Source organism: Trichomycterus rosablanca, chromosome 26, assembly GCF_030014385.1.
Source record: "Trichomycterus rosablanca isolate fTriRos1 chromosome 26, fTriRos1.hap1, whole genome shotgun sequence".
Lineage (NCBI taxonomy): Eukaryota > Metazoa > Chordata > Actinopteri > Siluriformes > Trichomycteridae > Trichomycterus > Trichomycterus rosablanca.
Genome location: NC_086013.1, coordinates 1115163 through 1220738, shown reverse-complemented (window position 1 = coordinate 1220738; position 105576 = coordinate 1115163). Strand labels below are relative to the sequence as shown.

The following is a 105576-nucleotide window of genomic DNA, read 5'->3' as shown; positions in this document are numbered from 1 at the left end:
GTCCTCACAGCTGAGTGATGTTTCTCTAGTGATTTCGGACGCCTCTCCAGGGTCCTCGCAGCTGAATGACGTTTCTCCAGTGTTCTCCCAAGTGACTTCGGACGCCTCTCCAGGGTCCTCACAGCTGAATGACGTTTCTCCAGTGTTTTCCCAAGTGACTTCGGACGCCTCTCCATGGTCCTCACAGCTGAGTGATGTTTCTCTAGTGTTTTCGCAGCTAACCCCGGACGCCTTTCCAGGGTCCTCGCAGCTGAGCGACGTTTCTCCAGTGTTTTCCCAAGTGACTTCGGACGCCTCTCCAGGGTCCTCACAGCTGAATGACATTTCTCCAGTGTTTTCCCAAGTGACTTCGGACGCCTCTCCAGGGTCCTCACAGCTGAGTGATGTTTCTCTAGTGTTTTCGCAAGTGACTTCGGATGCCTCTCTAGGGTCCTCACCGTTGTTTCAAGGAGTTTCTCAAGGATTTTTGCAGCTGACTTCGGACGCCTTTCCAGGGTCCTCGCAGCTGAGCGACGTTTCTCCCGTGTTTTCGCAAGTGACTTCGGACGCCTCTCCAGGGTCCTCACAGCTGAGTGATGTTTCTCTAGTGTTTTCGCAGCTGATTTCGGACGCCTCTCCAGGGTCCTCACAGCTGAATGACATTTCTCCAGTGTTTTCCCAAGTGACTTCGGACGCCTCTCCAGGGTCCTCGCAGCTGAGCGACGTTTCTCCCGTGTTTTCGCAAGTGACTTCGGACGCCTCTCCAGGGTCCTCACAGCTGAGTGATGTTTCTCTAGTGTTTTCGCAGCTGATTTCGGACGCCTCTCCAGGGTCCTCACAGCTGAATGACATTTCTCCAGTGTTTTCCCAAGTGACTTCGGACGCCTCTCCAGGGTCCTCACAGCTGAGTGATGTTTCTCTAGTGTTTTCGCAGCTGATTTCGGACGCCTCTCCAGGGTCCTCGCAGCTGAATGACGTTTCTCCAGTGTTCTCCCAAGTGACTTCGGACGCCTCTCCAGGGTCCTCACAGCTGAATGACGTTTCTCCAGTGTTTTCCCAAGTGACTTCGGACGCCTCTCCATGGTCCTCACAGCTGAGTGATGTTTCTCTAGTGTTTTCGCAGCTAACCCCGGACGTCTCTCCAGGGTCCTCACAGCTGAGTGACGTTTCTCTAGTGTTTTCGCAGCTGACTTCGGACGCCTCTCCAGGGTCCTCGCAGCTGAATGACGTTTCTCCAGTGTTTTCGCAGCTGACTTCGGACGCCTCTCCAGGGTCCTCGCAGCTGTATGACGTTTCTCCAGTGTTTTCGCAGCTGATTTCGGACGCCTCTCCAGGGTCCTCGCAGCTGACTCCGGACGCCTCTTCACCAGGGTCCTCGCAGCTGACTCCGGACGCCTCTTCGCCAGGGTCCTCGCAGCTGACTCCGGATGCCTCTTCTCAAGGGTCCTCGCAGCTGACTCCGGACGCCTCTTCTCAAGGGTCCACGCAGCTGACTCCGGACGCCTCTTCTCAAGAGTCCACGCAGCTGACTCCCGAAGCCTCTTCGCCAGGCTCACCGCAGCTGACTCCCGAAGCCTCTTCGCCAGGCTCATCGCAGCTGACTCCCGAAGCCTCTTCGCCAGGCTCATCGCAGCTGACTCCCGAAGCCTCTTCGCCAGGCTCATCGCAGCTGACTCCCGAAGCCTCTTCGCCAGGCTCATCGCAGCTGACTCCCGAAGCCTCTTCGCCAGGCTCACCGCAGCTGACTCCCGAAGCCTCTTCGCCAGGCTCACCGCAGCTGACTCCCGAAGCCTCTTCGCCAGGCTCACCGCAGCTGACTCCCGAAGCCTCTTCGCCAGGCTCACCGCAGCTGACTCCCGAAGCCTCTTCGCCAGGCTCACCGCAGCTGACTCCCGAAGCCTCTTCGCCAGGCTCACCGCAGCTGACTCCCGAAGCCTCTTCGCCAGGCTCACCGCAGCTGACTCCCGAAGCCTCTTCGCCAGGCTCACCGCAGCTGACTCCCGAAGCCTCTTCGCCAGGCTCACCGCAGCTGACTCCCGAAGCCTCTTCGCCAGGCTCACCGCAGCTGACTCCCGAAGCCTCTTCGCCAGGCTCACCGCAGCTGACTCCCGAAGCCTCTTCGCCAGGCTCACCGCAGCTGACTCCCGAAGCCTCTTCGCCAGGCTCACCGCAGCTGACTCCCGAAGCCTCTTCGCCAGGCTCACCGCAGTTGATTTCTGTTCCCGAGTTGGTGTCCTCCGACGGCACTCCTGTTCCCGAGTTGGTGTCCTCCGACGGCACTCCTGTTCCAGAGTTGGTGTCCTCCGACGGCACTCCTGTTCCAGAGTTGGTTTCCTCCGACGGCACTCCTGTTCCCGAGTTGGTTTCCTCCGACGGCACTCCTGTTCCAGAGTTGGTGTCCTCCGACGGCACTCCTGTTCCAGAGTTGGTGTCCTCCGACGGCACTCCTGTTCCAGAGTTGGTGTCCTCCGACGGCACTCCTGTTCCAGAGTTGGCGTCCTCCGACGGCACTCCTGTTCCTGAGTTGGCGCCCCCTGATGGCGCTCCTGTTCCAGAGTTGGTGTCCTTTGATGGTGCTTCTGTTCCCGAGTCGGTGCCCCCTGATGGCACTCCTGTCTCCAAAGGCGCTCCTGTCAAGTCAGCACCCCCAGAGGGTGCTCCTGGTTCTTTATCAGCACCCACCGACGGCGCTTCTGAACTTTTGTCATGCCTGCCTGAGGACATTTTTAATGACTTCAAATTTACCCCGCAGGGCCCAGGACCTCCTTGTTTTTGTTTTTTAAGGCACTCCAGGTGTAGTGCCTTTGGGAGGGGCATCTGTCACACTGCTAGCCTCGGTGTGCTCATATGTGCCACGCCCCTCTTCTCAGTGAGCACACTCACTCCTTCCATGCCTCACTCCTGATTGGTCCCCCTGAGCAATCAGCCCCAGCTGATCCTAATCAGGGACCATTTATAAGGAGAGCTGAGGAACAGGCTGGCAGGGGTTATTTTGGTTTATGGTGGTTATTTTTGACTTGTTTGTGTTGGACTTCCTCAGGTGATTACTTTGGTTTCTTTGGACTCTGGTTTGCTCTGTTTCTTGCATTTGTTTGTAGTCAGTTCCTAGTTTGTGTTCCTTGCCTGTGTTTAGCCAGTGTTCCTTGCCTGTGTTTAGCCAGTGTTCCTTGCCTGTGTTTAGCCAGTGTTCCTAGCCTGTGTTTAGCCAGTGTTCCTAGCCTGTGTTTAGCCAGTGTTCCTAGCCTGTGTTTAGCCAGTGTTCCTAGCCTGTGTTTAGCCAGTGTTCCTTGCCCGTGTTTAGCCAGTGTTCCTAGCCCGTGTTTAGCCAGTGTTCCTAGCCCGTGTTTAGCCAGTGTTCCTAGCCCGTGTTTAGCCAGTGTTCCTAGCCCGTGTTTAGCCAGTGTTCCTAGCCCGTGTTTAGCCAGTGTTCCTAGCCCGTGTTTAGCCAGTGTTCCTAGCCCGTGTTTAGCCAGTGTTCCTAGCCCGTGTTTAGCCAGTGTTCCTAGCCCGTGTTTAGCCAGTGTTCCTAGCCCGTGTTTAGCCAGTGTTCCTAGCCCGTGTTTAGCCAGTGTTCCTAGCCCGTGTTTAGCCAGTGTTCCTAGCCCGTGTTTAGCCAGTGTTCCTAGCCCGTGTTTAGCCAGTGTTCCTAGCCCGTGTTTAGCCAGTGTTCCTAGCCCGTGTTTAGCCCGTGTTCCTAGCCCGTGTTTAGCCCGTGTTCCTAGCCCGTGTTTAGCCCGTGTTCCTAGCCCGTGTTCCTAGCCCGTGTTCCTAGCTTATGTTTAGCCTATGTTCCTAACCCGTGTTTAGTCTGTATCCCTAGTTTATATTCCCAGTCCGTGTTCCCAGTCTGTGTTCCCAGTCCGTGTACCTAGTTCATGTTCCATACTCTTGTCATTCCCTTGTTTAAGTCTTTAATAAATATCTTGTCATACATCTCTGCGTGTATGTCCGCCCCCTTTGTCTTGTCTTTGTCTAGTCCTTAGCCCCACCGTGACTATTATTTATTATTATTATTATTATTGTTATTATTATTAATATTATTATTATTATCTTTATTATTATTATTATTATTATTGTTATTATCTTTATTATTATTGTTATTACTTTTACTATTATTATTATTATCTTTATTATTATTGTTAGTGTTATTGTTATTATTATTGTTGTTATTATTACTATTAAGATTATTGTTATGATTATTAGTAGTAGTAGTTTTGTTATTATCTTTATTATTATTATTGTTATTATTGCTATTATTATTATTATTTACTATTATTTATTATTATTATTATTTTTATCTTTACTATTATTATTATTTACTATTATTTATTATTGTTATTATCTTTATTAATATTATTACTATTATTATGATTTTGTTGTTGTTGTTGTTGTTGTTGTTGTTGTTGTTATTATTATTATTATTTCTTTTTAATACTAACACCCTCTTCAAATAAACATAATGCAAATATCGTCTTTATTAATTTATTTATTAGGATTTCAACGTCGTTATTATCATCTTTATAACGTCAATAAAGCAAGCCGGCGATTGCGCGTGACCGGCTCGTTGTGCGCGCTCCGGTTACGCCTCTCTCTCGCCCTGTCTCTCTCTCTCTCTCTCTCTCGCTCTCGCTCTCGCTCTCGCTCTCGCTCTCTCTCTCTCGCCCTGTCTCTCTCTCTCGCCCTGTCTCTCTCTCTCTCTCTCTCTCTCTCTCTCTCTCTCTCTCGCCCTGTCTCTCTCTCTCTCTCTCTCTCTCTCTCTCGCCCTGTCTCTCTCCCTCTCTCTCTCTCTCTCTCTCTCTCTCTCTCGCGCGCCCTGTCTCTCTCCCTCTCTCTCTCTCTCTCCCGTTCTCGTTGCATTTTTTCTACCGTGTGACGACCGGTGATGATGTAAAAGAAAAGCTGAGGTGTGTGTGCGCGTGTGTGTGGTGGAAAAGTCAGACAGACCAGTGAACGCGCAGTCAGGAGGACCGGACCGGAGTCTGGATGCTCGGTGCGGTGCAGTGTGATGGTGTCCGGTCGGTGCCGGTTATGTAAGTCCGGTTTGGTGAGTTAAAGGAACGGACTTACGGACGGACAGCGCGCAGGGAGCTCCGGTGTGAGCGGAGCGGATTGGTTCGTTCAGTGCTCCGGTGAGTAGGTGCCGCTCTGTGCGCGCTGCCGTGACCGCGCGTTCGAGCGCGTAATGCACTTGTTTCATTCTGTAAACTTAGTTCATGTAGAACCAAAGTTACTTTAATATATTTATCACATCAGACGCAGTTCTGTCAACTCGTGAATGAGATTTAAGTTGATTCTTGCGAAACAATCTTATTAACAATTTTATTAATACTCATTAGTACCTGTGGCTTTTATGATCTGGGGATTGTGTTGCCCAAATGCTTTCCAGCTTGTTCCAATATTTCAAATGATACGATATGATATGATAAGATAAGATGCCTTTATATAACTAGAACTATATAAGGTGCAAAATTAAGAAAAAAGTATATATACATACACAGTTAGTTCCTATATATATACACATACACACACGTATGCCGAAAAATCTTAAATATAAAGAACAAAGACTAAAACTATAATTTTAGGATAAAAGTTCATATGTATTATTCTGTGTGGTGAAAACACACACACACACACACACACACACACACACACACACACACCTTAAACAGCTTGTTGTTGACGTATCTTTTGTTTAATAGAATAATAAAAAGAACGTCATAGAAGCCTAATTTTAAAAGGTTGCCAGTTATGCAACCCACGACTTAAGCGCTTGAGGAACCGACCGCCGTGACGTCATGCCCCCGATTTCACGCCCTGTGTGTGTGTGTTTGTGTGTGTGTCTGAGCGGTTTCCGACTGTCGCCGTTAAGATTGAACGATCAACTGTAAAAAATAAATAAATAAATAAAACAAATATAAATAAATATAAACAAACAGACTGAAAGCGAAATGTGTTCAGATTTAGTTTGCGCCTTCTTCATTTGCGCCTGGAGCGTCACATGTGAATTCCGTCTCTGACGCAACAACTCTGTTACATCACAGCTCTGAGGGAACCATCCCGCTCATTCATTCATTCATTCATTTATTCAGGGTGGTACAGTGTGATCTGGGTCCTTAGTCATTGTCTGTGATGAGTTTAGCATGTTTTCTCCGGGTACTAAAAGGTAAACTGGACTCTGAACTGCCCCTGTGTGTGAGAATGTGTGTGTGAGTGATTGAGTGAGTGTGTAAATGAGTGAGTGTGTGAGTGAGTGAGTGAGTGAGTCAGTGATGAATGAGTGAGTTAGTGAGTGTGTGAGTGAGTGATTAAGTATGTAAATGAATGAGTGTGTAAATGAGTGAGTGAGTAATTGAGTGTGTAAGCGAGTGTGTAAATGAGTAAGTGTGTATGTGTGTGAGTGAATGTGTGAGTGAGAAAGTGAATAATTATGTGAATGAGTGACTGCCTGAGAGAATGAGTGAGTATGTGAGTGATTGAGTAAATGAGTGAGTGAGTGAGTCAGTGATGAATGAGTGAGTTAGTGTGTGAGTGTGTAAGCAAGTGTGTAAATGAATGAGTGAGTTAGTAAATGAGTGTGTGAATGAGTGAGTTAGTAAATGAGTGTGTGAGTGTGTGAATGAGTGAGTTAGTAAATGAGTGTGTGAGTGTGTGAATGAGTGAGTTAGTAAATGAGTGTGCGAATGAGTGAATGAGTGAGTTAGTAAATGATTGTGTGAATGAGTGAATGAGTGAGTTAGTAAATGAGTGTGTGAATGAGTGAATGAGTGAGTTAGTAAATGAGTGTGTGAGTGTGAATGAGTGAGTTAGTAAATGAGTGTGCGAATGAGTGAGTTAGTAAATGAGTGTGTGAGTGTGTGAATGAGTGAGTTAGTAAATGAGTGTGTGAATGAGTGAGTTAGTAAATGAGTGTGAATGAGTGAATGAGTGAGTTAGTAAATGAGTGTGAATGAGTGAATGAGTGAGTTAGTAAATGAGTGTGTGAGTGTGAATGAGTGAGTTAGTAAATGATTGTGTGAATGAGTGAATGAGTGAATGAGTGAGTTAGTAAATGATTGTGTGAATGAGTGAATGAGTGAATGAGTGAGTTAGTAAATGATTGTGTGAATGAGTGAATGAGTGAATGAGTGAGTTAGTAAATGAGTGTGTGAATGAGTGAGTTAGTGAATGAGTGTGTGAATGAGTGAATGAGTGAGTTAGTAAATGAGTGTGTGAGTGTGTGAGTTAGTAAATGAGTGTGTGAGTGTGTGTTGCCCTGTAATGAACTATCATTCTGTCCAGACTGTTCCTCTTTTCTCCCAGAGTTTTCAGCCTGAGTTTGAGTTTCTGTGACCCAGACCAGCATAAAAAAAGTAAAAAAGATCTTATTCTTATCTTTTTAATGTAAAATACTCAAAAACACTCTGGAATAAACAAGAGAAAAGTGTAAAACAGAAGCTGGTTCACTTGTGGTCTCAGACTTTTGGACTCCTGCATTCCTGACATAACTGGAAGATTTTCTTTTTAAAGATGCTCCAACATCCCACCACAAATCATCAGGACTAAAATCAATACCTGATAATATTGTCTTAATATTTCACTCACTGATCTGTATGAGGGGTGACTGACTAGAACAAAGTCACATCCCGTCTAATGCTGATCAGTGTTACTATTATTGGCCCAGTGCTGAAACTCAAGCATGGGAAAAGGACATCATGTTCTCCACCACCAGTCCACTGGGTCATCATGTTAAAGCCGGGTCCTCTTCCTCGGGTTTCTCTTATCTGGTGGTTCTGTGACTGAACACGTGTTTAAATGTTTTTTATTAGGATTTGAAGGTGATGTTTAACACTTCGGTTCCATTCATGACAGGACAGGTAGTTACAGGGTACCCATGATTCATCAGTTCATCATCACAGACAGTTTTGTATCTCCAGTTCACCTCACTTGCACGTCTTTGTTCTGTGGGAGGAAACTGGAGCATCCGGAGGAAACCCACACAGACACGGGGAGAACATGCAAACTCCACACAGACAGGATTCAGGTGAAATATGTTCATTTAGCACTTTTACATGAGTATACTAGGATACATTTTAAGAATATGTGAATATTTGAAGAGGAGGGCGTGCCCCCCCCCATATTGTTTACCTTATATACGGCCTAGTTTGAACGTCAAGTTCAAAGCGAACTAACAATCATTGACATGTTCAGCCATGACCTGAAAGGAATGCAGGAAGAACAGAGGTGGGTGTGTGTGTGTGTGTGTGTGTGTGTGTGTGGGTGTGTGTGTGTAAGTGTGTGTTAGGTAATGCTGTTATGCAGCTCCTGAGAAACTAGGTTACTGGGCCATGGTGGGCAGGATGAGCTGTGTGACCGGCCAGGCAGAAACGAGCCGGTGCTGCCTCTAGTGGCCGAAAATGCTGAAATAAGTTCCTGTAAAAGTTCCTGGAACTATTAAAGACCCGCCTGGTTCAGTTCAAACTGCAGACAGTAGGAAAAAGGTAGTCCTGGTGCTAAAACCAACACTGACTGTAACAAAACTATTAAAATCTTGTTCTATAAAAAAGAAAAGTTATTGTATAACAGAAGCAGGTGTAGCCTGGTGGTTAAGGTACTGCACTAGTAATCAGAAGGTCGCTGGTTCAAGCCCCAACACTGCCAGGTTGCCACTGTTGGGCTCTTAAGCAAGGCCCTTAACCCTCAATTGCTTAGATAGTACACACATAGGACAAATTCCAGTAGTCCCAGTCAACCTGACTGCATGTATTTGTACTGTGGGAGGAAACCCACACAGAGACATGGAGAACATGCAAACTCCACACAGAAAGAACCCTGTGGAATCGAACCCAGGCCCTTCCTGTGTGTGTGCAAGGCAACAGTGCCACCCACTGCACCTCATGCCACCCCATTTTAGATGACTGTCTTTATAAAAGTGAAGCATTAATTTAAAGATTTGTGGTAAAGGGTGCTGGTTTTTGTACCGTCATTCTACCACTACCGTGGGCGGCACAGCAAGAAGGTCCTGGGTTCGATCCCCAGGTGGACTGGTCCAGGTCCTTTCTGTGAGGAGTTTGCATGTTCTCCTTGTGTCTGGGGGTTCCAATTTCCTCCCACAGTCCAAAGACGTGCAGTGAGGTGAATTGGAGATACTAAATTGTCCATGAATGTGTTTGATATTAAACTTGAACTGATGAATCCTGTGTAAGCAGTACCTACCGTTCCTGTCATGAATGTGACCAAAGTGTAAAGTTAAAATCCTAATAAATAAACCACCCCTGTATTTTTCAGTGCTGGTGCTCCCTGGTTGATCTTCCACATAGAAAAAAATCTCACTTTAATGTATTGAAACCACATGACGTTCGGCTGCTCTTGTATAAGTGCACATGTTTTCCACACAAGGGTGCGTTTGTGCTTTTGGTGTAATTTACGTCATTTTGGTTACTCACGGTTTGTAGGAATGTGCATGACTTGTATGAAAGTGTGACGATTGTAACTGGAGACGCATTAGTGCTCCTCTAATCTCTTATGAATTCAGTAATAAATCATCATCGCTTCTTTTAATTCTTACACTTGTTAGGACATCTGACCTGATCTGATATGTAAGCTGAATCAGTTCTGAATGAATTTAGTTACTGGAGGAAGCAGATGAACGCAGACGATAGCAGACGAGCATGTGCGGCTGAACTGGTGCTCAGAACTGGTGGGAGGATGTAATGAGAGGCAAAAATACACACACACGATCCTGAGCTGCACTTTTCTGGATCCTTGAATACAAATACAGGAATAAATTCTTATTTTTAATTTTTTTTATACGGAGAAGGGCATGTTACCCCTTTATCCCTCTATCTAGTCACACTGGCAGAGGAGAGCTGCAGACTTGCATTCGGTGGCTGCTTCTTTTTCTCTCTGACCATTCTGCGTCATTTTTATAATCTATTCTTTATTTTGAAGTGTATAGTATCACGACCGAGGAATGTTTTTGGAATGTTTTTGTTTTGTCTGTCTTCATATAAATGATCCTGTATCAGGACGTTTAGGCTTGAAGAATTTGATCACAGTGACACATAAAAACAGAAGGAAAAAATCCCACAAACTGTTTAACTTCAATTTACAAGCATTTTACATTTTACAGGCATCCTTTTTTTATTTATTAAAGTATTATAATAATTATCTAGGGCGGATGAAGCCATGGTACGGCAACCCTAGAGCTTTAAGGGTCTTGCTCAAGGACCCAACAGTGGCTGCATGGTGGGGGATTTGAACCCACAACGTTCCAGCTGGTAACCCACAGCTCTACCTACTGTGTGACTCTTGTATCATACTAATGTGTCCAACATATGATAGAAAAATTAAGAGCAGACAATTATTATAACAGCATTCACTCAATTCAAACAAAATTATCCAATTTAAATGGAGTAATTTATATATTTTCTTTATTATTGTATTTTGTTTCAGTATTTATTGTTGCTTGACTGTATTTGGAGAAAAGAATGAGCTTTGCTTGACCTCCATCCATCCCTCTTTTATTCTCCTTTATTTACTTACAAACAAAGATGCCAACTCTTCCACCCTGGGAGGCATTGGGACCACTGACTGTGATCATTTGTGGGCGCCCGTTCCAACCCACAGACATTTATATCTTCATATCGCTCCCTCTTTATTCTGTAACTTCTATAACTAATATTGTCCAGTCTCCTGGGACGTCTTTTTACGAGACTTTGGAGTGTGTCTGTGGGAATTTGTGCCCATTCAGCCGACAGAGTCATTGAGGTCAGGAAGTTTCATCTGACCAGGATGGAACAGTTTGAGAAATGATGGACCATTAATTCACCCTCGCTGTGAGACCCTCCATGACTGTTCGGTAACGTTTACCTGACTTCAGCTCAGCGTCTCACCTGGCACAGACTGATCACGCCCACGTTCGTTATGATCATTTTAATTACTGACATAAATACCACGCCACACCACACCACACCACACCACACCTAACCGTAACTCGGTCTGTTAATACCAGTATAAGAGGATCGTATGATGTTTCCCATTAACCGTTTTAGATGGCAGGTCACATGATTTTGTCCTTAATTAATTAAAAGAGGGGAAGTCCTGTGTGTGTGTCGCTTCTGGAAGTGTGTGTGTGTATGTGTGTGTGTGTGTGTGTGTGTGTGTGTGTTTATAAGGCTCAAGGCCAATTATTGTTCTGACCTTGTTACCAACTGCTGCTAGTCTCACCACTGCTGCGATCGATGGCACACACACACTGGCACACACACACTGGCACACACACACACACACACACACACACACACACACACACACACACACACACACACACACACGACCCTGACCATGGTTAAAGCACTTCGTAAATATGAATTAATTAGGGCTGCAAGTTTACTAACTGTGTGTGTGTGTGTGTGTGTGTGTGTGTTTTGCTGTGTCAGGGAACTGTGCTGATTCAAAACGCTGACCTACCATGTTACCATGGCAACAAGAATACAGTGGGAGAGTGCAACAGCAATAAGTGTGTGTGTGTGTGTGTGTGTGTGGACAAATTAATGGAAACAGCGTCTTAGTCAAAGTTTAATGGACAGTCTGACCAGAGGTGTGGGGTCTAATCTGGGGTAGTGAGGGGTTGAGGGGCTAGCCAGAGAATGTCCAACAAGCTAACGGTCAGGCGTCCGCGTACTCGCGACCCTATGGAACAAGGCTAGTGATCTACAGAGCTGTTAGTTTCAATGTATAAATAAAGTTTAGACATTGAAAATCAGACCGTCTATTCTGACTGGACTTCTCTGTGCTCATATGAACAGGCCTAGTAAGACTGCACCTGCCAGCTATTCACAGTCGAGCCGGCTGGACTTAGACAAACAATCACAGTCACAGACTCTTTTATCCAGAGTGACTTACAATCATGTCTACACACAATTTGAGCTATTATATTAAAGGCTAAGGGCCTTGCTCAGGGGCCCAACAGTAGTGGTGAGGCTTGAACCGGCAACCTTCTGATTACTAGGCCAGTACCTTCACCGCTGAGCGTAGACTTTTCATTTCTACGTCACGCTGGATGTGACGTTTATTACATTTACATTTTTGGCATTTAGCAGACAATTTAGCCAAAGCCACAGTACACAGTCTAAGCAATTGAGGCTTAAGGGCCTTGCTCAAGGGCCCAACAGCAGCAACCTGGCAGTGGTGGGGCTTGAACCAGTTACCTTCTGATTACTAGTCCAGTACCTTAACCACTAGGCTACAACGTCACATTGTGTTTGGACGTGTCCTCCAGTGACCTTGATGCAGCTCATTTCACTGTCAGTCCCGCTGTTTTGAAAGGGCGTCCCAATAATTTCGTTCCTATAACGTAATTAGTGCCAGTCTATAAGAACCCAGCACTATCAGACTGATATAAAAGTGCCTGATGAGTAAAAAACTGGAACTATTTTGTCTTTTTTTGTGCTCTTTGTGTACGGTGGACTTTCTGTTTCACAGTCTCACACACACACACACACACACACACTAATTCAAGATGATTAGATGGTTAATTTAGCCGGGAACATCATTAGGTAATTATGCTTATAAAAGGGACTCTTAGACCAAGTCCTCTCTTTCACACACACACACACACACACACACACACACACACACACACTTATGCTAAGGTGTCTGCTATGAATTGCTCTTGTATAATGTGTAGAATTAGAACATAAAAGCTCAACAATGACAAAAAAAAAAGATCGAATGTTCCTGGTTTAAGCCCCACATATGCCAGGTTGCCACCGTTGGGCCCTTGAGCAAGGCCCTTAACCCTGGACTGCTTCTGCTTGGATTGTATGTGAACACAACTGTGCGTCTCTGCTAAATGCCGTAAATGTAAATGTTCGCCGTCCTACTTTCTTTAACTCCAGCCACAGACGCACAGACTGAACAGAATTTAACAGTGTGCGTCGTTTTCTTTAACTTTAAACACTTACTTTACCTAAAAATCAACATTAAAATCCAATCGCTTCACATATTTAGCTCTGAGAATCCTGTAAAGAACGTTATTCTCACCATCAGCCTGAACTCAGAGCTGAACTTTAGCTCTGCTCGAGGTCGGAGCTGTAATTGGTTATTAATTAACAGCGGCGCTGAAATACGGTGAGAAGTTTAGGTAAACAACGCCATTAACCCAAGATTAGCACCGAGACTCCTGGCTGCTACGCTAAAGCTAACGAGTGCCTTCACTCTGTCCTGAAAACAGCAACAAGTCAGGTGTGGGACGTGCTACTTGTGTGGATTTTCTTCTGAAATACGTGAATAAAGTAACAGACTGAGCCTGTGAGTTCGTCATGTTTACTGTTGTTGTCTGAAATACGTCTGGTGGAAGTTAATTCAGCCACTTAGCATGTTTGCTAGTGTAGCAGTTGCAATGGGTGAATTAGAATCGTTTCTTTTAATTCTGTTTATTTTATTGCTTCTATAGATTCATGTTTAGATTTGTGATTAAAGTCAAAAGGCACAAAATGGTCAAAAGTATGTGGACACCACACCTAATTACTGACCTCAAGTGTTTTAGCCACACACACTGCTAACAGGCAGATATTCCCACTGTGCTTTTTTGAGATGAATGGAACATCAATTGTGTGGCCTTCTTCATGTTGACTGTGCATTGACTGGGATATAACTTCTCTGTGCCCATATAAATAGAGCTAGTGTGACTGCACCCTAGCACACAAACACAAAGTTGCCTAGTTTTGAAATAAAACCCAAACTGCCCCATTATGCGAAAACCAGGAGCCCCAAATACGAAGATCTTCCATAAACTAGAGGCTGCTGAGACGCTGGTGTCGTCGTCCACAGTCAAGCGAGCTTTACAGAACATGTTTGCACTTGTTCTGCACCTTCTCCGGATTTTTTTTTCGAAATTCAAGTCAAGAGATGAACTCAACTGATCCATCATGTGATAAACTGCTACGTTTTTCTGTGGTGCGGTTGCTGTCACAGCAAAAAGGGCCTGGGTTCGATTCCCCATCTGGGAAACCAGTGTCCTTTCTTTCAGGAGTTTGCATGTTCTCCCCATGTCTGTGTGTGTTAATTGAAGCTACTAGAAATTGCCCTGTAATGGACAGGCGACCTGTCCGGGGTGTTTCCTGCCTTGTACCCTGTGAACTGTTCCCACTGTGACCCTGACCAGTATAAATTGGTGGTAAAACAGACATTAAATGAATGTATGAATGTTTTGCTCTCACATCAGTTAAGATGAAAGGAGCGACTGCAGCACAGTAAACTGTTTAATTACCTCTTTCTCTCTCTTTATCATGTCTATTACTCTCTCTCTCTCTGTCTCTCTCTCTCTGCTGTACTACTGACCCACATTCAGTCGTGCAGTGTGTGTTCAGTGTTAAGCAGCACAGTCAGCCAGCAGTGACGTGAACTGAACACCAGCGGAGACGGAGAAGCTTCAGAAACCCAAAACCTGACGAGGGAAAAAGACAGAAAGACGTGAAATGTGAGGAAATGAAACGCAAAACAGAAATAAACAAAAATAATTGTATAATTGGATGGAAAAGTAAAGAAAAAAAAAGAATAATCATCAGATGGATGGAATGAAAAAAGAAAGGAAGGAAGGAAGGAAGTATATATATATAACATATATAACAAATTCAGGAAAAAATCAGGACTAAATCAGAAAGAAAAAAAACTATGATAAAGAAAGAAAATATGAAATAAAGGTACGAAGAAAGAAACGTGATGATAAAAGAATAATAAGAGGAAGAAATAAAAGAAGAATGAAGAAGATCGTGAGGGAGGAGGAGGAACAAATAAATCAGGAATATAAGGAGGAGGTTACTGATACAGGATGCTGTGTTCACCATGGCAACCGGACGATCGGAGCCTCTCACTGCTCTAAATACGAACGGGCTACATTCGTGCGACTTCTGAATGAAGAAGCGAGGACAGAGTGTGATGCTACCACCACCACGTTTCACTTTAGGAATGGTTCTCAGATTATTAACAGAGAAGCCAGTTCTTCTCGTCCAGCATCAGTGTCTGACCTCACTATGTTTTGACTAAATGGGCACAAATGCTTATAGACACACTCCAGAATCTCATTTCTCACAAATGAGAAAAGGCTTTAATATATATACATAGTATGTGCATATATCAAGGGATGTGTGTGTATAAGTGTGTGTGTGTAAGTGTGTGTGCGTGTTCGTGTGTGTGTGTGTAATAATGTGTGTGTGTGTGTGTGTTCTCCACACTGACCTACTTTTCCATAGTGACCAACGATCGCTGCTCAGTGCAGAAAGCCAGTTCAGTTTAGCTCATACTGCTTATTCTCCTCCGAGTGTGTGTGTGTGGGGCTGTGGAGTGTGTGTGTGTGGGGGGCTGTGGAGTGTGTGTGTGTGTGTGGAGTGTGTGTGAGCTCAGCTGTGTGCTAGAGGAAAAGCTTTGGCTGTAGGAAACCGACTCACATCAGTAGCAGCTGAAGGTAAAGCACTGTGGTGTTGGTTTTTTTTGGGTGTGTGTGTGTGTGGGGGGGGGGGGGGTCTGATACACTTTCCATCATATCCGTCTGTGCTGTCAGTTGATGTGTGTGTTGATTCTGTCTGTACATTGACTGACAGGTGTGTTGTCAGTTGGCTGTTCTTCGTTTTCCACTGTATGGTTTGCACTGATGTCTGTCTGCTTCTCTGTACTGGTGTCACTGTTGTCAGTCGGTTTTCAGGTTGTTCTCATGTTTTTTATGTGTTCTGTTGATATTGTCATAGTTGTAGTTGTTGTTGTTGCTGTTGCTTATCATTATCATTACTGTTGTTGTCGTTGTCATTGTCAATGCTGTCATTGTTGCTGGTGTTCTTGGTGTTGTGGTGGCTGGTGTTTTTGTTGCTGGTGTCGCTGTCATTGTAAATGTTGTCGTTGTTGCTGTCATTGTTGCCATTGTTGTTGTTATCGTTGTCAATGTTGTGGTGGCTGGTGTTGTCGGCATTGCTGCTGGTGTTGTTGGTGTTGTGGTTGCTGGTGTTGTCATTGTTGATATTATCGTTGTTGTTGTCATTGTTGTTGTAGTCATGTGCTGACCTTTGTTCCTGCATAAACACAGAAGAAAACCGATTACATTTTAAGTCCAAATTCAGACCAATCAGACCCTCACTGAACGGGTTGCCAGAACTTTTGCGTGGTTGCCAGATTCCTCACGTGAATCCTGAGCGGCTCAATTCATGGATCCGTGATCACGTTCTGATGAAAGTCTTGTTTGGCACCTGCAGCGCTTCACATTTCTATATTATTGGGATTTAGCTCGGATTTATTAAGAGGGGCTCGTTAATACTCGGCCCTAATTTTAACCTGCTGACACGGAACCTTGTCATTGGGGTCCTAAATCATCAGGATAGGACCTGCAGTGGAAGGGGAGCATAAATGATTCCAGTCTGGAACCTGAGGGACTGGTGTTACTGGTACAGCTTTTTGGGGTGGGCCTCTGACGTACGATTGTGCTTTTTATGTTGTATAAGCCTTTCAAATGGGACCTTGGAATGGGACCGTTAGTGTCACAGGATCCTAACCCATTGATGCTGGTTGGTTTAGGGCTGGGAAACATGGCCCCAGCATACTGGGATGGATTTTCTAATGGATTTGACTACTGGACTACAGACTTACACAGCGGTAACTCACTGGGATTAGACTGGGAGCCAAGATCACGGAGAAAGAACTTATAGCAACTTACAGTTACAGTGTATCACAAAAGTGAGTACACCCCTCACATTTCTGCAAATATTTTATTATATCTTTTCATGGGACAACACTATAGAAATAAAACTTGGATATAACTTAGAGTAGTCAGTGTACAACTTGTATAGCAGTGTAGATTTACTGTCTTCTGAAAATAACTCAACACACAGCCATTAATGTCTAAATAGCTGGCAACATAAGTGAGTACACCCCACAGTGAACATGTCCAAATTGTGCCCAAAGTGTCAATATTTTGTGTGATCACCATTATTATCCAGCACTGCCTTAACCCTCCTGGGCATGGAATTCACCAGAGCTGCACAGGTTGCTACTGGAATCCTCTTCCACTCCTCCATGATGACATCACGGAGCTGGTGGATGTTAGACACCTTGAACTCCTCCACCTTCCACTTGAGGATGCGCCACAGGTGCTCAATTGGGTTTAGTCCATCACCTTTACCTTAAGCTTCCTCAGCAAGGCAGTTGTCATCTTGGAGGTTGTGTTTGGGGTCGTTATCCTGTTGGAAAACTGCCATGAGGCCCAGTTTTCGAAGGGAGGGGATCATGCTCTGTTTCAGAATGTCACAGTACATGTTGGAATTCATGTTTCCCTCAATGAACTGCAGCTCCCCAGTGCCAGCAACACTCATGCAGCCCAAGACCATGATGCTACCACCACCATGCTTGACTGTAGGCAAGATACAGTTGTCTTGGTACTTCTCACCAGGGCGCCGCCACACATGCTGGACACCATCTGAGCCAAACAAGTTTATCTTGGTCTCGTCAGACCACAGGGCATTCCAGTAATCCATGTTCTTGGACTGCTTGTCTTCAGCAAACTGTTTGCGGGCTTTCTTGTGCGTCAGCTTCCTTCTGGGATGACGACTATGCAGACTGAGTTGATGCAGTGTGCGGTGTATGGTCTGAGCACTGACAGGCTGACCTCCCACGTCTTCAACCTCTGCAGCAATGCTGGCAGCACTCATGTGTCTATTTTTTAAAGCCAACCTCTGGATATGACGCCGAACACGTGGACTCAACTTCTTTGGTCGACCCTGGCGAAGCCTGTTCTGAGTGGAACCTGTCCTGGAAAACCGCTCTATGACCTTGGCCACCATGCTGTAGCTCAGTTTCAGGGTGTTAGCAATCTTCTTATAGCCCAGGCCATCTTTGTGGAGAGCAACAATTCTATTTCTCACATCCTCAGAGAGTTCTTTGCCATGAGGTGCCATGTTGAATATCCAGTGGCCAGTATGAGAGAATTGTACCCAAAACACCAAATTTAACAGCCCTGCTCCCCATTTACACCTGGGACCTTGACACATGACACCAGGGAGGGACAACGACACATTTGGGCACAATTTGGACATGTTCACTGTGGGGTGTACTCACTTATGTTGCCAGCCATTTAGACATTAATGGCTGTGTGTTGAGTTATTTTCAGAAGACAGTAAATCTACACTGCTATACAAGCTGTACACTGACTACTCTAAGTTATATCCAAGTTTCATGTCTATAGTGTTGTCCCATGAAAAGATATAATGAAATATTTGCAGAAATGTGAGGGGTGTACTCACTTTTGTGATACACTGTATAAGGGTTAAGGTTCTGCTCAGGGGCCCAACAGTGGCCACTTGGCGGTGGTGAAGCTTGAGCCTGCAACCTTCTGATTACTAGTCCAGTACTTTAACCACTGAGCTACCAGTGTCCCACGTAATATTTTGGGAGGGGACGCTCGTTGATGGAGGTACAGCAAAAGTGGATTTCGAGGTTTATTAATTGTACATACGGACGCCAGACAAACCAGTGTGATGTGAGTTGCTGCGTTTATTCTGCTGGATAAAAGGGGGAAACACGAGTGAATAAAAGGTTGAAGTGTCTCCTCGCCACTTCTTTTCACTCGTACTGACCCCGTTCCTGTCAGATTAGCCGCCGTCCTGCTGAGGCTGTGGAGGCGACACCCGTTTGCATGTTTATAAAGTGTTTGGAAATGTTTGAAGGTTTGTCTGATGTCGGACAGTCGGGTCATAATGAGCATCATTAAATTATGTTAGAAATTAATAACAATTATTAAGAGATTCATGAAAACCTGCACTCACTTTATTTTCTTGTTTTTATTTTCAGGTGCAGCTCTTTCTGCGACGAAACCTGACGGAAATATAAACGCACCCGTCAGTAAAACATCCCCGCCCTCCTAGAGCGAACGGTCGAATATTTCAGCTTAGCGTTTTTGGACAATGAACTGACCGCTCACAGAACAGCTTGGACCAGCCGGCGGAGAGAAGCTAACAGCCGAAGCCGGCGGAAGGTTTTGAGTGACCAGACAGACGGACAGGATGCTCCAGCCTCCATTGGAGGGACGGGTGGGAGAGGGAGCGAGCATGGACAAGCTTTCTGAATTCGGTGGGCTCTGTCCAGCCAGCCAGAGGGAGTGGGAGTAAGTGCACACTCATTCATTCTAGGAGAAGTCTGCATGGGGTTCTTTGGGCTCTCCAGTTTCTGTAGGTGCAGAAGGTGGATTGGGTGCTCTTACCTGCCCAGATGCTTTTATTTAGTCATAGCCATCGAGGGTTAGGGGTCTCGCTCAAGGGCCCACCAGTGGCAGCCCTTACTGACAGCTGCCTTAGATTAGAGATCAGTGTGTCTGCTCTCATCTGTCTCCCATCTGCCTTTATTAAACGAATAAACAAATGAATGAATGAATGTAAGCTTTATTTCTCTCTCTCTCTCTCTTCAGCACCGTTAGCTGTGTGGACGATCTATTAGAGGAAGATGAGAAGGACAAAGCTAAAAGGTGAGAGCGCTACCGTACGCTAACAAGCCCTTCATCCACTCCGAGATCTCACACCCGGACCGGCTCTTCTCACCTCTCTGTTTATTCCCAAGAGCACAAAGGGGTAAAGAGGAGAGGGGTGAGGAGAGCGCTCCGGGGGTGCAAAGCAGACCTCCAACGTGATAGAAATTAGGTCGAGATGTTCGGTTCCTCGTGATGATGGTACGAGCCAGCAGTACTGGCCTGTGGATGAATATGTGGGGAGTTCCACCCACGGGCCGAAAGGTTTCCTCCACTGGCCTGGACCGAAATGTCCTTGCAATCTTTCGGCCCGTGGGTGAAAAAGCAGAAGCCTGACCGGCCGCGTTTGTTCGCAGAGCCTCCCGTAACAAGTCGGAGAAGAAGAGGCGAGACCAGTTCAACATCCTCATCAAGGAGCTGTGCACCATGCTGCAGGGACAGGGTCATCCACGCAAGATGGACAAGTCCACCATCCTCCAGCGCACCATCGACTACCTGCAGAAGCAGAAAGGTCAGAGGACGAACGTACTTACGAACGTATTTAGACACGCCCTCTTCTCGGGAGTGTAGATCTTTAATCTTTTCCAGATCTTTAATGGGTACCATCAGTGGGTTCTTGCTCTCACATACTTGGGTGAATTCTGGGTGAATTCCAGAATATTTCAGACTGTTTTTCTTTTACATTTCGCAGAGATGACCGCTCAGACCGAGTCGTGCGAGATCCAGCCGGACTGGAAGCCCTCGTTCCTCAGCAATGAAGAGTTCACCCAGTTAATGCTGGAGGTAAAACCTGCTTTATACAGAGGAACCTCGATTTAACATCGGTCCGTGAAATGCGATTGTCCGAATCAGTGAGGTTTTTTTTTTCTCCAGGGGGTGTGAAAATATATGAAAACACAGCACTAAGGTCCACAAAAGTGCTAAACATGCTCATATGATCAACAGTCTGAAGCTCTAAAACTTGAGGCATAAAACACAGAGCAAAAGGCGAGAACAGAGTGAGCCTCCTGGCAAAATAAAGCCTCTCACTCATGTAAACAGAGAGACGAGCGCCGCTTAGTGGATGATTACTGAACTACTGATCTCGGTACACTTCTCACTAGAATTTTGAACAATCTGACCGGACGTTCGGTTTTCCAGAGTTTGTCTGTTAAAACCAAAATCCGTTAAATCGAGCCTACAAAATATTAGGAACACTTTGAATCATGACCTCTGCACGAATGAGAAGTTTAGGAATATCAGCCAAAAATAAATCCTTTAAGGTCGTGTATATTTACAAAGTTACTTAACAAAATACGTCACTTAGTTTTTTGCTGACGCCATTAAAAAGTTGGTACGACACGATACAATTTATCGTTGTGGATTCATGCTGGATTTTTGACCCGGAGTGTTTAATTATCCGGTGTTTTTGGTAAACAGGCGCTGGATGGATTCCTGATCGCACTGAGGACCGACGGGAACATCGTGTACGTGTCCGACAGCGTCTCCTCTCTCATCGGTCATTTACCGGTAAGTCATGAGAACGTTTATCCTCAAACTGTTGAATTCTGGGGTGGAGGAAAGTGGCTATAGCTTCTCCAGCCTGTTCGAGCATTTACAGCAACTCGTTTTCATTACCTGCTTCATCCTGGTCAGGGCTACAGTGGGTACTGGACCAGCTAGAAACACGGTGTCATGTCCTGCACAGAGCCCTGACCTCAGCCCCACTCAACAGCTCTGGATGAACCGGAACATCGACTGAACAATCAGCGCCCAGCCGTACAAATCGTGTTTTGACTGAACGGGAACAAATTCCCACAGATATACTTCAAAGTGTTGTTCTAGGTCACTCTATGCCTTGTTTTTGAAATGTGCCGCCCCACAAGCACACGATCAGGTGTCCGAATACTTTTGGCTGTCCTGCTTTGTTAAAACTCAGAGCTGTTCAGAATTTTGGACCTCGTTTTATATTCCTACATAATGAATCACTTCTGAAAGTCTCTGGCCCAGTTTGTGTGATGACTAACGCACTGATATCATAGTTAGTAACATTGAGGTGGCACCACCCACACACACCATGTTTTCTGGGGGAGTTGGTTAGGCCGGACCGCTCTGGACGTGCTGTGGATCTGTGGTTAGAGATAAACAGGGTGAACGTGGGTAATCTGATACCTTACCTTACTTTTTTTACCACTTTTAAAGAGGTACAGTCTTAAAATTACTCCGTTCTGTAGATACACTTTAGACTACATTTCCCATAATGCACTGGGTTGTTTAGGTCAGTAATAAAAGCTGTGTGTACAGGAAATTGGGCAGCACAGCTGTCTACTGTGCTGGCAAACCTTAGAGTTTGAAGCTCAGCCAGGCATCCACACAAACACAGTGGCCGTGTTTGAGGGAGGGAGGGTTGAACAGGGTTTCATCTAGCGACCGTTGAGATATTTGATCTCCGGGACTAGTTCGGGAAGGGGGAGGGGGGGGGGGGGGGTCACTAGGAGCTTAGTGTGGCTCTCCGTATGTGATATGTGTGGGAACCCAAAACTGGTAGGTGATAAAAAGCGATTGCTGATTGGACACATGTTGGAGAGGACGTGTAGTGATCCAGATCTCCTTGATCAGAACCCGGGGTGGGCAAGCGGCTTCGGATTCACAATTGGGAATTGGAAATGACTAAATTCCAGAAAAAAATCGTGTTAAAATGTTATTTTCTGTTTCTGAAAAACATGCCATTAGGTGGATTGGGTTCCTGTACATTAGCACACTGATGTCTGAGTGTGTTTCTTTAAGAGTTTGGGGTCTGGACCCACCATGAACCAGACCAGGATAGAGTGGTCAGATCACTTAAGGTAAGTAAGTAGTAATGCAGCAGGCAGTGTAGGTGCCATACATCTTCAGTGTCCCAGGTTCGATCCTTGCCTTGGGTGACCAGTGTTTCTGAATAAGGTCTGCACCCACCGTGACCCTGACCAGGATGACGTGATGAATGAATAACTGATACGATACGATCAAAAAGTTTAGACTCACTATTTTATAAATTAAAACCTAACAGTGGTGTGGGTGGTGCAGAAGGTCGTGTTCGCATCTCCAGGTTCCCGGGTTCAAATCTCACCTCTGCTTGTCTTTGTGAAGTTTGGCATGTTCTCCATTTCCATTTTCCACAACACGCCTGTCGGTTAGCTCTTGCGTATCCGTGGTGTGGTTCACATCCCCATTGAAGTGATTATTTAAGCTTCCAGGAGTGACGTAGTGTCGTCTGCTCTCCCTGTGCATTATGGGAAATGTAGTCACGGTGTGATTGCTGCTGGTGTCTTTCAGTCAGACATGGTGGACCAGAACATCCTGAACTTCCTGCCCGAGCGCGAACACGCCGAGGTCTACAAACTGCTCTCCACACACCTGATGAGCGACGCCATCACTGCGGACTACCTGGAGGGCAGTGAGTACACACACACACACACACACACACACACACACACACAAACACACACACACACACACAAACACACAGCACGTTGAACATTATTGTTTATAAGCTCCAGGAACTCATCAGCACTTTATTTAAACGCAGATCTTCTCTCTCTTTTCGTTTTGTTCCCTCAGACGAGACCCATATCGAGTTCTGCTGCCACTTAGTGAGAGGGAACATGGACCCGAAGGACGCCCCCACCTACGAGTACGTCAAATTCGTGGGAGATTTCAAGTTCCAGAGTTACGGTGTGTGTGATTCTCCTCCTCCACTTTTTTATTACATTCATTTATTGTTTGTTTTTTCCAGCCGACCACCCCGACACCCAAAATCAAAGCTAAATTTGAATCCAGCTAGAAGGACCAGGGTTCGTTTCCCTGACCGGACCGCCAGGATCCTTTCTGTGTGGAGTTTGCATGTTCTCCACGTGTCCGTATGGGTACAAATGACGGCAGGTACTGCAGGTCACTCGAGTCTTCAAGTCTTCATTTCCGAGGGAGGCTTCCCCAAAAAATACGCCCCTGAGAAGAGCAGTGTGTGGTTTGGGACGCACAGCAGTGAAGTTGAAGCTCCACTCGTACCCATTCAGTCATCTGAACTAACCAGTCGTGCACATGTGGACAGAAATGTTCGGTGTATCTGGTACAGTGACCTTTCCAATCATCCTGACCCCCCTAAAAACTACCCACCCTCCACCCCACCCCACACGAAGCACCGATCTGATCCCCTGTTCGAACAGTCGCCCCAGTTGGACGTTGCAGATGCGCAGATGTTTTGTTTGGTGTGACAGTGTGACATGGTGTCGGTGTGAGATCTATTACCTACTGTGTGTGCGTGTGTGTTTATGTGTGTGTGTGTGTGTGTGTGTGTGTTACAGCTCCTACGTCCTCGTGTAACGGCTACGACCTGGTGTTTCCCCGCGCGCTCCAGTCTTCTCTGGAGGAACAGGTGTGTTTAGTGGCTACCGTTCGACTGGTCACACCACAGTTCCTCAAGGTTAGAGAACACACACACATGTACACACAAACACACTCACTTAACAGAATCATTAGTGGGCAGTTGTGTGTGTAATGTAGTGTGTAAGTTGGTGTGTGTGTGTCTCACAGGACTTGTGTTGCGTTGAGGACCCGTGTGATGAATTCACATCGAGACACAGCCTGGAGTGGAAATTTCTCTCTTTGGATCACAGGTGAGTTCATTACAATTTGATTCACTTAACTGACTCCTCATCTGATTCACTTATATATATATATGGGCTATAGGTGAGTCACTGAGTCAAATGAATCACTTAAGCGAGTCATCTGAATCACTTCACTTATTTTACTAGCTTAAACAGATGTAAATAAATACCGAGCACGGTGTGTGTGTGTGTGTGTGTGTGTGTGTGTGTGTGTGTTTGTGGGTTTAGAGCCTCTCCCATCATCGGCTACCTGCCGTTTGAGGTGTTGGGGACGTCGGGCTATGACTACTACCACGTGGACGATCTGGACCTCATCGCTCAGTGCCACAAACAGTGTGAGTGTTTTGTATTTTTATTGAATTTAATACAATGTTTTGTGTTGTAAATGATAAAATCAGCATAATGAACAATGGATTGGTGCCCTGACCTGGGTGGGCCTAAAGCTGCCTCGACCCTGACCAGGATAAAGAGGCTGATGAAGTTTCATCCTCATTCTCCCTGACAAGAGCCCTGACTCAGTAAAATATTCACATTCTGGCAGAAATAGGTCACTGTGTGTGTGTGTGTGTGTGTTGGACAGTGATGCAGTGTGGGAAGGGGAAGTCGTGCTATTATCGGTTCCTGACCAAAGGCCAGCAGTGGATCTGGCTGCAGACGCATTACTACATTACGTACCATCAGTGGAACTCCAAACCTGAGTTCATCGTCTGTACACACACGGTGGTCAGGTAAACACACACACACTCACACGCACACACACACACACACACTGTAAATTTCTACAAAGAATTATGTGATTAATGTATCAAACCTTGGTTCCATCTAGTGGCCAAAGTTCATCATTGCAGTTTTAAATCACTAGAAACTGTTAATCACAAAAATAAAAATCATGTGTGCATGTAATTTTAGAAATATCACCAATTTGATAAGTAAATCATATCAGCACACATAATCTATCTGTCTTTTCTTTCTCTATGTTTTCTCTTCAGCTATGCTGAAGTCCAGGCGGAGAAGAGGAGAGAGCACGGACTGGAAGAGAGCCTGGATTTGTCCACCACCTCATTAAAGGTAAAAATCACTTTATTAACTCATGTCTAGTTCACACGTCTCAATTTATATCCCATTTTCCAGTTATCGACTCATTTCAGTGAGGTGAAAACAACCACTCACCTGAGAGGACTTCTCACAAATATGTCTGGGAATTTGTGGCCATACAGTTAAAAAAGCGTTTGTACTGCTGGGCACTGATGTTACTGGGCTGAAGGTGCTGGACTAGTAATCAGAAGGTTGCCGGTTCAAGCCTCACCATTACCAAGTTGCCACTGTTGGACCCCTGAGCAAGGCCCTTAACCTGAAAATGTAAATGTTGATGTTCCGGTTCGTTCCAGAGCTGTTGAGTGGGGCTGAGGTCAGGACTCATGCTGGAACAGGAAAGGGCCTTCCCTAAACTGTTGCTGCAAAGTTTGAAGCATAGAATTACTTTAATAATTTATTTATTAAACATGTGAATTGGTTGCTGCCTTGTTTCTGCCACTGACTAAATACTGAGCACCATTAATGTGTGTGTGTGTGTGTGTGTGTGTGTGTGTGCGTGTGTGTGTGTGTGTGTAGGGGCAGGAAGTGTGTCCGGATGTATGCGCCCCTATGGACACATCCCGGGACAGAATGGGCTGCGCTCCATCACCCTCCTCCCACAGCTCACGCAAATCGACACACACCGCCGTGTCCGACTCGGCCTGTAAGTGACGCAAACACACGGAACCAAAACTGATCATAAACACGCGCCAAATTCAAGTCTAGTTTTACTTAACTAGCATAACTACCAATACATGAACTCTAAACTGACGCTGGTTCACATTTCGTAGCGAACTCTTCGGCCCACTATAAAGAGAGCTGCACCCCATCCAGACAGTCGGTGTCTGTGGGACCTGAGAGCTCCAGCAATCTGAATCACAGCGCTGCAAAGGTACACACACACACACACACACACACACACACACACTGTTTGTTTATGACATGAGGTGTGTGTGAGATTGACGGACTTGTCCTTGTGTTCCAGACCCTGGCTCAGAGACAGAGTTCACTGGAGCCCCGTCCACCCTCCCCCTCCTGCACTCACCCCTCAGTCATGGTGGGTCTGTTTCTCTCTCTCAACCAATTCATTAGAAGATTGTATTGATAAGTGTTACATGTGCTGACTGTGTGTGTGTGTGTGTGTGTAGCACCAGGTGGCGTGTGCAGGTCTCCCCCAGCCTCAGCTCGGTGTGATGCACCAGCTAAAGGAGCAGCTGGAGGAGAGAACACGAATCCTGCAGCTCGACATCAAGAGCCAACAGCAGGAATTACATCACATCAAAGAGAAACTACAGCTCACCAATATACAGGTACACACACACATACACACACACACCTACTCTAACACACACACACACACACTCACATATACACACACACATACACACACACACCTACTCTAACACACACACACACACACACACTTACACACACCTACTCTAACACACACACACACACACTCACATATACACACACACACACACTCTCTAACACACACACACTCACATATACACACACACATATATACACACACACACACACACACACACACACACATATACACACACATACACACACACACACTCTCTAACACACACACACACACACTCACACATACACACACTCACATATACACACACACACACACACACACTCACATACACACACACACACTCTCTAACACACACACACTCACATTTACACACACACACATACACACACACACTCTCTCTAACACACACATATATACACACACACTCACACATATACACACACAGACACATATACACTCTCTCTCTCTCTCTCACACGCACACACTTTCCAACACACACACTATTCTCTAACACACTACTCTCTAACACACACACACACTTACACATACATACACACGCACTCTCCAACACACACACTATTCTCTAACACACACACTCTACTCTCTAACACACACACACATACACACATGCACACTTTACTCTCCAACACATACACACACACAGTCTCCAACACTCATACATACATTTGCAATGAAATGTGTTTGATGTTTCTCTCTCCTTCTGTGTGTGTGTGCAGATGTTGATGCAGCAGCCGGTGAATGTAGATTTCCCCTCACAGTCTTCAGCCCCAAACAGCCAGTCAGGGGTTCCACACCATAACAATACACACTCACACCAAACACATCAAACACACCAGACGCACCCCAAACCCTCGCAGTGTGCATCACACACCGTCCCATCACACACACTGCACCGAGAACAGCCCAGCATCTCGACAACACAGGTACACACACACCAACATGTACACACATGTACTGTATATATAGAAGCTTTGTGTATTAATATAGTGTGTGTGTGTGTGTGTGTGTTCAGCAAACTCTGGTCCACAGCAGCACGATGCAGAACGTGTGTGTCCCGGTCCAAACACACACCAGCCTGACGATGCCTCTCTACAGCAACCCCATGATGTTCTCACCCAACCACCAGGGATACCGCCATGCAGCGGACACACACACACCGCACACCAACGTGCAGAACACACACACTCACGCGAGCCCGGATGCACAGCTACGGTACACACACTTTCATCACAGAGATACACACACACACATACACACAAACACACATACACACAGACAAACTCTACTCTCTAACATATACACACATACACACACACATACTCTCCAACATACACACACATATGTGGTGGTGTAGCGTGTGTCGTGCTGACCAGTGTGTGATGTCATGTGATTGACAGGATGCTGTTAAACCAGCCGGTGCAGAGTCTGGTTCCAGACGGCGGCGGTGCTCAGACACCACACTGCAGCGCCACCATGCAGCAAACCAAGTGAGTGTGTGTGTGTGTGTGTGTGTGTGTGTACTGATCTGTGTCTTTTACATTTGTGCTTTTTATCATTTCTCATGTGTGTCCGCAGGTATCTGGACGAGCAGGTGATGGCGTCTTCGTTCCCCGTGCAGCAGGTCAGCTGCAATGCCGTGTTCGTCCCCTCCCCTGTGTTCACATCACCAATCATGATCTCCCACAACAGTTTCCTCGCCCCTAGGACTCCGCTCGCCTACGCCGACGGTCCTCCGAGGTCACAGCACGGCCTGCACATCCAACAGCATCAGCAGTTCTTTCAGGTAGAACCACTCACTGTGAAATGATTCACCTGAAAATGATTCACCTCATGAACGATTCACATGAGCAGCTTGTTCATTAACGGGATTATTTAAAAATAATTTACCTTTTAATTAATCTGATAATCGTTTGTAAACCATTATTGTTAGTTATCTGCTGATTTACTTTCATGATTCATCTGAGAACGATTCACCTCAAAGAATCATATTTGTAAACATTAATTATTCATCAAAGCTCGATTCGGATTCATTTCAAATCACAAATCTGGACGTCTGAACATCAACACACGTCTCTCTGTTTGTCTCGAAGGTGCAGCCGCAGGGTCTGATCCAGAGCGCCCCCGCTCAGACTTTTTTCCACGCCGCTAACATCCCGCAGCAGTGCACTATGGGATACGTGCAGCAGCAGCATCCGCACCAGCAGCAGCATCAGCAGCACCTTCGTTCCCAGCCTCATCCGAGCAGCCTGTCGGATTACAGAAACATGCTTCCACGGTAGCCCCGCCCCTACGGAAGAGCCAGAGAGGCTGCTGGGATAGCGTGTGGAGCGGCCCGCTCCGAAAAAGCAAGGGATGACGGAAAAGGCTAAGTGCATTAATCATGCCACCGAAGTCGTCAAGCGAGGCGGCTGGTTAAGGATCTCTGCCTTCCAGACACCGCAGGCAAAGGATGCTGGGATACGCAGGACGACCTAGCTGAGGTGAGGACACGGAGGAAACCTCACGCCTGAATCCAGTGCTGCTTTTATAGGGTCATGTGACCGGCACAGTGAAGACGAACCTTCTCCAAGATCTGGACGATGAACATTAATCTGAACGTTCACATAAACGATGAGTTTTTGTAGTTTCTTTTGTCCTGGAGAATTTTGTTGTTATTGTTTTGTTTCAGGTTTGAGCTCAACGTGATTGCAAACACATAAAAAACTAGCACAGAACAAACAAACCTCGGTTTTGGACCAGCACCGATACGCTGCAGTACAATTTAGTCGTACAGTCACTTATTACGAAGGAAGAAGGCGTCAGAATCGTTTACAAACAAATGCAGGTGCGTTAAAGTCGAGCCAAGTTGTTCCTAGATGAAGGAGAAATCGTCTCATGCACCAGCAGCAGCACCTTGTTTAACGGTCAGTGGGTCGTTACCCTGCTTAGTTATCGGCCCTGGTGTCTCTGAGGTGAAGTCAAGTCAGGTCAATGTCAGTCAGTTTTTACAGTTAACATTGTCTCAAAGCAACTTTAAAGAATCCAGGACCGACAGACCAAAAACCCCTGTGGAGCAAGCCGAGAGTAACAGTGGCAAGAAAAATCTCCCTTAAAATTACAGGAAGAAAGGAACCAGACTCAGCAGGGACCTCAGTCCTACTAACCCAAGAACAGTATCCACGCTGCTAGTGTGTAAAACGATATCAACACCCAAAACTCGTATATATGACAGACGAACACTTAAGCGGTTAAACTGCGTTGGGACCTGCACACAAACCACTTGTCTGCACTGGGTTTTGTGCTTTAGTCCCTGGACTGTAAACACAATAAGGGCGGATAAGATGTGGTTTTGCCTTGACTCCAATATTGAATATTGCATAGCTAAAATGCATTGTCCCTGCAATGTAAGCTACAGTGGGCTTTGTGTTACCATCGTTGGACTGTAGATGACTGGAAAAGCATGATTTAGTCTGATAATACGGCTATGCACAAGTACTGAGGGAATTCCCCATAGGTGCTGCAATTACTCCCTCTGCTGGCTAATCGATGGTGCTGCACAGAGACGGGGGATACTGGAGATCGGTGCGTGACTCTCCGTGTGCGATACGGATCTCCGTATTTATTTATAATAAATAAATAAATAAAAGAACCTTGGACAATCATAACAGTGATCAGTATGTTAACAGCCTGTAATTGACTGTGAGTAGAGAAATCTAGCTGGTGGACGTGCTGTTGTCTATTGTTTACAATGCAATAAGCTTGCAAACAGTAGCTAAGCTAACTACAGATGAATTGTGAACGCAGGGTACGTGACTATGGTACGATAGCACTTAGCGATATCATATTTCACTGTGCATTTTTCTCTTCACTCTTTTAATCTGAATGAAACAGAAACAAATAAATTAGGAAATATTTTATCAATTCATTCAGCCTTGTTTGTGTTTCTCTCATAAACGGTGCTAATGATCTGGAATTGAATTGATACTGGTCTGGTAAAACGTACTTGTTCTGTTTGCTAGTAACAAATAAACCATAAAACTGTGAACTGTGATTACACAGAACAACAATCTCAAAGTATTAAACGATCTGTGTCGAGTTTTCGTAGATTACCATTTGCTAACATTTGTTGCTCAGTGTTTTTGTTTATTAATTCACAGCACGAATGCCGTTACACCAAGTCCCAGACCAGCATAATAGAATCTGAAAAATAAATTATATAAACTACATGCTGTTTATTTCATTAGCTGGAAAGGCTTTGATATTAAATTAGCTACTTTGCTAACTAATCTGTATGAATTCCCTGCTAGATAAAATGTTTACAAGATAAAAAGCCCAGCCTCACATTGTTTGTTTTTTACTTTAAGGTGGTAATGTTGGGCTATTTTATTAAGACAAACTAAACATTTGTGGTTAAAATAAGTACTAAATGGAAGCTAATATAAATAGCTTAATGAGCTAATGAAGACTTGCTCACAGTCATTGGTGTTTAGCATCATGAGCTTCATTAGAAACAACTTAGAAACAAATGCTATTATAAATAACAGTAAACACACAAATGCTATCACTTAGCATGAGCATGCTCAGTAACCTGCTGTGTATTAAACAATCATAGCTTTTTATTACTGATAGCCATGTTAGCATTTTTGATTGGCATTTGGTTTAATGGACATTTGGCTGAGACTCTCACCTTGCATCACCATTTAAACCTATAAAAACAATGTTAGCAAAGTGGATCAGGGTTGTTAAACATGACCTACCAACGCAAAGCAAACAAAGGACAATATTTCATTATACATAAACATTATCGATCTTATTGTAGAGCTGCAGTGTGTGTGTGTGTGTGTGTGTGTGTGTGTGTGTGTGTGAGAGAGAGAGAGAGAGAGAGAGAGAGATGAGGTTCTGCACTTACTGAGGATACTGTAATTAAAAAAATACAAATATATTCACTTTATTTTGTACATTGTACATTTACAATAGATTAAATATGTCTGTATACATAAAAGTATTTTGTAAGAGAATCGAGATTAAAGTGTCTTATTGTAAAGATTAAATTAATTAATTATTATAATTAAAGCTAGTTTTTCTTGTTTCAAGATTCTGTTACTGTTTAAATTATTATTGAAACGTTTTTACATTCGAGAAGAAGCTTGGATAGTGAGATTGAATTAAATTTATAATATCTGAATAATGCGTAATACTGTTAAACATAATAAAATATTTTTAGAATCATGTCTCTCGGCCAGGGTTCTTTCTGTGTTTCTGAGTTTGCATGTTCTCCCTGTGTCTGTGTGGGTTTTCCTCCGGGTGCTTCGATTTCCTCCAACAGTCCAAAGACATGCAGTGTGTGTGCTGTGTGATAGTCTGTCGACCTGTCCGGGGTGTTTTTTGCCTCTCGCACAAGTAATTAGACCCACTGTGACCCTGACAAAGAGAAAGCGGTGTAAAATAAACCTTAAGTGAATGAATTAATTAATTAATTAATTAATTCTCTTGTTGTGCACCTCTTCGTCCTGTTGGCATTAAACCTGTAGGTGGCAGCATAGCGCTTACTAGGCATCGAAATTCATGCACGAAGAGGAAACAAAACCTTCCGCGCCATCCAAGTGAAAGTAGTTCGTCAGATTGTTTACATTTTACGTTCTAGTTTATATTAAATGTATATATACCAATATTAGTACTTAAATCTGTAAATAATACACATACCATTCAAGCTACTGTGTGAATGTGTATGGTGAATCTAACTTACCTCTTAATAGCCGTCGTTAGTAGTTAGCACTATCTAAGCTAGATATAAGTTAATGTAGGTTTTGTTGCCATGGCAGCAGCGGAGTCGATATCAGGTGAATCGGATTCGGTTCTAGACTCGGTTCTGAATCAGCTCTGGTGCAGCAGGTCTCTCCGGTTCGGTCCGGTCAGTCCGCTGTGCGTCGCGGTGATCAGCATAGATCGCTATCTATCGGACGGGCGCGACTCCACCGACTGCTACAGCTACGACGTGACGATAACCGACGGCAGGTGTCGGGTGAAGTGTCACTTATCGGCAGGACTGAACCGACTGGTCCGGACGAACGCGCTCCGGTCCGGATGGTGCGTCCACATCAGCCAGTTCTGTATCATCCACGACGAGAGGAGACTGAACCACAGCTACGTGTGCATCGAACAGGTCCAGATTGTCTCCCACGATCCCGCGATTCTCCCCACGATCAAAGATCTGGACTCAGTCCGGTGGTGGTACCGGGACGGGATCGTACAGACCGACGCGCCACTGAAGTTTAACAGGAAACATTATTTATCATTATGGAATAATGAGGATCCACACGGTACTGTGTGGGTCTCAAACACACCACCTGCAGATGTTGTGATCGATGGTAAGATGAGAAGGATGGATGTGGTGTGTCGTGGAAATCTTAGGATTAAATAAGAGCTGGCAGCAGCAACTAGGATGAAAATATACATACCAAACAGAATAGCCATTGTGAGGTGCGCTTGTCGGTGCGCTCTTAGTACAGGTCCCAAGCCCAGATACAAGGGTTGCATCAAGAAGGGCGTCCGGCATATAAAATGTGCCATTCCTGGTGCAACCCTCCTTACTGTAACTGGGCTTGGGACCAGTACTGAGATCACATTGACAAGCGCACCTCAATAGCAAGGCTGTTTGACCCAGATGTTTTTTGACACATTACAAAAAAAGGTTGGGACGGTGCAAATAAAGACCAGAAACACGAATTTCTATCCCAAATTTTTTTGTAATGTGTCACAGACAACAATTAGAAACGAGCATATGTATTTACAAAAATCAACGTTGCTGATTAGGTCATTTGTACCTGTTTGTGTTTCCCTTCTGATCCTTGGCAGTATCTAGGATTTCTCTTCTGGCTGATTTGGATGCGTTCTTCGCCTCGTCCAGACGGCCTCTCCCTGTGCTCGTCCGCGTGTTGCACAGGTCTCGCCTGCGCTACTATGGAAAACCGGGACAGAACATCGACTTCCCGCTTCAGGTGAGGACCGGTTACAAATGGAAGCAGTTCCAGTAGTTTAAACACACTCGAATGAGACGTTACTCTAAAGAATAAAGAATGTATACGTACAACAACTTGGATTGTTTGTTAAGTGGTGCTGAAAGTTCTGTAAGGTGATTGGACTTGGTGGCATGACCTGTTAATTCCTTGTTATAATGGGAAAATCTGTGCCCATAAAAATAGGGCTGGTTTGATTGCACACAGTAAAAAGTACTTGGCACAGTGGTCTCCTGCCAAGGTCTGAAAGAAAACCCAAACTGCCACCTTATGTTAAGAGAGAATTTGTATAAAATCCAGTGGAGTCCATCTCACTGTGTTCGTCTCTCACAGGCGTATTTCGAGGTGGCTGATCAGAGTGGCGTGATGTCCATGGTTCTGTGGAATGATTTGTGTCCGGAGTGGTATCACAGACTGACCGTGGGTTCAGTTCTGTACCTGCAGCATTACACACTGAAGCGCAGCTACCAGAACCGGTCCAGACCTCAGCTCGGCGCGCTGTCCCTCTTCTCCTTCAGCTCTATAGGTAGCCGTGAGCTTTGCTGTCATTGTAAATGCTTACACACATTTAAAAATGTGTTTATTTAAGACCTTGCACACGTGATGTTTAACAGAGATCTGCCTGAACCCTCGGAATCCCCCCGCCGTCATCACCGTAATTTCTCCTAAAGGTGTTCAGCCCCAGTGGAGCCTACCTGACGTCACCTACAAGTTCTCCACCAGGTTAACACACCCACCAATACGCTTCACCTGTTCACACTTAAAACAGGCAGCATGTAGCAGCAAGTTTCTTTCCCTTTAAGTGTACATGCATTAGTCCTGTGTTTGGTACATGAAGCCCAATTTAAAGTCATAAGTGTCATTAAGAATGTTTTAAAGAGTACATACATTTCTATATGTTTATCCCATTTTCTTCTTTTCTTAACCCCCCCCCCCCCAATCATCTATTCCTAGTACAGGCGTCTCGACTAGACAGCAGAGGTCGCTGTTGTGTCTCTGCCTTTCAGGCACACTCAATAGCACAGCATGGGATTTTAAACTTAAGAGCAGTGGTGGGCTAGTGGGGTTGTGAGCCAAAAAAACATGGGTCGCAGAGAAAAATAATAATAGTTAAATAAACTAATTTTAACAGGCACATAAACACAAAATGCACTTGTACATGGACACCCCCTTGTGGAGGCTTTATGTTACATCTTATAAACCACAGTAGGACCAGATTGCAACTATTTTCATTAGGTATATTTTGTTTTGTGTTTCATTTTGATGCATCAGTTGTGGAGGATTGTGTTTAATAGCATGTCTGCTTTCGCTGGGTGATTTTTTAGGTCTGAAATAGAGAGCCTGGCCAGTAACCAGGCCTGTGACATCATCGGTCTGGTGACCTACGTGGGCCGTGTCGAGCGAATCAGAAACAGAGGGAATTCTGGTACGTTATCGGAATCTGCGAGTTACTGGACGTGTATTCGGACCCTGTGTTTACATGTGATTGAATGTTGTACAGTCCCTGTGAAGTTCTGGACGTATCGGTGGGTTCATGCGGTGGATGGAACGTCAGAATATCCGTTCATCCTGGAGATCTTCGCCTCCTCCCAGCCAGAGATCTTCAACAACATTTCTCCTAGTAATAAACACGAACAGAATGAAATAATTCACGCGCAGGTCCGACAAAACGTGAATTATTTCCCGTGAATCTGTTTTTATAGTGACGTATCTGGTGTGCACACAGATGAGAGTGTGTCGGGAGACGGGCTCCTCTGTCTTTCTAACCAGCAGCACAGAGACTCAGCTCTTCATCACAGGTAAGAGACGGCGGGACCCAGCAACCGCAGCAGACTGCTGTAGTAAGTGTATCAGCCTGAAGAGTGTGTGTACGTGTGTGTGTGTGTGTGTGTGTGTGTGCGCAGGCTGTCACAGGAAGCAGCCGTACGTCTCGGAGCCGAAGGTGAAAGCCTTCATCCAGTGGACGAAGACGCTGAAGGACAGTACCGTCATGAGGAAGACGGCTGTAGGGGGGTATTACTGTTACCCCCCTGCACCAACTACCTTCACACCAAACACAACCAGCACCAACACCACTAACAGCACCAGTAAGAGTCCTCTGGTTTCTTTCTCTTTAAGTCACCGTGCATGAGGCGCAATGCAGCATACGTGCTTCTTTTGTAGGTTCTGTAGGTGAGGCAGCATCCCTGTCGCTGATGGCAGTAGGTGACCTGCGGAGGGAGCTGGAGAGTCTGCAGTACAGAGAGCGCCGGAGAGTCGCCGTGCAGGGTCACATCTGTGTGGTGCAGTACCGGCAATGGCCAACGGAGCGCGAGCAGCAGGTCTGTAGTTTTCCACAGACAGGTAAAGCAACTGTGGGATGTGCTGGACAAACGATCTGGTGTTAACGTGCACCTTTAGAGGTCTTGTGGAGTCCATGCCACAACAGGTCTGATTGGTATGACTGTAATATGACAATTGTGATGATAATTATTTTATTTTCCAACAGCTGGAACAAGAATCAGCGAGCGAGACCAGAGGTTCATCCCCCGTTAGTACAGACGTACCTGAGCGGAGTGAGACGCCCGCTGCCGCGCCCGCAAGTCACAACACACCTTCTCCCAAACGCCGGAGAGTTGAGGAAGCAGTGAAGTAAGCGCAATTGGGACGTCTCAGTCCAGTTTTTTCCTTCATGCGAATGTCAAATCTCAGCCGCGATATGAGATTCACAAGATTAAATTGTTGTATGAGAATTTACTACAGTCCAAAAGTATGTGGACTCCCTTCTGAAATGATTGAGTTCAGATGTTTCAGGCACACTCATCGCTAACAGGCATATTAAATCAAATATATAAAAGTAATCACATGCTTTCAACTTTGTGTCCCTGTGGGATCATGAGGTCGGTGTATAGGAACTCCAGTGGACTTCACGGAGCCCTGATTTCAACCTCAATAAACAGCTTATTTAGAAGAACTGCAAGCCTGAAAAATGGTTTTTTAACTGAATGGGCACAAATGCCCACAGGCATATTTCAGAGTTTTGTAGAAAGTCTTGCAAGAAGAGTGGAGGCTGTTCAAGCGGCACTATGAAGCCACCTTTATATCACTGCCCATGGTTTGAAATGGAACAGACAGTGTATGTCAGATCTGATATGTGTACAACCATGTTGAGCATCACTGGCTCCAATACTGACACACACCATCATACCTACTGGTACAACGTCAACAAATGTGTTATAAATCCCAGTTTTTTTACTTTTGTGGAATGACTATGTGTTTTTGTTTGTGTTTTGAATCAGAGCAGTGCAGAGGCAGTACTGGACCAGAGCGAAGGTGCAGTCAGACAGGTAAATATATGAACATGTTCTCCCCGTGTCTGTGTGGGTTTCCTCTGGGAGCTCCGGTTTCCTCCCACAGTCCAAAGACGTGCAAGTGAGGTGAACTGGAGATACAAAATTTGTTCTTGACTGTTTGATAAATCTTGTGTAATGAATGGAACCAAAGTGTGTAAAACATGACGATAAAATCCTAATAAATAAGTAAGGGACAGCATTGTTTTGAATATGGGTCTTCATTCTGAGCCGTTCCTGCTTGTGTGAGCGCTGGAGACAGGCTGGACACCCAGTCTGGTGTAGGGCAGCTTAAACTTTTATTTCTTTTCTCAGACAGACAAAGCCAGCGAGTGTTGAAGAGGACGAGAGTCAGGAAGGTTCCACACAGTCACCCCAAACCACAGGTGATGTTCCTAAATACCTAAATACTGTAATAAATAACCTGAATAACTTCCTAAATAACTCCCAACATTCTTTCCCCAGACAACACGGAGACGGCAAACGTTCCTGACTCAGAACACCCTGCCAGTCGGCCCGTTGCATTATGGGAGAGCAGCGTGTGGTCGTCACTGAAGCATGACGTCGCAGATCACATTTCCTGCCCCGTTTTGAACACGGAGAGCGTTCCGGAAAGATTCAGCTTCGATAACCGAGACGTCCTGCTTCAGCGGATCAACCTCAGCCCGTCCAAATGGAGCCCGGATCTTCCCTCGGACTCACACTGGGACACACACACCGCTGTGGAATTCCCCGGATACCTCACACTCACCATACTGGGTGAGAAAGAATCTCAGGTTGACAGCATGATTGGGCCGTGATTGGCTGGTTGATTGATCGTTAAGAAAATAATAAAACAGAACATTGAAAATCAAAACAAAAAATACCAGCCCACTATCACTGGGATCCGGGGTTCGAATCCCCAGCAGTGCTATCAGCCGGTTGGGCATTTACATACAGACCTGATTGGCTATGTCTGATGGTCGAGGCTTTGTGATGGATTGGCGTCCTGTCCGGGTGTGTTATTGCCTTGCACCCACTGATTATTATTATTATTATTATTATTATTGGTGTGTGTGGTCTGTTATAGGCACGATGTTACGTATGTATTACACTCTGTGTGTGTGATTTAGGACTGAATCAGGAGGCCGCCGTCGACTCCCTTTTCCTCCCCGTCTTCACCCCTGAAGACCCACGAGCAGTCGGGACATCCTGCAGTCTCCATGACGACACACTGATGTCCTGCCTCACTGCAGGCCGAATTCATGAGCACCTTTCTCCAGGTGTGTGTGTGCATTACCACCAATTTATCGTGGTCAGGGTCACAGTGGGTTTGGTCTATTTGGTGAAACACTCCGGACAGGTCACTTGTCCATCACAGGGCCCACACACACTTAGAGTAATTTCTAGTAGTTCCAGTTAGCCTGACTGCACGTCTTTAGACTTGTGGTGGGAAACCGGAGCTCATAGAAAGGGAATCGAACTCAGGCACTTTATGCATTAATAATTATTATGACCTATTCTGCACGTCTTGGTTGATCGATCCCCTGATTTTTGGCTGAGGTGTTTCTCTTTATTTCCCCTCCACAGCGTCACTGTTGAGCTCGGCTCCAGCGCTGGAGGATCAGAAGGTGGTGTGTGTGCTGGACGTCTGTCTGCTGAGTGAGAACAAGCTGGAGATCATCTGCTCGAAGATCTATAGAGCGGCTGATATCATTCCTGTGTAGATTATACACACACACACACACACACACACCGGTACAAGGATGTCCTAAAGTAAAGTATTTTTTTCTTTAGTTCAGAAGGAATAAACATGTTATTTTAATAATTTCTTTCTTTCTCTTGGTTCCTTATTAAATATGTTTTGTTTTAGGGTGGATAGATGTCATCCAAAGATCTACTTTTATTATTGGACAAAATAGGGCACACCCCTTCTAGTTAATCTAATGAATTCATGTGTTTCAGACACAACAATCGTGTAACAAATGCTATGATATGCTTCAAACTTTGCAGCAGCAGTTTAGGGAAGGTCCTTTCCTGTTTCAGCATGAGCGAGCACAGAGCCCTGACCTCAGCCCCACTCAACTCTGGGATAAACCGGAAAGAATGGTCACAAATTCCCATAGACACACTTCAAAGTCTTGTGAGAAGCTTCTCAGAAGAAAAGAGCTCACATAGATCGCATAAAAGATCACATAGAGGTCACTCTATTTTAATACTATTTGTTTATGAAATGGAACGTCCAACAAGCTCATGGTCAGGTGTCCAAATACTTTTGGATGTGTGGTGTCTATGTCAACGTTTGACTGCTTTATATTATCACATCAGCGCCGAGATTCTGAAACTCCTCGGCCGGTCGGCTGGGCGCCATCTAGCGGCCATAACTGTCTCTGCTAGGGCGGGCTGACCGGACTATGTGGGTGGGGTCTTTAAACGCTGTGCAAGGACCCTGATTGGTGGATAGAGGCACCTGTGCAGGATGCATAGGTGAAAAAGGATTACGCTAAGTGCTGCGTGCGTGTCGTCGGAAGCGTGAGCAGCAATACACCCACCTCGACTGCAATCAGGGATCCTCCAGCAGCAGAAGACAGATTGACTACACTAAACAGGGAGAAAATGGAAGAAAATGCATCAATAAAATAGGGGAAAAAAATAAAAGTGAAAAAGATGATTTGAGTAGAATATAATGAGCAGACGTGCATGTGGAAGGCCAATACGATCAAAAACACGCAGAATACGGAGGTCAAAACGTGACAAATGAGGAATCACAACACAGCTTAATAAGTGCAGAGATCTTCATTTATTCATTTTGCATTGTACAATCTTAATCTTATATATATATATTTATATTTATATATGTTTATAGGAAAACGAGGGTTAGCCTGCAGTGACACTGGACTGTTATGAAGTGGGGCAGAAATAATAGAGCGGTGCTTTAATGAGAAAATCTCAGTGCAACTTTCAATTCACACACACCGGGGCCGAGAGCAGGGCGGGAAATACCACGCCCAGAACCACAGTGAAGCCCATGAACACACACACACACACACACACACACACACACACAAGCATATGCATCGTAGGCACTCGCTCACACTCGCATGTTGTAGATGCAAGAAAATTAAAAGTCCACAGTGAAGTTTTTAAAATAAGGGACATTCGACTACCAAACTGTTCAAAAATAAAGGACATGAAGTGTGTGCGTGTGTTTGTTTGTTTTGATAATCTGTACAATTTACAGGTAAAATAATTACATTCAGCTCATTTCGGATACATCCCACAGCTAGTTCAGTCAGATGGATCGAAGAGAACAGGATGAGGAAGCATAAAACATTAGCATTAGCATCTACACTTCGACGTAAACGTGGAATAAAGTAACAAACAAACAGAACGTTTCCTCAGATTAGCTAAACATATCAAGCTTTCCTTACAGAAACAACACGTTTACTGAAAATCACAGGTAAGACTGCGAAGCTTTGATGTTTATTCTTAAATGTTTAATATTTATATTCATATCTTTACTTAAGTCAACCTGAAAATGGAAGACTGGAGACGTAAACTTAGCTGTCTGTTAGCTGTTTAGCTCAGACTTAGCATTTCAGCTGTTGCTAATTTGAAATAAATAAGCAGATTTCTGTTTTTGCTCGCTTTATTAAAGTAACTTGACGCTCTGGAATTAACTTGTGAGCTCAAAAAGTGCTAAACGTGGACAAATTAGTGCAAATCTTAGCATGTTATCAGTGTAGCAAGCTATGTTAGGAAGTTAGCAATGTAGGCTAACTCAGCACACAAAAACAGCAAACGAGCACAAAGATAAACCATAATAATCTGCTAAATTATTGGACAGATATAAGATAGAAGTCGTAGTCAGTCGGGTAATATTATTATTTTTGCTAGCATTCTGCTGCTAGTTTTCGATCTACAGTTTTGCAGCTCGACGCAACATCACTGACTGACTTTCATAACGGAGTTTCCCTTTGGGATTAATAAAGTCATAAATCTGTCGGTCTGTCTGTATATCTATTATTTTAGAGCCTGATAGCTCGGCTAAAGTTCTAACAGTGGTCAGTGGCACAAATTCTTGGGTCAAATTTCAAACGTCTGATAAACCGATGTTGTTTCTGTAAGGAGTTTTGCTAAATGTTGGTCTAATACTGTTTTTAACAGTTTTTTTGTTGTTGTTTACGTCACTGTGTTGTTGACATCAGGAGCAGAAGTATCTGGGTGTTTTCTAGCCATAGTGATAGACCTGATTATCAAGTCAGCCTATTAGCTGAAATACTTTAAATAGTATTTAATTGCAGTCAGAGGCATCCGGACACTTCTGAACACTGAGTGCACGTCAACAAGGGCTTGTTAAAACCAAACATCTCAAACCATTTTTTGTTGAAGGAGGTCTCACATTTTAAATCCTGGAATGCTAAAATCCTGTCGTCTTTAATCTCAAAATGTTCTGGCAAGTCTTGGATTCTAGAAGACTCATCTCACAATCTTGGAGCTTTGCAAGGCCAGAATTCTAGAATCCTGAATGCTGAAATTTGCAGCCGTGTTTTGGAAACTCAGATCAAGATTCTAGAATCCTGAATGCAGAATCATGGACATTTTTAGCCAAGTTCTTAAACCTAAACCCAGGATTCTATGAGGGATCTTCAAAAAGTTTCCTTACTTGTATATTGTGGTTATAAGCGGTGAGGGTGGGAGGAGGAGTAATTGGTCGTGTCAGGATTTAGCTCCATCTGATTTCCACCTTTTTGGACGCTCAAAGAAGCTTTAAGGGGAAGAAGATTTTCATGTGATGATGATGTGAAAGCAGCGGTGCATCAGTGGCATAAAAAAGTTGGTACGACGCTGGAAAAATGCATCGGAATGTTACTGTAGAAAAGTGATGGAGTTTGTTTTTGAAATTCTTAATAAATAGACTTAAAAAATGTGAGGAAACTTTTTGAAGAACCCTCCATAGTCCTGACTTCCAGATTCTTAAACCATGAAATAATCCAGGAACCATGAAGCTCAGAATAATTCTGGAATCCTAAATCCAGAGCCAAATTTTGGAACCTAAGACACCCAACCCAAATCAAGCATTCTAGAATCCTGGACTCTTGTCTTGGAAGTTGAGGCTAAATTGTAGAACCCAGAGCGAGGGGGTTCAGGAATGTGATCCAGATCCGAGCTCGCGGTTTAACAGAGAAAATAAAAATAAAAGAAACAAGAAGAACCTGAATGTAACCCACAGCCGTAAGAGGTAATAACCAGCTACCCCCCAAGCGAAAACAGTCGGAGTACCAGAGAAGCAAAGCTTTTTGTCTTTGTGTTCCTTTTTTTTTAAGAAAAAAAATAGATAGAAAGCTTCTGTCTTTGCAGTGCCAGAAGATTGCATTCACAATTAAAGTTCACAGTTTTCAACAGAGGATGCAGCTAGGCAAAGAATATTTTCTTATATACATACTGTTTTCATCTGGCATATATTAATACGTCTTTTTAAACCATGCAGGAGTTTATCTATGTTCTAAATACTCTAAAGAACCCAGGTTCTCGTTACACGGGCGTCCCGCACGGACGCGCCGCGGGAAGTGCATCAGTCTGGCTAGCTTTCTCTCCGGCGCATTCGCACACATGAACACACATCCTTGCATGCTCTGAGAGTTAACACAGTAGGGCGGCGTTGCTTGGTAACAGAGTGAAGCCCGTTGCCCATGGCTACATGAGCGCGCGCTCGTCCTGCAGCATCCGGAGGGAAGAAATACAACAAACAAACATTCTGAGAATTACACACAAACAAAAAAAACTCCAGACGGGTTTAAATGTAGGGTGAGACGAATCGTTTGCATGGCGTCTGCAGATCCTGGCGCTGAGACGATGGACGGAGACAAACGAAGCACTTTGTTTGGTTGATAGTTCGGCCAAAAATGAAGACCTCACAGTTTTCACATCGGGTGTTCTTCGGATATTCATATATACTGCATATATAATGTATTTATTTGCACAGAAGGTAGTGTGGATGCTGCACAGCTTTAAGGTGGTACTGTGGATCTGGGTTTGGTTTGAACCTGGTTACTATCTGAGGGCTTTTCTCAGTTGCCCCGAGGACTGACCGAGTGAGTGACGGACTAGTGGTAACGCTGTATGCTTCATTTTGGGCCGAACTATTCCTTCACGGCGTGGAGCGGCGCATTAGGAAAACGATGATACACACAAGTGCACGATAACTGCAAGACTGTCGGACGAAAGGAAGCGTGTCTGGACGTGTGTTTGTCCGAAACAGGCGCGTTTACCTGCACACACACACACAGACACCAAACAAAGTTCTGTTACAGTGGACTGGCTCAGTCAGCTGTCAATTAAAGGTCAGGTAACCAATCAGAGGGAAGAGGAGGAGGGGCACAGTGTTTCAAGTCGTGGCCTGTCCAGCGTGTCCGGCGCATGTCGTTTCCTTCAGGTTCGTTACGCAGGTGTGGGTGTGAGTGTATTCCAGATGTGTCTTTAAACGTCTGTACGATTATGTGTGTGTGTGTGTGTTTCAGACGTGAGTCTCGATAAAGGAGTGTGTGTGCATGAGCAGTGTAGGAGACAGAGGTGAGAGGTCGCCGGGCTCGGCGGGCAGTTCCAGCGGGGCGGAGCTGAACTCGCAGATATCGAGATAGAGTTCTTGGTGCCTCTGCTTCCACTCACGGAACTTGCGAGAGGTCAGGCAGGGGTCGTCCAGCACCTGACCGATCATGGCCAGGTCTCCCTCTTTCGCCTGAGGAACGGACAGAGATAAAAAAAAATCATCTTCATGGAAAAATCAAGAAGAATTACGATCACTTTCATTTTGGGGTTTGCTGTGGGACAAATCAATACAGTTTGTTGAATGTACCTTCAGCGTGGAGCGCAGCACCCGTATGCGGTGGAGCCTCTCGTTAGTTGCCGGGTCGTTAGAGCGCTTCACGAAAGAGCGCCGGAATTCCTGGCGCGTCGAGGGTCGCTGCTGACCGAAAGCGGACACGCTCGCCTGCTCCAGAGAGCGATAGAGCTCCTCCAGAGGGTCCGGCTCCTCGCTCGCGTGTTTCAGGGGCTCGCAGACGCGCTGCTGGACCTTGCACACGCTCGACTCCTCCTGGTCCTCGTCCTCCTCTTCGTCCTGTTCGTAAAGCCGGGTCCGAGGCCGCAGGGTGCCCTGCGAGCGGTGTCGCGGGAGGCTCTGGCTCCGCTGTTTCTGGGCGTGGCCGCGCGGTCGGGGCTCCTCGCTGTCTGTCAGGGGGAACGGGCCGTCCTGCTGGGGCGGACGTCGACGCCGGACGGGCAGCGTGGCCTGCCGCAGCCTCTCGGGCGACATCGGTACCCGTCCGTCCCCCCCGGCGCCCGTCTGAAGGTAGTGAAGACCCGAAGAGCCCACAGGGGTCTCGATCAGGTCCTGCCAGGAGCGGCGCTCATGCTCGCGATGGGTAGAGCGGCAGGACGAGTGCGAGTCCTCGGCAGACGAATGAGAGAAGGTGGAGCCGCTGGAGAAGTGGCGCTCGCCAAAGCCGGCAGACGAGCTCGCCTGCAGAGACACGGATGTATTAACAACCAGCTTTAATTAGCGAATTTATTCAGCAAAAGTATCAGGACACGCCTTCTGATTTAGAATTCACTTAATTCATGTCACCTACAAAGAGAGAGAGGGAAAAAAGAAAGAGGACTCACGGAAGGGTTACAGTGGTAGCTCGACTCCTGTTTGAGCGTCATGGATCCATCGATCTCCTCCTGATCACTTTCACTCCAGTAATCTAAAACCACATCACACATTCATTCATTCTCATGTTCCATTGCAGAGCTTGGGCCAATCACGTCCCCACCCCAAACAGCCAATCATGAAATGCACTACACTACAGTTCTCTCTTTCTCACCTTCATCTGGGCGTGGCACCGGGTCATCAGGAGTGTAGCCGATCGCAGCCAAGCCGAGGCGATTCATCCACCTGAATCAGGAAGTGAAAATAAAAGCAGAGAAAAACATGGGATGAGAAGAAGCATTAGATGAGCCCCGGTGAGCAGTGGTAGCATAGTGGCTGAGGTACTGGACTAGTAATCGGAAGGTTGCTTGTTTTAGCCCCATCCCTGCCACTGTTGCCACTGCTCTTAACCTTCAATTGCTTGCATTGTATTCAGTCACAGAACAATGCACAACGTGTAAAACCGAACCTGTTATACAGATTACTGTCCACTATATATGACCAAAAGTATGTGAACCCCACTCATGATAACTGAGCTCAGGTGTTTCAGCCACACCCACTGCTAACGTGTGTATACAATTCATGATAGTAAACCTGCACAAATCCCAGACCTCAACTTCACATTAATACTCCTGGTTATGAAATGGGGTCCAACAAATTCATAGTTGAGTGTCAACACGTAGTGAAGGTCAAAATTAGACAGAAGGAACAAGTTAAGAAGGAAAGAAACTTGCCTGTTCATCTCTTCCAAGTGGTCCGTCGCAAAAAAGAAGCTCTTAATTTTAGGATGGCAGGCTTTAAAGGCACTTAAGGGGAGAAATTGGAGAGCAAAGATCAGGAAGCTTTAGATTTAAAATTATGACAATATTAAATAATTCCTTTGATTGGTGTGTGTGTGTGTGTGTGTGCGCTCTTACTGTTTCCTCCTGCACTCAATCGCTCTGTCAATCCGAAACTCCGGCAAACTGATGAAGCCTTCGGCCTTCTCATCCTGAGCATGAGACGAGGAGGGCAACCATCAGAAAGGGTTCATTTATTTAATCTACCATAAAGCCTTTAAATTGTTTCAGAGCAGAAGTAACTCAGCGTTTAATGTACTGCACTATAATTGTGAACTTACGTTCTGGTTGGTGTACCAGTAGAGATCCGAATCTTTGAGGACGAACCAGTACTTCTTCCACTTCTGTGTAAAGTAACCCGAGGCATCTTTCTTCTTCCACAGCCAGCCCTCACAGTCACCATGACCAAGGTCCTTACAGGCGATGCGCCGCCGACTCGAGTTACTCTGTGACCCTATAACACACACAGACGCCGAAATTACAGAACCCGCACAGGATTCAAATCGATCCACTGAGCACAGAAATTAATCTTCTAATCTTACCTCTGCTCTTTTTCTTGGTCTTGGTCCTTAATGAAGCATAATGCACTGACTGAAGAGGAAAACACACACACAATTGTAATTTTGGCCAAAAGTATGTGGACATCCCTTCTAATGATTGAATTAGGTCGTTTCAGCCACATCCACTGTGAACAGTTGTATAGGGAAGGAAGGATGTTAGATTTTACCTTCCTCATGGATGGTCCTGCTTGTCGGTCCCCTGCTGAACTGGCATACCTGAGGAGGAAGAGCAGGATGATGATGATGATGTATAGGAATAATGTGTTATGTCTGGAGAAATGGTGTAATGTGGTTATATGGAACGTTCTTATTCCACTGTGACAGAAAACACCCACTCATACCCACTGTAACGAATCTACTGCTGGTAGAGAGTGTAGTTCTAGTGGTACTAGTAGTGGTACTAGTAGTGGTAGTAGTTGTAGTTCTAGTAGGACTATAAACCCTAAGACCCGTTGCGTTCATCAGCGCTGACTGTCCACACCCTAATCCGGTGTTATTTAAGCAAAGCCCGGCGAACAGTTTGATGCTGAGTCGGTACTTTGCTTTAGACCCAGCCTTGCTTTAGAAGCTCGGTGTTGAGGCGTTTCGCTGGTATTTCTACAGAACACTCTTTATTAAAGCTTTAATGTGTAAATATTTATTGAAAATTGGATTTGTAATTAGCATTTTCGCGTGTACATTCGTCTTTTGCTAAGCGACTCCCAGAGTCGGTTCAGTGATCCGACTCTCCCATTTTTATAGTTAGGATTGATGGAAAAGAACCGGGCTGTGATCGTGGATTGGGTTGTTGGTGAACCGAGTTGCTAACATTCTGATCCCGGTCGCAGTTCCACCTAGTGCTTTTTCCTCAGTTTCTTTTAGTCTAGCCGTTCGTGTGATTTGACTCGCGAAGTGACTCGGCTCACCTCATTCGTTCGCTTTAATGCGTATGATTCGTTTGATTCCTTTTGATTGAATCTCTCTGGCTCTAATTCACATATTCAGTGTATTATTCTTTTCATGTTAATAAATAAACATTCGAATTTTGTCAAGTTATTGCACTTGGGTCCAACATTTAGGTGGTTAGGAAAGTGACAATTAAGGGGGTTATTTTTTTATATTAAACTCCATTGAGCTCGTTTTTATACCCTTTTGGAGGGTCCAAGTGTTAATTAGTATTAGGAGGCTCAGAACTCTTGCATCCCCCTCACTTTGAACCATGATGGTTAGTCATTTTCCTGTTGCTCTTAACCACCCTGCAACACCTCCAGCTTCTTCCTCTCTGTCACAAATGTGAGGCACTTTTTCATAAAACTACAGTGATATGCAAATCTCACTTTCTCAGTGTTTTTCTTATCAAAGTTCAGATCACAGTGAAAACTCTCGGTGTGAAGTTTCTCCACCCTGAGCAACACCTACTAACCACTGTTGCTGTAATACACAGGCAGGATGTTGGTGTGTGGTCGTCTCGTATCTGCTTCTTCGCTGAAGCATCATATCTGACGGTTTACAGAGAGTACACAAACGGTTCGAGCGGCTCCTGTGTCTGTGCATCTTTTATCTTTAGTAAACAACAATTCAGATCAAGGAGGCGGTGGCAAGGCAGATATACATCCAGGACAGATTGTCAATCCATCACATGTACTCAACTTGCTCCATTTTTAAGCAGCCATTTCATTTTTTGCATGTTGATAAGGGAAATATTATGTAGAATAGTTTTGGAAAATCTGGAGAGAAAGTGTAGGCTTTTCCACACAGACTTCACCTTTGTAGCATTTCCAGTAACTGGCATCAGCCAATCTTTTCTTTACTGCATTTCTAGTGCAGTAGGTCACATGACACACTCATGTTATTGATTTATTAATCAGCTTCATCCTGATCAGGGTCAAGCGTTTCCATATTGTACTCTATCCAGGTTGACGATCCATTTCATGGCAAGGTTCAGCCCCACGATGCGGAGAGCAGAAAGCCATTTGGGTTCTGACCTTCCCTGATTAGAATTTATGAACGAGTGTTAACGGGGTGAAGTGCGGGTTAGAGAAGCTCAGCAGCAGTTGTGCTTTACGTTTCATTGGAAATGAATTGGACTAAGAACAGTTGCACATAGAAGAATCTATACAGATTATTGAATTCAGTGTCCTTTAAAAGATCCTGCGATCCTCAGAGCAAACGATTTACACAGTTTAAACTGCCGGTGTATTCGGACAGTTCTGCACATTTAAATATCAAAGTCAGATACTCAGTTTAGAAAACGTTTCACCATCAGCTGTGTAATGCACATAAATCTGTTTAGTTCATAATGATCTACGATGTACAAGAATTACATGCTGTAAACAAGACAAAAAAACGTACTCACCTGTCTGTGTCTGCTCGGAGTGTGTCTGTAGCTCTCTGAAATAAAGAATCAGACTGAAGAACAGAAAGCAGATTTCCTGACTCAAACTGAAAGTGTGTGTGTGTATATATGTGTGAAATGGGGTGGGATGCTCTAACAGCACCTACTAAAGCCTTTTTTAAGTTGGTCAGAGGTTTATGACCCAGAAAACAGATACGTATGTGGTCACCAGAGTGTAAGTGTGGTCGACATGCTAAAACGTGGCACAATCTGAAAACCGCCCTCTACCGCAGAGCCACCCCACCCTAGAAAGGAAACGAGTGTTCAAGAGAAATATGCAGTTTGGGTCTGCCAGACTTGGCGTGGTGCAGTGTGGGGGTGCAGAGTCCTTTCCCTTTTGTTAGCAGGTGGTGCTGAACTCACTGCAGCCCTGACCAGGATGAAGTGGATAGTGAAAATGAAGGAGCGTCGATGTGGGTCCGACACCTCACAGAAACACTGGGTGCCAGACATGACTCAACTCTTGCATTTACTCATTTACAATAATAGAGGCTGTTTAGAGTAGTCAATCTACCTTCTGCAGGGTTTGTTTTTGGAAAGTAGCCAAAGTACTTAACATAAAACCCATAGACACACATCAAGGAATGTGATCAAACTCCTCTAAACGAGGATCTGACCTCCAAGGTCTCTAAGAAAGTGCTTGCAAACAGAAAAATACAGCCTGGTATTTAGTCTGCTCAATGATATTCACACATGCTGTGTTTTTATTTTTAATGATTGATTTTTGGTCATTTTTCTTGCTTTTATGTGGTGAAACAGCGCTAGCAGGAGCTAAACTTGATGACGTCGGACACTTGCATCATTACACTGGCATATAGGACCTATAAAAGCCAATCAGTGTGCTCTGTCTCCGTATTGGTTCATGTCTAATCGGCAGGACAACCTTGTGTTGAAGCCTTACGTGGTAATGTGGCATGGTGTTGGAGTCGGGCAGAGAGAAAGGCAGCCCATCCGGGGGTCCCGAGTCCAGCCGTACGGGTGGAGCCAGCATGGAGGGGCTTATGGGAAAGCTGGGGCTGCTGGGATTGCGGCTCTTCTTCCTGGTTCGCCGAGTGGGGTCGCGCTGGGAAAAATCCGCCTCCTCTTGTAGGACGAGCATCCTGTCATCGCTCAGGAAGCGCATCAGAGATGAGTCCGAGTCTTCATCATGAGATAGAGAGAGAGAGAGAGAGAGAGAGAGAGAGAGAGAGAGAGAGAGAGAGAGAGAGGAGAAAAGAAAGAGCAATTTATATCGTTAGACGTGTAGGGGAGCTGCACAAAGTTCCTGCTGCTCTTTAGATTGTTGCCTTTCTCAGAAACTCCTCACACGGGGCACCAATAATGTAGATGAAACGAATAACCTTTATCACTAGTAGTACTACAGTCTTCTTCACATTATCTTCACATATACAGTTATAAGAAGTCCCCTCAGACAAGCCAATAATCGTCTGTATGGGCGCCCGACCTGCTGGTAGTACAGCTAGATTCCCTTTGAGATTTCTTGTGTGTATCACAATGGGTTTCGTAAAAGCCATTTAAGTATGAAAAGGAATTTTGTACTTAAATGGGTACATAAACGTATTCGTTATTAGTTATTATTTATTACTTATTAGTTATTCTTTGGAAATCACTCATTACAATCTTCTAACCTTACACACACACACACACACACATTTATTAAACCATTAAAAATCCACTCGCAAACAATTTAGCTGCTTTAATGTGTTTTTTCTTTCAGTAAATGTAGGTGTGCATGCAGTTAATGATGTAAATTTCCAATAGCCAAGTGTGTAAACACAATTTATAATGATGTTTCACAGAATCCTGTGTGTTTTTACTCTGTTTACTTATTAAGTGTGATTAAAAATGCAAGACCAGACAATCAGTAAGGGGGCAGATACTTTTTCACAGTATTGTGTGTGTGTTTCCTTTAGCTGCTATATTTGTATCTGTCAGTTTCCCACTCAGTTTTCAATTCTGAACTCAGACGTCTGTTTCCGCGACAGGTTCAAAAACATCCGTCACCTCTCAGAATCGCGTTTTCCTCGTCCACAAACCCACAGCTTTTCATCACGCTGGTATTATTACACAACTGTACGGAATAAATGACGGTAAACGCTCGTCTCTGTGGTTCAGTATGATTAAGTCGTGTATTGTTCTGTGAATTGCTTTATCTGTATTGTTTATTTCCCAGTACGTACAGAGAACTATAAATACGACTCAGATGATCGCCTGTTTACGATAAGTATTTATTTATAGGACTTTAAACAGCGGGAAAACATTCCGATAGTGTACCTCTGCTTCCTCGTTTGTAAACTCCAGACTCCTGGGGGTCAGCGAGCCACTCTGATGCGAGAGAGACCTGCCGAGGGTCCCCTAAAATAATCAAGACATATCAGTCATGTAGTGCATTATTTACAGTATAATCCATCAATATTGCTTATATCAGGGGTTCTATAAGGTGTGTATGTAACACACAGGTATACAATCACTGACTGTAGCACATGGAACCTCCACTGGCTAGATGATGTTTGGGTGGTGGACCATTTCTGCACTACTATGACGTGGTAATAACATGGTAGTAGATGTGGTAATGTTGTGGGTGTATCAGGTGCAGCAGTGTTGTTGGGATTTCCAAACACCTCAGCATCAAAGCTTGGAGGAGAATAAAGTTCCATCTAAAAATATAGAGCCACCAGTGTCATGTGATCAGAAACTGACTTAAAAACCCCAACAACACTGCTGCACCTGATACACTCCTATCAGAACATTTGTACCAAATTTTACCAAATTTTTTTACTACATATAAATGTGCACTGTGTGCTGAATAAACACGACATGTAGAACACACAGTGTGGGTGTGGACGGACCACGTGTGGGGGTTCGGTCTCTGCGCCGAAGTCCAACGGTTCTGCTGGTTTCGTCCTCCAGCAGAGGAAAGTGACTTCCCACCATCCCCTCCTGATCCATGAAGAAGCCTTCAGATCCGAAAACGCCAAAACCGGCCCGGTCCAGCTCATCCTCTCTAGTGAGAGAGAGAGAGAGAGAGGGTTATTGCATACAAATGTACCCGGTCCAGGACCCACCAGACCCTGATCAAGTAAAAACACTTAGTAAGAATTCATAAATTAAAGAAATTCTCAACATTCTGATATAAATCAGTGCCATAATGTGTGTGTGTGTGTGTGCGTGTGTGTGTGTGCGTGTGTGTGTACCTGTGTCCATACGCAGGAGAGAGTATAAACACGTCGTGTCCTGAGGGCGTGTCCAAACCAGGTGAGACTCCGAGAGTGCCGGGGGGTGTTGTGGACTCGCTACATGGGCTGGTGGAGAGGGGCTGGAGATCACACACACACATGCACACAAGTTATTAACCTGAAAGGGGCGTGGCCTCTGTATTACTCTCACTGAAAGGGGCGTGGACGGTCTGCATTACCCTCACAGAAAGGGGTGTGGCCTCTTTGTATTACTCTCACTAAAGGGGGCGTGATCTCTCTGTGTTATACTAGCTGAAGGGGGCGTGGCCTTTCTGCATTACTCTCACTGAAAGGGGCGTGGCCTCTCTGTATTACTCTTACGAAAAAAGGGCGTGTATTGTTTTCATGAAAAGGGCGTGGCCCCTGTAATACTCTCATTAAAAGGTGCATGCCCTCACTGTATTATTCTTAAGAAGATGGGCGTGGTCTCTCTGTATTACCTTTACTGAAAGGGGTGTGGCCTATGTATTACTCTTATTTAAAGGGGCGTGGCCTTTCTGTATTACTCTCACTGAAAGGGGTGTGGCCTCTCTGTATGACTCTCACTGAATGGGGCGTGGTCTTTCAATATTACTCTCACTAAGGGGGCGTGGTCTTTCGATATTACCTTCACTAAAAGGGGCGTGGCCTCTATGTATTACTTTTACCAAAAGGGGTGTGGCTCATCTGTATTATTCTTACAGAAAGGGGCGTGGCCTCTCAGTATTATTCATAGTGAGAAGGGTGTGGCCTCTCTGTATTAACCTTACTAAAAGGGGCGTGGTCTCCTTGAATTACTAAGCGGGGTGTGGCCTCTGTGTATTATTCTCACTAAAAGGGGAGTGGTCTCTCTGTATTACTCTTACTAAGGGGGCGTGGTCTTTCGGTATTACCTTCACTAAAAGGGGCGTGGCCTCTCTCACCCTTTTTGACTGTCAGACACGAGCCTCCGTCAAAGGTGTAGCCATGGCAACTACAGAACACAATTTGCCATGGCAACAAACCAAACCAGCAAGTAATTCACACACACACACACTCACACACACACACACACACACACACACTCACACACACACACACACACAGACCTGCAGAGCGAGAGGTTTCCAGCGGCTGTTCTTGAGGAGACCCGGTCCTGAGCTGAGTGAGTTCTGGGGTCGTTTCTTCAGCGTGAGCACGACGCCGTTCGGATCCTCACGCAGAGAGTTCACCAGATTCTTCAGCTGCCAACCCACCTAACGGACACGGGGGGACCAGAGGGGTATCACAGGGGTATCACAGGGGTATCGCTAACAGAGATGCACAGACTGATAGCACATAAACACACACGCGCGGTGTAAAACTCACCACAGTTTGATAGTTGACCTGGATGACCTCGTCACCGGCGTGGATCTTCTTACAGCGGTCAGCAGGAGACTAGAGAGACCGAGAGGACGAGATTTAATGAATGTGTGCTGAATCTTTCCTGCCCACACGATGAACATTAATGGAGGTATTAAGGTGAACCGATGTGCTGCAGGTCCGAACTCACGTTCTCGGTGGTGCCAGTGATCACGTGCAGGCCGTCGTAGGTGGATTTAATGTACATGCCCTGAGAAACAGAGACAGCGAGTAAACATTATACATCCATACGTAACTCACGCTACAGACCCGTCCTGCTTACTACAGTTCACTCACCAGACCCTCGTTGGGCAGGACGTTGGTGAGGTGGACGACCTCCAGGTGAGCTGACTGAGACACCAGCGAATCAGACGACAGAGAGATGATGTGTTCACAGATTCCCGATAAGGTCTTACACTGACAGACAGACAGAGGGAGAGGGGGGTGTATAGAGTGATAAGATTAGATGATCCAGTGTGACCAGTATCCACAGTCTAAACCAGTTGTAGACCAGCAATGGCCAGTGGAACCCTGTCTGGACCAGGACCAGCTATGTGATGGAGCTATGTGCTGTTGTTTGTAGCAAAGTCTAAAGCTAAATAATACATTTAATAACATAATAATTACAAATAATAATTGCAAATAAAAATTAAATAACAATAATAATAATAATACCATAACAATATTAATAATAATAACAATATAAATCATAATAACAATGTTAACAATAATAATAAAATAATAACAATATTAATAATAACAATATTAATAATAATAATAATAATATCAATAATAATAATCACCATAATATTAATGAAAGAATAGTAATAATAATCATATTAATTATAACAATAATATTAATAATTATTAGATATTAATGAGATAAATGATAAACATAGAAATAAAGACACTCACCACATGTAGAATTTTATTCTCTGTTTCATAAACAGTGCAGTCCTGAAACACAAACATACAGAAAACAGATCAAAATCATAAATGTTAAAGAAATAAAAAATCGACTCGATTTCTCTCAGTCAGTCGAGACGTGTTTGGTGTCTGAAGTTTCTCTCTTTAGTTTAATGCTGGACTTTATAGCTACAAGGTTCATGATACTGGAGTCAGAGTTTATGTTGTGGAGGCTTTTTACTGTCCACAGTCGAGCTCTCTGAACTCTCGGCTTGGTCGTGTCGGTGTGGGTTTCCTCCGGAGACTCCGGTTTCCTCCCACAGTACAAAGACGTGCAGTCTGGTGTGTGTGCTGTGTGTGTAAATTATCCACCCAACCGATTTATCAGTCAAGCTTTAGTACACATACACACACACACACACACACACACACACAGTACACACACACTTGTACACACAGACCTGTTGCACTATTGTGGTTAACTCGAGACAGAGTTGGACAATGTTGTTCTTCAGCACTGAGTACTCAGTAACACTGACAAACGGTGACCTGCAACGAAACACACACACACACACACACACACACACACACACACACAAAATACACATGGCTTTACATAATTAATAATTAATAATAAGTTGTCACACATTGAGTGGCTTGTATAGATACTGATGCTTTCAAGTAGACACATTTCACTTAAATTTGGGGGACACGGGGTACACAACACCCTCCCTTCTTCCAGGCATTGGGTGGTGGGGTAATTGTGGGGTAATTCTGTAATTCTTTAACACTATATGGTCTTGTTTAACATCAGTACCTGGAAAAAATGATCTTTTGACTGTATGGGCACAAATTCCCACAGACATATTCCAAAGTTTTGTGGACAGCCTTGCTAGAAAGGTGGAGGCTGTTAGAGCTGCACTACAGAGCCAATTTTATATCACTGCTCAGGGGTCAGGGTTGAGTTTGGGTTGTTCCGTCTCACCTGTCCAGCCAGGCCAGCAGGTTCTTGGCGGCTCCGATCAGATCCACCACGCTGGTGAGGAAATCGTTGGGCAGCCGTCGACACACCCGGCCATCGTAGTGACCGCCGCGCCGCCGTCCCGTGATGAAGTTCTGCAGGTTTTTAGCTGAGGCGTTGAGCTTGTGGGAGAGCGAGCGCAGGTTCTCCGTCTCCAGGCCGTAATTCTGCGAGCAGAGGTCATATCATACAGTTATATACAGTTAACCTCCCGAAAACATGCGAGAGGTGGATTTGTTACTCTAGATTGCCCTTGGGTGGGTGTGAGTGTGTACGTGTGTGAGTGTGAGTGCCCACTCATGGACTGGCTCTTGGTATTATTAATATTTCTGCCATCCACTCAGTACCCAGATCATCAAACAATAATGAACAGAGGTTTTATAAAGTCCAAAAAAAAAAAAAAACTACATATTGACAGGCTGTAACACGTTCCAGTACGCCCCTCCCTTCCACAGACACGATCATTACTCCAATGAGCATCAAAGGTATTTAATTGGGATGAAAATTGCAGCAGCGGTGAGGAGAAACCCAGGACGTCCCTCCCTTCCACAGACACGGCTACTTCTTATTAAAAACATAAGACTCCTTGTGTAACATCAGTACCTGAAAATAACAAACTATCTGACTAAATGGGCACAAATTCCCTCAGACATATTGCAGAGTTGTGTGGAAAGCCTTGCCAGAAGAGTGGAGGCTGTTAGGGCTGCACTACAGAGCCAACTTAATATCGCTGCCCATAAGCCGCTTAGGTGGAGCAGCGGTAAAAATACACGCTGGAACCAGAGCTGGATTTCGAATACATCGTATCGAATCTCAGCTCTGCCTGCTAGCTAAGGCTGAGCGGCCACATGAACAACGATTGGGCTGTTGTTCAGATGGGCGGGACTAAGCCGGATGGGGTCTCTCTCTCTCTCTCATGACTGGTGCAATTACGACCTCTGCTGGCTGATTGATGGCGCCTGCACAGAGATGAGAAAAGAGTGCTGTCAGGGTGTGTCTCTCCGTACACAACGCTGAGCTGCACTGAACTCGTCAAAGTGTAGGTGATAAGATGCATACGGCTGCTGCCCACATGTCGGAGGGGGCGTGGGTTAGCTTCGTTCTCCTCAATCAGAGCAGGGATCGGCATTGGTGGAGAGGAAGCATGACGCAATCGGGCAATTGGACGTTCTAAAAAGGGAGAAAATGCATAAATAAAATGAGGACACCATTGTTGTCATTCTTCCTCCATATATCAAGTGAAACTGCTGAACCATTCGGCGTCTCGTCAGGTCTGCAGGCAGGCCGGTCTAGGACCTGCTCCTTCACTTTCTAGAATCTCTGAATCTTTTGATAATGTTACAGCTTGTAGACGGTGAAACTGAATATTGAGAAATGCTTTTCTGGAACAGCTGAACTATTCGCTCATGCGTTTTTCCTTAGAGCGGCGAACCTCGATGCGTCCCTGCTCGTACGCGACAGAGCTTTTCGATATTTCTCTCGTGTTTGTATCTTGATTGAGAACAAACCTGCAGCGATCAGGTGACGCGCTCGTAGGATCCAAACCACAAAGAATCGAGGCTGCTCCGAGTGCACAGCACAATGGCCCGCGATCTTTCTTCTTACGAGAGTCTTTTTCTTCTGACAGTCGCTAACCACGCTGTTAACGCGGTTGTGGTTGTCATGGAAACGGCATCCAGTGTCTCTCATAATTAGCATAGCGCTTTATCTGCTAATCTTTTATTGATTTCTCGCGCCGTTCTGCCTCCCGAACTCTTGGCCCGGATCTACGCGGTGTGCTGCGTGAATTTCTCTTTGTAATAGGAATTAAAACACACACACACACACACACACACACACACACACGTACACGCACATGCTTGGCTCGCACGCGTGTTGTTCCTGCTGGGTGCTAATCATACAGTGCGAAGAGGAGTGATTAATTTCGGCTGTGTCATTAACACAGTAAACACATCATTATCACACACACACACACACACACACACACACACACACACAGTCACATGGACCCTGCACGAGTTCACCCTCACTGAAATGGGGCCCGTTGAGAGCTGACAGTGGGCACGACGGGCACAATAAGAAGAGACCACTTAACATCCGGGTACAGAGCAACGGATGGGCTACAGTTAGTAATTGTATACCCAAAAACATCCTCTGTATGGTAGGTGTGGCTTTAAAACACACCTATGTATGAATGACAACTGTACACACACCCGATATGTGTGCCTACAAAAAGTGGCCAGTGTGGGAATGTCACACACACACACACACACACACGCACACACACACACACACACACGCTGCAGGTTCTGACCAGAGCACAGAGCAGGTCCACAGCTTCGAGGATGAGCTCCTGGTGCCCGATGCGAGTGACTCCCAGCTCCTCCAGCTCCTGGTGGGTGATGTGGAGCAGCTGCTCGCCCGAAATCCGCTCTCGCTCGAACACTCGCACATACTGCAGCAAACAATCGTCCAGTCCTGAGAGAAAGAGAGAGAGAGAGAGAGAGAGAGAGAGAGAGATGAGAATGTAGATGTGAAGTTTATTCTCAGTCTCTGTTACGTGCAGCACTAAATACAGTAAACAGCGCCGAGTTATCAGATACTATCAATATAACACACACACACACACACACACACATCAGGTGCAGGTCAGATTACACTGAAGGACTGTTCACTCACACACACACACACACACACACGTGTTGGAGGGGGCGTATATTAGGGTTCGGAGGGGGCATCAGTCATGAGTAGAGGTGAAATACGACCTGGGAATTGGATACGACTAAATCGGGAGACCCTGTTCATTCAGAAAATGCTTTTTTAGATTTCACACACACACACACACACACAAACACATTGATTAAATACATCTCAAATAAACTGAGTGCATCTTTATGTTCCCCTCTGTACGTGTGTGTGTGTGTGTGTGTGTTTCGGTTTAATAGGCTTTTATGATCACGACTCAGCCATCATGGCTCCCTAGCAACCATTTCTTAGCACACACACACACACACACACACGCCTATATATGGCTGTAGGTACAGAACTGGATGAAGGAAGGTGTGTGTGTGTGTGTGTGTGTGTGACGTTAACGTTCACTTTACTAAAGCTGCACCTCATTATTACGACCGCTGCTCCCTGCCTGAGGCGCAGAGTGAAAAAAATACAGTGAACCGGTGAAAACGATCAGAGACGATAAAAACTGGTGATAATTTAGTAAATAAATGAAGTATTTTTGCCCCAATTTAATCATCGCCGGTTCCCATATTGCATCATCGTCTTGTACCAAGAAGAGCCGAGACTATCACGCTCCCCCCGACACAGAGGCGTCTGGATCAGAAACAATTGTACAGCAACACTGAAGCCAATTCCACCTCCATCCCTCCCTCAGGCATGACCGACTCTGCCTGTTGGGATGCCTGGCCAGGTTGATAATTATGACAAACTATTAATACGACTGTTTGTCGCCTTTTAAATGAATCCAAACGTGATAAAATGTTCTGATTTGTTTAAGTGCTTGGCTGCAAATTTCTGACACTTTAATGTCCCTGAGTTTCTATTTACAGGGGATTCTTAGAGTGGGTGAGGGTTAATAAGGGTGTGTGAGTGGGTGTGGGTGAGGGTTAATAAAGGTGTGTGAGTGGGTGTGGGTGAGGGTTAATAAAGGTGTGTGAGTGGGTGTGGGTGAGGGTTGCTGGGCTAGGAGCTTGCACACACCCACACACACACTAGTGCTCAGTAAGCAGTCTGAGCGTTGGTATTACAGTATTGTGTATTATGATAATGTACGTGTGTATCGGTTCACCCCTAATGGGAACAAACTAAGCAGCCAGACACTGATTGTCTCTGATGGTCTCTGAGAGTCTCTGACGGTCTCTGATAGTCTCTGATGGTCTGAATCCTCGTCGCTGTACTTTTTATTGTTTATTTTATCACGTTAATTAAATGGTGTGTGTAATTATGAATCATGTGTAGAAGCCGAGGGAGTCGGTGAGGGAAACCCCAAACACGGTGAGTGTGTGAGGATCAAACCACGTTCAGACCAACACCGAGGGAGACGAGGAGCTGATACCTCCCACTGAGAGAGAGAGATGAGTCACACACACACACACACACACACACACACATACATACATACACATACACACTCACATACACACATATGCATATACTATATACAGTGTATCACAAAAGTGAGTACACCCCTCACATTTCTGCAGATATTTAAGTATATCTTTTCATGGGACAACACTGACAAAATGACACTTTGACACAATGAAAAGTAGTCTGTGTGCAGCTTATATAACAGTGTAAATTTATTCTTCCCTCAAAATAACTCAATATACAGCCATTAATGTCTAAACCACCGGCAACAAAAGTGAGTACACCCCTTAGTGAAAGTTCCTGAAGTGTCAATATTTTGTGTGGCCACCATTATTTCCCAGAACTGCCTTAACTCTCCTGGGCATGGAGTTTACCAGAGCTTCACAGGTTGCCACTGGAATGCTTTTCCACTCCTCCATGACGACATCACGGAGCTGGCGGATATTCGAGACTTTGCGCTCCTCCACCTTCCGCTTGAGGATGCCCCAAAGATGTTCTATTGGGTTTAGGTCTGGAGACATGCTTGGCCAGTCCATCACCTTTACCCTCAGCCTCTTCAATAAAGCAGTGGTCATCTTAGAGGTGTGTTTGGGGTCATTATCATGCTGGAACACTGCCCTGCGACCCAGTTTCCGGAGGGAGGGGATCATGCTCTGCTTCAGTATTTCACAGTACATATTGGAGTTCATGTGTCCCTCAATGAAATGTAACTCCCCAACACCTGCTGCACTCATGCAGCCCCAGACCATGGCATTCCCACCACCATGCTTGACTGTAGGCATGACACACTTATCTTTGTACTCCTCACGTGATTGCCGCCACACATGCTTGAGACCATCTGAACCAAACAAATTAATCTTGGTCTCATCAGACCATAGGACATGGTTCCAGTAATCCATGTCCTTTGTTGACATGTCTTCAGCAAACTGTTTGCGGGCTTTCTTGTGTAGAGACTTCAGAAGAGGCTTCCTTCTGGGGTGACAGCCATGCAGACCAATTTGATGTAGTGTGCGGCGTATGGTCTGAGCACTGACAGGCTGACCCCCCACCTTTTCAATCTCTGCAGCAATGCTGACAGCACTCCTGCACCTATCTTTCAAAGACAGCAGTTGGATGTGACGCTGAGCACGTGCACTCAGCTTCTTTGGACGACCAACGCGAGGTCTGTTCTGAGTGGACCCTGCTCTTTTAAAACGCTGGATGATCTTGGCCACTGTGCTGCAGCTCAGTTTCAGGGTGTTGGCAATCTTCTTGTAGCCTTGGCCATCTTCATGTAGCGCAACAATTCGTCTTTTAAGATCCTCAGAGAGTTCTTTGCCATGAGGTGCCATGTTGGAACTTTCAGTGACCAGTATGAGAGAGTGTGAGAGCTGTACTACTAAATTGAACACACCTGCTCCCTATGCACATATGAGACCTAGTAACACTAACAAATCACATGACATTTTGGAGGGAAAATGACAAGCAGTGCTCAATTTGGACATTTAGGGGTGTAGTCTCTTAGGGGTGTACTCACTTTTGTTGCCGGTGGTTTAGACATTAATGGCTGTATATTGAGTTATTTTGAGGGAAGAATAAATTTACACTGTTATATAAGCTGCACACAGACTACTTTTCATTGTGTCAAAGTGTCATTTTGTCAGTGTTGTCCCATGAAAAGATATACTTAAATATCTGCAGAAATGTGAGGGGTGTACTCACTTTTGTGATACACTGTATATACACACACATACATAAACACATATACACACACAAACACATACATATACAGATGCATATACACACATTTACACACACAGTATATACTGTATATACAGTATATATGTATGGATAGATAGATAGATATAGATATACACACATACAGATACACACACACACACTGAGAGGAAACCCCTCAAACCATCATCACACACATGCATATACACACACATGCATATACACACACATGCATATACACACACATGCATATACACACACATGTCGAGAGGACATTATAAACACAAACATCTCACACACACACACACAACACACCTGTACAAACACACACACACACACACACACATATATACACTCATACACAAACACAGAGAGAGGAAACCCCTTCAAACATCATCACACACACACACACGATCGCATATACATACACACACACACACACACACACACAGTCTATTCATTTGAACATCTACACACAGAGACATGCTGACACACACATATATCATCAAATCCTCATTCATATTCAGCTCATGTACACACTTCCTTTTACCAGCTCCATCTAGAAAGCACACTCACTCACACACACACACACACACACACACTCTCACACAAACACACACACACACACACTCTCTCTCACACACACACACACACACACACACTCTCACACAAACACACACACAATGTAGCTCACAGTCAGGATCAGTTCAGATCAGGCCTGATCCACTCTGATCAGCCAACAATGCACAGATCACAGCAACAGCCCAGACACACACACACACACACTCACACTCACACTCACACACACACACACACACACACACACACAGATACACACACACACACACACACACTCACACTCACACTCACACACACACACACACACACACACACACACACACACACACACACACTCCTAGTGGCCAATCCACCCTCTGAATGATTTTGGAAGGTAGAAGGAAACTGGACAGCCTAAAGGAAGCTCACAAGAACATGTGGAGAACATACCAAACTCGATATATACAGTGATTAAAAGCTAGAAATGAACTGGTGTCCACGCCCACATCCTGATCATAAATATATGGACACTAGCTGTGTTGCTGTCCTAGTCAATCTGGGTTTGAATCTCAGCTGTGCTGTCAGCCGGCCGGGCACCTAAACAGACACAGCTGGGGACAGAAGGGGCGTCCGAAGCCCTGCGATGGTTTGCCGCCCTGTCCAAGGAATTCCTGCCTTGCACCCAGTGTTTCCTGTTAGGGCCAGACCCACTGCGATCCTGACCAGGACAAAGCGTGTAATACGTCTAAGTCTTATGCTCTTATATGCTCTGAAGTCCAGGTTTGTTCACTTTCACTGTCCACCTCCTACTTCTGTTTTCATATGGGCCCCTTCTCATCTACAGACCCAGTTCCAAAAAAGTTGGGACAGAGAAACAAAAGCAAAAACAAAAACAAGTTTTTCAGAGACGCATCCGTTTCAACGAGACAAAGCCAAGCCACCTTCATTTATCCTCCGTCCCAACTTTTTTGCAATTGTAACTGTACGATTTTTCTCTTCTACCCCCTTGCTGAAGACACCCAGAGGGGTTTGGAATGTTCTGGAGACCCGTGCGTGCTGGTTTGGTCGTTCTTTGGGATTTCGGTTCTTTCTGCAGACAAACAGTTGTCATTAAATACATGGACGTGTATGGAAGAGCGGTCTACTTGCCACTCATGTCCTCGTCCTTGTTGATGATCACATGATTAATGAAGAACCTACTGGAGGAGCGTTTGGTACGGTCGGAGGAGAATTGTTGAAGCATTTAATCCTACCTGAGTACTGGTGTATGTAAAGTATGGTGGTGGTAGCATTCGCTGGCTGGGATCTGATGCATTGCAAACCACAGACAGACTAAAATAGAAGCCGGCCGTAACATTACTCAGCACAATCCCAGACCTTCAGCCAAGGGGTTCAGTCCTGGACACATCTGAGTGTTCCATCAGGTCTTTTTGTGGTTTTAGAACCCACATCTACTCATCTGTGGTCTTGTGGTGGTACCAGCACCCACATCTACTCATCAGTGGTGCTCTTTTGGTGGTCCCAGCACTCAAATCTCCTCAATAATAGTCTTTTAGTGATTCTAGAGCCCAAATCTACTCAGCAGTGGCCTTGTGGTTGTTCTGATACCCAAATCTACTCATCAGTGGTCTTTTGGTGGTCCCAGCACCCAAATCTACTGGTGTTTCAGTGGTTCAAGAACCCGCATCTAGTCAGTGGTGGTCTTTTTGAAGTTCTAAAACCCACATCTAATCAGTGGTGGTCTTTCAGTGGTCTCAGCACCCAAATCTACACAGTGGTGGTCTTGTAGTGGTTCTAAAACCCAAATCTATTCCCCAGTGGTGCTCTTTTGGTGGTCCCAGCACCCAAATCTACACAGCAGTGGTCTACTGGTGGTCTCATGTCCAAAAAAAAAAATATAGAAGCATTCTGGGAAGGGAGAACCTTCTGCCCCATGATGTTCTGCTGAATGAATTCGGTTATGACACCAACACGCTCAAGGACCGAACCTGAGGGGGGTGCATGTGTGTTGTGTGGGGATTTTTTTTTTGGGTCCCTTTGATCCTCTTTGATCTTGGTTCCCACAGATACTGTCGCCATGTCAGTGGCGCTCACGGACACTCTGTTCTGCACCGAATAACGGCGTGCACCGCTGTCCGTGGTGCTGGTGCGCAAGATGGAGGATTTTACACACACACACACACACACACACACACACACACACACACGACTCGTGTGTGTGTGTGTGTATGTGTGTGTGTGTGTGTGTGTTTGTGTGTGTAAGACTTGGTCGCATGAAGTCATCTTAAAATTTGAAGCACCTATGAGGTCACTGTTTTGCACACACACACACACACACACCTTTTAATATTGCACACACACACACACGCTGAAGAGGCGCGTGCATCTCCGTGCTGATAAGATCACGCGCCCCCACGCGTGAAAAAACGGCGCTCGCGAGATCAATCAATATTCGCATCCACATCAAAGACATGAAAGACATCCCGCGCATCCTCGCGCTCCCGCTGCGTCTTACCTCTCATCCACTGGAGGACCTGCTTCGGGCTCCATTTACTGATGGGGTCCATCACCAGAGCCATGTCCGCCGGTGCGCGTGCACTGTCCCGCCGCGGTCCGCGTGAATCATCCGAGCACCTCAGCGATCGTTAATCCGCGTGGCACGTGCAGCTTCTGTGAGAGAGGCGCGCGGCGGGTGCGCGCGGCGTGCAGACGGACGCATCCTCGGTAACGGACTGCGACGGAGCGGGAGTGAGAGAGAGAGAGTGAGGTGCTGTGGCGGGGGGGGGGGGGGGGGGGGGGTGCACCCCGCACCCCGCCCCCTTTATCACTCCTAAACACTCGGTTCTTGCTCTCACCCTCCCGCTCGTGCTTTTGCGGTATCACGTGACTTTAACGGCTCGGTTCTGACTGCGTAACCGCTCCACCGCATCCACGGCTGAGGAGCATCAGGGTTGCCAGACAGGAGCTGACAGAAGTCCGCACATTTTCTTCATACTCCATGCTGCGAACCGTCTCGTCCTGACTGGCATCGCGGTGGGTCCGGAGGCCCCCGGAGCCACGCGAACGGGATCGCGCTGGGTCAGGGCGCCGATCCATTTCAGCTATCAGATCCATTCATTCACCCATTTCTGTTTCTAAGGGGAGTTAGAGTGGCAAGTCCACCTAGTACCCACCTAGACGTGAGGAGAACATGCCAAATGCCCACACAGACACTGATTTAAAGTAAGGTCCACAAAACAAGGTCTCTAAAAACACGTGTTGCAATGTAGCACCCACTATACACGCTGTGCCACTTGGTTGCCCCTTAGTTGAAACACTAATATACGTTCATGTATTCATTTTCATCCTGGTAAGGGTCATGGTGCGTCCCAAGCCTACCCAGAAATACCCGACTTAATACCCAAAGATGGTTCCCTAGAGGTTCCTTAACAGTTCCAGATGAAACAATCTATAAACCAAAATAGATGAGTTCTTAAATGTTATTTTTTTCCCTTTGGGGTTCCACATGGATGGTTCTTCTTGTAACCCTTTGTAGGCTTAGTAGAACGACTTGAAGTTTGCTTAGTGAGCTCTGTTACCACTAGTTTTTATCTGCTAGAGAACAAGTTGTACTTTCACATTTTCCAGATCTCTGAATGGTCTTCAGCTTGTTCCTCAAGAGTTTTAAACAGAACCTTCAGAACAATCTGTTTATAAGCCAATCAGAGCTGAGAAAAGACTCTTCTGGAATCAACCATCATCTAAAGAACCCTGTGAGAACTCTGTGGATTCAGAATGTGTTTCATTTTTTGGCTCTTTACTGTGGTCAGATGCACCGGGACTAAAATAATCTGGAGCCATTTAGACAAAAAAAAAAATCTGATTGTCTGGTTTACAGTCTGAGCCAAAACATTAGGACCACCCTAAAATCTGTGCATGGTCATTTCTTGCTGACATCATTGTAGTCCAAATGTTCTGAGATGTTCTGCATGGCGGAGTGAGTGTGATGATCAGATCGGTTGGTGAGAACCAGGTCACATTTTTTTGGAGAGAGAGAGAGGGGGGGGGGAGCCTGGGAGGTTTCCAAAAATGTGACTCTCCATCTGGTGTTGTGTCTGATTTTATACTGCAGGGCTTAACTGGCTGTTTAAATGCCCACTGAGTGGCAAGACGGGTGTGAAGTAGCCCTGGCACTCATCGCCAACACACACACACACACACACACACACACACATACACACACACACTTCTTCCATTTATTTTTACTAACCGCTTCATCCATGCCATCCTTGATCCTACAGCTCAGCCTTTATTCTGAATAAGATGCCAATCAATTGCATGGCATCACACACTCACCCGCTGACTCATTTACTCACTCACACCCTGGGGCAGGCAGTCAGTCCACCTTCTGCATATTTCTGTTAGGTGGAAGGCTTTAGTACCCAGAAACCCATGCAGGAAAAATGCCAAACACTTGAAACCCAGGTCAGGACCCATACTGGCATGTATCACCATCCACTGCACCACGGGACCTACACACACACACACACACATTCCTTCAGCACGTCATGCACTCTGTTCAGGTATGTGTGTGTCCTTCTTTTCTCCTGTAGTGACGTCAGTATGTCGTCATGACACATGACCGACGAGCCTCCAGTCTTCTTATATCGCAACACACACAGACTGAATTACTGACTCATTTCATCACATTATGCACGTTGCATCTTTATTCCTGGACATGACCCTGACCCTGTCCTGTGGCTCCGTGTGTGTGTGTGTGTGTGTGTGTGTGTGTGTGTGTGTGTGTGTGTGTGAGAGAGTGACATTGGACCTATGACTAACATTATTGCGTGCAGTTCCCACCATGACCAGAAGGAGGCAGCAAAAACACTAGACCTTTATTACAGACGATCGCTTGTACACATTAGTGGAAACTGTGCTCACAAATTCCTCCAAAAAATACAAATATCACATCAAAATGCAACACAGGGTTCATTTCTGCACCAAACCAGGGTTAAAAATAAACACAGTACACTTTATTAAGCAGGCTCAGCTCTAGAAATTCACAAGACAAGGCACTTGCATCACAGTCTATAACACTGACCCACCACTAGCCTACAGTTATGTTTCTTTATTGACATATTTTTCCCCTGTTTGTAACCAAATCTTATCATCTTTATTTCCATGCACAGTTTTGGTGACCAGTCTAGCGTACAGATTCTTTGACATGTGTGAGACTGCGTTTCTATCTGGCCACCCTCCCTCAGACACAGCAAATTCAAAGCTGGATCTCAGCGATGATAGGCTAGCATAATAAACCGCTGTGCCTTCATATTGTATTAAAACAAATGTCTAAAACTGGAACTTTATTTGGCCCATAGAAGGACACAATTACAGCTACCCCCAAACTTACCCATAAAGGCACAATTATTATTATTTTTTTTAATTATTTAAAGCTAATGTTGTAACCAGGCTAATGGTAGTTTTCCTCATTCATAAATCCTGCTCCTGAGCAGTTGAAATGCGCAGCACAGGTGAGCTGAAGTTTGACGTGGTCGGAGCCGAACACGTGCTCAGATACCTGACGCTGCTCTGTGTTGTGGTGGAGTTCAGCCCTTCTCCCCAGGAGTCCGCATTTCTGTCCGACGCACTCAGCTTGGCGCAGATGTGCGGCACGACGTTAGCGGTTATCGAGGACAGGGAGCAGCGCGCCAGGTTGTCCTGCATGTGCTGCCGATAGACCTCCATCAGCTGCGTCTCCAGGAAGCCGTTCAGCATGGAGTTGGTGAGTCTCGGCTCCCTGCCGGGACTCTTCACGCTCTCTATGACCAGGTAGCCCTCGTCCGCCTCGTTGGGGACGTTCGCCTGCTCCTCGGGCTCTTCCAAAGCCTCCAGGGAGCCCAGATCTTGCGAGATAAGCAAAGGACCATCTTGAGGGGTGAAGTGATTCGGATTGAGGGAAAAACGGGGAGCCAGGGTGCCACCCGCAAGCTGTAGGTCTGGGTAGGCCTGGTAAAGGCTGGGAAAGTAACCGGACTCGTAAAGATCCACGCTCCAGTGATCTTCTGCACTGCAGCTTGGAATGGCAAGAGCCACGCTGGGGACTGAAGTTAGGCGAGGTCTAGGCTTCTCCAGGCCTTCAAAATGCTTAACTGGAAAAAAATTAAATAGCCAGGGGTCAGTAAATTACAGTCAAGATTTTCTCACATTTACATTTACAGACGCTTTTATCCAACGCAAGGCCCTTAATCAGGGGCCCAACAATGGCAACTTGGTGGTGGGGATTGTTGCCAACATTGATCAGTACTGAAGGATTAGCACCTCTGTCATTTATTATTTGTCTCTAATTGTCCAAAATTCTTACCCTGTTGCGCCCGAGGGGTCTGGGGTGATCTGACGGTCCGGTGAGGAGTAACGTTAAATTCGGTGTGTGACTGCGTTTTCTGCGTGCTGAGAGGTGTGTGTCCTTCTGTATAGTTCAGGACGTGGAGAAAACCTTCACCAAGCATGATGGCAACCTACAGGGTAACACACACACACACACACACACACCTGAAACTAATGTACATTTTTAAATGGCATTCTTTGAGTTGTCACTTTTGAACCTATTTTGTTTCATCATTTTCTTCTTCTTTCAGCTGCTCCTCCAGGTGCGGCCCCAGCGGATCACTTTTCTCCATCCTGCACCATCGTGAACCTCGTCCTTGGCCACCCAAACCACTTGCATGTTCCCCACCTCATTCATAAACCTCCTCTTTGGTGTTTCACTCCACCACAGCACCATCCTTGTGATGGAACTCTCATTCCTTCTCAATCTCTCCATCCTAACTTTGTCTCCAAAACATCCTGTCCGTTCTTGTCACTCCCACCAACATTATTGCTTAACATGTTCAAATATTGTTCTATCATCTTGGAACGTCACAAGAACTCATGACTAGGAAACGTTATGGACAGGAAATCAGTCTGATGCAGGACACACACATCAGTTATATCTAGCTGTCAGTTTCCTGGAGATAGACTGGAATATAGGATGAATGTGGAAATTAACAGAGAGTTTGGTCAAGTTGTGCACATCAGGTTAACTTCACCCCCAGTACTCAGAGGTTTCACTTCATTAGAAAAACGTTGGTAATATTCTGAGCTTGGCATCCTGTTGCATTAAAGGCTGATGACATATTATGAACTTCCTTTTTTCTTTAACGGTTTTGTATTGAAGTATTGTAGAAGGAAAATAGGCTGAACCTGTACCATACATTTAAAATTCAGTTCAAACAACAGACAGCCTGAGCAGTAATGACATGACGAAGATGTTTTTATTTTACGTACATGTTATGGTGGTGTTATAACAGGACGTGTTAATATGAGCAAACTTCCAGTAATTAAGTATAAAAATGTGCAGACGTTTTCTGCAGAAGAAAAGAAGCGTTGACGTACTTTTATGACCGAATGCTCTCAGTTCTCAGGAAGTGAATCACAGATTTCTGGACAAAGAATGATCTTTGAGTACAAAGTACATGGATCAGTGGTCTCTTTGCCAGTGGTCAGTTTATGATGAGAGGAAATTTGTCCAGATATGAGAAGTAAAGACAGAAGTTCACCCCAACACAGGTGTCACTGTCCACAGTGAGGCAAGTTTTACACCTTGATTGGCTAAGAGGGTGATGTGCATGAAGGAAACCACCGCATGTGGTTCCACACCACAGTGCAACACTGGTGCATCGCACAATATGAGCAAAAGAATAAAGAAAGAATATCTGAAAATCATTAAATCTTGGATTTAATTAGGTGTACCAGAAAAACAATCCCCATAACACACACACACACACTGGTTTTGATATGGCTAAATCAGTCTAAATGTAGCTTTGGGAACACACTTCCAAATTGTGGACTGTACTAAAATTTGGGACAATTCGACCAATTCTGCAGAGTAAAGTGGTCAAGGATTCAACCAGAGTTGCACCAGAAGCTCGTCGAGGCTACCAAAGTCAGCAGACGTAAAAAGAAGCAAAAGTGTATGAATATTTTAACCCTGCAGATTTTGTCATATTAAAAACAAGCACAATAATCGTCTTCTGTTCTAATTGTTTAGTCCCAATAAAAATACAGTTGCAGAAATCATGGCAGTTACGACGTCATTAAAAGTGCACAACTTTAGAAAGTAAAATAACACAAAACCTGCCAGCTTAGAAGTTTAAATTAATCTTACTTTCAATAAATCCAGACACAGTGTGCAAAAGTAATTCCTGTGTTTATCATTCAGTTCATCTCAGTCCATCAATGAATCCGACTCACTTTCTTGCTTAATCTTTGGGACACAAGTTCAGGTTCTTTTAGAGGTTCCTTCCTATTAACATAACCGTGTCTGTGCTAAAAACACTGCATATAATGGGGAAGTGAAACAGATTGCTCACACACACACACACAATCATGTTGACTGGCAGCCATCATAAAACAGAACTGAGAACTGAGTTTTTTCTCAAAACTGTGAGAGAAAAACGTTTGCTGTATTTATATTTATCCATCACTTCAGGAAATGAACATATTAAAGTTCTTTAAGATTCCAAACACAACATATAAACGCTGGATTTGCACATTCGTCCCGTATTTGTGTGGGTTTCCTTAAAGGAACTTCTGTTTCCTTCAGGCACCCACAAACATGCAGGAGTTTGATTTGAAGCTCTACAAATGCAATTGATGGTTAGGGGTCTTGCTCAAGTGCCCAACAATGGCAACTTGGTGGTTGTGGGGCTTGAACCATTGACCTTCTGATCAACAGTGACTTGTAGTAGTTTATAGAGGATCTAGGGGCTAGTCCAGCCGTATGGACGCTTGGAGAAAATACCAAAATCGCCACAGACAGTGACTCAATTCGGTTCAAACCCAGAACCTTAGGACTTATTTTATTATGCGACACCCAACACATTTAAATGTTTTGGTGGTAAGACTGGAACTCCATGTTCCCTCATTCCTCCACAGAGGATTTCCCGCCCAAATCACATTCAGATTTTCGCAATGCTCTTGTGTGGCGTCGCTATCCCGCCTCTGATTGGTCAATCCCGACGTCAATCAGTGTTTGTCCCCGCCCCCTGCGCCCTACTCATTCACCCAGCGATTCTAATGTGAAGCAGCCCCAGTGTTTACTACAGAATCAGAGCATTGCGGACGAGTTCTCCTTTTAACTCCGAATTATTACACACAAACTGTTCATTTAGTGTTTCAATAAAAGAGGAAAACATGCCGAAGAGAAAGGTAATGTAGCAGGACTGAACTCGGCATGCGGATATACTTTTGCCCTTACAAATCAGTCGTGAAATTAGGAGCCTTCGAGCATTAGAGGCTTATTTTATAAATATCCTGTAGACTTTTCTAGAATCTGTCGGCGTGCTTTGATTTGTGGTTAATTTTAGGATTTTTCTGCGCACTCGGTGTGATTTTTCTCTGCGTTAGTGCGAACAGGGAGACGATTTTGTGGGTCTGGCAGCTCGTTCTGTGTACTGAGCAGCTCCATGCCTGTAGAGCCGCAGCAGCCATGCTGTATCGTTACTTCCCCCCCTTCTCGACGGCAGTGGCGAGGCAAAAACGCGAATTATAAGATCGTTAGTGCGCCAACAGCCCTCGAAAGGGGACGAAAAAATACTTGAGGAACTCTAATTCCGCCAGGCGTAACGTTCAGCCCGAAATAACGTCGCGTTCGTTAATAATTTTGGAAACGTTTTCTTTGTTCGCAGTGGACAGAGGGTGTCGTTACGCCTGCTTACCGCTAGATGGCTGCCACGAGCTGTGCCTGCCCCTCCCCCTTTTAAGCTTTGCTCGGTCGAATTCAAACCCAGTGCTGCTCCCTACATAGGTGCACTTTATAGCAATGAAAGTGGCCTTGTCTTACTTTATATATAGTGCACTTTGCATTAAAAGGGTAGCCGTTTTGGAATGCGGCCTGGATGCTCCCAGCACATACTATGTACAGTTTACAAAACAAAGCTGCTTGTGCAGGAATGTTTAGAGATGATTAAAAACTCGTTAAAGGTAATTAAATCATACGCATTCAGTTTGGGTCTCATATAACTTTATGTAATTATATTCTTGGTGTTTATTTAGATTAGTTTTGTAACTTTCCTGACATGTGCATCTTCTCATCTTTCTTCATCTTGTTTGTTCACAGGGAGCTGATGGAGAGGTGAAGGAGGAGGTAAGCTTCTGGAGGAAAGGATTCATGTTTTATCTACATATGTCAATAGACTTGTTCTGTTTTCAACAATCTGTTGTTTTTACAGCCTCAGAGAAGGTCTGCCAGGTTATCTGCAGTAAGTATCTCTCTTTCCTGCATGTGTGTGAGGCTGCACGATAGACTAAATACCATTTAATATAAATTCCACAATAATGAATATAAACTCATGCAAAAAGTCTGAAGCTATTTCAGTTGTAAACAGGTAAAATAGTACAATTATTGATTTTTGTTCCTCCCTTTAGAAACCAGCACCCCCAAATCTGGAACCTAAACCCAAGAAAACACCCAAGGTAAGAAACAACGTCCCAAATGCTTATTATTCAAATGATTTTTGTATAGATTTATAGCAAGCTGTTAGTAAAACAGGTCTTTTAACTTCTGGAAGATGTGGGGTGAATCGCCCAGCCTATTTTAACTCTGCTGTCCTAACATAATGTGCACATTTGATTTTTGTTTAGCTGGATCAGCGGATCAGCCGTGTTTAAATGTGAGGGCAAGACAGCAGAGCTTTAGGTGGCCACCATAAATCATATTTGCGTTGGACGTTGCGTAATCTACAAGCACTTGATAGAATTGCCTGAATTGCACCTCAGGTTTGTATAACCGGTTTCTTCTGTCGCTCTGTCCCCATCAGAAAGAGAAAGAAGTAAACGATAAGAAGGAGGACAAGAAGACAAAGGGCAAGAACAACGAGGCCGAGGAGAACCAGTCGGAAAACGGAGAGACCAAGACTAACGAGGTACGTGCAAGGGACAGCAGGCATTCGGAACCTGGAACCCAGCAGTAGACGACTAGCACAATCCACTGTGGTGGCTCGTACATTATAGAGCCTAGTGTGTAGAGCTTTGGGCTATCAGTTGGAAGATTGTCGGTTCGAATGCAGCCACTGTTGGGCCCTTGAGCGAGGCCCTTAACCAGGGGTGCCATACAATAGCTGACCCCTGCACTTTGACCCCAGCTTCCAAAACAACCTGGGATATGTTGTGTGTATATATATATGCACAGAACACTTTTTGACCCGAAGCACAGTTCTGATTGGTGCAGGTGATCCAGTCTGACTTGTGATTGGTCTGTTTTTGTCACCATGCAGGTTAAGAAGACTCCGGAGCCAAAGGAGGAGGAGAATAAAACTGAGTAGCACCTTGTCTGTCCATCCATTTCTCTCTCTCTCTCTCTCTCTCTCTCTCTGTCCGGCCTGTTTTCTCTTTCTCTCTTTTTTTCAGTGGGTTGTGGGTTTCGAGCCCCAGACGGATCCGTCTTTCCACAATTCGCCACCAGAGAGATATTTTTATCAGTAATTTTGTAAATACTGGTTAAGGTTTTTAGCACAAATTGCAGACGCTGATGAAGGGATTTTGGGATTGCGTAAGTCAACGTGAGGGGCGCGCAGAGGCGGTGGAGGTTCCGTATCGTTTCGTGAGCTTTTATTTCTTTATTTTTGGTTGTTTTAACAGTCTTGTGGATCTGCCTTGGTGGCTGCTTGTGTCTGTAAGCGACTCTCTCCAAGATCCTGGAGTTTTTGATCCTGTTTGTTCTTCACTTTTAAGTTTTACTTAATGTTTGTTTGTGGGGAAAATCCTACAAAAAATTGTACAAAAAAATCCTAAAAAGCCATTCACATCCCGAGCTGTAGAGAACGTCACGCCACCAACGAGGTATCATTAACGTGGTGAACTGGATCGTTGGGGGGGGGGGTATTAGCGCAGCAGTGTACGACCTTTCCTTTGTTTTTTTGTGAAATTATGGGATTTTAAAAAGAAAATGTTTTGGAATTTTTTTAAACAGTGAGAACCCTTCTGTGAAAGAGCAGCGTGACCTAAAACCCACTTAATAAAACCATTGTGGAAGTTTTCCTCAAAAAAAGAGGTGTTGTGTTTTCTTGTTTTTTATGTTTGTTTGACCTGCACATTTAACGTAACATCACGTCATCTTTTAGGATTTAAACTCTCAACCGGCTATGGATTTATTTATTTATTTTTAAATATAAAAATGGGCTGTTGACACTCATGGCCAAACATGATTGGTTAACGTCTGCCGGGTGAGAGGGATGGAAGGATTTCTCATCGCTGCTGTTATTGCGACCCCTGCTGGCTGGACAAGGTGCCTGCACAGAGATGAGGAATAACAGCAGTGCATCACTCTGTACGCTATACTGATTGGGGTTAAGAAAAAGAATGTAAAAAATGCACTGTTGTGTGTATTAAGAACACAATACTTTTCAGAGAAACAACTAATAAACAGCAAACAGTTAATGGATTATTTATAGACAAAAACACTTTGTAAAATGTACATGAATTTCTTAGTATATTAGTATGATCATAAGGTGAACAACGGCCACACAAGTCAATTAAATCCGCCTGCCGGAAAGTGTTCAATCATCAGCTTCAAAGGAGAGAATCAGACTAAAGAAAATCTGATCTTCTGTACAAAGGAACCGACGTGGTCGCTCACAAATGTGCTTACCTGCTTTTCAGTAGCACCAAACCTTAGGAAATTCTAAAATTGATATACATTTCTTGAAGCTTTGACTTTTACTCAGATTGTTTTGCAGATTGTATAAATTGTAATAATAATAATAATAAAGTATTAAATTGATAAGAAATGTTAGCGCTTTGCTCTTTATTGCCTCTTTTTGTTTCTGATATTTTGTCCTTGTATGGTATCGGCAACATGGGTCCTGTTGAATGAATAAAAAGCACACCACAGATCTGGGTTTGATTCTCAGCCGTGCTATCTGGCTGGCCGGCCAGGCGTCTTACCAAGACATGAATAGCTATGTCGGATGGAGTGGAAGGCTGTTGCTCTGCGATGTACTGGTGCCACCATGTCCAGGGTATTCCTGTTGTTTCCCGGTGAAGTGTGACACTATTTAGGATTGGTTAATTTTGGGGGTGGCTTGGTGGGTAGCACTGTCGCCTCACAGCAAGAAGGTCCTGGGTTCGATCCCCAGGTGAGGTGGTCCGGGTCCTTTCTATGTGGAGCTTGCATGTTCTCCCCGTGTCTGTGTGGGTTTCCTCAAACGGTCCAAAAACATGCAAGTGAGGTGAATTGGAGTGTTTAACATTGAACTTGTGAACTGATGAATCTTGTGTAACGAGTAACTATCGTTTCTGTCATGAGTGTAACCAAAGTGTAAAACATGACGTTAAAATCCTAATAAATAAGTACATTAATAAATAAAGGGTTAATTTCGCCCTCTATGGGCAGTAATAGGTACTGCAAGTGACAAATCATAGCGCACCACTAGAGGGCGTATGGAGTAAAAAAGGCCGCACGATGAGGGAACAATTCAAACAGGGCCGCTGAAGCTAAAATAACCCAGCCGAGCAGAGTCGACTGTTCTCCGGCTACAGCCCGAGCCCGACACCGGGGCCATGGCGGCGCATCAGTGTTCACAAATTGAAGCCGGTGGGCATTTAAACAGCACATCTGTGTTTCTTTTTTTCACTCTGCTTGATTGTCTATAACATTTATTATACTTAAATTATTCCTCATTTAGCTAGCCTGTAGCTCTGGGGCTAAGCTAAGCTAGGCTAGGCTAACTCTGAACTTCTTGTTTGCAGAGCTATATTTCCTGATAGTCAGATTTCTGCAGTCGGGACCGTGTCAGAAATCGGCGCAGGTGAGTGAAATACGAGCATTAATGTCATGACGGTTGAATAAAGGGATGAAACGCGTGTTGTGCGGATATTAAAGCTGAGCTGTGTTGTTGTGCAGCTACTGCGGGAGGAGCTGGAGCTGTATGAGGTGAGTGAAGCTTCATTCTGAGCTCTTTTATACACAACGGCTGATTTTCGCTGCGAATTATTGACAGTTCGTTCGCAGCATCCGTCATCCGTCGAGATTTGCGCGTTTACTGAACAATATTGTTTTATTTCTCTTTATTTGACTCCATCCGGCCGGGTGCAGATCATCCCGAAGCGCTGGAGCTGGGAAGCTAAACCTTATAGACGAGATTTCCAGGATTGGGTGAGTAAATCTAATAAATATAAATAATCACACAAATACAACTTTCATCATTAATGTCTGTTTAGAGTGTTTTTTTAAGTGGAAGAATATAACCCAAGTCGTTCCTGATCGTGTATTATAGCTTGAATAAGAATCTTTAAGGCTTTGAGCTCAGATCGGTGTGATTTTAACTTTTCGCTCTTTTTATATTTATTATATTTACTAACAAGTCTTTGTGCCGCTTGGAAAGGGGCGGGGCTTGAGAGCCAGCCGAACCACCACGATGTCCGATTGGTTGAACCTTGCGTCACTCAAACGCAACAGCCAATCAAATGCCGAATCCCTGAAGACAACTCGCAGAGCCAGTATAACCACCCGCATGGCCAGACAGCCGCACTCGGTGGCCACTTTGTTAGGAACACCTCACACTTGTTGTGGTGTTTGTTTGTTTGTTTATTAGGATTTTAACGTCAAGTTTTACACACTTCGGTTACATTCATGACAGGATCAGTAGTTACTCGTTACACAAGATTGCTCAACAGGGGTTTTTCTATCTGTTGGTCCTGGATTTTGTAAAGTTGCTTTGAGACAATGTCTATTGTAAAACGCGCTATATAAATAAAGTTGACTTGACTTGACAAGATTAATCAGTTCACAAGGTTATATCGAACACAGTCATGGACAATTTAATGTCTCCAGTTCACCTCACTTGCACGTCTTTGGACTGTGGGAGGAAACCGGAGCTCCCGGAGTAAACCCTACGCGGACACGGGGAGAACATGCAAACTCTGGTCGTTTTTGGTAACACTCCTCAGGATTTTTTTATTCATTTCACTTTACGGGGACAGTGGCAGCCAGTGTTGGGCCCCTAACCCTGTTTGCTCCAGAGGCGCCGTACAACGGCTGACCCTGTGCTCTGACCCCAGCTTTCAAACAAGCTGGTATATGCGGAAAACGAATGTTATTGTACTGTACATGTGTATGTATATAAATGAGAAAACACGTCACTCTATTTGATCATTTTCCTCTTTATTAGAAACACAGAATTAATACTGGGTAGAATTAAACAATGATTTTCGCTTTTTGTGTCTCCTTTATCATTTGTAGCTTTAATTCCATCAGCTTATGGAAGTGTTCCTTGGGAATTTTGATCCACACGCCTCTCAGACCTGTTGGCTACTCTATTAGGAACACCACACTACTACTGGGTTCCTCTCAGAACAGCTCCAGGGTCCTGAAAGATTTTAAACTATATTGACATTTACATTTTCAGCATTTAGCGGACGCTTTTATCCAGAGTGACTTACACGATGAGCAATTGAGTGTTAAGGGCCTCGCTCAGGGACCCGACAGTGGCAACTTGGTGGTGGCGGGGGGGGGTTGAACCATCAACCGTCTGTTTACTAGTCCAGTACCTTAACCACTGAGCTATCACTGTTGATATCTACATCCCGAAGGTGCCCTGAAGGTCTAAGATCTTGTTCCATCACAAAAAGTTATCATTCCTTCACAAGAACATGGCTGATTTTCTGGTGTGTGTGTGTGTGTGTGCACGCGCGTGTGTGTTCAGGTGGAGCTGAACCAGCATATTCCTGCAGATTACCTGCTGCGTGTGTGTGAGCAGCTGTGCCCGCTGGTGGATGCACACGTTCCTCCCAGCGTACCAGGAGTGCGCAGTCTGCTGGGGAGCGGCCGACAGTCGCTGCTGCGTACCGCAAAGAGTGAGAGCCGCACACACTTACGACGGAAGCGCTTTGGATTGGACCATAAAGAGGAAATGATGATGTCTAACTCTCTCTCTCTCTCTCTCTCTCTGTCAGGTTGTTCTCACACAGTATGGACGGGTTCTGCGGTAGCAGCCCTTCACAGGGGGCGGCCTCCCGAACCGCCCCTCAACTTTCCCAAACCGGCAAACGCTGGTACGTCTCGTTCCCTGAAACTTTTGATCGTGAACTGGCGTCCACGTACTTGTGGTCATATCGAGTACTTACATACGTATATACACAGTACAAATCTCTCTTCTCTCCACAGTGTCGATTATGGGTGGTCGACGGATGACGGGAGTGGCCCGCTTTGGGCACGCTCTGCCATCTTGCACCTACCAGCACATGAAGATGCACAGGAGGATTCTGGGACATCTGTCCTCGGTTTACTGTGTCGCGTTCGACCGAACAGGCCGACGCATCTTTACGGTATAAAAAATAAACAGATTTTGTGTGTGTGTGTGTGTGTGTGTGTTTGGCTTGTGTATTTTACGGCTCCTCTCTGCCAGGGTTCGGACGACTGCCTGGTGAAGATCTGGACGACAGATGACGGGCGCCTGCTGGCAACGCTGCGAGGGCATGCGGCCGAGATTTCCGACATGGCGGTGAATTACGAGAACACGCTTCTCGCCTCGGCCGGCTGCGATAAGATGATCCGGGTCTGGTGCCTCCGGACCTGCGCGCCCATCACCGTCCTGCAGGGGCACACCACCTCCATCACCTCCATACAGGTTCGTGGTATAAAAACAATGACTACTGGTGGTGCCACAACCGTGGTTGGACTGGTTTTGGTGGCACTGGCACAGGTAATGTTGTCTGACTGGATTCTGGTTCCAATGGGTTACAGTGGCATTATGGGAAACTGGGACTTGTGTCATTACACTGCCATTGGGGGCTGGAACTCGGTGCATATGTATACACACACACACACACACATTATATGTCCAAAACTACATGGACACCCCTTCCTACTTACTAAGTTCTAGTTCTTTAGCCACACCTGTTGCCAACACTTCCGTGAATCATTATTTAGGGAAGGCTCTTTCCTGTTCCAGCATGACTGTGCTATATGTGTGTGTGTGTGTTTATCTTTTTAACTACTCATGCCACGTTCTTGTGGTCTGTCTGTGTGTAGTTCTCTCCATCCGCGGCCGGTTCTATGCGGTACCTTGCCTCGACGGGAGCCGACGGCATGGTGTGCTTCTGGCAGTGGGACAGCCTCACCATGAAGATCTCGTAAGTGTGTGTTTGTGTGTTTTGAGACCGATTATGTCTGCATTAAACGGCATGACGTACATACCAATGCCCATCTAGGCCCTTAACTCCTAATTTCTTGCATTGTATTCGGTCCTAATTGTATGTGTTTCGGATTGAAGCGTCTGCTTAATGCTATGAATGGAATTGTGTGTAGTGACGGGCCAGTGAAGTTTGTGGAGCGTTCTCGCCCCGGGACTCAAATCACCTGCTGTTCCTTCAGTACTGGTGAGCACGCAGGCACAGAAAGACACACACACACACACACACACACACACACACAGGAATAAAATGCATTATGTGTTAACCTTCTGTGACCTCTCACCTCAGGTGGGATGTTTCTGGCCACTGGAGGGACGGATCATGGCATCAGGGTGTATTACTTGGGCGCGGAGGCTCCTGTGAAGCTGTCGGACCTGGACTCGCACACGGTGAGAGAGAACGCGTGTGTGTGTGTGTGTGTGTACAGAACGCATAGATAGATAAGCAGACAGATGAAGGGATTGGAAGCGGAGGGTAAGTGTGGGAAGTATAACGTTCCAATAAGAGAGAGGGAAGATCAGGACGCACCTAACGTTTAAATCATTTTACTTTTGGGATTTAAAGCTACTTTTTTGTTGTTCTCTCTAGGACAAAGTGGTTGCGGTGCAGTTCTGCAACAACAGCGACAGGTGAGTACTAAACACTTGCTCAGGTGGCACAGCGGTAAATAGCGCTAGCCCACTACCGCTGGGATCAGTGCTATTGGCCAATCGGGCATCTGGCTATGTGTAGTTTTAAGGCAGCCGTGTCAGATTTGCACCTTGCTGTTACTGATGTAAATACGTTTATTTATTCATCTCTGCAGTCTGAGGTTCGTGAGCGGCAGTCGGGATGGTACGGCACGGATCTGGACCTACCAGCAGCAGGAGTGGAGGAGCACGGTACTGGACATGAGCACCAAACTGCCTGGGTAATACAGTGTGTGTGTGTGTGAGGAAATGTGCAGTAGATCTGATTTTTAGGAAGCATTTAGCCTGCATGATTAATTTAAATCGTGTCTACACGTCCTGCAGGAGCTCTGCCGCAGTAGGGGAGGACAAGACCACCAAACTGGTAGTGACGATGATCGCGTGGGACCGCAGCGACCGAACGGTCGTCACCGCCGTGTCCAATCTCCTGCTCAAGGTCTGGAACTCCTCGACCGGCCAGCTGCTCCACGTGCTCTCGGTACGTGTTTGCGTCTCCGTTAAAATAAATCCGGAATGGTAACACGGTATCGGGATGTGAGACATGTGGATGGTTTTATTAATCGGAGCTTCTGACTGGCTGTAGGGTCACGACGATGAGGTGTTCGTTTTGGAACCGCACCCCTTCGACTGGCGCATTATGCTGTCGGCTGGGCACGATGGCAACATTTACATCTGGGACCTCAACAAAGGCACCAAAATACGCAACTACTTCAACATGGTGAGTGGGGACGAGCTGCTGTGTTACCCTGCTTACGTGTGTGGTTCATACTGTGTGTCCTGTTAGACCCTTGATAATAAAAGCAATTTGTATATTGTGTTTTAATACTTTTGGCCATATATTGGTCATAAGAATCCAACCCCTCTTTCAAAATGCCTCGTGCATGCGCTCTCTCCGTCAGATCGAAGGTCAGGGTCATGGAGCAGTGTTCGACTGCAAGTTCTCCGCGGATGGGCAGCACTTTGCCTGCACCGACTCGCACGGGCATCTTCTCATCTTCGGCTTTGGCTGCAGCCAGCCGTATCAGAAGGTGAGTACGGGCTATGGGACGAGGTGGACTGGGTTCTTTCCCCGAATGAAGCATGTAGATAGACGTTCTCCTGTCGCCCCCTCAGATTCCAGATCAGATGTTCTTCCATACGGATTACCGGCCGTTGATCCGCGACTCCAACAACTACGTTCTGGACGAGCAAACGCAGCAGGCGCCCCACCTCATGCCGCCGCCGTTTCTCGTGGACGTCGATGGCAACCCGCATCCCCTGCACTTCCAGCGCCTCGTACCCGGCCGGGAGAACTGCAAAGACGAGCAGCTGGTGCCTCAGTTAGGCTACATGGCTAACGGTAACGTTCGGACTGCCTGGATCATACATGTACATTTATCATCGAGGCTGGATTTTTTTTATTTTTTTTTTTTATCCGAAGGTTTGCTTTTTCTTGTTCTCTAGGTGATGGGGAGGTGGTGGAGCAGGTGATTGGCCAGCAGACGGCAGATGAGGGTCAGGAGGATAGTCCGCTAGACAACCTGATCCGACAACTGCAACACCAGCAAGACGAGAGTCTCAACCCAGGAGACCAAGCTGCAGGTCAGAATAGCGGGACATACACAGTTCCCAAAACGTTTTGGTACCCGCTTGATGTTCTGTTCTGCTATTATAACATTATGTCATTATAATATTATGACATCATAACGCTGTGTTGCTGCTCAGATGCCGAAGGAGCCGGCGGTCCTCTGTCGCCCCCTAACGTTGGCCTGCGCAGGAGCGGTCAGGTGGAGGGGGTCCGGCAGATGCACGACAACGCGCCCCGCAGTCAGATCGCCACAGAGAGAGACCTGATGGCCTGGAGCCGGCGCGTGGTCGTCACCGAGATCCCGTCAGGAGTGTTCAGGTACCTGATCTTATTAAAGTACAAAATACAAATGGTCAGGGTTGCGGTGGGTCTGTCTTTTTTTTTTTTTTCTGGAATCGCTGGGTGCAGTGCACTTAAACAACCCGGACAGGACACCAATCCTTTGCAGGACCTCGCATAACCCCCTCCAGACATAGCCAATCATGTCTGTGTAGATGCCTGACTGGCCGATAGCACTGCTGAGTATTCAAACCCAGCAGTAGGAGGCTCAGCACCACTCATGAGCCCCTCATATCTCTACATAATGCAATCAGTTTGAAAGATGAACAGTTAACACGTTACTGTGTGTGTGTGTGTGTGTGTGTGTGTGTGCAGGATCATGGAGGAGAGTCGAGTAGCTAAAGGAGATCTGGAGTGTTCGCTGTACAACACGGAGAAGAAGAAAAAACCCGCCAGTTCCGCCCCGGTGAGTTTTACACCCGGTTACTCGCCGGGCCAAAAGTCTTAACGTCGGCTGATGCGATTTCCTGTGTTTCTTTAGACCGAGCCGGTCGAGGATTCGGTTCGGTCGCTGCGGAGACCTCAGAGGAAACGGCAGGAGAAGAGACATGCGTATCAGACGCGGTCCACGCGAACACGGAGGCGCACGGTCGATGACGCCAACGGCGGTAGCGAATCAGAAAGTGATGGAGAGGTAGGACACGAGGCTTAATAAAGGATGAGCATTCCTGAGTCGACTGAGGAGCTAAGTGTGTGTGTGTGTGTGTGTGTGTGTGTAGCAGGAGGAGGAAGATCAGAACGAGAACAGCGACGCCTCATCCGAAGCTGAAGCTCAGTGGGAGAACGCCAGCAGCTCGAGGTTTACACACGTTACCCCCCCTTCACGGCTCTGCTTACACAGTAACAGTTCACACACATACTAAAATCGCTTTCCTTTTATTTCCAGTGACTCTTCGAGCGAGTATTCCGATTGGACGGCGGACGCGGGCATCAACCTTCAGCCTCCCAAACGACCCGTCAGAAGGCCGGCCCGTCTGGCCAGGAGCAGCAGCTCGGAGGACGAGGGCGAGGACCGCGGCAAGAAGAACAAGAAGAAGAAGGAGGAGGAAGAGGAGGTGGAGGAGGAGAAAAAGAAACCCAAACAATCCAAGCAGAAGGTCGGTTACAGTTTTGCATGTTCTCTGCTCGTTCTATACAGCTGAATGTGGGTAAAGTAATGACTGATTTGCCCGTGTAGGCTGTTCCCGCTGGTGATCTCGAGGAATGGCTCCCCCCATCATGGATTAAGGAGGTGGTACCCAGACGATCTCCATTCCTACCTCAGATGGGGGATGAGGTAACAACACACACACACACACACACACACACACACACACACACACACCTAATACACGTCCCCTCCGATTCTTGATGATTCTTGGTCTCTCTCTTTCCGTAGCTGATATATTTCCGGCAGGGTCACCAGGCGTATGTGCGGGCGGTGCGACGTGCCAAAGTCTACAGCATCAACCCCCAAAAACAGCCGTGGAACAGACTGAATCTCAGGGTATCACACACACACACACACACACACACACACAGTCCAGTCCTGTCGACATTCTATGCAAGTTGTGATTAGTTTAAAGGCCGTGTATCTGTGAGTAGCAAACGTGTGTGTGTGTGTGTGTGTGTGTGTGTGTGTTTCTACAGGATCAGGAGTGTGTGAAGGTGGTGGGTATAAAGTACGAGATGGGTCCACCCACACTCTGCTGTCTCAAACTGGCCTTCCTGGACCCGCTCTCAGGGAAAATGACTGGCGACTCCTTCAGCTTGAAGTATGCACGCGCACACACACACACTATGTATAAAATATATACACATATATAAATAAGCTGCCTATTTGTAACCTATATTTATTAATGCTTGCTCCTTGAACAGGTATCATGATATGCCTGATGTCATTGATTTTTTGGTGCTACAACAATTTTACAACGAGGCCAAAGATCGCAACTGGCAACCCGGTAAGACGTCTTTTTTTTAATATTTGATCTGATCCTGTAGTCCAGGTTGCTGAGGCAATCAGATTATATACCTAGGCTGCCGATTTTCTTCCCAGGTACATAATCTAATCTAATAAATCTGTCCACCTTTATGTAAATGCATTGCATAGAGTGTTTTGAATTTTTGTGAATAGTTTTTCGCCTGTGTGTGTGTGTGTGTGTAGAGCAGCGGTTCAGGAGCATAATTGACGATGCTTGGTGGTTCGGAACAGTGGAGAGCCAGCAGCCATACCAGCCAGAATATCCAGACAGCCTGTTCCAGTGCTACGCAGTCAAGTGCGTTCCTTGTTTATTTTATTTACGCTCGTCCGGGAGATTTGCAGGTCTGTACCTGCTGCCTGTACCTCATTCTCTACCTTTTGTTTCTTCCTCAGGTGGGATAACGGCGAGGGGGAGAAAATGAGCCCGTGGGACATGGAGCCCATACCCGATGAAGGCAAGTGTTTGTATATATGAGGATGAAAAAAACAGATACATCCGGATATAAACGTTTACTAATAAAATTGATTTTGGACCCTCTACAGCTCCGGTCCCTGATGAGATCGGCGACAGCGTACCAGTTACGGAGGAGGAGCTCGAGTCGCTCCTGTACCAACCGCAGGACGGAGAGTGGGGGGCTCATACTCGTGACGAAGAGTGTGAGAGAGTCATCACCGCTATAGATCAGCTGCTCATGCTGGGTATCATCTTAGTTTTTCCCCTATTTCAGTCCCTATCACTAAAATTAAGACCATTACAGTTTCAGAACTAAACATGACGACATTTATTTCCTTTTTCTCAATTGTGTGTGTGTGTACAGACATAGCGAAGGCGTTTTCCTGTCCTGTGGATCTGAGGGACTATCCTCTCTACTGCACTGTGGTGGCATATCCTACTGATCTCACTACCATCAGAATGAGACTGGTACACAGGTTCTACAGGTACCCGTTTGCTCACACACACTTTGTATGGATTTCTGTTTGTTTTGTAATTTCTCATTTTCATATTTATCCGGGTCAAGGTTGTGGAAAATCTGTTTGCACTGCTAAACACTGGGCACAAGGCATTGCGAGGTTCAGCCTTAGGTAACGTTTCTATGAATCTGTCTGTGCAGGAGGATTTCGGCGCTCATGTGGGAGGTTCGGTACATCGAGCACAACGCGCGGACCTTCAACGAGCCGCACAGCCCCATCGTCACTTCAGCTAAAGCCGTCACGGACGTCCTGCTGCACTTTATCGGGTGAGGCGCCTTTCTACAGCCGTTCGGGTGCACGTTGAGTGCTTGTTGCTGCTTCTGTGACGTATTGAATGGAATCGTGTGTGTGTGTGTGTGTGTGTGTGTGTGTGTGTTTTAAAGCGATCAGAGCTGTACTGATATCCTGGAGCTGTACAATAAGGTGAAGTCGGAGATCAGCAGTGCTAATGAAGAAGAGGTAAGTAAGAGTGTGTATGCTATTAGGTGGATTAGCTGTTTACTTTGTACTTTGGCTGCTGGTAAAAAAAAGTCTACATGGTTTGGATTGTTGTCCTTTTTTCAGGAGGATGTTGACATTGATTCAGACGCTCCAGGAACGTCGACCGGTCAGAAGGTGAGTCACGAATCGGTATGGACTAAATCAGAAAGCGTTCTTAAAGTATCAGATGTTTATAGGCGAGACAAGACCAGATACTTAAATGTTTCATAATTATAATATGCAGTAATAAGCGTGAGTGTTGTTTTTCCCGAGCAGAGGTCCAGTCAGGCGGCTCAGAGGCGAGGGGTGGTGTTTGATGTGCGAGCGTGGTATGATCAGTGTGAAAAGCTGATCAGGAAGATGATTGCCAGCCCCGACTCTGAACCCTTCCGCCAACCGGTGGACCTCTTCAGCTATCCGGTAACTCGCTTCATTTACAATCGGTTGAATTTGCTTTTTTGTGCACACTTTCTTTCTATTATTTATACATCTAAACTGACACATGCCCCCCCCATCCCACCATTTCTATGCAGGACTACAGGGACATTATCGACACTCCTATGGACCTGGGAACGGTGATGGAGACTCAGGTCGGAGGAAATTATGAGAATCCCGTGGAATTCGCCAAAGACGTCCGGCTCATCTTCAGCAACTCCAGAGCCTACACTCCTAACAAGAAGTCCAGGGTGAGACCCACACCCCAAAACCATGTGGACACCGGTGTTCATATACTTTCAGCTATATCGTGAATATCTGATCTTTTTTTTTTGGTTAGTTTATGCTTATAAATACATAAATCTGTTTTTTCTTCGCAGATCTTCAGTATGACTCTGAGTTTGTCAGCATTTTTCGAGCACCACATCATCCCCATCATTTCCGATTACAAGCTGGCTGTTCAGAACCAAAGACGCAGTCAGCAAAGGCAGAGTTACACCAAGAGGCTACAGGAACCGCCGCCAGACAGGTAAAAACCTACACGCTGAACACATACTCGTTCACCCACCTAAGCCTAGTGGTAGGTGGAGTGGCCTGTCCATCTATTGCTGCTAAAGTTGTGCTTTACCCGCTCACAAAACAGCTACAAATCTGGAATCTATAACACTATATATAACACTATCTCTAAACCGCAAGATCTTTCTCATGATGCCACTCACATGGCATCGTATGGCAGTTAAACCTGCTTGGAGAACATCGGCTCCATCAAAAGAGATGAACCCGGAATCCACAACACTGATCACTCCACTTGATACAGACCCAATCATGACTTTTTAGAAGGCTAAATAATGTCTTTCATCTGTGGTGTTCTATCAAATGGACACTATTTATTTATTATCCCCTAATGTAAGTGTACTAGTGACGAGTGTGTGTTTGCAGTCCCAAAGGAAAGTCCAAGTCTTTGAAGAAAACGAAGACCCCACAGCAGATCAGCAGCAGGAACCGCTCACAGCAGCCCTCTGAAGGTGTGTGTGTGTGTGTGTGTGTGTGTGTGTGTGTGTGTGTGTGTGTGTGTGTGTGGGGAAGAGGGGTATGGGTTAGAGTAACCCTAAATGTGGAAGCAGGTGAAAGAAAGCAGCTCGTTTTATAAAAGGCAGGGTTGGGCATTTTAATAATAGATCGGTAGAGAATAGTTTCCTGTGTGTGTGTGTGTGTGTGTGTGTGTGTGTGTGATCACTCGTATCCCTGTGTATTGTATTTAGCGTGTGTAATGTGTGTTTGCTTAAGGCTCGGATTCAGACCCTGATAAAGATGGTGCTGATAGTGAGGAGGATGAAAGCCGAGTGTCTTTATCTTCACCGTCACCATCCTCATCCTCGGGGCTACCAGAAAGTAACAGAGTCACACGCAGCAGAACGTTAAGCAGAAGAGGAGGTATACACGTGTTCAAACAGTATAGATGCATAAAAACACTAGCCCGCTACTGCTGGGATCCAGGGATCGAATCCCCAGTGGTGCTATCGGCCGGTCAGGCATCTACATACAGACGGGGGGGGAAGGAAATACATTTCTGGTACACACGTATCTATACACCTTGACCTGTTTGTCCTATGTACACACAGATGCCCAGTGCAACGGGCCGCTCGCGAACGGAGGTCGAAGGTCCCGCAGACGGCTGGATCGGAAAGACAGCTCGGACTCCGAGAGCTCGGACTCTTCGTCGTCGTCGTCGTCCTCTTCCTCCTCCTCTTCGTCCTCCTCCCGGAGCGAAGCGAGCGACGCTGAAGTGGCCAGCTTCGCCGAGGGCGGCGACCACGACTACAGCAAGGCACCTCAGCGCTCGCACGTGCGCAGGGCCGAAGTGGCCGCCGCGAGCGCCGCTACCGTCGCCGGCGCTCAGCGAAAGCGGAAAGGAGAGGAAACGACGGAGTGTCTGAAACGAGCACGTAGGGAACCGGCGCACGTGGAACCGGCAGCTTCGAGTGAAGAGGGGGTCGAGGACGAGAACGAGGAGGAAGACGAAGACGAGGAGGGGGTCGTCCAGGAACAGGTGGGACTTAAAGAAGAAGAAGAAGAGGAAGGGGAGGAGGAGGAGGATTCAGAAGAGGAAGGGGAGGAGGATGAACTTGGGGAGGAAGAGACTTCACAGCTCAGAAATCAAAGGTCAGATCAGAGGACACCAAAGGTTGGGTGTGTAAACACGCGTAACCAAGGGCGACGGACCGTAGTGTATAACGATGACTCTGAGGACGAGGGGCCCTCTGCAGACCCCCTCAACCTGGGCACGTCGCGTTCCGGAAGGATCCGGCGCATGACGGAGAGGGCACGGGTCAGCCATCTGATGGGCTGGTCACACTGACCCTTCTCATCAACCTCAGACTTCACTACAGCAATACTGCAGGGATTTTTGTTTTGTAGCTAATAATGTTGTACAGATGATTTCTTTTTGATAATTGATTAATTGATTAAATTTTGTTTACAACTCGTGGTGCTGCCGCCGTCTCGCTCTGGTGTCCGACGAACCAAACAGCCTTATAGGTCCAGAGTGTTGAGGCGTCTCTAGTTCTCACTCTCCAGCCCCTGTTACGTTCACAGCTCGGGTCATTCGTGTCCTGGCTTTGCGACTTTCACACATGCAGGTTTCGCGCCGTCATTTCCTGGGTTGCACCATTTCGCCTGTGTAAGACGTCGCATCTGATTATCAAAGCAGATCATCCGTATCGTCTGGGAGGGAAAAAGCACTGATTTTAACGCACTTAGCTTGCAAATAATTTGCATCAGACACCGCAGTTCATAAAAATTAAAGGTAGTCAAATAAAAGAACTTAATCCCTAAAGAAACATCTGCAAATGGGTACAGATTTCGGACGCATCAGTTGCAATAAATTCAATTAAATTACAATAAATCTGTTACAGATTTAAACAGAAGTAGTTCTGCACTAGTAAATTAGTCAGCATTTCCACTCTGGGGGGCCAGTACATTTCCAGGTGAAAGTGCATGTGTGAAAGTGGTTTCTTTCCTCCTTTCTTTCTTTCTTTCTCTTTCTGGGTTAGGCGTCACTTAACAACATGGTGCTTTCAGATCAGTTTTGATGGTGCTGCACTCTTATTTTATACAAAATCAGTCTCCGTACGGACGGGCTGGTGCAAACTGCGTAACACTGTACGGTAATATAAATCCATAGCAATTATAATAACCAGTTCACTTTAAAATCAGGCTGCATTACAGGTAAACGGTCACATTTTAATTTAGCAGAAAAGGGAGTGAAACTCCACAGCTTTAATAGATTTTTTCCTTAAAACCATTTGTGAAAAATATACACGATGAAAGCTGAACTTTTTAAGCGTTGGCATCACATATCGGTTTGTCTATGACTACAGACTTTGCAGAAGTGTTCTCTGTGAGTCTGTCTCGCTTGTAAATCTGAAGTCTGTCCCAAACGCTTGTGTTCTTTTACTGTTGTTTTTACTTGTGGTACCTTAAGACGTAGCCTTTCACACGTTTAGCATTACTAAGCTCTGCCACGCTTCAGCTGAGTTTAATGTATGTTTAGTGCTATCTCTCTAGTCAACTTGCAGGTTTGTCAATATTGGCTAAACAGGCTACAATAGCACAATGACTTATAATTATAATAATAATAATAATAATAATGATAAACACGTATGTTTGGGACACATCCACAGATTTGTCAAGTCTTCCAAGAGGCATTAACTACTCTTATGTCACAAATAATCTTCACTTCCTGTTCGCCTGCATCCCAAACCACATACTACTGACTCACTAAAATACACAATACACTTACACCAAAAACTACCCCAAATGTGGTCATTGCTGTTGTTTTTGTCTATGATTTTGTTTATAGTATTCGGTTTGGGACTTAGCCAGGCGGTCTGTGCACACTGTTTTTACTATGAAGTATATTTATATTTGTACTCTTCACATTGCACAAGTAACGGCAGCTTATTGGTTGTAAGGAGTTTAGGTGGGATCTGCGTCCTGAATACAGGCTCCTCACTGGTTAAGACTTTTAACATAACACAGCCGGGTAACCTCTTTATTTTCATTTTTCCCCCGACCATTTGTAATAAGCAAGTGCTTAGAATATAATATAATATAATATAATATAAACGCTTTCCTTCTTACTTTTTCACTCTTCTGAAAACAGGATTTGGTGCCAAACTGGATGTTCTGCAGATCTCTTGAACACTTGTTAATGATTCAACAGGGAGCATTTTTGATTGTTTTTGTTTTTTTCTTATTTGTTGTCTTCCTGACCTTTTGAATGGGACTTGTCCCAGTTGTGATTTTAGTGTAAAAAATCTTTTTAGAATAAAGAAAAATAGATCTCTGCTTATTTAGGGAACAATTGTTCACCCTTCTGGTTTTCTTCTAATACGCCAACATCCAATCAGATACTTGTTGCTAGGCGGATTAAATGTGATGAAGCAATTTCATTGGTTAATACTATCTCTGGTTAGTCATGTTGGTAATTTGCAGTTCATCTGACTGGTTTACGGAACCGCAAAGAAAGGGCTTACAGAACTGGAAATTCTGGTTAGGCATATTAATCTACTTTTTATAGAGATTTTTGTCAACTTTGCTGTGTATTAATCAATACACACATACACACACACTAGTTCCATCTATAACATGAATTCCTACTTTTCCTACTTTTTAGGTAAATTGAATGCAGGAGTAAAAATCTGTTAGTTGATAAACATCCAATCAGATGCTTGTTGCTGGGCAGATTTCACTTAACAGCAACACCATTGGTTGTTCACAGATTTGCTTTTCTAATTAAGGCCTAATAAAGGCCAGTGATAGCTCAGTGGTTAAGGTACTGGACTAGTAAACGGAAGGTTGCCGGTTCAAGCCCCGCCACCACCAAGTTGCCACTGTTGGGTCACTGAGCAAGGCCCTTAACCCTCAATTGCTCATTGTGTAAGTCGCTTTGGATAAAAAGCGTCTGCTAAATGCTGAAAATGTAAATGTAAATGTAATTAAATTGAGGTTTAGCTTATTTATTTACACTGCTACAAAAATGTAAGTTTATAGTTCTTATATATTACTGTAGCATTAAACGACTACTGTTTACTGTTTATGGTCTTCTATGGAATGACTTTCCAATCGTAATTTAAAATGACAGGTAAACTTTAAATAAATACGTAAACTAATTTACTGCTAGTTGTATTAATATACATGATACAACTATCAGCTTTTAAAAACTAATTATGCATAATATAATAGAATCACAGAATTAAATTTAAAATCTAATCAGAAATTTAAAAAAAACATGAATTCACTTGTATTAACATTCTGATGGGAATATGCAAATGCAATATATCAATATTTAAAAATATTTAAAAATTCTGACTGCTACCTGATTTTGGTTATAAAAAAGGTGAATGAATTTCCCAGCTAAGACAATAATACTGTATGATGTAATGTTTATAATACATATAAACAAGTGTTTAGAAGGTGGTTGTAAGGATGTGACCAGACCCTGTTTTCATATTTTTGGTCCCATTACGTTTTTTTAATCTGCTGAGGTGTAAAGTAGTTCAGGGCTGTTGAAGTGATGATGGTGGTGGTGCTAAAAATAAAGACATCATGTAATAAACTCATGTCTAGTTTTTGTACACTGTTTCCTATTTGTTGCTTTTTTTAAATAAAGGTGTATGCTAACTCTGTCTTATGTTTTTAGTTGTCAGGTTTTTTTTTGTTTTAAGAAATAGAAATTGTATTTTATATTTACACATAGATAGATATTACTGTATTTTGTAAAATGTGTTACATATAGGTACCTATATGTTTATAGAACGTGGTTATCAGTTGCATTATAAGATATATAGAAAAGTTTTATACTTTTGTTAGGTAAAAATGACTTGCCAAATGTTCTAGCATAAATGCTAGCATAAAACATTCTGAAATAAAATATGGAAGAACGTGATTTGGCCTGGTGTATGTTGACGCTGCTTCATAAAGTGTTTTCTGATCATTTTAATGATCTGTAGTTAGTAACTTACACTTATGCAATTGCAACTTTGCCAACTTTAGCAACCACTGCCAGGTTGCCACTGTTGGGCCCTTGAGCAAGACCCTTAACACTCAATTGCTTACATTGTATACTATCACGACTGTAAATCACTGAGAATAAAAGCGTCCACTAAATGCTGAAAATGTAAATGTAATGAAAATATAGGTTCTTCTTCTTGTTCTAAAATTCTTGATATTCTATCATTATTTTGTGGTAAATTTGAATGGTATGCCAGAGGACGTCGGAGGACGGGTCTCATCGATGAGAAAAGTGACCCTCAGAAAGGCGTAGCCCCGGAAGGGACCCGGGGCCACAATGTGCGTTCGAAGTGTCGATCAATGTGTCCTGCAATTCACATTAGTTCTTGCAGCTGGCTGCGTTCTTCATCGACGCATGAGCCGAGTGATCCACCACTAAGAGTTGTGAAGGTGGCTGATCTACCGAGGGCTCCCCCGAGGGGTCATTGAACCGCTGCCTGCCCCGGCGAGGCCGCGACCCTATCAGTTGGAACATTTGAGGGGTTTTTATGATGTTCCTGCCAGGTATCTTCTGTTGGACTCTTGAGCAAGGCTCAAAAACTACTATGGGCTCTACGATGAAAAGGATTTAATGACTTGATTATTGAAGTATCACACTCCTGACTCAATAATACCTTAATATTATAATCATATATGTTTTAAACAGTTGCAGTAAAACGTCGTCGTATAAATAAATAAACGAAGCAATACAGTAATTAACCATAAACGATGATTTGGGACACAGCCCGAAATTTCCCCCGAACAGAACGCTAGGCTCGGGTGACCGTGTGACGTCACCGCGCGTGACAGCGTCGTCACTCCAGTTGTTATGATCGTGAAGCCGGAAGTGAGCGCGAGCGGTGATTCCTGAGATACGGAGCGAAGCGGCGATCTGAAGTCAGAGGAGGAAAAATAAGCAAAAATAATCAGAATTTCTGTGTGAGGATCTACATCTATTAGCGAGTCATCATGCCGAACATGGAACGTATCCTTTTCTGCACAGATGTCTCGTATTTTGGGGTGAATTCTTCAGGCCTGAGGTGTGTTAGCTCGTTAGCTAAGGGCTGTGTTCCAAACCGCGGATGATTTGAGTAACGATTTGAGTCTCTCGGAGTCCGAAGGGATCTGATTTTATTAATGCACAGTGTTTAGTGTTTAGCTGTACTACTGATGTTTAATTTAATAACTAAAAATGGAGTTTAAACTCGAGCTGCATCCTTTACTGAGTCATTCCACGTCAAAACAAACTCGCAGCTGGTTAATAAATGCTTTAATTCCATTAGATGATTTAACAGAATCACTCAGGAATAGTTGTGTGTAAGTGTGAAGTGTTGAAAAATGTCTTTTTTTCTTTTAATAGGAGTTAGATGTACAGTCTACAGCAGAGCCATTATATACAGTGATAAACAACAGTACAGGTGAAGCTGAAGTTCTCTCAGGTGAGGCAGGTGGGCGTGGTTTAATGACGTGCTGCTTACCTGAGAGACAGGTCTGGTCAGTTTCACACTCCGCTCACCCAGCTTAGATTTCATTTGTGAATCGTATGAATCACCGCTGGATCCTGGGACGTCTAGTGTGGTGCCTGAGGGTGGGTCAGAATTCAGCACACACTGGCTCGCTTGTGTGTGTGTGTGTGTGTGTGTGTGTGTGTGTGTGTGTGTGTGTGTGTGTGTGTGTGTGTGTGAGAGAGTGATCTGTAGCTCTGTGCTCAGTTTAATTCAAATGTCAGCTTTGGGTTGTAGTTATTAATATATTATATCACACCTGAATTGGCCACTTGAGCGCCCAGTCATCTAAATATACCAAGTCAAGTCGAATGTATTTGTATAGCGCTTTTTACAATGGACATTGTCTCAAAGCAGCTTTAAAGAGTCCAGGACCAACGGACCAAAAACCCCCTGACAGTGGCAAGGAAAAACTCCCTTAAATTACAGAAATAAACCTTGAGAGGAGCCAGACTCAGCCGGAACCTCAGTCCTTCTTGGATGTCCTGGAGAATAAGTTAAATGAATTAGACTTACACAGATCATACATACACAAAATTAAAAATATATGTGGGTAAAGAAAACAATGAAGTATGAAGCTGCATTGCATTTTATCTGTGTCGTTTTAGATCACGAATAAAAGCTGTGCAAGCTGTAACGATATCAGTGGGTGAATTTTTAAAGATGGACTGTTGTTGTAGGGTTTAGATGTATAGATTATGTCATAACGTTAAGCATTAGATTAATAGTCATGTCAACAGCCTTAACCGCTGATCCCAGAGCATTTGTTTAACCTGAAGTTTGCAGCCAAAGAGCTGCAGCGAAACTCCAAAAAATGCGACAAAGAGGAGAAAGCGGAGAAAGCCAAAGTCAAAAAGGTGAGTTAAAGTACACAGAGAGCAAAAATTACATCTCTGTGTGTTATTGAATATCTGATATTTAAATGTAGACATTGTTTTTTGTTCGTGTGTGTGTTTTTCTCAGGCGATTCAGAAGGGGAACATGGAGGTAGCTCGGATCCACGCTGAGAACGCCATCAGACAGAAGACCCAGTCGGTGAATTTTCTGAGAATGAGCGCGAGAGTGGATGCTGTGGCAGCGAGAGTGCAGACGGCAGTCACCATGAACAAGGTAAGCACACACGACCAAACAAAGATGACGATTAACTGAACACGGTTTTGCCTGTCGCTGATTGATCTGTTTCTTTTCCACCCTGCAGGTCACCAAGTCCATGGCGGGCGTGGTGAAAGGAATGGACGCCACTCTGAAGGGCATGAACCTGGAGAAGGTAAGACAGACCGAGAATAAGAAAGGAACCCGGTGTGATGCGTCGCTGTTGCCCCGTCTCATTACGGTCATGCTGTCCTCTCCGATCAGATTTCAGGCCTGATGGAAAAATTCGAGCGGCAGTTTGAGACTCTGGACGTTCAGACACAACATATGGAGGACACCATGAGCAGCACCACGACACTGACGACCCCGCAGGTAACACACGCACACAAACGCAAACAATAGAAGGTCGAAGACGTGACGCGTACGCGTGGATTCGTGTCGCGTGTCCGTAAGTGAACGTTGAGTTTGTGTATTTCAGAACCAAGTGGACTCCCTGATGCACGAGATGGCAGATGAAGCAGGGTAAGGAAATACACTACACTCTCTCCGGGGTAGAGTCTACGCTCCCAGCATCCTACCCCATGAGATAATGCTTTCCTCACACTGGTTTGTGTGTGTGTTTAGGTTGGATCTCAACATGGAGCTTCCACAGGGACAGACGGGAACGGTGGCTAGCAGTGTGGCGTCCACAGAACAGGTAAAACACACACACACACACACACACACACACACACACACACACAGCAAAAACAGTCTAGAGTGGGTATGGATTCTCCCCACCCTGTTATCTCCCAGTTGAAAATCCACTGCCCCTTCACCCTTCCCGATCCATGTCCAGTCTGTGTCCACTTCTTATCACCTGCCAGTCTTGGGTTCCTACACAGAGCCCTATCCTGTATATGGAGAGCCACGCCCTTCCTTCCCCTACCCAAGTGCCTGTTAAAACTCCATTTCATCCACTGGGATTTCAACACTGGGCAGAAACACCCTGGACCATCCATCCCCACACTTTAGTACAGCTTGACTATTTTTTTTTTTTTAAGGTTTGTAAGTTTTGTGACCCCTTGATGTTGTGTGGGTTTCAGTTTTGAGCTGTTTAAGCCTAGTTTTTTTGTCTTTTTGATCTTTAATCTGAGCTCGTTTGATGATGATATATTTATGTGTTATAATTTTACTTATATCATTCTCTCTCTCTCTCTCTCTCTCTCTCTCTCTCTCTCTCTCTCTCTCTCTCTCTCTCAGGATGAGCTGTCTCAGAGGCTGGCTAAACTCAGAGACCAGATTTAGGCCGATCGACGAGTGGTGTGTGTGTGTGTGTGTGTGTGAAAGAAAGAAAGAGAGAACAGACAAAGAGAGAACTGTGTGTATATGATTGTGTGTGTGTGTGTGTGTGTGTATGTAGGGGGGCTTAGTCATGTTTGAAACGAGTCGGAAGGCTTGAACGTTATAAAGCTTCATTTTTGTGGCTCGGTGTGTTTAAAGCTTTAAGCTCTGTGTTTATTCTGAAGTTCGAAGTAACGATTCATTAAGTGAAATCTTAATTAACCTCAGTATTGTAAGCAGGTTTGTGGTTCTGTCTGGACAATTAAAGCTAAAAAGAACTAAAACCACATCAAATTTCTGATTGAAAACTAAAAACAGAATTTAAGTCCTCCCTTCCAAAACTCCCTCTATCGACACAGAAGCTTAAATGCATTTAAACTCAACAGCCAATCACCAAAGGCCAAACACTATGGTGAGAGAATGTGTAAATATTCATCCTGGTTTTCATTTCCGCTCGCTGAAGTCTCGATAGTCAGGCTGCATTTTTACCTGCAACAGATTTTCAGCATGCAGATGAGAAGTGAAGTTCTGAAGCAGCGTCCTATTTGTAAATGAGTACATGGACTGACCGGAGTAGGAGTGTGTGATATTAAAGTAAACATGCTATGAGACTAGATTCATGCTGTATTACTCTAAACGGTGAATATCATGCTGTAAAATCATGCTCGTGGTTTTTTTTTTTTCTGCTCCGTGCTCGATTTGTAAAAAACTGAACTGTTTTCCATGCCGGAATCGATGTGCCTTTAATTGCGGTTGTGTCGGAGTCGTGTATGTATGAAATCTCCGCTTCAGCACGCTCGCTCACGTCTCACACACACAACAATAAAAAGCACTTCTGCAGCTCTGGATTTAGAATCAGGAGGAGTGGATTTGTGACCCTTTGATGCTGATCCACCATCATATCGCCCAGCTTATGTAAGGAAAGCTCTTGCTAGCATAACACTCTTGAATGGTCTCACCTGAATTTAGTTTCAGCTTTAAGGTCTTTAGCTTCATGAGGAACTTTACAAACACACCTACCGGCAGTTTTGAGTGACATCAAGTCAGAATAAGAGGCTTTAAAGCAGATAATGATCAGAGATGGTGGATAAAATGCTCCTGAGCTTCGTTTCTGTAGATGATCGATGATGATCACGTCTGAGAGCGATCGGCTAAAGATAAAGCTGCAATGAGGTGGAAAAACGTCACTAAAATTATTTATTTTCATTTCCTGATTAGGTTAGATGCAAATAATCATCCGAGACTTTCCATTGTCTTGTGTTATCGTACTGAAGTTACTTTGGAGGGACGAATGGTGAACTGTTAAAAAACTGAAATAAATATTTTATAACATTCACTACCTATTATGTGCTCTGGGTCTTTATTCTAAGATTTACGGATGTGTTGCTATTTTTATTTCATTTTCAGGACCTTGCTTATCTAACATCTTTCATCTGACAGTACAGGCCCCACTTCTGCCAAGTTACCACTGCTGGGCCCTTGAGCAAGGCCCTTTTAAATGGGGGGTGGGAGCTCAGTGGTTACGGTACTGGATTAGTAATCAGACGGTTGCCACTGTTGGACCCCTGAGCAAGGCCCTTAATCCTCAATTGCTCCAATTGTACTGCACCTCCCACCTCTGTTTTCCTGCTGTCTTCTATTCCGATGTGCACCACGTCTCACACGATACAGTATCGTCGTGATGTATCGTCCCACCCTCGTATACTAACACCTTCAGCATCTGTGAGTCAGTAGAGTGAAGCATTATGATTGGTCCACTGGGTTCAGAGTTAGTAGAATGAAGGATTATGATTGGTCCACTGGGTTTGTGGTGAAGACAACTGGAAACGGACACAGAGACGCGATTTCCCATAGCAGCTGTCTGTCGTTCCGGACGAGTGTGTGTGTACTGGGATGCTGGGATTTATTACATTAAAACACAACCAACAATACTATTTCAGATATTTTTTGTACTGTTGTGTAGAATAATCTTGTAAAAAAAATTTTTTTTTAATGTTAATTCTCAAACGTGTGGATTTGTTGGGGTTTTTAGTTGAATTAAATGTTGCACTTTTCACAGGAGTTTGATCATTTTTACTAACCGTTACATTCTGGCCAGGATTGCTGTGGGTCTGGCGCCACCCAGCAAATCATGGACAGGGTGGTAGTTCATTCCTAGATGGAATTTAGAACAACCAATCCCATGTACCACTGCGGACGCTGTAAAAACATGCCAAACGTTTTACAGCGAATTAAGAGGGATGAGAATGAACGAACCGAGGGTGAGAATGAATCCCTGGGACCCAAGACTTCTGTTTCTGTGCAGTATCTCCTCTACCAACTCAACACTGTGCCACTAAAACTAATACTGATAAAAAATCATTCAAATATAAATAAATATATAAAGCAACTAAAACTTCAAATCGAAATGAAATTGTAGTTTCATGCTGTAAGTTATAAAATCTGTAAAGCCAGTTCATCCTCTAACCTCCTCCTACCTTCATATCTCTCTCTCTCTCTCTCTCTCTGACACACACACACACACTTCCTCTGACTTATGGAACAGTGGATCAGATCTTTCAGTGTGTACGACCGTGTTATTACCCCGTGTGGATATTTTTGTTGGATCAGGATGGAAGTGTGTGTGATGCAGAGTGAAGTTTGTTTGTTTTCTTCAGCATCGCTGTGTGTCTCACTTTTACCCTGAAGAAAAGACACACACACACACACACACCAGCCACAGCAGGTAAGCCTTTTCTGCTGGATGTGAGGTCACATGAGCAAAACTTCACTATTCTTTTATGTAACAGCAATGTAATAACAGTTTTATAATGATTGTATAATTATAATAATATAATTACAAAACATATTATGAAATAATCAGTTTAGTTTATGTAAAATATAATAAATATGAATTAGTTGTTGGATGTGGTATAAGCAGCGAGTTTATTGTTAGTGGTGAGACCTTGTGTGTTGGTGTCAGTGTTGGTTGTCAGCAGTGACAGTTTCTCCTGAGACCACATCACTCTGTGTGTGTGTGTGTGTGTGTGTGTGTCTGTGTCTGTCTTATGGGATGTTTGTGTAAGCAGTGTGTACTGTTTGTAGTTCCCTTAATGACAAGTCATCTAGGAAAACATTGTACAATAGACATATAAACAATACATCATTTATTCCTTCATTCATCCATCCATCCACTGAACTAGTCATTCATCCATCTATACATCCGTCCATCCATCCATCCATCCATCCATCCACTGAACTAGTCTGTCTGTCTGTCTGTCTGTCTGTCTGTCTGTCTGTCTGTCTGTCTGTCTGTCTGTCTATCTATCTATCTATCTATCTATCTATCTATCGTCTGTCTATTTATTCAATCATCTATTACACTGTTTATTGATCCTCCAATCACAGCAGCAGTATAATAATAGAAATATAAAAGTTTCATAAGGTTCACCCGCTGGACGAAGTGCTTATGCCATGTCTCACCACAGCAAATTCTGGTCGGGACATTAACTGGATCCAAATAACACCTCAGCTCCAGCTCATGGACAGATGATTTTACATTTATTCACTCATAGAGGGCAGAATTAATTGTTCCAGGTAAAGCAGCCAACATTTTCTATTCCATCTATACCCTAACACTAGACATTATAAAGCCTTGTTTATTTAGTAATAATAATAAGAGATAATAATAATAATAATAAGAGTTTATCTATCCATACAACATCATTCCAAATGTTTGACAAATGTTGTCAGGTGTCAGACTATAAGGAATGTAACAACATGGGTTCTGGGAGAAATTAAAGCTGGTTGTTCACCTCTGTGTGTGTGTGTGTGTATGTGTGTGTGTGTCCAGTATGACGGGTCAGGCTGCAGTACAGCGCTCGGCTTCCTCTCATCAGCTCTCGGTGAGAAGCACACTGGAGGACCAACACGAGCGAGCCGGCAGCGCTATCAGCAGGTCCGAGAGTTTCTTAATTTTCTCAGGTTGTCCTTTTAATGAACCAGGCGTCGATCGAAGGTTTTTATTAGACATGAGCAGACAGACATGAGCAACTAGAAATCAAAATTACAATCAGTTGCACTTGTTTTATTATGGAATAAAATATATGTTGATGGCTTGAAAGAGTTGCTCATGTGCTGAGTGTAAAGCAGTAAAACTCCTGTATCACCCTCCCTGCAGGACTGATGGAGATGACGACACGTCATCAGAGCTGGAGCGCGTCGCTGCTCTCGAACCTCCAAGTGCAGAGATGCTCAATTCCTTTAGAGGCAGGAGAGCTCTGTCCAGGTACACACACACACACACACACACACACACAGACACACAGACACACAGACACACAGACACACAGACACACAGACACACAGACACACACACACACACACACACACACACACACACAGACACACACACACACACACACACAGACACAGACACAGACACACACACACACACAGACACACACACACACACACACACACACACACACACACACACACACACACACACACACACACACACACACACACACACACACACACACAGCTCAGTTTTTCAGCCTTCTGACACTTGACTCTATCATTCCTTCCCTCAGGTTGGTAAATCTGGTGGTGACACTCAGAGAGTGGGCACAGAAGAGTCTGGTAGAGGAAGAGCAGCGACCCGACTCCTTCCTCGAGCGTTTTCAGGGGCCCCAGGTTGGAAAAGACGCACCGGCGGCTGCTGAAGTAGCCACCAAGAAAACGTTCAAGTACGCAAACACGACTACTGAATGTGTATAAACCATCACAAACAGCCAGAATCATAGTAATTGTGTTTGTTTGTGTGTGTGTGTGTGTGTGTGTGTGTGTGTGTGTGTGTGTGTGTGTGTGTGTGTGTGTGTGTGTGTGTGTGTGTAGGGAGAGATGGGAGGGCTTCGTGGTGTCGCAGTCAGATAATATTTATTATTACTGGCTCTTCTTCATCGCTGTAGCTGTGCTCTATAACTGGGTCCTGCTAGTTGCCAGGTAATTATTTTACACACATTAATACCATTATTATTAATAATGAAACTTGGTATCATCCATGTTCCAGTGACTTGTAATTCCTGAGTTTTATTTATGTGGTTATTGAGTTACATCTGACCATCAGCATTAGATGACAGACCACAGTGTGATGCTAATTATATGGACACAGAGAAGGCAACAGCTCTAGTAAATCATTACCACTAGAGCAATTAAAAGCAATTTAAAGGCACGCCACATAATTACTTCTAACCCCAATGAAATGAATTTTTTTATGTTTCTAGTTTGTGTTTACATACTTGTGGACTTATCGTGTGTGTTGACCATTATAAGATGGTATTTTAACTGTTTTTACCTGTTTTAACCTATGTGTGATGGCTAAACTGTTTTGATAATGACAGAAAGGCGTTTGCGTCTATACTTTTTCTCTCTGTCTCTGTAGAGCGTGTTTCGATGACCTACAAAAAGAGAATACAGATCTGTGGTGGGTGCTGGACTACACTTGCGACTTCATCTATATACTGGACAGCTGTGTTCGACTGAGGACAGGTACGAACAATAATTTAAGATTCAGAAGATTTAAATGTGGACAAATGTTTAAACACTTTAATGTTGATGCTGGAAGCTTGCGGTTTGTGGGATGTAAACAGGCTAATAAAAATGCTAAATGTAGCTGGTTTATCTTGACAGGATACCTGGAGCAGGGTCTTCTGGTGAAAGAGCCGGCCAAGCTGAGAGACAACTACGTCAAGACCTTGCAGTTCAAACTTGACGTCCTCTCCATCCTTCCCACCGATCTGCTCTACATCCTCCTGGGACCCAACCTGCCTCAGGTCCGCTTCAACCGCCTGCTCCGATTCGCACGCATGTTCGAGTTCTTCGATCGGGTCGAGACCCGCACCAACTACCCCAACGCCTTCCGGATCTGCAACCTGGTCCTCTACATCCTGGTCATCATTCACTGGAATGCGTGCATATATTACGCCATTTCGAAGGCGCTGGGGCTTGGCACGGACAACTGGGTGTATCCGAACATAACCAGATCTGGGACACTGACGCACACTTACGTGTACTGCTTCTACTGGTCCACACTAACACTAACCACTATCGGAGAGATGCCCCCTCCAGAGAGGGACGAGGAGTTCGTCTTTGTGGTTTTTGACTTTTTGATTGGCGTGCTGATCTTTGCCACCATCGTGGGTAATGTGGGCTCGATGATTGCAAACATGAACGCCACGAGGGCGGAGTTCCAGGCACGCATCGATGCCATCAAGCATTACATGCACTTCCGCAAGGTAAACCGCACCCTCGAGACGCGTGTCATCAAGTGGTTTGACTACCTCTGGACTAATGAGAAAGCTGTAGATGAGCAGGAGGTCCTGAAGAACCTTCCAGACAAACTCAGGGCAGAAATTGCCATCAACGTTCATTTGGGCACGCTCAAAAAGGTTCGGATCTTTCAAGACTGTGAAGCTGGTCTGTTGGTGGAACTGGTTCTTAAACTGCGCCCCCAGGTCTACAGTCCAGGAGACTACATCTGCCGGAAGGGCGATATCGGCAAAGAAATGTACATCATCAAGGAGGGAAAGCTGGCCGTTGTAGCGGATGACGGCGTGACGCAGTTTGCGCTGCTAACTGCGGGAGGTTGCTTCGGTGAAATTAGCATCCTCAACATTCAAGGGAGCAAAATGGGCAACCGGCGGACTGCTAACATACGAAGCATCGGCTACTCGGACCTCTTCTGCCTGTCCAAAGATGACCTCATGGAGGCTGTCACTGAATATCCAGAAGCTCAAAAGGTTCTGGAAGAGCGTGGACGAGAGATCTTAAAAAAGCAAGGCCTCCTGGATGAAAGTGTAGCCACAGGAGGGCTGGGTGTGATGGACACGGTGGAAAGAGTCCAGCGTTTGGATTCGTCTCTGGACGTTCTGCAGACACGCTTTGCCCGATTGCTGGGGGAATTCAGCAGCACTCAGCGTCAACTTAAACAGCGAATCACAGCTCTCGAGAGACAACTGTGCCACACCGGACTGGGGTTGTTGTCAGACAATGAGGTGGAAGGAGAACACAGTGGTGTTCAAACACAAGCAGACGTTCACACACAGGCTGAGATACACACACAGGCGTTCACCGAGCCAGACACCGAGGCCGAGAATCAGTAATCGAAACGTCCAGAATGATTATTATGTAATGTTGTCCTGCCAAGAATTACATGATCTCACAATGAGAACACACATCTAGAGAACAAACAACAGGCCATCCCCACAGGCATCCCTTTGACACACACGTCTGGATTTTCATTTTACATACAGGACTTGGATGTTTTAATGTCAGTTTGTTTCTTAATTGTGCATAGGATGGTAGATTACCAACAACCAAGTGTGGTGGGGAATGTGCATGCTTTTTGCCCTTCTAACAAGGATAACAAGTTCACCATGTTGGGCCAGGCTTCATTTCATAAATCATTTATTAAATAAAAGTTATTAATATGTACGGAATATGAATATCTCAGTCAATATATTTCTAATAAAGCATGGTTACACCATAAATAGCATGCATCTGTGTTTTTGTGTACATTAATGGTATCATGCTTTCTTTTCTATTTACCTCAACTGAGGTAAATGAAAAGCAGCCAAATATAAAGTGGTATTTTATAAATTGGGTCTAGTCTGCACTTCTATATAATTTAATGACTACTAGCCTATAGTCTGAGGGTAATAATAGTGCCAAAGCTTGGTGTGGTAATCTTTACTTTCTCTTTTACACTGATTCACCAAGTATTCCAGCTTCAGATGCTTTGCAAAGCGACTATTCTTTTACAAGTCCTGATTAGGCCTTAGCTTTAGTGAGCTAGTAGTACTAGGGTTGCCAACCGTCCCGTAAAATACGGAATCGTTCCGTATTTGGAAACTAAACGTTGTGTTCCGTATTGAACTGATACAGGACGCGCTTTGTTCCGTATTTTTATCAGTGGGAGAGAAACGCTGCAGATTAGACTGTTCAATACTAGAGCTGGGCGGTTCCTGAATCACCCGGGTTAATGATTCGAATCTTTGTACTGAATCAGGAATCACGAGTCCGAAAACTCAATGAACCCGGATCCTACGAGTCCTCTGACTGGCTGCTGCTAAGTATACAAGGCGAGTGAGCCGACTCACCGGAAACACCTCTGACTCAGATGATTTGGCTGAACCGACTTCACTCCAGTCTATGAATCTAAGTAATAAATTAAATATTCCAATAAACAGCGATTACACACACTGGTGTTCGTTATGTGGCTGATTTTATGCACATGCTATGATTATTATTATCAGTTATATTATTAGTATAGTTATATTATTATTAAAATGCAAATGCTTACAGGCTACTTTAGTACTGTACCACTTAAGGAGTATCACAGCCCCCATGGTCATTTTAAACCCTTGACCCATTTATATACCCATCTGATTGGTAGGTGAGTCCACCCCCCTCTCCCCCATGATCAAGATTTTACTTTAAAAAAAGTGTCAACTTGTCACTGACAGGAGAAGTATGAGGTGCCAAGAGAATTAAGAGAGAAGGATTTATTTACAGAAGATGAGTGTATGGAAGACAAGTGATATTTGGATGCATTTTAATGCAGTAAATCAATCGCAATCAGAACGTCAGTATAAGTGACTCAACTGACCCGCATCACATTACTGAGTGACAGGGTGTTCCTTATTTCCAGTTCTGAAAGTTGGCAACCCTAAGTGTACCATACTTTATACCTCCATTGCAGTGTCTGTTGCTGTTTATGCCGCTGCCGCATTTAGTTTATTTTATTCTTTTCTTATATATAGTATTCGTTCTGTATTATTTCTGTTTTATTATTTTATGTATGTTGTTGACACCTGCACCAAGAGAAATTCCTTGTACATCTGGTACTTGAACAATAAAGATTCTGATATAGGGTTGCCAACTTTCAGAACTGGAAATAAGGAAGACCCTGGGCTGGTGGGTTAGCGGGTGTTCACCTGAGTAAACAAAGTAGTTGGAACTATTGAGAAAAAAAAGTTACATAATGTTCTATATTCTGTAATATGGTTCTGATTTATTATTATAAAGAATAAAAATTATAAAATGTTAAATAGCCTAAAAACATTTTAATACTGTTCCTATGATGTTTCTATGATAACACAGACCTGTTCTATTTAAATATTACTTTCACATTTATATTTAAATTATTCTCCAGGCCACCCGAGGAGGATGGGGGTCCCTGCTGAGTCTGGTTCCTCTTAAAGTTTGTTGTTCGGCCCTGGATTCCTTCCGAAAACCTTTGTCAGGACACACGGCTCATCACTGCATCCACAAACACAAGGTCAGACTGCAAATAACAACGTCCAGAAACGCCACCAACTTCTCTGGACTCAAACTCATCTGAGATGGTCTGACAAAAGTGTGAGGTGGTCTGATAACAAGGTAAAACATTAAATATCTACTTCCTACTGTTCTCAGTTCATAATACCAGTAAAAGTAAGTTTGCAAATGAATAATTGTTTGTATTTTATCTACAGTTCTTTTTTCTGTTCTACTTACACACACACACACACACACACACACACACACACACACACACACACTACAGTATAGCAGAAAACACACTCCACACAGTATACACCCATCCTCCACCTTCAGCTCGGTTATTTCCAACTCTGCTGGACTATTTCACGGCCATATAGGGGAGTGATCACCAAACTCGGTCCATCAGCATCACACCCCTACTGCTAAAGTAAATGTAGGTGTGTGATTGTTCACATTATTTAGACCCAAGTAAATATTACAAAAAAAAGCATGTTTTTATTTACTCTTTTCTACTCAATTACTATAAAAAGTGCACAAGTCCATAAAATGCTAAATGTAAGTTACAGGCTTTTGGTTAGACTGATTTACAGAAGAGCAAAGTAGGCCAAAATATAGCAGACCACAGGTTATACATGTCACTAATTTTATTGGATTATTGCTCAGTTCACAAGAAAAAAATAAACATAAAATATGATTCACTTTGACATACAAGAGACAACAATAAATCAGACACTACAAAACAACCACATAAGGAATCAATCAGTATAATTTATTCTAACAAACTCGATAATTCTGATCACCTATCCAGAGGTGGGCGAAAAACCTCCTAATGGCCAATTTAAGGAGGAAAATTTCCACCTTGCCAGCTTTTGTGCTCGACAGTGTTCTTCACCTGGATAAGGTTACAGTACAAGTACAGTTTCACAACACGTAGTGATGCAAGACAAGTAAAAATACAATCAAAACAAGACCTTAACAAACGAGCTTATAAAACAGAACATGACATTAATTGTAAATTAATAAAGTCCATTATTTTATAATCCAAAAACATGATCAAAAAAGTCCTCGATGTCAGTGTCCGTGCGAGTGTGTAAACGCATGAATGTGCGAGTGTGTGAGATTAGGGATAATGTTTCGATCTTGGTGTGATCCATCTTCTGTCCTTTATGACTTAAGAGAGGTTACCAGCACGTCATTTAGTCACCATTTCCTGCAACCTTAAACATCATTCTATAAAATAACAATGACGATACTAATCTATACAATACACAGTAAAAGATATAAAAATAAAAACCTCAGCACTCAGTCCTTCATCCCGCCATGCTGTTAAAACTGAGGAACCTGTACAGGTTTTGGCAGGAGCCCAACTGATCAGGAAAGAGTCCTGGGTAACCCGTCTGTTACGCAGGTGGACCCCGGTCAAGCTGACAGGCAACCCTCCTTTTAAATCTTATGTGCCTAC

At 44.8% G+C, this 105576-nt stretch overlaps 8 protein-coding genes and 1 non-coding gene across 9 annotated transcripts; 6 read left to right on the top strand and 3 right to left on the bottom strand.

Annotated features, from left to right (window-relative positions):
- Positions 1 to 4929: 4929 nt before the first annotated feature.
- On the top strand, positions 4930 to 30416 carry npas2 (neuronal PAS domain protein 2). Its single transcript, XM_062989119.1, has 22 exons — positions 4930 to 5108; positions 18790 to 19102; positions 19403 to 19459; positions 19816 to 19970; positions 20151 to 20242; positions 20879 to 20968; positions 22754 to 22874; positions 23039 to 23152; positions 23782 to 23900; positions 24011 to 24093; positions 24313 to 24419; positions 24665 to 24812; positions 25074 to 25152; positions 25696 to 25822; positions 25950 to 26050; positions 26144 to 26215; positions 26307 to 26468; positions 27229 to 27435; positions 27525 to 27724; positions 27910 to 27999; positions 28088 to 28295; positions 28603 to 30416. Exons 2-22 carry the CDS (start codon positions 19002 to 19004, stop codon positions 28789 to 28791), a joined length of 2622 nt encoding a protein of 873 aa, XP_062845189.1. The 5' UTR covers positions 4930 to 5108; positions 18790 to 19001; the 3' UTR covers positions 28792 to 30416.
- A 1823-nt stretch (positions 30417 to 32239) lies between these two features.
- Positions 32240 to 38643, top strand: radx (RPA1 related single stranded DNA binding protein). Its single transcript, XM_062989120.1, has 15 exons — positions 32240 to 32859; positions 33347 to 33489; positions 33841 to 34033; positions 34122 to 34230; positions 34833 to 34933; positions 35009 to 35128; positions 35211 to 35306; positions 35412 to 35594; positions 35671 to 35828; positions 35996 to 36138; positions 36786 to 36833; positions 37152 to 37222; positions 37302 to 37595; positions 37949 to 38098; positions 38406 to 38643. The coding sequence occupies exons 1-15, from the start codon at positions 32307 to 32309 to the stop codon at positions 38540 to 38542; spliced, it is 2499 nt and encodes an 832-aa protein (XP_062845190.1). The 5' UTR covers positions 32240 to 32306; the 3' UTR covers positions 38543 to 38643.
- Positions 38644 to 42125: 3482 nt separating this feature from the next.
- On the bottom strand, positions 42126 to 63760 carry si:ch211-26b3.4 (connector enhancer of kinase suppressor of ras 2). Its single transcript, XM_062988307.1, has 23 exons — positions 63697 to 63760; positions 57118 to 57281; positions 54768 to 54970; positions 54244 to 54331; positions 53792 to 53833; positions 53174 to 53293; positions 53028 to 53087; positions 52844 to 52912; positions 52585 to 52731; positions 51476 to 51597; positions 51131 to 51285; positions 50556 to 50636; positions 49183 to 49421; positions 48243 to 48277; positions 46075 to 46123; positions 45890 to 45938; positions 45629 to 45801; positions 45426 to 45499; positions 45243 to 45314; positions 44684 to 44754; positions 44481 to 44563; positions 43672 to 44337; positions 42126 to 43554 (listed from the first exon to the last, which is right to left on the bottom strand). Exons 1-23 carry the CDS (start codon positions 63758 to 63760, stop codon positions 43333 to 43335), a joined length of 3048 nt encoding a protein of 1015 aa, XP_062844377.1. The 3' UTR covers positions 42126 to 43332.
- A 2136-nt stretch (positions 63761 to 65896) lies between these two features.
- On the bottom strand, positions 65897 to 69401 carry si:dkey-237j10.2 (uncharacterized protein LOC568721 homolog). The gene is made up of 3 exons (XM_062988965.1): positions 69367 to 69401; positions 67525 to 67678; positions 65897 to 67312 (listed from the first exon to the last, which is right to left on the bottom strand). Exons 2-3 carry the CDS (start codon positions 67667 to 67669, stop codon positions 66654 to 66656), a joined length of 804 nt encoding a protein of 267 aa, XP_062845035.1. The 5' UTR covers positions 67670 to 67678; positions 69367 to 69401; the 3' UTR covers positions 65897 to 66653.
- Positions 69402 to 70273: 872 nt separating this feature from the next.
- On the top strand, positions 70274 to 73248 carry hmgn7 (high mobility group nucleosomal binding domain 7). The gene is made up of 6 exons (XM_062988665.1): positions 70274 to 70409; positions 71320 to 71346; positions 71432 to 71461; positions 71628 to 71675; positions 72020 to 72124; positions 72476 to 73248. Exons 1-6 carry the CDS (start codon positions 70395 to 70397, stop codon positions 72521 to 72523), a joined length of 273 nt encoding a protein of 90 aa, XP_062844735.1. The 5' UTR covers positions 70274 to 70394; the 3' UTR covers positions 72524 to 73248.
- A 1424-nt stretch (positions 73249 to 74672) lies between these two features.
- brwd3 (bromodomain and WD repeat domain containing 3) lies at positions 74673 to 90519 on the top strand. The gene is made up of 40 exons (XM_062988251.1): positions 74673 to 74793; positions 74949 to 75007; positions 75103 to 75132; positions 75295 to 75354; positions 76904 to 77054; positions 77154 to 77252; positions 77365 to 77525; positions 77606 to 77827; positions 78232 to 78332; positions 78508 to 78578; positions 78681 to 78781; positions 78981 to 79021; positions 79198 to 79302; positions 79406 to 79559; positions 79665 to 79799; positions 79981 to 80109; positions 80195 to 80420; positions 80525 to 80662; positions 80786 to 80966; positions 81303 to 81393; positions 81469 to 81621; positions 81707 to 81786; positions 81874 to 82084; positions 82165 to 82263; positions 82366 to 82473; positions 82617 to 82741; positions 82845 to 82927; positions 83131 to 83242; positions 83341 to 83402; positions 83491 to 83646; positions 83766 to 83886; positions 84060 to 84185; positions 84303 to 84378; positions 84484 to 84534; positions 84676 to 84819; positions 84933 to 85085; positions 85215 to 85363; positions 85774 to 85859; positions 86122 to 86268; positions 86457 to 90519. The coding sequence occupies exons 1-40, from the start codon at positions 74760 to 74762 to the stop codon at positions 87191 to 87193; spliced, it is 5268 nt and encodes a 1755-aa protein (XP_062844321.1). The 5' UTR covers positions 74673 to 74759; the 3' UTR covers positions 87194 to 90519.
- A 623-nt stretch (positions 90520 to 91142) lies between these two features.
- On the bottom strand, positions 91143 to 91293 carry LOC134303756 (5.8S ribosomal RNA). The gene has a single exon (XR_010007687.1). It is a non-coding gene; the product is annotated as a 5.8S ribosomal RNA (ribosomal RNA).
- Positions 91294 to 91727: 434 nt separating this feature from the next.
- On the top strand, positions 91728 to 96149 carry chmp1b (charged multivesicular body protein 1B). Its single transcript, XM_062988552.1, has 8 exons — positions 91728 to 91873; positions 93153 to 93250; positions 93357 to 93503; positions 93592 to 93660; positions 93750 to 93857; positions 93964 to 94007; positions 94110 to 94182; positions 94728 to 96149. The coding sequence occupies exons 1-8, from the start codon at positions 91858 to 91860 to the stop codon at positions 94770 to 94772; spliced, it is 600 nt and encodes a 199-aa protein (XP_062844622.1). The 5' UTR covers positions 91728 to 91857; the 3' UTR covers positions 94773 to 96149.
- A 2492-nt stretch (positions 96150 to 98641) lies between these two features.
- cnga2b (cyclic nucleotide gated channel subunit alpha 2b) lies at positions 98642 to 102317 on the top strand. The gene is made up of 6 exons (XM_062988551.1): positions 98642 to 98753; positions 98979 to 99075; positions 99383 to 99532; positions 99693 to 99794; positions 100234 to 100340; positions 100482 to 102317. The coding sequence occupies exons 1-6, from the start codon at positions 98642 to 98644 to the stop codon at positions 101951 to 101953; spliced, it is 2040 nt and encodes a 679-aa protein (XP_062844621.1). The 3' UTR covers positions 101954 to 102317.
- The last annotated feature ends 3259 nt before the right edge of the window (positions 102318 to 105576 follow it).

Excerpts from the sequence above, each read along its gene's own strand:
- npas2 (XM_062989119.1), top strand. The coding sequence starts at position 19,002 with ATGCTCCAGCCTCCATTGGAGGGACGGGTGGGAGAGGGAGCGAGCATG. Across the intron at positions 19,971-20,150 it reads CTACCTGCAGAAGCAGAAAG|AGATGACCGCTCAGACCGAG; the intron begins GTCAGAGGACGA and ends TACATTTCGCAG. Across the intron at positions 22,875-23,038 it reads TGCGGACTACCTGGAGGGCA|ACGAGACCCATATCGAGTTC; the intron begins GTGAGTACACAC and ends TTGTTCCCTCAG.
- radx (XM_062989120.1), top strand. The coding sequence starts at position 32,307 with ATGGCAGCAGCGGAGTCGATATCAGGTGAATCGGATTCGGTTCTAGAC. Across the intron at positions 35,829-35,995 it reads CAACGGAGCGCGAGCAGCAG|CTGGAACAAGAATCAGCGAG; the intron begins GTCTGTAGTTTT and ends ATTTTCCAACAG. Across the intron at positions 36,139-36,785 it reads AGAGTTGAGGAAGCAGTGAA|AGCAGTGCAGAGGCAGTACT; the intron begins GTAAGCGCAATT and ends GTTTTGAATCAG.
- si:ch211-26b3.4 (XM_062988307.1), bottom strand. The coding sequence starts at position 63,760 with ATGGCTCTGGTGATGGACCCCATCAGTAAATGGAGCCCGAAGCAGGTC. Across the intron at positions 52,913-53,027 it reads TCACTGGCACCACCGAGAAC|TCTCCTGCTGACCGCTGTAA; the intron begins GTGAGTTCGGAC and ends CGGTCTCTCTAG. Across the intron at positions 44,564-44,683 it reads GGTGCCACGCCCAGATGAAG|ATTACTGGAGTGAAAGTGAT; the intron begins GTGAGAAAGAGA and ends ATGTGGTTTTAG.
- si:dkey-237j10.2 (XM_062988965.1), bottom strand. The coding sequence starts at position 67,669 with ATGCTTGGTGAAGGTTTTCTCCACGTCCTGAACTATACAGAAGGACAC. Across the intron at positions 67,313-67,524 it reads GACCCCTCGGGCGCAACAGG|TTAAGCATTTTGAAGGCCTG; the intron begins GTAAGAATTTTG and ends ATTTTTTTCCAG.
- hmgn7 (XM_062988665.1), top strand. Across the intron at positions 71,347-71,431 it reads ATGGAGAGGTGAAGGAGGAG|CCTCAGAGAAGGTCTGCCAG; the intron begins GTAAGCTTCTGG and ends TTGTTTTTACAG. Across the intron at positions 71,462-71,627 it reads GGTCTGCCAGGTTATCTGCA|AAACCAGCACCCCCAAATCT; the intron begins GTAAGTATCTCT and ends TCCTCCCTTTAG.
- brwd3 (XM_062988251.1), top strand. The coding sequence starts at position 74,760 with ATGGCGGCGCATCAGTGTTCACAAATTGAAGCCG. Across the intron at positions 77,828-78,231 it reads CCTCCATCACCTCCATACAG|TTCTCTCCATCCGCGGCCGG; the intron begins GTTCGTGGTATA and ends GTCTGTGTGTAG. Across the intron at positions 84,535-84,675 it reads GAACGTCGACCGGTCAGAAG|AGGTCCAGTCAGGCGGCTCA; the intron begins GTGAGTCACGAA and ends TTTCCCGAGCAG.
- chmp1b (XM_062988552.1), top strand. Across the intron at positions 93,858-93,963 it reads CGACACTGACGACCCCGCAG|AACCAAGTGGACTCCCTGAT; the intron begins GTAACACACGCA and ends TGTGTATTTCAG. Across the intron at positions 94,183-94,727 it reads GTGTGGCGTCCACAGAACAG|GATGAGCTGTCTCAGAGGCT; the intron begins GTAAAACACACA and ends TCTCTCTCTCAG.
- cnga2b (XM_062988551.1), top strand. The coding sequence starts at position 98,642 with ATGACGGGTCAGGCTGCAGTACAGCGCTCGGCTTCCTCTCATCAGCTC. Across the intron at positions 99,533-99,692 it reads GAAGTAGCCACCAAGAAAAC|ATGGGAGGGCTTCGTGGTGT; the intron begins GTTCAAGTACGC and ends GTGTAGGGAGAG. Across the intron at positions 100,341-100,481 it reads CTGTGTTCGACTGAGGACAG|GATACCTGGAGCAGGGTCTT; the intron begins GTACGAACAATA and ends TTATCTTGACAG.